The sequence below is a fragment of the Jatropha curcas genome, chromosome 7 (assembly GCF_041381405.1).
Source record: "Jatropha curcas cultivar XTBG-Jc1 chromosome 7, XTBG_Jcur_1.0, whole genome shotgun sequence".
Taxonomy (NCBI): Eukaryota; Viridiplantae; Streptophyta; class Magnoliopsida; order Malpighiales; family Euphorbiaceae; genus Jatropha; species Jatropha curcas.
Window position 1 is genome coordinate 819,594 of NC_143157.1, and position 144,179 is coordinate 963,772.

A 144,179-nucleotide genomic window follows, 5' to 3' on the forward strand; every position below is an offset into this window, starting at 1 on the left:
CCCGTGCTGCGCAGGCGGAACCAGCGAGAATTTAATGCGCAAATCAAGCTTTTTCTCACATGGGCCGACCTCGGGGAGTTTCCTAAACACACTAAACAAGACCTGGACCTATTCTTGGGGAAAAATGAGTCCTAATCAAGAAGAAATCAAGAACCTAAACAGTTATGATCTCCTATAAAGGATTTTGCACTAAATAAGGATTCTATTTCCTAAAAGGAGTCAAACTTGCCTTCAAGAACTCTATATAAAGAGAGGAACTTCTCCTAACAAGGCATCTCTCGTTTTTTAGGCAATTTCTTTACATAATTCGTTCTCTCTCTCAAGGATTTCAAGCATCAAACAATTGTGCCAAGATTCAAGGAAGCCATCAACATAGTTGTGATACAGTTTTTATTCTAAAACTCTTCATCTTGTTTCTTTCTTTTATTATTGTCTTTAAATATGATGAATGTGCCAAGCATGATTGAGTTTAATTTAATTACTATGTCCAGCTAAACTCTTATACTAGGGATTTGATGTAACTTAATTCGATTCCAGTTTATGATATTAGATTTGTTTTTCTTTGTTCTCGTTATAAATTATTATTGTGCTTAATGCTTCCAGGCAGAAAATTTCCCCTGGATTGAGTTATTTCAATAACTACATTCGGGAGAAGGGTTATTGATATGAAAAAGATAATAATTTACTTGAGAATAATAACTTGATGCGGAAGCTATATGGTTTGACTCAAGGGAGGTTTTCATAAGTTAATAAATTATTAAGTTGTGAACTCACAAAACAACCATAAAACCTAATAATCTGATTTATGTTTAATTTCACTATTAAAGATAGGTAATTGAACTGAATTAGAATAACTAACAATAAATCGGGAGAGCTTGTTAGTGACTTTAGGGTTGTTCTCCTACTTGAACAATTAAAATTGATTAATGAACTAATAGAATAAGCTGGATAGAATTAAGTGAATTCAAATTCCCTAGTAGCTTAATCCTCTGATTTCTTTTCACTTGAATTTTGTGTTTGATCTCTTCTATTTTTACTTTAAATTTTATTTACCTTACAGCGAATCTCCTTTATCGTCGTCTAAATAATAATAGGTTAACATAATTTTGGTAATTGATAAACAATCCCTGTGGATACGATACTTTCTTACTCTATACTACTTGTTGCGATTTCGTACACTTGCGAAAAAAAAAACGCTGTCAAGTTTTTGGCGCCGTTGCCGGGGATTGGCGTATCAATATCAATACGAATTACCCTATTGTTAATTTAGACACTCTTTTTATTTTCTTTACTTAATTTTTTTTTTCTAAGAATTATTCCAGGTGTTTTATGCAAAGAAGATCGAAAAGGACTGAACCTTTAGTCTTTGATCCAGAGATTGAGCGAACTTGTCGTAGGCACAACGCTGCAAGAAAAACGCGGGAAATAAAACCCGAACAAGAAGCAAACATGGCCAACAAAAACGAAAACATAAATGAAAACATAGTTGGACCACCACTTCAACAGCCGGTCCGTACCTTGAGAGATTATACAACACCTAATCTGAATGGGACAACCTCAAGTATTACTAGACCCAGGGTAGAAGCTAACAACTTTGAGATTAAACCAGCAATTATCCAAATGCTCTCTACCTCGATCCAATATGGGGGTCTACCTAGTGAAGATCCTAATGCTCACATCACCAATTTTTTGGAAATTTGTGACACATTCAAGCAAAACGGTGTTTCTGAAGATGCAATCAAATTGAGACTCTTTCCATTCACTCTTAGGGATAAAGCTAGGTCCTGGTTACAATCATGTCCAGCTGGAAGTTTCACCACATGGGATGAATTAGCTCAAAAATTCTTAGCTAAATTCTTTCCGTCCTCAAAAACTACCAAGTTGCGAAATGAGATAATGACATTTGCTCATAATGATCAAGAGAGCTTGTATGAAGCTTGGGAAAGATTCAAGGACTTGTTAAGAAAGTGCCCACATCACAGTTTGCCCAAGTGGTTACAGGTACAAACTTTCTATAATGCATTATCTCCTAACATAAAAATCACCTTAGATGCAGCAGCAGGTGGATCCTTTGAAAAGAAAGGAATTGATGAAGCATATGAGTTGATAGAGGAGATGGCAAGCAACAACCACTACCAAAACAATACCGAAAGAAGAAGAACCGCAGGAGTCTATGAAATAGACGCTATTACAGCACTTAATGCCAAGGTAGATAACATGGTAAGGAAATTAGACATGTTAACTACTAATCCTGTGAATTCTGTCATGCAAGTTTGTGATAGGTGCAATGGACAACATGGAATTGGAGAATGTATCATGGACTCTTTAAATCCACAAACTTTGGAACAAGTAAACTATGTGATGAATCAAGGAAGAAAGAATTACCCTTATTTAAATTCCTATGATAACAGGTTAAGGAATCATCCTAATCTATCTTATGGTAATCCTAACAATGCCTTGAATGCACCACCAGGTTTCCACCTTCCTGAAAAGAAATCTCATGACGACCTCCTCACTGCTCTTTCCAAATCGCACATGGAGTTTATGAATGAAACTAGAGAGAACCACAAAATCCAGCAGGCCGCAATAAGAAATTTGGAGATCCAATTGGGACAGTTTGCAAACATGATGACATCTCGACCCCAAGGTACGTTACCTAGCAATACTGAAAAGAATCCAAAGGAACAAGTGCAAGCTATTACCTTGAGGAGCGGCAAACAGTTAGATGAACCACCAAGGAAAGAAAAAGAAGAAAAAGAACAAACAAGGGTACCTATCATTGACTTGGAGGAAAAAGAAAAGGTAAAACCATATGTTCCCCCTGTACCCTTTCCACAAAGATTAAAGAAAGCACAAGAGGACAAGAGCTTCCTCAAATTCCTAGATGTATTTAAGAAGCTTCAAATCAATATTCCTTTTGCTGAAGCTCTTGCTCAAATGCCTAGCTATGCTAAATTCCTAAAAGATATCCTAAGCAAGAAACGAAAAATTGATGATCAAGAAACGGTAATGTTAACCGAGGAGTGCAGTGCGATTATCCAAAACAAATTGCCTCCAAAGTTAAAAGACCCAGGAAGTTTTTCTATCCCTTGTAACATTGGTAATCTTGACTTTGAAAAAGCTTTGGCAGATTTAGGTGCTAGCATTAATCTTATGTCCTATGAAGTTTTTAAGATGCTAGGTATGGGAGAACTCAAGCCAACAAGGATGTCTTTGCAACTAGCAGATCGGTCAATTAAATATCCTAGAGGGATTGTAGAAGACGTGCTTGTAAAGGTAGGTACATTCATCTTTCCTGTTGATTTTGTAATTCTTGACATTGATGAAGACAGGGAAGGATCTCTAATCCTGGGACGACCTTTTCTTGCAACTGCAAGAGCATTAATTGATGTTTATGAGGGTAAGTTGACCTTAAGAGTTGGACAGGAAGAGATTGTCTTTGATGTACTTAAATCTTGTAAATTTCCTATGGACTATGGAGATTGTTTTAGAATTGATGTTGTTGATGAATGTGTGGAAACCACTTTGCATGTTGAAAATAACACTAACGAATCAAGCATCTTGAATGAAAAAGAAAAGGAACTTCCTAAGCATGAACTGAAACAACTTCCACCTCATTTAAAACATGCATTCTTAGGAGAGAACCATTTTTTTCCTGTTATTATTTCTTCTCGCCTAACGCTTGATCAAGAGGAAAGGTTGTTACAGGTTCTACAAAGGCACAAGAAAGCTTTAGGGTGGTCTATCTCGGATCTACAAGGAATAAGCCCAAGTGTGTGCATGCATAAAATCTTGATGGAAGAAGACTACAAACCTTCAATCGAGCATCAAAGGTGGCTGAACCCAAACATGAAGGAGGTAGTCAAGGCTGAAATCATCAAACTCCTAGATGCCGGTATCATTTATCCGATTTCAGACAGTAATTGGGTAAGTCCTGTCCAAGTCGTTCCAAAGAAGGGAGGTATGACTGTTATCTCTAATGAAAACAATGAACTCATTCCCACAAGAACAGTCACAGGTTGGCGTGTGTGCATAGATTATAGAAAACTAAATAAAGCAACACGAAAAGACCATTTTCCCCTTCCCTTTATTGATCAAATGCTTGAGAGACTTGCTGGCTATCCTTTCTATTGTTTCTTAGATGGCTACTCAGGGTACTTCCAAATACCTATAGCTCCTGAAGACCAAGAGAAAACCACATTCACCTGTCCTTATGGCACTTTTGCCTACAGGAGGATGCCTTTTGGGCTATGCAATGCCCCTGCAACCTTTCAAAGGTGCATGATGTCCATCTTTTCTGATATGGTGGAAAAGTTTATTGAGATATTCAAGGATGACTTTTCTGTGTTTGGTTCTTCCTTCGATGCATGTCTTCATAATTTATCTCTAGTAATGCAACGATGTGAAGACACTAACCTTGTGTTAAATTGGGAAAAATGTCACTTCATGGTGAGTGAAGGTATTGTCTTAGGGCATAAAATCTCTCAAAAAGGAATTGAAGTAGACAAGGCAAAAATTGAGGTAATTGAGAAACTACCTCCTCCTAACACAGTAAAAGGTATAAGAAGTTTTCTTGGGCATGCAGGGTTTTACAGGAGGTTCATAAAAGACTTCTCCAAAATCACTAAACCTCTTTGCAATTTGTTAGTTAAAGATGTTCCATTTGATTTTGACAAAGAATGTTTAGATGCTTTTAACAGGTTGAAGAAGGAATTAATCTCAGCCCCGATCATCACTACACCAGATTGGACTTTACCTTTTGAGCTTATGTGTGATGCTAGTGATCATGCTGTAGGAGCCGTTCTTGGACAAAGAAAAGACAAGAAGTTGCATGTTATTTATTATGCAAGTCGCACATTGAATGATGCGCAATTAAACTATGCAACTACGGAAAAAGAATTATTGGCTATTGTTTTTGCTTTTGACAAATTCAAGGCATATCTAATTGGAGCTAAAACAATAGTCTACACAGATCACTCCGCCATCAAATACTTGCTGGAAAAGAAAGATGCAAAACCGAGACTCATTCGTTGGGTACTTTTATTGCAAGAATTTGACCTAGAAATTCGCGACAAAAAGGGGACCGAGAACCTCGTTGCTGACCATCTTTCCAGGCTTGAATTGGGGGAAGAAGATACAAGCGAGCTACAAATCAATGAAAGCTTTCCTCATGAGCAACTTCTTCTAGTAGCAAATGCTCAAACCCCCTGGTACGCTGACATAGTTAATTATCTTGTTTGCAAAATTTCTCCTCCCAATTTTTCTTACCAACAGAGAAAGAAATTTTTTCATGATATCAAATTCTACTATTGGGAGGAGCCATTTTTGTTCAAGTATTGCAGTGATCAGCTATTCAGGAGATGTATACCAGAGACTGAAATAGAAAGTGTCCTTAAATTTTGCCATTCCATGGAATGCGGAGGCCACTTTGGAGCAAGCAAGACAGCTGCGCGTATACTAGAAAGTGGTTTGTATTGGCCTAATCTCTTTAAAGATGCTTATAACTATGTTCGTCTTTGTGATCGTTGTCAAAGGTTAGGTAACATTTCGAAGAGACATGAGATGCCCCTAAATAGCATCCTTGAAGTCGAAATCTTCGATGTATGGGGTCTGGACTTCATGGGACCGTTTCCGCCATCATATTCAAACCAATACATTCTAGTGGCGGTGGATTATGTGTCAAAATGGGCAGAGGCTGTTGCTCTTCCAAATAACGATGCCAAAAGTGTAATGAGCTTCATCAAGAAAAACATTTTTACAAGGCATGGTACTCCTAGGGCAATAATCACGGACGGAGGTAAGCATTTTTGTAATAAGTATTTAGATTCCCTTCTTGCAAAATATGGTGTCACTCATCGTGTAGGTACTCCATATCATCCTCAAACAAGTGGACAAGTAGAAGTAACTAACAGGGAAATCAAGAAGATCCTCGAAACCACTGTTGGACAATCACGAAAGGATTGGTCCAAAAAGCTAGACGATGCTCTATGGGCCTACAGAACGGCATTCAAAACACCTATAGGTATGTCTCCATATCGCATGGTGTATGGTAAGGCTTGTCATCTTCCTGTAGAGTTAGAACATAAGGCGTTTTGGGCCATTCAATTTCTTAACTTCAATGCAAAGGAAGTTGGTCAAAAGCGATCGTTACAATTAAACATGATGGATGAAATGCGCCTCCATGCTTATGAAAGTGCCAAAATATACAAAGATCGCACCAAACAATGGCACGATAAGCGCATTATCATGAGGGATCTGAAGGTAGGCCAGCAGGTATTGCTCTATAACTCTAGGCTCCGTTTATTCCCTGGTAAGTTACGCTCTAGATGGTCTGGACCATTCACAATAAAGGAAATCTTTCCTCACGGTGCAATTGAAATAGTGGATGGTAAGACAAATCGAAGTTTCAAGGTGAATGCTCAACGTCTGAGAAGCTATCATAATGACAACTTCGAACCCATCAAGAGTGCGATCGGTCTTGCTTAGCCTAAACTAGGATAAGTGCGTCGAACTTAACGACGTTAAACAAAAGTGCTTGTGGGAGACAACCCATCTAATTTTTCTTATGTGTTTTGTTTTATGTTTGATTCCATTTATGTGTTTTGTTTTATGTTTTATTTGCAAAAAAAAAAAAAAAACAAAACAAAAAAAGAAAACCCCCAAATTTTCTCCATAATTATTGTTTTGTTTTAGTTAGAGTTCTTTTTAGAAAAAAAAAATGGAAATCCAGAACAGAGCACGCCCTAGCCGTGCTAGGAAGCACGCCCGTGCCATGGGGTGAGGATCTTGCACGCCCAAGCATGCCCAGCAGCACGCCCGTGCGGTTTTCAAAGGCAATGATACTTGAGAGTCAGAGAAGAGCACGCCCGGGCCGTGCTAACTGGCACGCCCGTGTCATTAAAAAGGGTCAATCACACTTGAAGGTCAGAGAAGAGCACGCCCTAACCGTGCTAAGAGGCACGCCCGTGCTACTGAAGAAGGGAAAAGACACTTGAGAGTCAGAGACAAGCACGCCCAGGGCGTGTCAGATAGCACACCCGTGCTATCCACAGGCAATTTTCAATTCAAGAGGCAGGGCAGAGCACGCCCAGGGCGTGCCCATCAGCACGCCCGTGCCAGGTACGCCCTTTCTTTCACTTGCAGGTCAGAGGAGAGCACGCCCAGGCCGTGCTTATCAGCACGACCGTGCCACGATCAGACACCCTCATTTATTGGCGCCCCTATTTAAAGAGCACGCCTCTAACCGCCCCACTTCCCATCTCGCACGCCCTAGCCGTCACCTCTCTTCTCTCAAATTTTCTCTCTTCTTCTCCTTTCTTTCTCAAATCAAACACCCTCCACACCAAATTTTCAAATAATCATCTCCAACCATGCCTCCTAGATACAAACGTAGCAGACCCGCATCCTCAGTTGCCGCTCGAAAACGCCCAACTGCGCGATCCACCACGGATCCTCAACCTCCTTCACCTCCTGCACTTCCATTCGACTTTGCCTCATCAGATCAACAAGAAAGGTACACAAAATTATCTCTTCGGCCTATTTTACCGAATAGATTTATTGATGAGACTGCTTTAACACAAGTGGGTCTTAGAGATATTGTGTTAGAACCTCTTAGGCGAATAGGGTGGGGACAGTTTCTTGAAATGAAGGATTTAGTTTATGCTCCATTAACTCTGGAATTTTTAAGTTCTTATTCTTCTTTTATCCGGTTTTTGCCAACATCTCCACCAAGCAAAATTCGTTTTAGGCTTCTTAGTCAGGATTTTGAACTGTCTGTGAATGAAATTAGCCAAATTTTCGGATTCCCCACAGAAAATAGTCAAATTCAAATATCTAGTGATTTTAGTGCACGCAATACTTGGCGAAGTTTTACAGGTGAAGTGAATTATAATCCTAAATATTCGAAGGCGTCCAAATTGAAAAAACCTTCCTTGCGGTATATTCATAAATTTCTGTCAAATACTATTTTTGGAAGGAGTGAAAGTGATGGGGTGTTAGGTTTAAATGAGCTATATTTTCTATGGGCGATTGAAAATGGAGTCTTGTTGAATGTTGGATATTGGCTATGCCAGAGATTTGCAAAAGTAGCTCGAGCCGACAAAGGAGCTATAATGATGGGGTGTTTTGTGACCCGAATTGCTAGCTATCTACAGGTTTGGAACCCGGCTAGGCCAATTTATGATAGTGTAGGAGGGGGGCGTGGTACCAGGTTAGATGTAGATGTTATGATTCATATGAAGTTGATTGAAAAAGTTGGGGATGCATATCGAGTAGTAGGTGTTCCAGAGAATGATTCTGATGATGAAGGAGCCGAGGCCGCAGGCAGTGCTGACATGGAGGAGGATATCCCTCCACCTTTTGCCTCTTCTTTTGGTGCAGGTACATCCGGTGCTGGTCCATCGTTTCAAGGCACCTCCAACATGTCAAATGATGAAGTCCTTGCAAGGATGATGTCTCGAATGGACCTCTTTGACACGCGCCTTAACGGAATGGAAACAATGATCACAGACCGTTTCCAGTCCATTGAGATCATGAATGGCAGTCTTGACTCTAGGATGGACACCATGCAAGGCCAACTCCAGACCATCCTCCAGCTTCTGCAGCCACCCCCACCACCAGATAATTGACGGATTTCTCATTTTTCTTTTGTTTGGTTTATGTTTATGTTTCTTTTGTTCTAATACATTGTTTTAGTTACTTTCATTTTAACTTGTTTGCTTGTTTGTTTGTTATGTGGATTTTTATAACTTCTTAGTAATTTTTGTTCTTAATGTTTAGTTGCTCCTTTAGCTAAGACACATTCCACAACCTTTCTATTGTATTGTTCAATACAATGTTGGTAAGTTTTCTACTTCTCTCTTGATGCTTTCTTTCTAAGCAATGCAATAAGTTTGGGGAATTTATACACATTGGGGACAATGTGATTGATTGAATTGGGGGAAGGGAATTTTAGCTAAAAATCTAAATTTTTGTTTTTTGCTTAACATGGTTGGAATGACTACAAGCAAGCTTGACGGTTCTTGTGTCTAGTAATAAGTGTTAAACATAATTGTTTCTCAAATCTAGCATATTTTAAGTTTTGAATTTGAAAGTTTGATTTAAACATGTTCATTGATCTAAACTATTTGTTTCTAGATTTTTAAACACTGATTTTTATGAGAGTTATGATGTATAAGTGTGTTTTACTCTAAGTTATTTAAATCTTGGCATTCCTAGAACAAAACTTAGAAATCCCTTCGAGGCAAAAAATTTAAATGTTTACTTTTTGAAAGAGATGATTTAGGCAAATTTTGTTGAAACCTATATTTAGCCTAGACCACCTAAATTAAAAATATGACTCTTGAAACCAACTTTGAAGCCTTAAAACCGTAAAATTTTTCTTCACCCTCAATAAACCAAGCCATTAAAGCCAAATTCAAATTTCCTACCCTACGTACAAAGGATTGTATGATTGAAAGATTCGATTTTTAATTAGAATGTAGCAACAAAAGAGGGAGAATTCATCAATTAATACTAGCAAATAAAGAAAAGAAGAAAGAATCAAGAAAGAGGCACATGAAAAGCAATCAAAAGAATTCAAGAAAAATAGAAAAAGACAAGGAAGAAAAATGCCAAAATATTAAGAAAAGACCTTGTCCAAGATGCCTCTAGCTAGTAAGAAAGTTTCAAAACAAGACACTCCCTAGAACTAGAAAAAGTTTAATTAAAATAGCATCTTGAATGTTATACATTCTTTTGTACTCTTTGTCTACATTTTATCCCTTTCTTTGATTAAGCAACGTTTACACCAAGAAAGCCCCATTACAACCCAAAATAAAGACCTTCTGATCTTTTAATCGTATGCATTTAAATCGTGGAGAAAGGATGACTAATTCTGCATATGGGAATGCCACTTTTGCTCTATCAATTGTCTCATTTTTTTTGCCTTAGATGATTCATGCCTTATTTATCATAAATGGAATAAATATTAGTGTTGATAATCTCTCTAAACTTATATTTTACTCAATGAATGTGCTTTATTCAAAAATAAAAATCAAGCTTAAGTATGAATAGCATGGAGAACAATTGAGTTTATCCATTTATTTACTAATCATGATATCATGAAAAGTTTATTGAGATCAGTTCCAACCATGGTAAGCTAGTGTCATCAAAATATTTTTTTTAGTTTTGTTGCTTGAGGACAAGCAATGGTTTAAGTTTGGGGAATTTTGATAAGTGTTAATTTTATAGTGCTTTTAATATAGTTTTTATTAGATTTTGAGTAAGTTTTTATTACATTAAATCACTTTTAGTATAATTATGTTCAAAAGTTTCCTTGATCTTTAATCCGCTTGATCTAAGAGAAAATTTCAGGAATTTGGCACAGAAAGAACTTTATAACACAAGGCACTTAACTGGTAGCACGCCCTGGCCGTGCTAAAAGGCACGGCCGTGCTACAAGGGTCCCTAGGCGTGTCAAGCATAGCACGCCCAAGGCAACTTTAGGCAGACTTCCAGAGAAAAGCACGCCCAGACCGTGCTACCTGGCACGCCCGTGCCTCAATGCTTCACCAGCCCGTGCTACCTGGCACGCCCGTGCCTCAATGCTTCACCAGCCCGTGCTACCTAGCACGCCCCGTGCTTTACTGGCCAGACTTCCAGACTAAAGCACACCCAGCCCGTGCCAGGAAGCACGCCCGTGCTGCGCAGGCGGAACCAGCAAGAATTTAATGCGCAAATCAAGCTTTTTCTCACATGGGCCGACCTCGGGGAGTTTCCTAAACACACTAAACAAGACCTGGACCTATTCTTGGGGAAAAAGGAGTCCTAATCAAGAAGAAATCAAGAACCTAAACAGTTATGATCTCCTATAAAGGATTTTGCACTAAATAAGGATTCTATTTCCTAAAAGGAGTCAAACTTGCCTTCAAGAACTCTATATAAAGAGAGGAACTTCTCCTAACAAGGCATCTCTCGTTTTTTAGGCAATTTCTTTACATAATTCGTTCTCTCTCTCAAGGATTTCAAGCATCAAACAATTGTGCCAAGATTCAAGGAAGCCATCAACATAGTTGTGATACAGTTTTTATTCTAAAACTCTTCATCTTGTTTCTTTCTTTTATTATTGTCTTTAAATATGATGAATGTGCCAAGCATGATTGAGTTTAATTTAATTACTATGTCCAGCTAAACTCTTATACTAGGGATTTGATGTAACTTAATTCGATTCCAGTTTATGATATTAGATTTGTTTTTCTTTGTTCTCGTTATAAATTATTATTGTGCTTAATGCTTCCAGGCAGAAAATTTCCCCTGGATTGAGTTATTTCAATAACTACATTCGGGAGAAGGGTTATTGATATGAAAAAGATAATAATTTACTTGAGAATAATAACTTGATGCGGAAGCTATATGGTTTGACTCAAGGGAGGTTTTCATAAGTTAATAAATTATTAAGTTGTGAACTCACAAAACAACCATAAAACCTAATAATCTGATTTATGTTTAATTTCACTATTAAAGATAGGTAATTGAACTGAATTAGAATAACTAACAATAAATCGGGAGAGCTTGTTAGTGACTTTAGGGTTGTTCTCCTACTTGAACAATTAAAATTGATTAATGAACTAATAGAATAAGCTGGATAGAATTAAGTGAATTCAAATTCCCTAGTAGCTTAATCCTCTGATTTCTTTTCACTTGAATTTTGTGTTTGATCTCTTCTATTTTTACTTTAAATTTTATTTACCTTACAGCGAATCTCCTTTATCGTCGTCTAAATAATAATAGGTTAACATAATTTTGGTAATTGATAAACAATCCCTGTGGATACGATACTTTCTTACTCTATACTACTTGTTGCGATTTCGTACACTTGCGAAAAAAAAAACGCTGTCACTCTGGCACGCCCAGACCGTGTACATTAGCACGCCCGTGCTAAACTTAAGGAAAATCAAGTGAAGACTCAGACTCTAGCACGGCTAGCCGTGTTATCTGGCACGCCCGTGCCTAAAAGGACCTCAGGGCGTGTTTGCTTAAGCACGCCCGTGATGCATTTTATCTTGGAAAGTCAGAGCCTAGCACGTCCTGTCCGTGCTATGGCACACGTCCGTGCCACAAATACTTCTTTGGACATGTTGCAGAGCACGGCCCGTGCTAAATCATTCAAGAACTCAGACTTTGGCACGCCCAAACCGTGCTATGAAGCATGTCCGTGCTACGAAATTATTTTACCCAAAAACACTAAACAAATGATTACCAAAAACTTGTCAAAAACTGCAGCTACTTTTCATGGGAGAGGGAAAGCAGATTTGCGAAGAAACAATATTAACTGTTATTTTTCTTCCTTCTTTTAAAAAATTCACTTGAGTGCACGTGCACCAAAGAAGGAAAGAGGAATTAGTCGCTAAAAGAAATAGGAGAAAATGAAGAATTAACTTTAATCAACTCGAAACTTCTAACTTTAAGCCTATCTAACAATTGATTCATCTCCTAGCCATGTTTGCTTAAAAATGAAAATATTTCTCCACCAAATAGTCCATAAGGCCAAGTAAAAGATGAACATCCATATTAAAGAATTTCCTTTTAAGATTAGATTTTTCCATTTTCAAGCTAAATCTGTTACTTTTGATGAAAGTGTTATGAAAGCACCCCACCAATTAACAATTAAATTCCAGATTTTAAACGATTTGGGGCAAAAAAGCAAGCAATGATCAGTGACTTCCGGCTGAAAATCACAGAACGGGACAATGGCAATCAACTACGGAAGAAATGATTTTCCTCTTGAATAGATCAACTCTGCAGGGAATGATATAAAGTAATTATAAAATTTAAATGATCACCTTTAAATATAAATTTTGTCTTGTTGTATATGATAATGCAATCGCTATTATTTTATTGAGGCAATGATATAAAGTAACGAAGCACTAAAGACAAAAAAAATGTAAAGAAAGTGGATGATAATTTTAGTGCTGGGAATTCGGAAAAATGTATAGAAAAAAAGAAAAAGAATATAAGAACAAGACTTTACAAAGGCTTGGAGTTGATATAAATTCTTTATACTTTATTCCATTTAGAATAATTTCTTTAGCACTAAATAATTTTACAAGAACACCTCAACATATTTTCTAATTGTAAGTATATATATATATATATATATATATATATATATATATATATATATATATATATATAATTTGATAATAAATCTATATTTAACTTTTTGAATGATGGTTTGAATTCTTGTAAATAATTTTTAAAATAGTAGGATTGCGATTTAATGAAATAAGTGGATATTATCTCCGTTTTAAAATATTTATTACGTTTAAAAAAATAATTTATCTCAAAATATTTATTGCATAGATGAAATAGAATATAAGAAATTAAGAGATAAAAAAAGAAAAGGGATGAGAAACAAATAAAAAGCAAAAGTAATGGAAATTTCCTATAATATTCTAGAATATCTAATAAATAGATTTGAATGGACTTGTACTATGCTTTGGCGTCAACAATTACAAAGCATAATTGATTGCTTTAGAAGCAGAGACCAAACGACTTCATAAGAAAAGAAAAAGGAATGTGAAGCTGCATGAGATTACGTTGTCGGATAACCGTGTCAGTGTTGGGACCCAAAAATAATAAAGAAAAAACAAAATATCATCTTCTTGAGTTCATAAAGTTGTAAATATCATCTTCTTCATATATATATTTGGTGGCTAGCTGGGTGGTAAAACATAGTTAAACTAAATAGTAACTATATAATTGTAATTATAACATAATAAAATTATTAATATAACTAAATATAGTTTACACAATTTAAATGTTTTACAAGATATAATTCATAATAATTAAACTAAATATTTTCCATGTCCTCTATAACATTGAACCTTTTGTAATTTATATTTCTTATAGCAAAATAAAATAAGGAATTTTTAATTGGTATAAAACCCATCAAACTGGTCGAACTGATCGGTTCGATCCGATTTAGAGACGGATGACAACGAATTGATTGGGAAATGGATTGATTGGGAACTCAAATGTGGCCAAAATTAGAAACTTATTTTCTGTCCATTAGCAGCAGAAAATCGGCTGCCGTTTAGAAACGAATGTAAACCTGTTGCTAAAACGCCTTAGAAAAGCGGCTAAGTGATACGAACAATTTCGGTTTCTGATCAGTTTCTAAACTTTTAGAAACGAATATAAACCTGTTGCTAAACCGCCTTAGAAATGCGGCCAAGTGATACGAACAATTTCGATTTCTGATCAGTTTCTAAACTTAAAGCAACGTGCTTTTCATAATTTAGAAATGGAAATTTGTTTGCTATTTTCATAATTTTTTGGAGTGCTGTGCATGGGAGATGATATTGATAAAAAATTATAAAGAAAAATGAGATATTTATTATCATCAGTTGTAGCAAAAAAAAAAATATATATATATATATATATATTGTAAAAATTTATTATGCAAGTAGGCATTTAATCCAATTGAATATTCAAGAAAGTCCTTACTAACATAATAAAATTCTTTTCAAAATAATAAAGTTAGGTCCAAATATCCATCAATATGTAAAAAAGACAAATGAGTGATTTCTGCAAACAAAAGTAAAGTAGAACCTATTAATTATTTTTTCCATGATAATCTTTATAATCCTTCATTAAACGAGAGACTTTTATTAACATCTTCAATGAGTTAAGGATAAAAAATAATAAAATAGCTTTTGTTGACTAAATCCTTAATATGTGTGTTTTGTCAAATCATGCAAACAAAATTAAATTAATTAATTTAATAAAACAAATTAAATGTTCTTGAGATTGATCTAATTGATAAGTTATAAAATGACATTCTAACAATTAATTAATTTTTAAAGTGAATTATCATCTAGTCACCAATAAAACGTGTATAACTTAATTACTAAATTTTAGAAATTAAATAATTTTAGATCTTAAAACTTTTTAAAATTAAAAATAAAGTATAATTATTTTTAAAATCATGCCTTATTATGTTAACATATAAAATAAAGTATTATTATTTAAAAAATTGAGTAGTAGATGATTGTTTAGCCACCAATTTGGAAATGGATTCAGCAATGGTAACAATTCAGATTTTATTTATCTTTCTTTAATGTTAGAAACGGAAATCAGCATGAATATAAATGTCTAGAAACATATGTAGAAATGGATTAGCAACGTTCAGAAACAGATTTAGAGACAGACAGAAACGGATTGAATTGGAACGAAACGTCTGCCTGTTAGAAACGGATATAAAATCCGTTGCTAAAACAACTTAGAAACGCCTTCGCTTTGGCACGGCAAATTTCGGTTCTGATCCATTCATTAAATTATTTAGCAACGATTATTGTCATTTAGAAACTGATATTCCGTTGCTATGCTGATAATTTCTTACAATGAGAGTATATTGATTAAAAAAATGTAAGGAAAAATGAGCTATGTATCATCATTAGTTGTCGCAAGTCAAAAAATGATATAGGCTATAACATATGATATTGTGAAAAATTAAAAAAAATTAACACATGATAATGCAAATAGGCATTTATCCAATTGGAATATTCAAGAAAGTTCTATTGATATATAACAAAATCATTTCCCAAAAAACAAATTTAGGTTCAAATTGCCATCAAAATCTAATAAAATAAAATAAAATAAAATAATGGGTAGTTTCAGCAGTTGGAAGTGGCAAACAAAAGTAAAGTAGAACTAATCTTTTTATTTTTAAATAAATTGCTTAGATATTTTTTCTTTGAAAAATTGTTTGCTCTGTCCTATACTACAACCTTATCAACAAGTCTTTGCCAAGTCTTTATATATTTCTTTTTCTTTTGCCGTTACAAACTCTTGTAGGTTTCAACACTCACATGGTTATCTCCACTTCTTTACTTTTTCTTTTCTTTTATTAGTTAAATAAAAAATACAGCGCTTCATTTTATTTAGGGGAAATGTCTTGCTTATTTCGGATTTATGGGTTATTTTCATTCATTAAATCAATAAAAAATTTTTTTTAAAAAATATTATTATTGTAATTTTTTTAGTCCATTGTCAAAAATACTCTTATTTGAATTAAAAGTTGTTTGTAATTGTTTGGCGTATAATTAACGCTTATAGATCAGATGTAAATAAATCTTTCCTTTTACTTTAAAAAAATTTTGAAGTGATTAGAAGACCAAAGACAAGTGGAAAGTAAATATTTTTTTAAAGTCTGGAAGTGCTGCAAGTTATTCCATTGAATTTAATGTTCAAATCCTCTGTGTTTATCCTAAGTAATTAGTTCCTAGATAATTAGTTCATATATATAAAATTCGTGCTATGTTTGGGAGAGAAAAGAAGTAAAATAAGAGTGTAAAATTTTACTATTCATTTTTCTTTTAAAAGGAGTGAAAATAGAGCAGAAATAGTGTAAAACAAATTTATTTTACGTCTTCTTTAGTATTTTTATCCAAATCAAACAAGGATGTTGAGAATCCCGAGACATTTTCACATTTATTTTGCATCCTTTCTATTTTTTACCTTCACTCAAATAACCCATCAGGAAGTTTGTCTAGCCAGCCAATTTGAAGAAAGGAAAGGCTTTTTTCTGGGTTTTTTTTTTTTTTTTTTTTTTTTTTTTTAAGGTAAAAGGAAAGAAAAGAGGTTGAAAAAAGAAGACGCACAGAAAAAATAAACTATAAGAGTGGAAATTGTTTTAATAAATTGGAAGTTTATTTAATCCCCATAAAAAAGAAAAAAGAGTAATTACTTTCCACTTGTCTTTTATCATGTAATCACTTTATAATTTTTTTTATTTATTTAGGGTTAACAATCACGATGAGCTTGTGAAATAAATAATTTAAAAATAAACAAAGAGGGTGGGAATGATATTATCTCTTCAGACAATCATTGAATAATCAGAGAGGCTGAAACAATAGTGGAAAGAAAAAAAAAAAAAAAATATATATATATATATATATATATATATATATATATATATATATATATGAGGACTTTGCAAAGACTTATATCACATGCATGGATGGAGTTTATGTAATTCAGACGAAAAGGAATGTTTGAGTGAAACTGTTTATCTCTCTCAATAATATTTGAGAGGGAAAAATCAGCACAAAAACTCTCCTAAAAAGCTCTTAGTTGAGGTTTTTGGCTCGGTTGTAGTAAAAATTGAGTAAAATAAAAAAACCTAGAATTTACCGATGACGAATTCTCTATTAAATCATATTGCCTCTCTCCAGGTAACATTATTGCATGTAATTGTTGTATTGAATGGAGAAAGTTTGCATGTTAAAAATGATTCGAACTCAAAATCTCTCAATTTTCGTATAAGTAAAAACATCAATCAAACCAATCAAAACTATGAATCATGTTCATAGTTTTTAATTAAAAAAAAAAAAAAGAATTTGGAGAAAAAGAGGCAAAGGAAAATTAACTTTACAAGAAAGAATGTGTAGTAGCGATTGCTTTAACAAATTAAGAGTTGATTATTTATTCCAGGCAATCAAGTTATTGAAAGTTGTATGGATATGAGACACGACACAAAGTGAACACGGAAAACATCAATTTAAAAAAGTAGGATACTAATACGCTTAGGGCATACTATAATAAATAAGTTCTCCCTCCGTCCCATTTTATTTGTATGGTTTGACAAAACACACATATTAAGGATTTAGTCAACAAAAATTATTTTATCATTTTTTGCCCTTAACGCATTGAAGATGTTAATAAAAGTCTCTCGTTTAATGAAGGATCATAAATATTATTATGGTAATTATTTACATGTTTAAATTTAAAAACTTGCAAACATTTTGGAATGTCCAAAAAAAAAAATAACAAGCAATTAAAATGGGACAGGGGAATATAATTTATTAATAAGTCAAATTAATAAACAATCATTTATAGCAAATCATAAAAATAAAATAATATTTAATTTCTCATTTCAATGGAATTAGTTAAATTCTTAAAATTAATATTATTATTCAAAATCATAGCATCTCCGATTTATTTAGAGTTAAATTGATAATTTCAACATTTTTAAAAGAGATTAAGTTAATCACCGGTAATATTCCATTGTTAGTTTGTTCAATATAATATTATCGATTCTTTTGTATATATATAAATAAGCCTTATCTATTACTGATTTCAAATCAAAATTATGAATTAGTTCTTGAATTTGATAATAATAGATGTGATTTCAAATCAAAATTGTGAATTAGTTCTTGAATTTGATAATAATAGATGTAATACAAATTGTAGATTATAAATTAGATTTTTTCTTTCTTTCTTTTATGTATCTTTTAATTTTGTATTTTAAGTATTATTAATTAACAAATATATATATTTAACAAAATAATTTTAAATATTTTATTAATAAATTCATTTAAAAGTCTAATAAATATTTCACATATGTCTTTAAAGTGTTCAATAAGTGTTTTAAAGTGCCTTACATGTCTCCGTTAAATATTCGAAATTAATAAAAAAAATTAAATAATATGACATGTTTTTGAAGTGTCTGACACGAATTTCCAAAGGATGGACATGAATATAACACATATACATTGAACTCAGAACTCTGTATAACTTAGCTTATCGAACATTTTTTAAAAAAAATAAACTTAGCTTATTGAACATAAATACTTTAAAATAGATAAAAACAAAAGTGCAAGATAAGATTATCTTGTGGCACAATCATTCATCAATTAGGTCCGTAAGAGAGGGAACAAAATACAAATGATTTGATTTTGTAAATATTCAAAATTGTTTCATTGATTCACAGTAAATTGTTTCTTTGACTAATAAAAAGAAAAAAAAAAAGTTAAAGAAGTAGAGATACAATGGGATAACCATTTCAGTCTTGGGACCTAAGGAAGAAAAATAAATATAAAATGACTTCGCAAAGACTTTTGAGTTGATAAGATTGTAATGTAGGATAGAGCCAAGTTATTTTTTTAATGAAAAAAAATACCCAAGCAATTTGTTTAACAATAAAAAGATCAAACACTGATAGGTTCTACTTTACTTTTGTTTGCAGAAATCACTCATTTGTCTTTTTTACATATTGATGGATATTTGGACCTAACTTTATTATTTTCAAAAGAATTTTATTATGTTAGTAAGGACTTTCTTGAATATTCGATTGGATTAAATGCCTATTTGCATAATAAATTTTTACAATATATATATATTATTTTGCTACAACTGATGATAATACATATCTCATTTTTCTTTATAATTTTTTATCAATATCATCTCCCATGCACGGCACTACGAAAAATTATGAAAATAGCAAACAAATTTCCATTTCTAAATTATGAAAAGCACGTTGCTTTAAGTTTAGAAACTGATCAGAAATCGAAATTGTTCGTATCACTTGGCCGCATTTCTAAGGCGCTTTAGCAACAGGTTTACATTGGTTTCTAAAAGTTTAGAAACTGATCAGAAACCGAAATTGTTCGTATCACTTGGCCGCTTTTCTAAGGCGTTTTAGCAACAGGTTTACATTCGTTTCTAAACGGCAGCCAATTTTCTGCTGCTAATGGACAGAAAATAAGTTTCTAATTTTGGCCACATTTCAGTTCCCAATCAATCCATTTCCCAATCAATTCGTTGCCATCCATCTCTAAATCGAATCGAACCGATCAGTTCGACCAGTTTGATGGGTTTTATACCAATTAAAAATTCCTTATTTTATTTTGCTATAAGAAATATAAATTACAAAAGGTTCAATGTTATATATGACATGGAAAATATTTAGTTTAATTATTATGAATTATATCTTGTAAAACATTTAAATTGTGTAAACTATATTTAGTTATATTAATAATTTTATTATGTTATAATTACAATTATATTGTTACAATTTAGTTTAACTATGTTTTATTTAAGTTTTAATGGAATTTTTATTAGATTGAATATTAGATTATATTAGACAATAACTTAAACAACAACATATTCTTTATTACTTTATATATAGTTAATATTTATATATAGAAAGCTTATTCTATTCAGGAATAAATTCAATATATATATATATATAATTATGCTTTTTTATGACATTCATTTCAGAAGGGTTTTGCAAAAGTTGATGCTCAAAACCTATTAAATATTAAAGAATATATGGTTATGTTTTCTGTGAAGTCAGACGATGCAGGAGAAGTAGTTCATTTTTCTGCTGTTAAAAATGTAAAGATGGTGTATTTTAGTTTTCATAACTCAGTTTTAGCTTATAAATACTATGACTATAATATTTTATGTAATCCTGATCTTATAAATCATATACTTTTATTTCGAGAAAAATTATTTGTCTATCTTTTCTTATCAAATTACATTTTCTTTTATATATGTGAATTAGGAAGGGAAAGATATTGTTTTCTTTTAATATGTACCTAGCTATGTTGGTGTGTGGTAATATTGTTATTTTTTCAAATATTATTTTTATTTTATTTTGTGTAAAAAAACAAATATGTAAGAGATGTAATTTTATTTTAGAGAATAACGGCAAATATGTAATAATTTTATTGTGTAAAAATATAATATGTACAAAGTTGTCTATTTATGCTATTTTATCTATTAAACTCTATGCTATTTTGTTCAGAACTCTGGTTCATATAACTAGGAAATAACAACAGAAAATGGCGAGCATTGTTATTGCTTTTATCGTTATTATCTTTTTGTTTATAATTTTTGGAAGGCTTGCAGTTGGCCAAGAGTTTAGGGATAGAATATATCCAAGTTGAATGTGATAATTTGCTGCTATCCAGCTCATTTCAGATGATGCTTCTTCTTCAGCGGTAGTTCAGCAGCTAGTGTTTGCTATTCAGCAGTTGATTCCACAATTTCAAAATTGTGTGATCAAACATGTTTACAGAGAAGTGATCCATTATGCGGATTACCTTTCTAGATGTGCAAGAACCTATCCGTTAGGGGACTCATTTTATCATGCAACCGCCTTCTGGAATGGCAGAGTGACGTCTTCATGATAGTATAAGGGTTTCTTATATTAGACCTTCTTACTTAGAGCTTTGCTTTCCAGTTTTTAACCAAAAAAAAAAAAAAAAAATCCCAATTATTAAAGTAAACATTATTGGAGTAGTCAGTCAAGATTTAAGTCGAGCAAGTAAAGCTGAAATTACGGTTAAAAGCGATCGATCAGTTTTTTTTTTTTTTTTTTTTTTTTTTTTTTTTTTTTTTTTTTTTTTATTGGCAAAAGGATTTATTAAGTATCAAGAAGCTCCAAAAAAAATTTAATATAAGTGAGAACTAACAAACCGCTCCAAAATATTAAGTGAATAGGTCATCCTTTCTAAACTTTGCAAGAACCTACGAGCTATAGCCAAAAAACAAAAAACAAGAACCAACATCAAATCAGTTTAGATGGCATGAAATTACCCCGCTCATGTTTTAAGTTATCAAAGAGAATAACTTAGATTTATCAAATTTGTGACTTTAGCTTCTTAAGAATCATAAGATTAGCAAGAAAAAAGTACACATAAAAGACACACTGCATTAAAATTCAAGAACGTAATATAACAAGCCAATCTGAAAACAATTACATGATATATAAATATAACAACTGCAAGATCAAGCTGGAAACCTAACCACACATTACCATCCACAACGACAAGAATTCAAAACCTAATTATAACGATTCAGCGGTGCTGATTTCTTCTCCAGACTGGTTTGTCATCCATATGATCTGGAAAATTGACTAATTTGGAACAGCTACTAATCTCTGCATAGCGTAATAGCTTCATCTCCTCATTTATCAACTTCTTCCAGTCCTTGTTTAATTGTGGCAACTCCTTCAAACATAAACCCTCGATGTTCCAAGACATGGCTTCACTCTTGCAGCTAATATCTGCCAAGCATCGCCCCTCATCTACGCAAAGATAGACCAAAGCAGGGAGACTCTCAGGACTAACCCATTTCGGCAACCTTTCGTGATTGTAACGCTTGAAATATAGCTGCTCAAGTGTTGAGGGAGGGCAGAGCATATCTAACTTGTCTAGCAGATGTTTATCTTCAGATTTTTCAACAATGTCAAAATCAATGGCTAGAATCTTGAGTTTCTTGAGTTCTGATAGAACGTTCCTTTCCTTTTCTATTATTTCACTGTCATTGCTCAACCTAATTCGTAGTACCCTTAACTCACGTAGATGTTGAAGCTCAAGAAGTCGACAGCTTCTTTTGTTTGTCTGGAGTTCCAGTCTCAATCCAGAGAGTTCTTGAAGATGAGAGAGCCTGTGCAGTCCGTGAGGTAGGTATGGAAGCTTATCGCAAGAGCCAACGTCCAACAAAACCATTTTCTTCAGATAACTAATTGAAGAACTTAGCTTGGACAAGTTGGTGCATCCACTTAAAACTAAGAGCTGAAGATTTCGGAGTTTGCCAATGGAATCTGGCACTTCTTCAAGACCCTTGGCTTCACTTAGATTCAAATATGCGAGACGCTTGAGGGAGCTAATCCATTTGAACAGATTATTTAAAGCAACCTTATCTAGCTTATTGTTAGATAAGTCTAGCGCCCTGAGTGAATGAAGTGAACTCAAATTCCTGTGGAATTGTGCATGATCTTTATTCATTAGAATCAATGCCCTGAGCTTTGGACTTTTCTTCAATGATTCAGCATCCATTTCCCTGGTGAAACCCAACCATCGAGAATCTGTGTGGAAGTTTTGTTTGCCTTCACAGTCAAAAAAGCAAAGCTTCTCATCATGTGCCATCACAAGAGTCAAATCTCGCACCAGATCATGCATTCTGCACTTGTAGATTCTTAAATTATAGCCCCGCTTCTTTACAACTTCAACCAAGCATCTCCTCACCAGCTTAGACAGGTTTTCAAAGCCTCTTTCTGTGTCCTGGATGAGACCCTCAGCTACCCACCACTGGATCAACTTTTCAGCTTCTATCTCTGAATCTTCAGGAAAAATAGAGAAGGATAAAAGACATTGCTTTAGCTCGACCGGAAGTGCCTTGTAGCTTAATTGCAGAGAAGTGATTACGTCATTCTCTTTTGTGATGCTGGGTTCACAAAAACTTTTCCAAATTCCATTCCACTCATGAAGTGAACCAGTTGATCCCAGTAAGCCTCCTATTGTCTTGATTGCCAGTGGGAGTCCCCCGCATCTAGCCACGATTTTCTTGCCCAAATCTTTAAACTTTTCAGAACAATTTTTCTCAACCTTAGCAAATGCATGCTTATAGAACAACGACCAGCTATCTGCTTCATTGAGGAATTTGGGCTTATGAACAAACGATTCATCAACTCCAATGGCATTAGCAACACCTTCGTCTCTGGTGGTGATAATAACACAACTTTGTTTGTGGCTTGATTGTGATAGAGCAGGGAAAAACTTCTTTTTCCACCAATCTAGACGCCTGTTGTCCCAGATATCATCTAGAACAATGAGACAACTTATTTCCTCCAACTGTGAAATGATTTGTTTTAGCCCATCTTCAAAGGTAGATCCAGTCTGTGAAGCTGGCTGTCTACCCAAGTTTTCTTGTAATTTCTGCAAGATATCATCCTCTTTAAATGTTTGAGAAACAGACACCCAAATTTTCTTCTGAAAATGTTTGCTTACATCATCATTATTGAAAATTAGCCTAGCAAGAGTCGTCTTTCCCAAGCCTCCCAAACCCACAATTGCAATCTTCTGAAGCTCTTTATCTGGGCAAAGAATCCAGTCATGTATCTTCTTCACATCACCTTCAAGTCCAAGTATTTCATCAGATGGATCATCGTCGCGTCTGAACTGGAACGTATCATTCCTTCGGAGGTTGTTGTCACCTCGTCGGGCTTCCTCCAAAATATCATACTGCGTCTTCATCCTTGCATTAATATCTTTTATTTTCTTGGCTGTTTGAAGATAGAAGAAGAAATTCTGAGGAAAGTATTTGGATGAGAAAAATCCCTTAGTATGATATTCTTGTCTGATTAGGCAGTCTGTCAATATATCATCTGCTTCATACATTAAATCTCTGAATCTAGCCAAGCAATCCTGTACTGTAGCCTGATTACGATTCTCTTCATTACTGATTAGTTTCTTTATGTTATCAAGTCTCTGCTTCATAGTATCGAACTCGCCTTTAAAGTCCCGTACATGTTCTGCTTCCTTGAGGACTAAGAACAATCTGTCTAGCGCAGTAGAAACCAAAGACACAGTCTCTGCCATTCTATAGTCTTACCTGTGAAATTCAGGTTTTAAGGGCTTTGTTATAAATGGGTCGTTGGAAAGAGCTAAAGAAATAGTATCATACTCTATGCTTATACAATTTTCAATAGCATTTCATGCTCTATTTTAATCAAGAAAACATCATTATGGATTATATATTTAGGTTTCTAAGTTAAAAAAAATAAAAAGAAAAAAGAAAAACATTTTCCGCAACATACATGATTTTTGTTTCATGAATGAACTCTAAACAATTCTAGATAATAGAACACTGTGTACATGGAGAATATATGTAATATAATTTCCAGAATATATATATATATATATATATATATTGAATAGGATGGTAAATTAATATTACCTGCAAGCAATGAGCATATGAAGAGGTGATGAGCAACAAGCCAAAAAATCCAGCCGAAGAGAAATTTAAGTCTATTATTGGCAGTGAGTATAGGACAATCAAAATAAGCTTTTCCTGCATTATTTATTACACAGAATGATAGAAATGAAGAGTCTTGGATAATTAATAATTGAACTACAGTGGGTCTGGACTTAAAGCTACTTTTGTCGTCATTGACTGATGATGCCTATCCATTATTGTTTCCTTTTTCTCTCTTTTTGCTTTTGTTTCCATAAATTAAATTTGTAAAGAAATTCTGGAAAAGAATAAGGTCAATGTTTGGTATGCATAATTTTTTTAAAAGATTCATTTTAGAGTTCTATTTTCATTATTAATTTAAAAAACCGTTTTCAGAACAATTTGATAATTTTAATACCATAAGATTAAAAATTCAATTTTTTTTTATTTTACAAAAATATTAAAATTTCTAATAACGTTCAAATATCAGGAGAATAAAAGAAATATTATTTAAATCAAAATCCTAATATATGAATATATGTTTCAAATTAACAGTTAATGTTTCAGACCAATTTAGCAATGGATTTTCAGACTTTATTGTATTGTAAGGTAAAACCTGCGATGAAATGAAATACTCCTTGCGTCCCATTTTGTTTGCTTATTATTCCTTTTTTGAACGTCCAAAATATTTTCAAGTTTTTTAAATTTAGATATGTAAATAATTATTTTTTTCATAATAACCTTCAATTGTTCAATAAAAAAAGGACTTTTATTAATATCTTAACGAGTTAAGGGTAAAAAAAGAGCAAAATAACTTTCGTTGACTAAATTCTTAATATGCATATTTTATCGAACCATGCAAACAAAATGTGATTGAAAGAGTATTACATATGCTACAGTTTCAATTACCTCCATATCTATTCTAGCCCAGAATATCCATGTCTTTATTTAAATATATGTTTTATATTATAGTTAATTATATATATAATTCGGTTTTTCATTCAATTATTAATTATGTGCATTGTCTCTTTTTTTTTTAATTATTAAAATTCCAAATTTCGTTAATAATCCTAATTATGGTTTGGTTAATATTTTACGATATATTATATTATACATTGAGGAAGAAATTAAGATTATCTGTATAAAGAACATCGTATGTAACTATTGAGTTATTTTGATAAAGCACCATAAACAAGAAAAATAATTGAATTTTGTTGATGCAAATTCTCTTGCTAAGAAAGGTGTTGATGCAGAGTTTGTTGCTTGGATTTGAGGTATGTTCAGCAACAGTTTTTTAATTAGCGTTTTGACTGATCAAAATATTAAACGCTATTTTTTATAATGTTAGGTAACATAGCGTTTGAACTAGCTTGTAGAGGTTAACTAGCATTTTTTTTTTTAAAAAAAAAAGTTAACTAACATTTAGCTTCTAGCGTTTTATGAAACGTTACTCAAACAGTTAACAATTAAACACTACTAAAACAATTAATAACTGCTAAAACAGTTAATTTTACCGAACAAACCTTTAATAGTCAACAAGTTTTGGAGGTTCTCTTCGCTTTTCTATTTACTTTGATAGCAAGAATTGTTATTTTTATCTCAAAATTTTTTTTTTTGCTTTCTGTTGTTGGTTGAGGTTTTTTAAAGTTTGTTGGTGTTAGGTTTTTACTCTTGGCTGTTTTGATTAAATTGTGTGTATGGGAAAGCATGTTGGCTCGGCTTAGATTACTCGCTTGCTAAGTCTTTTTTCCCTGATATTATTATAATAACATAAATTTGTTTTTGCTGTTAAAAAAAATAGTGCTCCAATTTAACATGATTAAAAGGTAAATAAGGATTTACTTTATAATATTTCGAAACAATATAAAAAGAGTAGATTCAGAATGCCTACACTGATTTTAACATTATAAAAATTCAAATAATATAAAAGAAAAATCATAACTAATACTTAATATTATAAAAAATAGTATATCTAAACAACACAACCAATAATATTTTGAATAGTAAATAACAAACAATAACAACATACAACACAAGACATTAAGATGTCCTATAATATTTTGAATAGTATTATAGTTTTTACACAAATTTTAAAATGATGTTCCCACACTTAACTGACTATTACTGATATAAAGAACTAGTAACAATACAAAGTAATCCATCCCAATCCCAATTAAGAAAAAATGGCCTAATTTAACCACTTACAATTTTGTCCTATTTTCAAAAATTCAAATGATTATATTTTAAATTTAAAATATCAGTTATAATTATATCCCACTCATTCAAACTTAGATAGGGTTGCACATGACCCATTATAATCTGACTCAACCCAAGCGATCTAACCTGACGGGTTTGAAGATATAATGGGTTGGGTTGGATGGGTCGTCTTTATAATTCACGGATTGGGTGACAGGTTCACCTAGTGAATCTGCAGACCTAACCTAACCCATATATAAATTACGCACTATTTAGTTAATTTGATTTGATTTGCAATTTTGAATATAAATACTAAATTATTCACATATTTAGTAGATATTACCTTCTATATTAGAGTATATTGTACTTTAACACATATATTATATAATTATGTTATTAAGTATTTTTAATTTTACTAGTTGTCTTTTTATTAGGAAAGTTAATTTTTCATTGTTGATTATAATTATCATGATGATAATAATGATCACGTTATGAAATTTAATTTTAATATTGTCATTGGAATATATTTCTAGTTTGTGAAATTATTGTATAATTAAGTTTTTAAGTATATTTAATTTTTTTTAGTAATATGCTTAAAGAGTTGTATTTTATTTAAAAATATTTTTATTATTATCATTTATTTAACCTGCGAGTTTATGTTGTATACCCAACTCAATCCGTTTATAACCTCACCGGTTCATGCATTTAACGGGTTGGGTTGAGTCAAAAAAATCATTGACCCGCACTTGTATTACAAGAGAAAGTCCAAGTATTTCACATCTTTCGTTTGCGGACAATAGCTTTTTATTTTTTAAAGCTACCAAAAGAGAAAGCAACATTGTTAAATCTATCTTGCGGACTTATGCATTGGCTTCAAGGCAAGCCATTAATTTTTAGGAATCGGAGATCTTTTTTAGCCTGAATGTTTCAGCCGCCTTATGAGCTTCTCTCACTTCTATCCTGGGTGTTTTTTTGCCCTTGAATCATGGCAAATACCTAGGATTGCCCTCTCTCATTGGTGGTAATAAGAAGGTTGTTTTCTCCTTTCTTAAGGATCGGGTTTGGAAAAGATTACAGATTTGGAAGTGTCAATTTTTATCCAAAGTAGGTAAGGAGATCCTTTTGAAGTCTGTCGTTCAAGCAATCCCCTCTTATTGCATGAGCATTTTTCTCCTTCTTGTGTCTTTATATACTGAATTAGAGCGAATGATGAATTCATTTTGGTGGGGTATGAAGAATTATGATTAGCGTGGGGTGCATTGGCTGTCATGGGATTGTATGTCTATGAGTAAGGAGAATAGTGGACTTGGCTTCTGTCACCTTCCAAGTGTTAATTTAGCACTCTTGGGCAAGCAAGCATCGCGTCTTATCTCTAAACTACAATCTCTGATGTCTCAGGTTTTCAAATCTAAATATTATCCGGACGGGGTTTTCCAACATGCCATCTTAGGGCATAATCAAAAGTTATGTTTGGAGGGGTTTGCTTGCTTCTCAGAATCTTATTAATGCTAGAGCTTGGCGGAGGGTAGGTGATGGTAGTTTTATCGGTGTATGGGATTCTCCTTTGTTAGACAATGCTGATTCTTTTTGAGTCACTTCTATTGTTGTGAATGGATATGAAAATTTGCTTATAAAAGACCTGATAGTTGATGGACATCGTTGGGATTAGGAGCTGATTCGCACATTGTTTCTGCCTGCAGAGGGTACTTTGGTTCAATAGATTCCATTGTCAAGGCATAGTGTCCCTGATGTTTTAATTTGGCATTGGTCCTCTAAAGGTAATTACACAGTGAGGCCAGCTTACAAGGTTGCGATTCGGTTGAATATGGTGTAGGAAACCATTCCAAACTTTAATATGTGGAGGAATCTATGGGGGCTAGATGTTTCCAGTAAGATTATTCATTTTCTGTGGCAGTGCTATAGGAACATTTTACTAGCAAAGGCTCGGCTGATTCAATGGGGAGTTTCTCTTGATGAGACTAACTGGTTTTTATCAGCAAAGACTTTTCATAGTCATGTCTAAGGAATGAGAGTTAAAATAATAGATGCATGGTTATGAGTCTAAGTGGGACATTGATAGAGATATACTATTAACCATGCAAATGTAATGATATAGTTTTGATATTTTTCTTAGGACAATTATTTCTATGCATTTAATTGAAGATTTGCATTAAAAAAATAAAATTTTCAGCATATTTTATGATAATAGTGTTAGTACATTTTGTATATATCTAACTAGACCAAGTAGAGGATGATTGTTTTATACTGACTATTAAAGTAGATTCTTTAGGACATTAGAAACAAGAATTATATTCTTAATTTTGATTTAATTAATATGAGCAAATACATTATTTTGTGCTTTAATTCATGAAAGAGTGGGTTTTCATTTATCGGGACAACAATTCTCAGTGAGTTGGGCAAACACGACTTGTATTTGTGAAATATTAATTAATAACAGAATTCATGTCTCGGTTTAAAGAATGATGATATATTTTAAGTAAGTTTATAAGGTTTTATTGTGTAAATCCTATGGGTAGATTTTTAATCCAACACATGAAATAAGTTAAGTGACAATCTTAAAAATTAAAATTGTTATTTAAATAAATTGTCAGTGATTTATTTTATTTGACAAGCCTATGTAATCTTTACATGGGGAACATAAATTATTATGTTATGGAAAGTTAAATTAATAAGGAGATCAATCATGAATTTTTAGTGAAATAATTTATGATTAATTATAATAATAATATATTGGTCCTATATGGATTCTTATTATAATTTATAGCCTTATTAATTTATTCCTACGGTCCCTGTTATGCATTAATTATTTGGACTGTACGTGGTTCATGTATTTTAAATAATTAAAAGATTAATTTTTTAATTAAAATTTTATTTATTAATTTTAATTAAAAAAATATAGTCTGTTTTATTTAAAATATTAATCGTGTGGGTAACAGAACGATGAATCTTATCGTAGACTTTTCACGTGGATAAGAGAAGTTATTGGTTGCTGAATACATGCTTGAGATAGTAGCGTATTTAGAGAAAAACTTAGGACGACCTCAAGAATTAGACGTACTGTATTTTCTGCCCACTCAGAAAAATAAAATTCATATAATCAATTAAGATATCACAGCAAAAGACTATAAGGTGACTTGAAGATATTTAGAAAGAGCACTGGCGAACGATTCTGCACTACAATAGGTTAGTTCTTGTGTGATTTGTGTTTTGATTTACTTTTGTACTTGTTTCAATCTTGAGTTGTTTTTACGACATAATTCATGGCTCCCATCAATTCAATGGTGTTCCCAACACTAGTGCCTTCTCTTCTTGATTACATCAAATATATCTTGTTTTCTTTCTGTTTACTCATATTCTTGTTGCTTTACATTCAAATAGTTTAGATTCCACAAATTTTTCAGTTAATTGCTAAACAATACATCTTGAATTTAAAGCTAATACTCAGTCCCTAATCCCTGAGGACAATATCTTTATATATACTACTTGCATGATGCGTACACTTGCTGAATCGCTAACACACCACAAACTTCCTCTTAAATCGAAAAGGTCTTACTTTTTTTTACTCTATGGACTGTCAATGCCTAATATAATATCCATGCTCCAGAATCAGTAATGGCAGAAGAAAAATTAAAATTATGAAGTTTCAATATCAGTCTGGAAAGTTCTTGATCGATTGATTTTACTTGATTTATCATCTAATTTAAATAGCAAAACAATTCTTCGAAATCCATCTACTAGAGAAACTAGCGTGACCCAAAATCCACTTTTTGATCCTGGTTGGACCAACTGGAAACATGGATTTGGGTATGATTCCTTAGCTGATGATTATAAATTGCTGAGAATTTCTTACTCTGGAAAGGAAATCATGTCTGAAGAAGAAGCAGATTTCATCTTCAAAATCTTTACCCTTAAAACTAATTCTTGGAAAACAATCAATCAAGACTACCCATGTAAAGGCTATATATGTTGGCTTATCTTGCTCGTCAATCTTATTCCTGAATAGAGAGCACTTTAGCGGGTAGTGATGGGGTTTAATTATGTTTGGTGTAGTTTAAGCTTCCATCAATACATCTATATGTATGGCGTTTGGGTACGACATTTCGGAAACGGGATACAAGAGAATAACCCACGTTTTAAGTAGCACTAGAAAGATTGAATATTGTTAATTGGATGTCTGCACATTCAAATTTATTTACTAAATATTTATAGATACAACTTGGAATTTCTAGCAAAATCTCATAATCTAACACTAGGATTTTGCTTGATGACTCCTAACTTTGTTCTTAGTCTCCATGCCATGCTCTCTTTTGTCATTATATCAAAACGTTGAGCTAGAATCACAATTAACATGCTTTTTATTATTTTTATTGAATTGATATATTGATATGGTTTTTTAAAAATAATTAATTTTGATTTGATATTATAAATATTCTAAAAGAACTCTTATGAATTTCCTATTTTATTAGACTCTATTTTTTAGACCAGCTTTATATATTTTTAATATATATATCAAAGATGTACAAAATATGGAGAAATAAACAAAAAAAAAAAAATGGGGAAGATTTACGTATATAGCTCACTGTACACCAAACGTGAGCATCGACAATAACAATTTAAAAAAAAAAAAAATCTTTTTTTGATTAACTTGGTATATAAGACCATCCATATATTGGGTATAGGCAAGAAATTTTCAATATATATATATATATATATATAATAAATTTAAAAAAAAAATACATTGTCTTTTTTGTTTTTGAAAGGAAAGTATATTGTCTATATATCTATTAAATTTTTAAGAAAGTAACATATATATAATTATATTTATTTATGAGGTAAAACAATAAATAAACTATTTGTTAATTAAATAATTAATGTTTGTTCGGGAAAAGAAATTCAACCTCATTAGGATTTCATATCCTAATCTTAACCCAACTCCTTTTACTTGAGACATCATACATATTTAAGCAATCAACAGTACATCCATTCTTCTGCTCAAAAGAGAATTTCCCATGTAAAATTATATGGAAAAGCTCCAACTAGCAAATCACTGTTTTCCCACTGAAATTATTGAATAGATACTCTTGAAATTACCCATTAAGTCTGTGCTGCGATTTAAGTCTGTATCGAAACAATGGCAATCTCTGATTTAAGATCATCGTTTCATCCAATTAATCCTCAACCAAAACCGCTACAAACTTCTCCTTCCATCAGAAAGGACTCTCTCTTTCTACTCCATAGACCTCGAATCACTCTTGTCAACACATGAAAATTCTGATGCTCCAGCATCAGTCATAGCAGAAGAAAAATTAAAATTAACAAATTTTTATGTAATCGTCGAAGGTTCTTGTGATGGATTGGTTTTACTTTATTTATCATCTAATTTAACTAACAAAACAATTCTTTGGAATCCATCTATCAGAGAAACCAGAGTGATTCCAAACCCGCCTGTTGATTCTGGTTGGACCAAATGGAAACAAGGATTTGGGTATGATTCTTCTGCTGATGATTACAAACTGCTGAGAATTTATTTCCTGACGAAGGAAATCACATCTGAAGAAGAAGAAGAAGAAGAAGAAGAAGAAGATTTCACCTTGGGAATATTTTCACTTAGAACTAATTCTTGGAACACAATTGATCAAGATTATCCATACAAAGGCTACGGTGGCTTATCTTACATGTGAATCTTATTCCTGAATGGAGCAATTCACTGGGTAGTTAAAAACAGAATATCAGGTTCAGGCGCAATAATCTCTTATGATTTATCAGACAACAAGTTTCAGAAACATTGTTGCCTAGTCAGATGAGTCTAGATTTACTGTAGTTAGTGGAAATTGATGGAAATTTATGTTTGCATGAAACCACTCGTTCAAGAACTATAATTTGGGAAATCAAGGACAAGGAATGTAGTGTAAGGACAGAAATTATGTTTCCTTTATATTGGTCAAGATTTCGTTCATTCATCAATGGCAAACTTGTCTTGCAAAGGTTTTCACAAAAGAAGCTTTATTTTTGCAATTTGGAAGAACATTCATACAAGGAAGTGACTCTGGCTGGCAGCTTTTTCATCTACTATGATAGAACCACTTATGTGGAGTGTTTGATATCTCCCAATTATTATTTATACCCAAACTGATTTTATATAGCTGATTCTTTTTTAGTCCCCTCAATGTTTTCTTTCTAGGTAGTCCTTTTGCACCTATTTGGTTACAATGTTAACATATTAACTAGTTTCCAAATATATATATCTATATTGGTTACAATGTAACTTATAAACTTATCTGTGTAGGATTATATAATACTGTTGATAGCTATTTGCTCGCCTCTGTTATTTTAGCTATCTAGAAAGAAAGATGTACGATTAAATTTATCCATCACAAGCTTTGCGTCTAATAACAACAATATGTGTTCATAATAAATGGCATACAAACTTCACCCCATACCAATCCCAACATAAAACAAATTTAACACACATTACAATCAACAAGCATTCCAATCGTCCTGCTATGCCAGCACCATCGCAAGTAAAAAAATACCTGATCAATCTGAAAAGCGCCTCCATGTTCTCGGGTCATTCTGCACAGACCAGGGAAAATTGTATAACTGGGGACAATGGCTAACCTCTGCATACCGCAATAAACGCATCTTCCGCAGCAAATCATTCCATTCCATCTGCAAATATGGCAAACTCCTCAAACACAAACCCTCCAAGCTCCAATAAGTATCCCCATCAGTTTCAGCGCTCGAGCTGATATCAACAAGGCCTCCATCCTCTATGCAAAGATATTCCAAATTATGGAGACGATCAGGATTTACCCATTTTGGCAAAGTTTCATGACGGTAACGCCTGATATACAACTCTTTAAGCATTGGCGGAGGGCAAAGCCTGTCTAGTATGTCTTTCATGTGTTCACAATTTTCAGCGTCAATGCCTAGAATCTTAAGTTTTTGAAGATTTGACAAGACATTAAATTCATCTGCAGTTATTTCACTATGGTTATTCAAAATCATTCGTAGTACCCTTAATTGGCGTAGTTCTCCAAGCTCAAGAAGTCGACAGCTTGTTGAGTTACGCGGGCGTGCCAGTCTCACTCCAGATAGTTCTTGAAGCTGCGAAAGGTTTAGTAGTCCATGAGGAAGGTAAGGAAGAGAGACGCAAGAGCTTACATCCAAGAGTAACAAATGCTTTAGACTAGTGATTGAAGGGCTTAGTTTTGATAGATTAGTGCATCCGGTTAAAACCAAGAGCTGGAGGTTTTGGAGTTTGCGAATGGAAGATGGCAACTCTTGCAAGCCTTGGGCTCCACTTAGATTTAAATATGCAAGGCGTTTGAGGGAGCTGATCCAAGTCAGTAGATTCTGTAAAGCAAGTGTGTCGTCTAACTTACTGTTGGACAAGTCCAGCACTCTAAGTGAACTTAGTGAACCCAAATTCCTATCAGAGAAAGCTTGATTGCTAATTAGCAATAAAGCCCTCAGCTTGGGACATCTTTGCAATGATTTTGGACCCATTTCACTTGTGAAACCCAACCACCGAGAATTGGGCATGAATTCTTGCTGGCCCTGGTTGTTGAAGCTGCAAATTCTCTCTTCTTCTGCCATCAAAATTGTTAAATCTCGCACCATATTATGCATTTTAGCACTGTACACTCTTCCATCATATCCTCGCTTCTGGACAACTTCAACAAGGCACCTGTTTACCAATTCTGATAGACATTCAGAGCCCATTTCCATTGCTGTTTTCGAGAGACTGTCTCGGATGAAACCCTCTCCAATCCACCAGCAGATTAAGTTCCAAGCTGTTATCTCAAAATCTTGAGGGTATATTGACAAACACAGTAGACATCTCTTTAGAGTAGCTGGAAGTTCCTTATAGCTCAATCGCAGAGAATTCATTGCAATAGAATTCTCTTTTGTGATATTCGGTTCACAAAATCTTTTGAAGATTGCATGCCACTCTGTAAGACTATCAGTTGATCCTAGTAAAGCTCCTATAGTCTTGATAGCTAATGGAAGTCCTCCACATTGATGCAGGATTTTCCTGCCCAGAAATTCGAACTCCCCGTAACCTTCATTATTTTTCTTACCAAATGCAAACTTGGAAAACAACGACCAGCTTTCCTCGTCATCGAGAAGCTTCGGTTGATGGATTCTTTCAGCTCCGATACCAATAGTATAAGCAACATCTTGGTTTCTGGTGGTGATGATAATGCAAGTTCCTTTGGAAGCCGATCGTTGTAGCTGAGAGAAAAAACTCATCCACCATTCAACACCTGTATCCCATATATCATCCAGAATAATAAGACAGGTTTGCTCTTTCAATAAATGAAAAATAATGTCTAATATATATTTTCCACGTGATGTTTCTCCCAGTTGTTCTAATATGCTTCTCAAGATCGCATCCACCGTAAAATTTTGAGAAACTGACACCCATATGGACCGATCAAAATGACAACGTATATCACGATCATTAAAAATGAGCCTGGCAATTGTGGTTTTTCCCAAGCCTCCCATCCCAACAATCCCCATCATCTGAAGGTTGCGGTAGCTTGGGCTAAAAATCCATTCTTTTATCTTTTCCACGTCTCTTTGAACTCCAACAACTGTTTCCTCGGATAAATCGTATTCCAATCTGCTAAACCTGTCAATATCACCTTCATAACTAATGTTTCTTGTCGCGTTCAGATAGGTCTTCAAAATTTCCTCCACCTTCACCAACCTTGTATTAATATCCTTCAATTTCTTGTGTGTTTGAAGGCGGAAAGACAAACCCGGAAGAGAAAATTTGGAGCAGAGTCCAGTTTTGCGATATTTTTCTCTGATTAGGCAATCTGTCAATATATCATCTGTCTCATACAGGAGTTCTCTAAGAGCATCCAAGGTGTTAAGTAATATTTCCTTCTTTTGGTATTCATCTTCTTCTAGAAACACCTGAATAAGTTGAAGCCTTGACCTCATGACCTCTAGCTCGCGTAGAAAGTCAAATGCATACTGAGTTTCATAGCAAAGGGCTGCGGAAATTTGCTTCGTCAAGTCCAAAATCAGTCCATTTACAATTGCCATAGTGTTGACTGTGGACTGTATATTTTACCTGCAAATAGAAGTTCATATTTTAGAGCTTAGAGGGTATCCTTGGCCAATATGCAAAGGCTGTGTTTGGATAGATTGCAAATGCAATTACATAAAATAAATACTTTATAAGGTTGTTTCTGCACTAGCCATTTGTGAGTCATTAAATTTAAAATTATATTCTCTCCATTCTCAATAAACTATTCAATTTGTCTGAGTTATATTACTGAATGAATTAATTATAATATCTACATTTGCAATATACAAACACTAAATTTAATTTTTCATTAATTACCATTGATCATATACAAATAGTAAAAATGAAAAAATATTTATTATTTGTTAAATCCAGAAATGTGACAAGTACGTGGGAACATAATACTTTATCAAATGTTACAAGTATTTAAAAATATAAACCCTTTCAATATGTGATAAGTATTTAGAAATAGATGATATATATATATTAAGTATAGTACTTTCATTAATTATGTTTCTGTTAACAAAAGTGAATAGATTGATCACGACATTAGAAGAGTTCATTTATGCAATATAATAGAAACCAAAATATAATAGAACTCTTGTTGCCCACCTACAAAAGTTCATTTATGCAATATTCTAGCATTTTTAATTTTTATATGTAAAACATTGATATGATGAATATTAGTATAACTTTTAAAATAATAATTTTATATTTTTCAACTATCGAGCAAGTGTTAATAAAGTTTATATTTCTTCCGTCTCATTTTATTTGCATGATTTGACAAAACATACATATTAAGAATTTATTCAATAAAAGTTGTTTTGTCATTTCATACCCTTAACTAATTAAAATAGTAATAAAAGTCATTCACTTAATGAATAATCATAAAGGTTATTATGGAAAAAATAATTGTCTACGTTTCTAAATTTAGAAGTCTTGTAAATATTTTGAGACATCAAAAAAATGAATAACAAGCAAACAAAATGAGACAGAGGAAATATTATAATTTGGAGCATTCGTAGATAAATTTTGCGAGTTAAAATATTTATTAAATGTAATTTTATTTTTTGAATTGTGGTGTTCAATGCATATTTCAACCAAATCAAACATTTAATGGCAGTTTAGTTTGATTTGGTTGGATTTGACAATTGGAAGGTTTGAAAGAAGATAAATTAAACTTCATACTATAAATACGGGAAGCAAATTAATACAAACTATACTATAAATACATTTCCGTTTAAAAATTAATATAGGCATAATTTAGTCAAATATTATTATTCTTTTTTTCAAAATTGAGGTTATCCAATGATTTTTTTAATTCTTTTTTATTCTGAAGTTATGATATTTATAAATCAAAATGGATTCACGTGTCGTGTTCACGTTAGATTGACTTCATATAGTGAGAGAAGTTCGTTCAACATAAACATAAACATGATATATTCATTGTATCAAATACTTGAACCCTCACACATCATAAAACTGCAAAAAACTCTTAAAACTTGATCATGATCAAAATTTAAAACAGAGCAGTCAAATTCATGACCCATCTATAACTGTAATAACTGCACATACCAAATTGTTCTCTATTGAGTCCAACAAATATGGAAAATACTTGAAATTAACTCCTGAAAAACAATAGAAAATGAAAATAGAAGTAAGCATGAAAATTAAAAGAAGGATTGGAGAGGAATATATACATACATTAATATGCATCAATCACCTAGAAAGAGCAGATTTGGAACTGGCCTCAAACATATAGAGTAAGCTATTTAAGAGCAAAAGGAAAAATTTTACAAGTGTTGAGAAGAAATTTTTTTCAGAGTTTAGCCCATCTTCCTAACCTATTGCGCAAGAGGAAGAAAGCATATGGGAATTTCTCTGAAGCAAAGTTATGGTGTCTAGTTTTGGAAGTAAACCACTTTTCTTCTCATTGGCTGATGGGTTTGAAAGATAAATATAGAGGACAAAAACTGTCGATGCATAATTGCTTTGATTTTGCCTTGATAAATACTTACTTATAATTATACTTAATCTCTATTTATTTTTAAAAAAATATTTTTTTTGAAAAATATTTTTAAATAATTTATTTTTCGTTGTTTGGTTACATATTAAAAATTAGTTTAAAATATTAAAATTTTAACTTATAATATCATAATAATAATAAGAATATAAATTTCGTATTTTAAAAATTTTATTATTAAATATGAGAATAATGCACAAAAATAATATATTATGAAAGTTATCGGTGACCGGTGGCAGTGGCGGTGGCTGGTAGCGAATTATGAATTGTGGTAATGGCTACCGATGATTAATAAATAAAAAAAAATATGGATTTACAAGGTTATAACAAGTTTGTCAAGTCCCAGAAAATATTTTACGCTCTTGGGAAGTCAGTTTCCTTAAAAATTACTTAATTTTCTTTTGACTATGAAAATATTTTCCGTTGACTTATTTTTTTACCTCAAACAATGAAAAATTGTGAAAAATATTTTCTTACAAGTTATTTTACGGAAACAAACAGAGCGTAAATACTTTAATAACTTGCAAAATTATTCTACTGTATATAAAATTAAATCGGTTAAAAAATATGAAAATTATTATTTAAATATTTTATTAATACATATCAAGTAAATATTTTGCATATAAATGTCAAAAACATCAAAACAAATTATTATTGCTAATATAAAAAATGTACACTGTCATCAAAATTTATATCTGTAAGAGTAAATTTTTTATGCCATAAGATTTTTTCCATAAAGTGCAGAGATAAATTTTTACATTAGGTCGGATAAAAGCGAATAAATATGGTCCTGTGTAGGTTGGGCACAGTAAGGTTGAATAGACTGAACTTTTTAAATTTGATTTTTAAATTATTTGATTTGTTCTTGATTTTTATAAAAAAAATTAATTAAACTTCATTTGAATCTTAAAAAAACAAAGAAAAAAACTGAAAATATAAATGGAATCAAAACAAATTTAATTATTAGTTAATTAAATCAAAGTGGTGCTTCCTATAGGATTTTTTTTTTTTTTAAATCTTTATCTTCCTTTAAAGATAAGATTCCAATGAAAAGCAAATAGAACATAGAAAAATTGGACAGACCATTAGTTAATTGACTCAATAATGGAGTGTCCATATATAAATATACATTTTAAGAGAATAAAAAATTCCTAACTCCAGTAAAGCTTTGATCCTTACAATAATTCTTCTTCCTTTAACAAATAAATAAATAATTCTTCTTCCTTTGGATTGTTGACAGACAGGCCTGATAATTGCATCTCCACTTTCATATTTTTTATAGTTCTTTCTTTATCAAGTTCAAAGTGAATATATTCAAAGATACAAAGAAACATCTGTTAGCTTTAAGTCATCCAATTAATCATCTCCACCGTACATTCTTCTATATCTATTTTATTTCAATTTTAATTAATTGCATAAAATTGCAATTATTTCTTATTTCAATAAAATAGTTAAGATCAAAAATTATTATCTTTGTCATAAAAAAGGTCATGCTGATTACAATAAATACAATAACAAAAAATTATATTATCGGCAGACTGAATCCACAAAATTTATGTCATGTAGGAGAAGACCATCATGAACTGAACCGCAAAAATTGAAAAAAGAAACTAACTTTTTCTTAAAATCGGACAATGCCGAAGTAAGTTTAGAAATCAAACCAAACCGGTTGGTTCGGTCAAATGATTCAATTTTATTCAAAAAATAGTTATTCTATAATAACCAAGACTAAAAATAAAATAACTGAACTAAAATTGAAAATAATTTAATTTGATTCGGCTTTCGATTTGTTTCAAAGTTTGCTCACTCTAATCCCCAAACACCCTAACAATTTTTCCAAATAGTCCGGACCTGATAAAAAATTTATGACCCTTAGGATTACTAATGCTATATTAGAGAAATAATGATGATAAATAAATTAAAGCATGAATAGTTGCAAGTATCTTGTACCAAACTAGTCAAGTTTCTGCAAAATAAGACAATTCCAAGGATGAAATTTAAATTTTCTTGGCAAATAGTTAAGACCCCCTTCAAAAAGTTGTATAGAACACTAGCAATTTTTGCTTTGAATTTGTGCCTTTCGCGGTATAACAAAGTAAACTTGAAGTCACATCCGAGAGGTGAGATAGGATGGCATAGATTCCTTCATTTTTAATGAGAGTTTTCGAGTTTGAGAATTAGATATGGAGTCCTTTAAACATTCGAGAGAGAACGCATTGTCTCTTTTTATGGACTTAACGGACCAATGAGATTCGGCCACCAGAAAATTAAAAAAAAATAAATAAAAATAAAAATTGAAGTCGTCATGGTGTAAAGCCAAGCTTTTATACTAGAAGACATAAACATACATGCGAAATACTATATTTGAACAATAACTTTTCAATTAATTTATTATAAAATTAAATATCTGGATTTAGGCTCAATTCCAACCCTACAAATAAAAATCGTCTAAAAGTTTTCTAAAGATTCAGTTTACAGGACTTGGCTTGGCTTAGAAGGACGAAGTCTTATCTAGATGTCTAAGGAAAACCTGCAAACCAAGATTGTGAACGAAACAAAATCATAGTGCTCAATGAGGTGCTAGCTTATAGTGTTAGCTTACCCTTCAATAAAGCCCAAATCGGATATTCACAAGAATAATTAGACTAATATACCATGTTGCACGGAAACAGAAATGATAGGAATGAATTGATATTTAAAATATAATTTTACATAAAAAAATAATATTTTATATAGGAAAATCGATACACGGAAATGTACGTTTCTAAAACGTGAAAACATCCATAACTAGAAATTTCCCTACATCATTGGGAGGCCTTTCGAGTTGTGGGGTAAGTCATTTCCCAAGAACAAAATCTTGAGATCAAAAAGAATTTTAATCTAGGATTTTCTTGAAATGTAAAGATTACTTGGAATATAATTACATAAAATTATTAACATTAGTGTATTATATGGACATATGTATGTTTGTATATCATTGTTCTTGGCAAAGCAAAGGGAGTGGGAGACCTACTGATAATCCTGCAAGAATAAAATGAAATTGCCAGCAAGAGCCACTTCAATTACATGGGCAAACGAAGAGAATTGTAATAATGTTTTTCGTAGAAAGCTTTAGACTTATGTAACAAATCTCAGGAAAAGTTAACAACATTACAATCAATTCACTAATTATGGAACAACCAATAATCTCCACATATATAACTTAACAATTATTATTTAATTGTGAATTCTCCACTTTCCAAGTGCTGCCACTACTGGTGCAGATACGAACCATTGTTCCATCGTCAACATGGTAATATTTCAAGTTAGGGAGATTCTCAGGACTAATCCAGTTGGGCAACCTTTCATGGCAATATCTCCTGAGGTACAACTGCTCAAGTGCTGGGGGAGGGGAAAGCGGATCGAGAAACTCTAGCATACTTTTCCCTTTTGCATTTTCAGAATCAAAATCAATAGCTAGTAGCTTAAGTTTTTTAAGCTTTGATAGAACAATCTCTTCCTCTACAGTTATTTCACTATCTTCATTCAGATGAATTTGCAATACCCTTAACTCACCTAGTTCACTAAGCTCAGAAAATGAACACCATTTTTTGTTAGTCTGACTTACGAGTCTTAATCCAGACAGTTCTTGTAACTGGGAGAGCTTATATCCCAGTCCGCGAGGTAGGTTTCGAATCCTCTCGCAAGAGCTTAAGTCCAACACTAGCAACTTCTTTAGACAAGTGATTGAAGAGCTCACTTTTGATAGATTAGTGCATCCACTTAAAATCAATAGCTGAAGGTTATGGGCTTTGGAAATCGAATCTGGCACTTCTTGAAGGCCTTCTGATCCACTCAGATTTAGATAGGCGAGGCGTTTGAGTGAACTAATCCAATTCAGGAGGTTCTTTAAAGCATTAGTGTCTAACTTGTTGTTAGACAAGTCCAATGCCCTGAGAGAATGAAGTGAAGCCAAATTTTTGTCCAAAGGAACACATTCGCTACTCATTAGCAACAATGCCCGAAGCTTTGGACTTTTTTTTAATGATTTGGCGTCCATTTCACTTCTGAAACCTAACCATCTGGAGGTTTCAGTCAATTCTTGTATTCCTACATCATTGAAAGAGCAGTGTTTCTCATCTTTTGCCATCACAAGTGTCAAATCTCGTACCAGGTCGTGCATTTTGCACTTGTAGACTCTTCCATCACAGCCTCGCCTCTGGACAATCTCAACTAGGCATCTTCTCACTAGCTTAGACAAGCATTCGAACCCCATTTCTACTGCAGTTTTCGAGCCTTCACCCTCCACAAGACTCTCTCCAACCCACCAATGGATTAACTTTTCAGCTTCAATCTCAAAGTCTTCAGGATAAATAGAGAAACATAACAAGCACTGCTTTAGCTGATAAGGGAGTGCCTTGTAGCTCAGTAGCAGAGATGCCATTACAACATCATTTTCTTTCGTAATGTTGGGATTACAAAAACTTTTCCAAGTTTCATCCCACTTATGGTAAGAATCAGTTGATCCCAATAACCCTCCTATTGTCTTTATAGCCAATGGAAGACCCTTACATTTAGCCACTATTTGATTGCCTAATGCCTCGAAACTTTGCAGAGAGCTTTTGTCGATCTTCTTAACAAATGCATGCCTACAAAACAATGACCAGCTATCTATTTCACTAAGGAATTTTAGCTTATGGACTCGCGAATCTTCAACTCCGATAGCAGATACAACTTCTTCATCTCTTGTTGTGATAATAAAGCAACTTCTTTTATGAGCTTTTTCAGAAAAACAAGAGAAAAGTGTCTTCCACCAACTGAAATTCTTGTTTTCCCAAATATCATCAAGAATTATGAGACAAGATTCTTCTTTCAACCGTTTAAAAATAGGATCTAAAGGTTCTTTACACTGTGTTTCTCCTAATTGTTGTAAAATGCTCTTCAAAATCTCCTCCTTTTCAAAAGTTTGTGAAACTGAAATCCAAATCTTCTTCTTGAAATGATCATTTATCTCTTCATCTTTATAAATTAGCTTGGCAATAGTGGTTTTTCCCAAGCCTCCCATCCCCACGATTCCAATCTTTTCAAGCACATAATCTTCTCGACAAATCCATCCTTTCAACTTCTCCAAATCACTGTCAAGTCCGATTGTATCATCAGATGAGTCATAATTCCATTTAAACAAATCTGTTTTAACCCTGTTGAGGATGCTGCTCCTTTGCAGTCCCAAACGATCATTTAAAATATCAAATCTCGCCTTAATCCTTCGATTAACATGCAATATTTTCTTGCTTGTTCGAAGGTGGAAGAAGAAATTCTGAGGAAAACAATTGTACATTTGATATTCTTTCCTGACTAGACAGTCTGTTAATATGTCTTCTGCTTCATACATTAGTTCTCTGAATTTAGGCAAGTCTTGGATAAGTTGTTGGTTGCAATTATCACTGTTTGCAAGTAGTTTCTTTATACTATCTACTCTTTGCTCCATAAACTCCAATTGGCTTTCAAAGTCACGTGCAATTTCAACTTCCTTCATAAGACCTGCAAAAGCTTGCTCCAACACAACAGAAGCCACAGGATCTGGAACTGGAATAGCCATTGTCTCTTGTCTCTAAACCTTACCTGTCAATTTTTTTTTTTTTTTAATTTTTTTTTTTACGTATAGTGCTTTAAAAATTGTGAAAAACTTCAAGTTTTTTTTGCCGTATTAATATCAGTTCTATGTAGTATTATATATTATTGTTGAAACATTGAAGAATAAAAATATTATATCAAAATGCTACCAATGGCTGGTAAAAAACGTCTAAACAATAATTCTTGAGTTGGGAATAATTTTTTCATTATCTTTAACGCATTTTCTTGAAAACTAATTATAACTCACCAAGTTAACCCTTCATGAAAAACAGTTTTCATGGTAAAAATTACTCACATCCATAAATTTGAATTAAAAATGAAAATTTTTACCTTCTAGGGATGAGATGGGAGGGCAGAAATCTCTTCTCACTTGAGCAAAGGTCTCGAGTTTACGCTTCTGCAACGTCGTCTCTTTAACACTCTCCCTAGAGCACTTATGCGAATTAGGATTAGTAGGGTTAGCGGGCTTCGATTAAAAATCAAACATGAAACTCTGTGCAATATCATCTTTAGATGATGAAATTAGAACAACAATATATAATTAAAAGAAAACAAAAATTAATTGTTGCCACTTTCTAATGTAATTTGATATATAGAGAACACATGCATTAAATTATCAAATCCTGGTTTTTCTTAAAAAAAATAAAGAAGAAGAAAAGAAAATAGAAAGGAAAGATGAGAGAGGACACAAAATTTTATAAGTACCTGTCCTGTACTGAGTTTATATGTTTAACATAAGCCGCAAGTTGTAACAAGGATTCAAGCAGTGAGCTTCCAGCAGGAACTCAGAAGAACAAAGATGTAAATGATTTACTGATATAATTCAAAATGATCTTCTTAGACCAAGAGGTTCCTGTTAATCTCTTTGTTTATGAATTAATCAGAGTGACTTTGGAGTTGAAGTTACTTTCTCAAGTCATTGGCTTCTGGCTACCAAGGCAAGTAGGACAAAATAAACAATTGGTGTTGCCATTAGATGCTTTATAAACTTTTTTTTTTTTCCTTTTTTTGCTTACATTATTGAACGACAGGACGTGATTCTTCATCTTTCTCTTTTCTATTTTTTATTTTTATTATAAAATTTTTTTATTTTTATTATAAAATGAATAGATGTAACTCACTCTTCAAAAATTAGAAAAAAAAAATCCAAATCTTATATTTTAAATAAAAATCTCATCCCCTCGCGCCAAAATATAAACATCTAGAGCGTGAAATTTACATGTCCGATATTAAAGCATGGTAGGATCAAATCATACAAGTAGAAATGGCCACGGTTCCGGAACCGACGGTTCCGGTTCCGGAACTGGCGGTTCCGGTTCCAGAAAAGCTGGAACCGGAACCGAACCGAAATGGTCCGGTTCCGGTTCCGAACCGTCCGGTTCCGGTTCCGGTTCCGATCCGATTACAAAACCGACGGTTCCGATTGGTTTTCCGGCGAATCGCATAATTTTAAATTTTAAATTTTGGATACCGGTTTAAAAAAAAAATTTATATGAACATAAAAAATTAAAAAATACAGTTAAAAAATTATAAAATATGAAGACCGGTTAAAAAAAAAATTATTTGAACATAAAAAATTAAAAAATACACCTAAAAAATTAAAAAATACTTCAATTAAATTTATTTTTTTAAAGACTTGAATTGTTGAGTGTTGAACATAATGATTTTTTTTAAAAAAATTTTGAACTGAATTTTTTTTTTTTTAAGTTTGAACAAAATTAAAAAAAAAAAAAATGGGCTTGAACTTAATTTTTTTTTTTGTTTAAAAAAAAAATTAAGTTGCCTACGTATCCTCTTGGGGTTTAGATGAATCAAAGCCCACGTAGTTCTTACTTACCTTATATCAATTTCACTCCTTTTACCTTAATCGCTATTTGCACCACCGGTTGATGTTTCCGTTGAGGACCCATCGTATAAATCAAATAAATCTTCATTTTCGTTTGGATTTTCTTGGGCTCTTAGTTCGGCTTTGGTCCAATCATCCACGCACGCTTGTGCTTCTAATGAATCGGGTGTCATACGAGATCGTGTTTCATCAAGTATGTTACCTCCTTGACTAAAAGCTTGTTCAACCGCAACAGTGGAGACCGGAGCTGTTAAAATTTGTTTTGCAAGTAAAGAAAGAATTAGAAAAGTATTTGCGTGACGACTCCACCAATCTAAAATTAGAAAATCTGCATCTGCATAATTATCACCAAACTCAAAAGAAGTTGTTAGATAATTGTCAAATTCAGAAATAGAACTGGATTCCCTTGTTCTTTTTTGTCTTTGCAATAAAACTTGTTGAGCAACATCAACACCACTTACCCTTTGTGTTGAAAATTGTGGAATATTAGATTGAGAAAAAGTAGAAATAGAAGTAGATGAACTAAAAACTTGAACAAATTCATTATATAATTGCATAATATTTTGTTTAACTTCATGCACTAATACATTTATATTAACATTATCTTCTATATCAAGATTTAATACGTCATAATAAATAGTCAAATAATCACATAAAATATCTATTCTACATCTAGGATCAAATACAATAGCAACAAGATAAAGAGGTGGTATATTTTTAAAATAAGATAACCATTTTTTTTCATTGAAAAAATACAATCTTTTAATAAATCATCATTTTGAAATTCTTGTAGTGCAGTAACAATATTAATACACATAGGTAAAAATAAATTAGATGTGGGATAATAAACTCCACTAAATTTATAGGTAGCATCATTAAAAATTTTTAAAATATCTAAAATTTTTGCACAAATCTCCCAATTTTGTGGATATAAATTAATATCCTCAATATTATTAGTAACAAAAAAACATAATAATTCTTTATAAGAAAAAGACTCGTTTAGTAATTCATATGTTGAATTCCAACGAGTTGGGACATCCCTTGGAAAACGTTTTGGTCTTTTATTATTTTCTTTACAAAATTTAGCCCAACTTTTCATCACTTGGGGATGTGTCCATAAATATGAAATTGCTTTTTTAATTGGAGAAATAAAAGAATCAAGAATTTTCAAACCATCTTGTACACATAAATTTAAAACATGGCATGCACATCTTATATGAAAAAATTTACCACCAATATTTGGTTCACAAATTTTTTTAAGTTCAATAATTGATCTAATATTTGCAGAAGCATTATCAAATGAAATAGAAAAAATTTTTTTTGTCAACCTATATTCATCTAAAATTGAAACAATTACTCTATAAATATTATTTGCAGTATGTTTATCATCAAAAACACGAAAACCAATAATTCTTTTTTGAATTTTCCAGTCATCATCAATCCAATGACATGTAATACCCATATAAGAATGCATTTGCCAATGATCACTCCAAACATCATAACAAATTGAAACACGAATTTTCAATTGAGAAAATAAAAGTTCTAACTCTTTTTTTCCTTTGTTATATAAAGAAATAATAGTTCGTTTTACAGTATTTCTTGGTACTCTTTTAGCACAAGGATTTAAAGCTTTTTGACAATAATTATTAAAACCTAATTTTTCACCAAAACTAAAAGATAAATGTTCCATAGAAATCATTTTTGCTAATTCTTCTTTTTGTATTTTATCAGAATATTTAAATAAAGAAAGGTTAGAAGCGTACCCGGAAATTTATTGTTGAGACCGATCAACTCCTATTTTTGTTGGATGTTTTGCCTCCAAATGCTTCCAAAATGATCTATAGCCGCCCGCTTGTTTAAATTTATAAGATTTTCCACAATAATTGCAAATTACATCGTACATTTTCTCACCTTTGAATTTTTTTGTGAAATGAATGGAGAATATGTCGGAACTTTGTCTTGCTCTTGTAACAATTTTTGCTCGTTGCTCTTGCTCTTGCTCTTCATCTTCTTGAAATTGCTCATTAAATTCGGATTCTTGAGTTGGAATATCCAAATTTTCATTTGGAAAACCTTCAAAATTAAATTGGTCGGGAATCATATCATAGATGTCGTTTGTAGGGATAGATGATTCTCCAATTTTTCCCTTGCCCTTACCCGAATTTGAGTTTCCTCCACTTGCCATTATATGATAATAAAATATAATTTGGAAAATTGAATAAAAAAAATTAAAGAGAATAATTACTTAATAAGAGATATTGTAGAGTAGAGAAGAATAAATGAATAATATAGAGTAGAGTGTAGTATATTGTAGAGAGAGTAAGTAGAGAGTGTAGTATATTGTAGAGAGAGTAAGTAGAGAGAGTTGAGATTTTTTTTGTAATGAATTTGTAAATAAAATGAGGTATTTATAATAAATCTAAAAATTCATTTTTCCAAAAATACCCTTAAAACTAGCCGTTATATAGCCGTTTATGGCTGTTGGGAGGGGTAATTAAGACATTTCACAACAGAAAAAAAAAAATCAAAAATCTGACAGTTACAACGGCTAGAACCGCTGGTTCGAACCGGTTCGAACCGGCGGTTCTAACCGGCCGGAGAACCGGCGGTTCCAATCTGGTTCCGACCGGTTCTCTGGAACCGCCGGTTCTGGTTCCTCATTTGCAGGAACCGGAACCGAACCGGATTTTTCCGGTTCCGGTTTCGGTTCGTCCCGGTTCCGGTTCGTCCCGGTTCCGGTTCTTACCGGTTCCGGTTACAGTTTTGGGCCGGTTCGAACCGACGGTTCCGGTTCCCGGAACCGTAATTTGGCCATGCCTGCATACAAGTCATAAATTTTGTTTATTAAGCATTCATACCTTCAGTTATAATAGAAAACTACTATAAATACTTGTGCTAAGTCCCATAGAAGGACACTGCATCTAAATAGCAATTTCAACAGATTATTCCTCTTATACTTCTATGTGTATAATTACTAGTCAGCTGTCACGTTTCGTAAGCAACTTCAGAACTCGCACCCAAAACACCTCATTTATGTAAATATCACCCAGATACTCCATCCGTCATATTTTATTTGCTTGTTATTCTTTTTTCGAATGTCCTTAAATATTTGCAACGTTTATAAATTTAAATAAATAAATAATTATTTTTCTATAATAATTTTTATAATTGTTCATTAAATAAAAAATTTTTATTAATATTTTAATAAATTAAGGATAAAAAAATAACAAAATAACTTTTGGTAACTAAATTATTCTAAATTATTAATACGCGTGTTTATCGTATCATCCAATCAAAAAGGAGGGGGGAGTAATATTGATGGGTCCCACGCCTACAACTAAAGCTAGTTAACATTGGACATGGTTAGTAGACACGGTGCGTATCAATACTTTGTTATCTTTTCTCTTTCTTCATCCTCAATCCAACAACAGGACCTGCAGAGAGTTGAAAATAATTCCAAACACTAAAAATATCATATCTATCATCTCAAGGAATCGAACTTTTTTGAAATGATTAGTTAACAACCAACAATTAAGAAAAAAAAACCTGAAAAATCATAAATATAAAAACTCAGAAGTCATTGTCATTGAATAAACGATTAAAACAAACCAAATTTCACGAAAATCCCAAAACAAATACTCCAAAATCTCTAATTGTCTAACAAAAAATGAGAAAAAGATTCTAACTTAAGGAGGAGATCCTCCACAAGTAGATTAACCCTCCAATGCAAAACCCATAAAATCTCACACAGAAAAGAATGAAAAAACTCACTCACCTGCAATAATTTTTCAAAATAGAATAAATTGATAATATTATCCATGCGATTTCCAGTAAAAGGTAAAGGCAAATGTCAAAACCTATAAATTTAATCTCATATGAACCGTCACAAAAACAAAATAGTTAAAAACGAAAAACAACTCTTTGATTTTGGCACCAGAAAACACTTGATTTATTCATTGTTGAAATGATTGAAGCTTCGACTCATCTCAGCAGTGGATCCCATCTCAATTCTCAGACCTTTGCTTCAAAGAATTAAACTAGCGGAAACGGTAGACTATACTCAAATCAAAGAGAACCCTAAATTACTTGAAGTTTACATGACCCAAACAATTTCGGAAAAGAAAGAGAGACCAAAAGAGAGAGATGAGAGAGTTGCATTGATCTAACAGTGGTTCTATGATAGAGAGAGAGTGGGAAGGGAGATCGACGAGGAAGAAAAGAGAGAGAAAGGACAATAATGAAACGTTGCGTTTTGTGCTAACCCAATTCCTTGGGTTAACTAACTCAAGAGCATGTATGGGGCCTACAAATATTATTTGTTTATTGTGTAATTTTAACGGATTTGAAATTAGGATGTAATTTTAACAAAAAGATGAAATTGAGATGTCAGGAGGAAAGGTCATTTTAGGTAATTGCATCTCCACTTTCATTATTATTCTTTTTTTAAAAAAAAAATATTTCTTTCTTTATCAAGTTCATATATAGCAGTGATTATATTTAAACATAAAAATGTAAGGAAACATATTTCTATTTTTTTATATATAGAATTATGAATTATTCATCTGTCTTTTGAGGGTGGATTAATCCCTCTTCGATCGTAAAGCGTAAGTACTTTTTAATTTAACTTGTATTTTCACTCTTATAGTAAAAATGCAACTTATCACTCTGATCAAACACGTTGTTGATAAACATGATTTGGCTTGAAAACATCAAAATTAATTATCGACATTTTACATTTTTCTATATAAGTGATACTTCAATTCAAATTTGACCAAGTGCATAAAATTGAAACTACTTATTAAATTAGGTTAAAATTAATAAAATTAATATAATTTAATAAAATTCTAGACCTTATAATTTTTTTTTTCTCTACTCATAATTGGCAAGTGTTTTTGCAACTTAACATTGATAGGTATGTCTTATCCTTCTGAAAATAGCAATTAGTATGACACTGTGTTGATGACTTTTTTTTATATATATATTTATAAGGGACAATAATTTTTTAGCAACAAATTTTTTTTTTTTTTTTTTGGCAAATTGGCAAAAAAAGTTGCTAGAACCTTTATGCAGTAATAATCTCTTGCTAACAATAGATATTGTTGTTGTTGACTATCTTTTTAACAGCAAAATTGTTGCCACTGAGAAACAATTATGAACAGTGAGATGAAACAATTATTACTATTCTAAAAAAAAAAAAAGTAGTTTTAGTAATCGAATAAAATTTAGTCTGAACACCCTAGAATATTACTATTTTGAAAAATAACTGATTTTGAAAAATAATTTTTGAGAAAAATCTTTTCTTTAAAAAATATTTTCTAAATAACTCATTTTCTATTGTTTTGTTTGATTATATATTGAAACTTAGTTACTTAACTTATAAAATTTATAATTATAGAAATGTCATATTTTAAAATTTTATTGTTAAATACGAGAACAAATGCATAAGAGAATGATAAATTGTGACAGTTACCAGTGACCCACGCTTGTCTGTCGGCCAATTACGACTAGTGACCAGTGGTGGTGATGGTTACTGACGAGTGATGAATTTATGAATGTATATTTGTAAACTTATAATAAGTTTCTAAATGTCCATGTTGTGAGAATCCAGAGAATTGTGTACATTTGTCAATAAGAGGTACACATTTATATAAAAGTGATTCCTCAACTATTTAGAAAGATAAATCCTAGACTATTCATTCAGTACTATCAAAACGGGATTAAACCCGCGGACTTTACGGAATCGCTAGTAATTTTTGTGGATCTGAACAAAATAATTGAAGACCATTTTTAAAATGGATTTTTTTACCCGGTTCATTTTTTATCAAGGCTCGGGCAGGCTAGGCCGGATGGGCCCTCAGATTGTCCTTTTTATATAGACTGATATATATTTTTTTACATAGACAGTCGATCACTTTTATTGTCCATTTTTATTTTCCTTTCTCCTTTTTTTCTTTCTTTTATATATGCTAGTCTTTTGCATGATGTGCGATACATGTTGACTATGCTCGTTATATACTTATTTTTTATGCTCTTTTAAACTTTTTTTTATCTATATAATATTAAAGCATAAATTTTTATTTAGATTAAAATAAATATTACATCTTATGTACTATATATATGCTAGTCTTTTGCAATTTTATTTGTAATGTTACATCTTATGTACTTAATTTGTTTTTTTTATAATGAAAGTGATCTCAAAATAAGCTTCAATTTCATCCCTAAACCTAATCATTGGTCCTTAATTTATAAACGCAGATTCTTAAAACCTAATAAGCCCCCAAAAAGAAAATAAAATCATCACTCAATTTTCAACTAGAGTCCTTGATCCACATCAATATCTATATATAAATATAATGAATAATAATAATAAATTACTTTTTACTGCTAGGTAAAAAAAAAAAAAAGAAATGATAAGATGATCTGAATTAATAATGGCAATCACTTTGGTTGCAGTGATATTATACACATATATACAAATTCTTGAAGTTTTAAAAAGTGACCCAAACAGAAATATATAATTCTAGATTTATTTTTTAGTTTCATAAACGCTATTTTCTTTCAAGTAAAACAAATTTAAAATATAAAAGAAAAATATTAAGAAAATTAAAAATGTTTAATCATCAAGATGTCATCTATTAATTTTAAGGATATAAATCTCTTACTAAATTAAAGTGATAGTAGTTAAATATTAATTCATTGAAATTTCAAAAAGTGACCCAAACAGAAATATATAGTTCTAGTTTTATTTTTCTGTTTCATAAATACTATTTTCTTTCAAGTAAAACAAATTTAAAATATAAGAGAAAAAATATTAAGAAAATTAAAAACATTTAATCATTAAGATGTCATCTATTTATTTCAAGGATATAAATTTCTTAATAAATTAAAGTAATAGTAGTTAAATATTAATTCAATAATAAAAAAGAAAATAAAAAATTATTATTAAAAATAAAAATCTTTTCACAACTCGATATATAATAAGAAATAAATTATATTACAAAATTATCAATTTGAATTTCAAAAATCAACCCATTCTTCAATTGAAAAAACCATAATTGAAATTTGATGTTGGTGGATTAAAAAAAAATGATCAAAGCCAAGTCAATAAATGTAAATTACAAAGCAAATCATGCTAGAATTTAATATTAGTCAATTAATGAATTTATTTAATGTTTTGTTTCTCGTAAGTTGTAAATTTAAAATAAATAAATTAATTAATTAATAAAAAGATTACATGAAAGAAACATTCCATTCTCTTCAAATAAACCATCAATTTTTCCTACAATCATATAAAAAAATTTTTTCTTCTCCTAAATAAAATATTTTAATCAAAATAAAATCAAATATTTAAAAAATAAAATATAAAAATTTTCAAATGTCTCATTATAATATATATTTATTAAAAAATAAATTTAATAAAAAATTTTAACAGTTTGAAATTGTTAATTATCTATATGTTTGTTAATAAAAAAAAGATTACATAAAAGAAACGTTCTATCATCTCCTAATAAATCCTCAATTTTTCCTACAACTACAAAAAAAAAAAAAAAAAAAAAAACTAATATAGTTTTTTCTTTTTATCCCTATCCTAAATAAAATATTATGTATATTCTATTTGAAAATTTATTTTTTAAAAAAATATATCCAATCAAATTATACAAACATAAAGAAAAAAAGAATATACTTTTTCTCTCTCCTAAATAAAATATTTTTAATTATAATCAAAGTTCTTAATTATCTATATGTATTTATTTTAAAAATAATTTTTATAAATTATATGCAATTAACTAATAAAATGTAATTTTCTAATTGAGTATGATTAAGGCTATTTTAGAATATTTTAAATTTCATTAAGGACGATATCAAAAATCTCAATATTCTCCATATTTTCGCATTTATATAGTATAGATAGATAGATATGTTGTCATTTCTAGCATTGTTGCAGCTACCTTCAAACAATCAGTGGCTTTGATTTTTTTACCAAGTGGTTCATGCAGAGTCACTTCTTACAAAAAAATTTGATTATGGAGGTGAGCATATATATATATTTATTTATTTATTTATTTGTATATAATGTAACTATATATATTTTTTAAAAAAGTATTTACGATCAATCCTCGTTAGAAATTATTTTATTTCAAAGTAGTCAAAAAATATTTTTGAAAAACGGACACGTTCGAATCCGTTCGCAGGCTCGCTGCAGACAGGGCCAAGCCTGAATATTAGAGGCCCGTTTTTAATGAGCTCTTTTAGCTCGACCATTTTGGGATTGAGTGTGCATGGGCCTGGGCGGGGTTAGACAGCCTGTCAAATAGGCTGTGCTATTATTTATGAAGAAATCTTTAAGATCATGCTATGTACATAATAAAGATCGACTCTCTTTAACACTTCCTTCTCAAGTTGGAGAATAGATTTTAGTCATATACAAGTTGTTATAGATAGAGTTGACATGAGCAACATTCAAACTTTTTGCGAAAATATCTCCCAATCGGTCTCAAGTTTTAATATGAATTACGAAGATAAGCTTTTCTTGAATTTTATTGCAAATAAAATGACAATCAATCTTCATATCAATATGCTTGGTGCGTTCATGAAATACTAGATTAGAAGCAAATGAAATTCAACTTGATTATCACACAATAATTTAGCAAATAATGAAGATTTAAGATCAACTTCATTCAACATTTGATACACCCATCCAGTCTCACACACATATTTTATTATGGCTTTATACTCTGATTTTGCACTCTTTCGAGAAAACACAAATTTTGTTTCTTACTTCTCCATGAAATCAAATTCTCCAACAAATACAAACTATCCAGTTCTATATCTTTTGTCAACTTTAGATCATGCACAATCTGCATTGAATAATACTAAATATTAGAATGTTCATGATTTGAATATAACATACCTCATCCTAAAGCTCCCTTCAAATAACATAAGATCTATTATAAGGCTGCCCAATGATTTAGTATTGGATTATACATAAACTAACTTAAAATACTCACTGAATGCACAGTATTGAAACTAGTCAGTGTAAAATAGTTCAACTTATCAGCTAGTCTTTTGTACTTCTCAGGATCTTTTTTTTTTTCAAGTTGTAAATTGGGTGTCATAGCGTATTATACGGTTTAGGACTTTATTTTTTCCATCAACAAGTCAATAACGTATTTCCTTTGAGACAAAAGAATACTTTCTTGTACTTGACTACCTCAATACCCATTAAATACTTCAATAGACTCAAATCTTTCGTCTAAAATTGGGAGTGAAGAAAGAATTTGATGATGTTATGCCTACCTCTAATGTCACTGTCAGTAATAACAATACCATCAACATATACAACTAACAGAATTATACTGGCCTTAGAATTTTTACAGAATACTGAATGATCACACTTATTCTTTTGCATTCCAAATGCTTGAACTGCCTCAGTAATCTACCAAATCAAGCAGAGACTCTATTTTAATATATGTAATGATTTACGAAGATGACAAGACCAAGTATGGAGACTCTATTTTAATACATATAATGATTTATGAAGATAACAAACTTTCACATATTCCCCCGAGTTGTTGCTTCATATAAATTTCCTCGTGCAAATTACCAAGCAAGCATTCTTAATATCAAGTTGATACAAATGCCAGATACAAGTTGCAATTAAAGAGATAAGATACCAACCTAATCCAAATTGTAAAAATTAAATTTTACTTTATTTTAATCTTTATATCAATGTTTACCCTAATTATCATCATTTCTTACAATATTACTCCGAATTATAACTAGGATTTGAATCATAAATAAAAAATTCTTTCCTACAAGCTCAAAACTAACATTAAATCTTAACCTTGGCTATCTTAATTATTGTATAGATTAAAATTTCATTGTTTCAATTTAAGGTAAGAAATCAAAAGCTCAGGTTTTTTAGGGTAATTATTTATAGGCTTTAGCTTTTGTTCAAATACACTAATAAAGACTCCATTTTTCAAAATTATACGATATAATTCTTACATTATAATTCCCTTATCCTATAAGGTCCAATCGTAAGTTAGTGAATATAAAATATCAGAAGTATCCTAAAAATTATTAGTAATGTGAATGTGTATTTGATAAAAACTTAGGCTCTATTTGTTATAATTGTTTATTTTGATTATTTATTTATTTATTAGAAACATGAAATAATTTTTAGTTTTGATTACATATTTTTTGAAAAATATTTTTTTTTCTAAAATTTATTTTTCTTTTTTTTTTTGTTCACAATGTGAAAAAGTCTTCCAATTATCAAATCTCTCTTTTATTAAGTCATTAAAGATTTTAGTTAATAATAAATTTTCTAAAAATCCAAAATTTCAGATGAAATAATTAAAAATATTTTATAATTTAATTTTAAAATTTCAATGTTACAGAGTAACTATTAATTATTATGTTAAATAAAAATATAATACCTAAATATATAATAAATAAATAATACTAAATGACATTAAATTTATATAGATAAAGAAAATAATAATAAATAGAGAAGAGATAGAAAAATAAAAGCTAAGAATTTGAATAGAGATAAAAACATATGCTTTTATATTTTGAAATAAATGACATTAGATTTATATAGACAGAGAAAATAATAATAATAATAACAAAAACAACAATAATTTTATGAGAATAAATCTTATAAAGATGAAGAAAATGAAAAATATAAAATTAAAAATAGAAAACACAATTCTATAAACCACTATTTATAGTTTCATAAAATTTATTTTTTATTTTCAAAACAATTTTCTTAAAAATAAAAAAATTAAATAAATTTAAACAAACAGATTTTCTTTATTTCTTTTAAAAAAAATAAAAAATAAAAAATTTAATCGAAAACAAACCGTACCTTCTAAACTCTGAGTTAATTTTTTTTTTTTCTTCCCGTAAGGAAGCGTAATCGAGTCAATGGAGAGAGGGAGTGTCACTATGTCGGAGGTACCCCGGCCGCATTCCAAAATTTTTTCTAAAAATTTATCCCTAAAATATTAAACATTTTGTTTTCGCGCCCTAACTTTTATTTCTGGGTTAGTCACTGGATCGAGTCCTTGTGCATTGAGCTTATGAATTGCTAGAGCTTTCTCGTATCAGTAAAACAATCTAATTTTTGTGCAGCATATTTTCTTTGAAGGGTCTATCCTTTTCTGGAGTTTCTCAACCTTGGTCTCGCAATTGAAAGGGTAACTGATGTGTCGTGTGATAGGAACGACAATGTATTGTTGGATAGGGTCTTTAACTGATTGTTGAAGTGGTTTTCTCGTTTTTACTTGTTTTGAGCTCCTTCTTTGCCTGATCTTGCTTTCGCCACTGAGAATCTCTTTATTCAGGTGTAATTTTTTTTTTTTTCAAGTTTTGAATTTTTGTTCTTTTTTGTCTTTGATTACAAGTTAAGCTTTTGGGTGTCCCATTCTAGGTCTTCTCTTCCTATCAATTTTGAGGTTCCTATCTAAAATGCTCTGTTTATAATACTTTTTGTTAGATAACGTTCAAATTGCAGGCCTGAAAGAGTGAGAGAATTGGAAGTGATTCCTAGAAATGGAAACGACGCCATGTCCTTCAACCCCTCGCTGGAACATTGAGAGGCCCTTCCTCACCGGCCGTTTCCACCAGGTTTCTTCACAAATCATACTAACAAATGAACTGATTAAAGCACACTCGCTATTGTTGCTTTCAAATTGCATATCCGCTTGCTGCATTTTACTTGATTTTGTTTTTTTTTTTTTTTTTTTTTTTTTTTGTTTTTTATATATTAGGTGAAAATATACCATGTTTTACATAATTTTTCCTCCACTTTTTGCTTCTTAAGGCAAATAAGGCAAAATTGAGATAAATTTTTAAAAAATTGGTGGACTTTCGAATTTTAAGTTCACTAGCTAAAATATGTTCTACTTTGTGATTTTTTTTATGGGTTATCAATTAGGAGACAAAAGGAATCTCGAGATTTGCTGATATAAAGGGACTTCCCATGGATTCCTTTAGGTAAGCTCATTTATTTGGTTCAGTTTTATCTTTTTTTTAGTCATTATTGTGAATAATCTCCTTTTTCTTTTTGATATTAATTCTAAGCAAATTATTAATCTGAAATTGAATATTTTTAATTTGATGAGTTACAATGAGCTTACAGGAATTCTTAGTTTAATACAATTTTTGTGTGCGTGTTAGCAGCTCTGGATCAGACAAGGCCATTGGCTGCTATGATGCAGCTGTTCAGGTGTGTCTAGTGACTCTTTGCAATAGTCAGTTTTCTAGATGTTCTTGCTTTGATTTTCATTTTTCTTTCTTTTGTTGATAATGGGATTTAGAAATGTTATATACTTTAAGTTAATGATTATTTTGAACTCTCTGAATATCTTTGATATCTCTAGGTATGATTTTTTATTTTTGTTGCTAATATTTGAAATATTTTGGGAGGCTGACGAATCTTTGTATCAATTTTTGGCTTGCAATTTTATTTGTGTATGATGTTTATTTCTCTTTTAGCTAAGGAAAATCCAATATTTGGGAATGGATTGCAATCATATTTGTGTCCTTACCCCAAAAGGCAAATTGATCTTACCTTCCATTGCTTAGGATATTTTTGAAGTTCTGAAATTGCATAAAGAATTTTTTTTTTTTTTTTTTTTTTTTTTGGGAATTGGATTATTTCTATTTCCTCTCTAAGAAACATACACACAAATGTTCGGGAAGCTATATGCAACTTTTATGGAATTTGTTTCAACGACTTCGTTCTTAAATGGTTTGGGATCTCATAAAGATAGACATACTTTACATTCATAATTTGGTTGTATTTTACGAGAATTGATAGTTTGTCCATGTTTTAAACAGGAACTTATTGTCATCAATGATCTCATGTCTGCTTTGGTTGGAATTGAAGGACAATATATTTCAATCAAAAGAGTCCATGGAAAGGAGGACGTTATGACTTTCCAGGTTGATGCTTCAATGGATTTGGCACTGCAGGTACTGTTGCTGTACGATTGGAATTTAGTACCTTGTGGAAGTATGGATGGACTTTTAAGTTTAACCTTTTCATTTCGTTTGATTCTGGTCTAACCATTTTTCATTTAGGTATGTTGTAACCTAGTTGGCTGTTTGTTGGTTGTTGGATTGCTGTGTTCATTGAAGAATTGAGCAAATGAAACTACATTTAGCATTGTATTTTATTCAATATTGGCTTTATTTATTTATTTTTCTTTCAGTTTGAAATAAAAATATAATTTTAGGATGTTTCATAAGGATTGATGCAGCAACAGTACACTTTTTAAGTTTGATTTCGTTCTCTAGAGATGGATGTAAATTTGTAAAACTTAATTTTGAATGGATCAATATGTATCTGTCAAATTGTATGAAAGAAGCTCTGTCGAACTTTTGCCTTTATAATTGTCTTATTAAGAAAGTTTAGAATCCAATGATGTTTATCGTGGATTCAACTGATTTATGATTATTTCAGAAGCAGCCTTTCCAAATCATTTGAATTGATGAATGCACATTATTTCAGGAATTAGCGAATCGAATATTTCCCTTATGTGAGAGCTTTCTATTGATTGACCAGTTTGTTGAGTCAAGATCGCAATTCAAGAATGGCATAGTTAATCATGCCTTCGCTGCTGCACTCAGAGCACTTCTTCTAGTAGGTTCTTTGTGCTGTAAGTCGTGATTAAAAGTATGTTGTATTGTGGCTGTTGCATGTTTGTGTTCATTTTATCTGTAATAATTGGAACCTTGGCTGCTCCTGTTGCGTATTCCTTTGCTTATCCCATCTGTTCCACTAAGTTTAACACTTTTTGATTTTTATATGACGCTTTAGAAAATCAAGATAATATAAATTGTTTTATTCTGAGTTTACTCTTGTCTAGATATCTCCATCCATATCTAGAGAATTAATAAAAGGGTAGTTGTCAATAAAATTGTTCTTTTGCTATAATTGAGGTGGTTCAATTATTTTCTTAATCTTGTGGAAAGTCAAAAGGTGTCAAATTTAGTGTCATGGATGGAGTATATAATTGCTGCTTGTAGTTTCCTTTTATTATAAGGTGAACATCGACTCCTATGGATGTGGATTGTTCTCATCTGTCAAAGGAGCATAGACAATCCTCATTTGGGTGCAGCTTGTGTATGCATTTTCATGTTAGCCATAGTGAACAGAAACCAAAGTAGAACTAAAAACCATGCCGATAAAGAATCATAAATAAAATGAGAGTTATATATAAAAGGTAAAGCAATTAAAATAAAAAGAATACCTCCATGAAAGAGTCAAAATGGGAAAAAGAAACTTGGAAGTGGAGAAGTATGGGGCAAACAGCAAAACTAGGAGGGTAAGAGATCCATAAATTCTTGTTTTCTATAAACATTGCCAGTTTGTACAGATCTTAAATCTCAGCACGATCAATTATTCTCCAAAGAAAAGCCCACAGTTTTTTTTTTCCAACTCTAAACAAGCTTGCCACCCTCTCACTCAGCGTCCTATGCCTTGTAAGCAATGATTGAATAAAACATCAAAAGTGACCTGATATTTGCATATGTTTACTCTATCTCACTGCATAGTTATGCTATTTAGCATATAAGGACATCTAAACCCAACTGCACCTTTGGTGTCAGGCTATTGTTCTTCTGTTCTCTAGAAGTCAGGAGTAAGGCATTTTTTCAATGAGTCTTCCTCTTAAATTGAATGCTGTCGCAATGTTTTCATCAGGATTACCAGGCAATGGTGGCACAGCTTGAACACCAATTTCGACTTGGAAGACTCTCCATACAAGGATTGTGGTTTTACTGTCAGGTTTGAGCTTGTCCTAAATCTACATGTATCTTCTTGGATGATTTCTCAATAGGTTTTCCATGCTGCAATGCAGCCTATGATGGGTTCCATGCAAGCATTATCCACTGTGGTAAAGAAAGCTTCTATAAATAATTTTACAGGTTCTGCTGTTCTTAACCTTCTGCAGAGTCAGGTAAAATTTCTTATCTGATTTACTCTGTTTCTTTGGTCAAAACAATTAGTTTTTCTCTTTAATAATTGAACTCTCTCCACTAGTTCGTATTATTTTGTTATTAACACATCTTTTGCTATATCCAGGCCAAGGCCATGGCTGGTGATAATTCAGTGAGGTCATTACTAGAGAAGATGACACAATGTGCAAGCAATGCGTACCTTAGCATATTAGAGAGGTAAATTGTGCAAGCATGTTACTGGATCTGTTTTTGTGACATTCATAAGATCCTTTCTCCATCCTGCTTTTAGGATCTTTTGCTTTTGATCCAACACACAATTTACATTTTAATTTTGACTTAGCAAATCTAATATTTGGTACATTTTTTGTTTGAGATATGTGCAAACAATGTACTGCAGAGATTTTGTTGAGGTCCCATAAAAGAATTCCAATCATTCTTGTGCATGTTGCTTTAAGGCCTTAAAAATCTGTGAGATAAACATTCAAGAGTAAAATATTGTCTATCCATATTTGGATTTGCAAAGAGGCATATAAATCTAGTGATCTTGCTTGCTGCTTAATTTGGTCTTTTTCCCTTCGCTGTTAACAATACTTGAAAAATAAAAGGAAAAAAAGAAGATTCATTGTCCATATATATTAAACTGCAGTTCGTCATCATAGCAGCCTTCATGCCTGGTCAATTTAAAAACCCATAATGAACTTAACTTTGATGACATGCCATTTGCTTAAAAGAGTAAATATTTTTATTTATTTTTTGAAATAGTTTCCTTAGATATCTTAGAGGATATGTGAAGCTAAAATTCATGTTTAGGTCATATGTATACCACTTTTTTTTTTTTTTATGAATAAGGTATATGTGGTTGTACACCAGTGTTTTTGGGGGACATTTAGACCTGGGAAGGATGGATGTGCACAAACAAATAAATAGATTTTATAGTTGTGTTAAGCGTGTGTTACTGGGGATAAGTGTAATGCATTGTTTTTGTGCCTTAATTTTCCTTACCTGCTGTGTATTATACCGTATGGTATTGCAGCCATGTCCATCATCTATGTTTATGTCTCATAGAGCAAAGCCACAGTTTAGTGCAAATATACTTTATTATGAACTTTTCTTGTTTTATTTTAAAAGGAACAAAAAGCATGCTGGGTATTGTAATATCTCTTCTAATTTGTATACTTGTAGTTTTGGGCATCACCTTTGTTTCTATTTTCCCTGTGGTAGCATATTTTCATGATTAAGTAGATTGATTTTTCATGGAATGATACATTTATAGGTGGGTCTATGAAGGAATCATTGACGATCCTTATGGTGAATTTTTTATTGCTGAAAATAAATCGCTTCAAAAGGTATATTGACTTCATTCAGGATGATAGGTGTTTCAGAGTTGCTCAAGATGCTTATAGTTTTCATTTTATAGGAGAGCCTCACGCAAGATTATGATGCCAAATATTGGAGGCAACGCTACAGCCTTAAAGAAGGGATTCCTAGCTTCCTTGCAAATATTGCTGGAACAATTTTGACGACTGGAAAATACTTAAATGTTATGAGAGAATGTGGGCACAATGTTCAGGTTTTCCAATCTTTATGTCCTTGGTTTATGGTATATCAGTCTTGCTTAAAGGAACGGACTCTTCCCTGTGCACTTGTGTGATTCTCTTTTGCTTTGGATTGAGTTTATTTTATAGGTCCCTTCCTCAGAAAATTCCAAATTAATGAGCTTTGGATCAAACCATCATTATCTTGAATGTATAAAAGCTGCTTATGATTTTGCCAGCAGTGAGCTCATAAATCTCATAAAAGAAAGGGTAAGCATTGGTTTTATATCAGTACTAATCAACATGCAGGTCTCTATATTTTATTTTATTTTTGTATTATTAGCCATGGCTATTTCTTTCATTCTTCTTGCGGAGCCTCCTAAGACAATGTTTGTGCTGTAGTATGATCTAATGGGAAAGCTGCGGTCTATAAAACACTATCTTCTTCTTGATCAGGTACTTAAAATTTATTGATCTATGAACTTAAGACTTAAAACCTTTCTTAAGATACATTTTGCATTATTCAGGAAGTTACGATTTGCCTTGTTTTATGGAGAGGAAAATTGCTTTTCTTGTTTGAATTTTCTTTTCTTTTTAATCAAATTATGTTGTTTCAGGGTGATTTCCTGGTTCATTTTATGGATATAGCTCGAGATGAGCTTACAAAGAAGCTTGATGAGATCTCAGTGGAGAAGCTTCAGGTTTAATCTATCTCTTATGCTGAAAAATGATATGTGACTCAAGGACAAAGTTATTAATATTCAGGATAACAAAGATCTAAATGTTTTTTTTTTTTATTGTACAGTCTTTATTAGATCTTGCTTTGCGGACCACAGCAGCTGCAGCAGACCCATGTCATGAGGACTTGACATGTTGTGTGGTAAGCAACTTTTACCCTTTTTGCTTTGATGGGGTGAAAGTAATACATTTAAATTGTCGCATATTATGTCTTAAATGTTTGCTTTCAGGAAAGATCTTCTTTGCTAAAAACATTGGCCACCCTGAAAGATCTTGAAATAAGGATTGTTTCTGATACTAATGATGTGGAGGATCTAATGAGCATTACTGGTCTTGAGACATTTTCTTTGAGTTACAAGGTAGTAATCTGGTGTGTCCATGAATTTTTTATTAAGTGAATTTCCTGCCAAAACTGCTTTTGATATAATGATAAAGTCCTGGGCTTGCATCGATACTAGTGCGAGTTCAAGTTTTGAGAGGAGCTACTCTATGTAAAAAAAATCTAAAAGTTTGATGCCCTCCAAATTCCTCAGTACCCTGCTTAGGCGATGGGACTATAATTGGAAACAATGATGGCAGTTTCCTTTTGACTTTTTTTAGGTTTGAGGTTCATGCCCATGTCATTGATATTTTGCCTTCTTTACATTGCTGTATGGCATGATCTTGAATATTTTTTATCTAACACTGGTACTTGCTACTGAATGCTTATTTAATGTTTGGTTGTGTTTCAGGTCCAATGGCCATTGTCTATAGTTATATCAAGAAAAGCCCTAACAAAATACCAGTTGATTTTTCGCTTTCTGTTTCACTGTAAACATGTGGACCGCCAGCTTTGTGGGGCATGGCAAGTGCACCAAGTATGGCCTAGAAGCTTATTGATGTAAAGTTGTTAAAGTTTACTTGCCCGTTCCAATTACGATATATTTTTGCAGGGAGTTCGTGCCCTTAACATGAGGGGAACTGCCATCTCTAGATCAGCTCTGCTTTGTCGTAGTATGCTGAAATTTGTTAATAGCCTTCTACACTATCTAACATTTGAGGCAAGTTTTGTCTTATCATCTTAAGCTTTTTTTTTCTTTCTTTCTTTGAAGGATTCATTGTACAAGTTCTGGTTTTACATTTGCCTTTTCACCTTTTTCTTTTGTCATAAAACTTATTTGTTTTTTTATTTTTGATTGGTGTAGTTCTACTTCAACATTTTGTATTTTCATACAGTGCCTATATCATGAAATTTAAGTTTTTGATAGGCTTGAAAATAGTTTAGTATATATTGGAAATCAATGAATGTAATATTTAGGTTCATCCTTGGACCTGAAATTATGGCTGATATTTAATGTGTGGGTTGGAAGCTGATCAGGTCCCCATGGGGACACTAGTAGAAGAATATTCAGATCTGCATGATTAATTCTGATCTGCCAAATTTCAAGGTGTTAGTCTTATTGAAGGGTAGGGTTTGAATCTTTACAAGAAGGAAAAAAGAAAATGATGATGATGATAAGAATAAAAAATGATCCAACTTCAGCTTGGATTCTCTCTTTTTTTTTTTCTTTTTTCTGTTTCCCTTATTTTCATTTAATTTTAAATTGTAATTTTTCCTTTTTTTTTGTTTAATTTAAAGTGGCTTTTCATGGAATCTTGAGAATCTAACTTGGTGATTGGTTTTTGCTAAACAATACCCTCTTGTCAGGTTCTTGAACCTAATTGGCATATGATGTATGATAGACTGCAGACGGCGAAAAGTATAGATGAGGTATGGGCTTCATCAATTTTTTGGATTTGACATTCTTTGATGTGCATTACTTAAGCAACTGTCCTTTCTGTAAAATTTTATGTGGTAGGTCATTGTATATTGCTGCGCCGGTGCCTAACTGTGGTTCTGTATTTCTTATTGCTTCCTTTCTGGAACAGGTTATCCAATATCATGATTTGTTCCTTGATAAATGTCTCAGAGAATGTTTGCTTCTTTTACCTGAACTGCTCAAGGTTTGTTTTATCTTCTTTTACTCAAATGTTACATTTAATGAGGCACAAGGCATTAAGAAATAATGAGGCATGAGAAAAAATTGGCTAACAATAGAGACATGTTGAAAAGAAAAGGAAGAGAGATATTGTCATTTTGGATAAAGAATCCTAATGGGCCAATTAACAAAGGATTTTTGCAACATTATCTTTATGAATCTAAAGTTGATTTTAGTACAAAAGCTTCAAATATGATCTTTTCCTAAAATCAATTTTAGCCGATAAAGAATCATATTGCAAATTGCATATCCATTGGCCAACTAGTTAGGCATTATGATTCTCATAGACGAATGAGTAATTGATTCATGGAATATTATTATTTTAGGCCTAAATATTGTAAAAAGCTGATTTTGGGGAAAGTTAAATTATGGGCTTTTTCCAAAAATCAGTTTTAGAACCGTAGAATAGCTTGCAAAAAAAAAAAAAAAAAAAGCTACAATTATAATCATTAGATCAACATGATTTTAGTATTTTGGCGAAAGTTTGCTATCATCAATAGCAATGCCAAATAGGGCCCTAATTTAACCCAAAATGTCTGCTATTTACAATAACAATACCATATGGGCACTTACTCATGTATGCTAATCTTCTACTTCAATTGTGGATAAAATCCTGCTAAATCCCACTAAGCATAACTCTTTTCTGGTGACCACTATTGGACCCTTAGATCTCGTGAATGTAAATGGTTTGTCTTTCTATTTATTTATTTATTTGCCCCAGATCCTCTGAATAGCTAATATTCAACTTGAAAGAATATTGAAGGACTTTAGAATTTATTTGGACCCTTAGTTGCTGAAGTTTTAAGATATTTCTTAGTCAGATATCTCATTTTAGTCATAACAAAAGATGATACCATAATGGTACATGAAAGCCACTGAATAATCATCGATGGAAGGAAGATTTGGTAGGGAATCCAGAATTCTAATTAATTTGTGGTTTTTGAAGTTAATCTGATTTCAAAATCAAATGTCTGATTGCAGAAGGTGGAGAAGCTGAAATCATTGTGCCTGCAGTATGCTGCTGCAACTCAGTGGTTGATATCATCTTCTGTTGATATTCCGAAGCTAGAGGAACCTATTGATGTTCCACAGAAGTCCAGGCAATGGAGATCACGAAGCCCATCTCAGGCGCTTAAAATGGCAACTCGAAACACAACTGTCACTGAATCTATACTGTAAGTTCAAGGGAAGTGGATGTGAAAATAGGGGATTATAGGGCAGATTTGACATTACGATTGCCGATTACTGATTTTGGGTTAAAAACATTTGGGAGAACTTTCATGGACCAATGGTAATTTCCTGAAATATTGCTTCTATGGGCCTAAATATTGGGAAAAACTTCAAATTTGAGCTTTTCCAAAATCAGTTTAGGCCCTTAGGAAATTATTTGCAAAGAGCTACATGATTTATACCAAAGTGATTTCTCCTAAAATATGCTATAAGCAATAGCAATTGGAAACAGGGCCATGAAAGAATCTCTCTCATTGAATCTAATATTTTGCAGCAAATTTGAGAAGGAATTCAATGCAGAGCTTCAAAATCTGGGACCAATCCTGAGCAGTAATTCCCAAGCGGAGCCACATTTGACTCATTTAGCGCAGTGGATTCTTGGAGCTAGAAACGATCAGTGATTTTTTAGTATTGGTTTTTTGAAACTATAGCTTTTATTTTGGTGAGTGAATACATTTTCCACTGCAGGTTTGCCAGTTCTTGTTGTGTGGGAAACAAGAAGCGAGTGCTTGCTTAATTTAATGTGTTCTAGCGTGTTCAGTTTTTCCTTTTAGTAAATGTAATTTCTTGAGAAAAAAAGAAGTAAAGTTCTATTTTTTTGAGATGAAAGTGGATGTGAAATGTTGTTCAAAGAAGCAATATTATAAAGTAGCATCAACAGATTGGAGAAAGAACCGGATTGCAGCAAGAAAATTTTCATCTTGTTCAGAAAATGCAGCTTTTCCATGCAACGTGTAACTGAACTTCTCAAACGAGTAATAACGAATTTAATTCAAACTAATCATGTCTCTACATGATCCTCATGCGGATTTGAAAGAACAATTTTTCAAAAATTTATTTTTTGAGTGTTGCTTTAATTTAAATATTTTGTTTATGTATTTTGATTAAATGATGAAAAGTTAAATTACATGTTTGTTCTGAAATATTTATTAGTACAAGTACATTATCGTAATTAACTAATTATTATAATTAAATTATTTAATTCAATTAATAAATATGTGATTATTTATTATCTGTGGAATTCTCATATTTTCAATTGAAATGCTTATTAATTTATTGAATTTTCATAATTAAATAATATATAAAAAGATTTAGTTATAGTGCATATATTTTAAGAATTAAAATTATATTTTAATTCCATTAATTAATTATATTATGGTCGCTTACTCCAATTTAGTAAAAGAAACTTAATATTTATTAGATGAAAAAAAGATTAATTACAATAAAAATATAAAATGTCACGTCAACATTTCCGAATTCTAATATGTTAGGGTCGATACTTAAAAAAATGATATACTTAGATACATATAAACTATAATCAGAACCTTATACTTTAGTTATCCAGTGTTTTCGGTTCTATCTTATTCTTTATTTTATCAAATCAACTAATAAATTTGTGAATTGGTTTCAATTGTATGCAAGTAGTGTGATGTGATGATCTACATAGTTTTATATTGGTTACATTGTTTACTCCTCTTATTAATATCAAGATGTATGACTTTTTGGGTGCAATTCATTTGCATTGACTCTAGTCAATAAATTGGTGTCCGCTATATGAACTTTATTTGGACAAGCTATGACAAAATACAAGAGTTATTTGTAATGGATTGAGTTGAGAAAGGGTTTGTTTTTTAATTTAAAGGAAAATGTTCTGGCCGTAGTTAAGAAATTCTCTATTAAAAATAATGTTGCATGTAAAGTTGAAGAATTTACACCAAATTATTATTATTAGGTCATTAAGTGTATAAGGTTTGAGGAAGGTTGCCCATAGAGATTGCAGGCGATAAAAAAACGTTTTAGATCATATTGGATAATCGGTGTTTATAAAGGACCACATACTTATGATACACCACTAATGTCACAAGACCATAGGCAATTGGATTCTACGATAACAAAGTGGTTACATTTTGGAGATGATTGGGAAAGAATCAAAGTTAGGTGTTAGTGACATTATTGAAGAAATTCGAAATCGATTTCATTTCGAGATTTCTTACAAGAAAGCATGGTTACATTTTGGAGATGATTGGGAAAGAATCAAAGTTAGGTGTTAGTGACATTATTGAAGAAATTCGAAATCGATTTCATTTCGAGATTTCTTACAAGAAAGCATGGTATGCAAAGAAGTCTGCCTTGACTCATGGTTTGGTAATTGGAAAGACTCTTATGCTAAGTTGCTGTTGTATTTTAATGCTCTCCAAAATTTACAATCTAGGAACTATGATCGAGCTAAAAGTGGAACACTTGAATAATCTCTTGAAGAAGATGTTTAAAAGGGCTTTTTAGTCTATTTTTTATATAAAAAGTTGAATACTTCATCTATTTTTATCTATGAGTTAAAATTTTTACACCAAAATTAAAAAAATTAAATCAGGTAACTTATAATAAAATATTTTCGAATGGACTAAGTTATCATTTATCTCATTTAATTACCCTAATTTCGACAACTCTCTATCCATTAATTTGTCACTTAAATTTTAAAAAAATTATAGAAAACAATTAATTGGTTTAGTATATTTTAATTTTCTGAAGAATGAAATAATTTTAGACAAAATAACATTTGTCAAGAGAAAATAATTGCAAAAAATAGAGATTTTATTAATCTCAACATGGAAAGGATTTGCGAATTAAAGAAAGAAACTGAAAATATTTATGGATTTCGTACCCAACTTCCTCTCATGTTTGTTTGGTTTTGGGAGGTGATAAGGACACTAATAACGTTGAGACAGAATCTTTTTATTATCAATTTCATTATTATTGTTATTATTGCTTCACTTTTCCTTTTCACGGTCCTGTTAGCCACAGCGATTCCCTGTCCCAAACCCAACCCATCGTAACGTTCGAAAAACCGAGTAAAAATTTCTTTATACACTGCAACACACGACCACCGCCATCAATGCGCGTTACTTCTCCGTCCGTATACCAGCTGCACTTCTATTTCTGTGTCACTGCTTGCCACGTGTAAAGAAACAATCGTCTAAGATACATCGGGAATGATGTAGTGCAGCAGCAGCGGTATTGTATGAAGGCACAAGCAAAACATTAAAACGGTCGATTTTTATTTTTTTCCGTGGGGTCATGTTAAAAAAAAGTGGGGGCCACGCGGTTAACTGATGCGTAGATCTGTGATATATTTGTTCAGCGGCTCTCTCTGGCTTTTGCTCTTGTCATTTTTGACAAAGTGGATCCCACCCCACCATCTCGATCTTTTCAACCCTCTCTATTTTTATACACAAACAAACCCCTCACTCTCACCCACGTACTGCTCTTCTGCTCCCACTCCACTCCGCTCGCCAACATTTCTACCCCAGACCAAAAAGCAAACCAGGACTCTTCTTCTTCTTCTTCTTCTTCTTCTCTCTCTCTCTCTCTCTCTCTCTCTCTCTCGTGCTCTGTTTCGAGAAGCAGAGCATGGAGCGTGGTTTCATCTTCTGCTTTTTCTTACTTCTTTGCATTTTCTGTATTGCAGGTGAAAACATCTTCTTCAAGTTCAGTGGATGGTAATAACAAATTATTCCTAGTTGCCTTTGCCACCGTTGAGGGAGAATATGGTTCAAGCTCCTCGCATGAGTGTTAATATAAATATTGAGTACGGAGAAGAATATCAAAGTATTAGAGAAGATGTAGTTGAAATCTGCGTCATAATAGGAGGCCTCCAAGATATTGCACAAAGGAACGCGTGGATAGACATTAATATGATTAATTTTTCATATATTAGTTATTAAGACATTTTTTATATAATACAAGTTTAACTCAAAGCACTTTATTACTCTTAATAATTTGTAACTGTGTAACAAAAACATAAAATCTATGTTTTTATTATTTAGTTTGAAATATTTATAAACTAAAATTATCGGATGATACGTGTGTTTTGATAAAAAAATACTTCGAGTAAATAATTTTTTTTTTTATTGAATCCATTAGTTAATCTTGTGGACTCTTAATAAAATATTATTTTCTCGTGTACTTTTTATTGACTGCTTATCAGTATGAGTTACTTTTTCTATTGTACTAAAACCGCCGATTGAGTCAGTGATTTTTCTATTGCATTAAATTGGTAAATAGTTTTAATTTAGTATTAAATTGGAAAATAGTTATTTGAAAAACTTTTTTTTTCCAAATCCCTTGAAAATTGGGGTGTTGTGAAGGTCATAATTTGAGTAAAATGATTAAGAAGGCTAATGAGGTGAAATTACATCAACTTGCAAAGTTAGAGTTAAAACTGTGTATTATATCACTTTGTGTCCACGGATCGACCCGATTCATTTGGGTCTGGTTTGAGCATTTATTTAAAGAAGATTCGGTTTATTGGATTGGTCGATTTGAATTGAACTTATTTTAAGGTTCGAGTCAGTTTATTGAAATTCATTGGTAGACTTAAAATCAATCAACATGGTAAAAAATCGAGCAAAACCTTTTGAACTGATTGATTCGATTCGAATATATCCAGTTCAAGTATCAAAATCAGCTTGGTTTGGTCTGTTGTTCAAAAACCTCTGTGTTTATTTTTTTTAGCCTTGGTTCATTTCTATTTTAACCAAACAGACCATTTGCTCACCCCTACTTTGGGAAGTGGTTATGTAAATGGTGTGATGCTATTTACAATGATTGTGTGAAGGTAAAAAAAAAAAAAGAAAAAAAAAAAAGAAAAAAATGGTAATCAGAAAAATATGGTGAAAAATTAAGTAAATCCATAAGCACCAAAACCAGGAATGATTGGAGAACTGAAAAATGTTTCTCTAAACACATGAGGTTCTTTATCCAGTGAAAAAGCCATTGCAGTTATGAAAATACCAACTACTACAGTCTGTCAGTTTTAATTACTAGCTAGCTAGCTAAGCGTAAACTAATGATCATTATCCCAACATGTGCTACTTGCTTACTTAGCAACTTTGTACTTTGAAGAGCCTCACATGGTTTCTTACTTAATCCTCTCCTCTTCCAAAATATGACATTTTCTATATGACTTAATTGAAATTTATTTTACATTTTGCTAATTAGATGGTGATTTAATTGGTCTTCTAACTTACGTGAAAAATGTGAAATCTCTAGTTTAAATCTTATTGATCACATTTGAGCCAAGGGGAGAGCTACTACTATTATGTAGCTTATATTTAGCACATTGAGCCTCCAATGAAATATATATATATATATATATATATATATATATTGAAAATTATATTGATATTACTGAGTTGATATTGATTGTTAAATATATTTTTCTCTTAGCAATATTTACTAAGTTACTATTAGGGGTATCTTTCAGTTAATTTATAAGTACTATGGTACAATTTCCTTTAATGAAACTTTATATATATATATACACATGTGTTTGATGCATTTAAAAAAAATATTATTTTTAAAGTATTCTTTAATGAAAATGAATTATGATTCATAAGAAAGGATTGAAGGAGAGCCATTATTATGATTGCAAGATTGTAACTTTGAACTCAAACTCAATCTAAATCCACGGGATTTGATACTCGTATCGTTTTAAATCCATTTAATTAAATATCCAAATCTTTTTTAAATGGATTTTACGGATGGGGTATCCATAAAAACTCACTATGCCCTCAATCCTCACTTCCATCAGGCTTTTATTGAATTTTTTTTTTTTTTTTTTTATAAGTTGCTGTTGGCTTTGTTGCAATGTACAAAACAAAATACAAGGAGGAATCCACAAAAGGGATCCTATCCAGCTGTGAAAATTAAAGTCAGATTTCTTCATAATTTTGCCTTATGCATCAAAGTCAGGATTTGAAACAAGAGAGAAGAAAAAAAAAAAAAAAAGAGTAACAACCCAATTCAATTCATGTTATCATGTATAAAACTTTAATATGTTTAAAAAAAAAATAAAGAAACCAAAAGAGCTAATCCTAACTAAATATGAAACATGCTTTGTCTATCACCATTCCTATTCTCTACTTCATAAACTAATTAATGGACCCTCCAATTATCAGCATGAGGTAATGGTTCTTTTCTTTTGGAATAAGTTTCAATTTGATCCTTAAACTTGGGCACAATATACAGTTTGTTCAAAAATTAACTTTTTATACAATTTACCCTTTGAACTTGCACCAAAATAACAAAATGTCCAATTTTTTAAGAAAAAACTTTTTATAGTTTAAAATAATAAAAATTACTTTAAAATTTAAAATGAGAAAACAAAAAAATGATTTAAAAATATAATAATGATTATGAAAATTTAAAGTATTTGATTTAAGAACAATTTAACAAATATTTGATTTTAAAAAAATTATAGAATTAGAAAAAGATTTGATTACAAAAATATTTGTTTGTTTTTTGTTTGATTATTATTTTTAATTATATTTGATTTAGATCAAATATTTAATTATTTTTTTAATCATATTTGATTTATATCAAATAATTTATTATTTGGAACAAAAATTGGACATTTTATATTTTTGGTGCAAGTTCAAGAGATAAATTATATAAAAAAATTAATTTTGGGGCAAATCGTACATTGTACCCAAGTTTAGGGGGCAAATTGAACCTTATTCCATTTTTTTTCCTCAAAATCAATAGATCAAATCCCCCAACTAAAACTTACTCAAAATTTTTTTACCACAGTCATTCACATTCATTTAGGACATAGCTAAAACATCCATCAATTTATTTTCCCTCTGGGCAATTTTTGCTTACCAATATGTTGTTATTTCATTTAATATTGCATTTTTTTTAATTGGAGTAAGACGAGATAATCAAATATTTTGAAATATACAACTTATTTTAGTTAACAATAAAGAAATTGGAGCTTCAATACTTAACTATTTCTTTGTTTTAACAGAAGTGAAAAAGAAGGGAACATGTGGGTCCAAAAAAGTAAAATATACAACTTAACTTAATGGAGATTTACTTTATTATCATCTTCATTTCATGATTAATCTTCCCCCTTCAACTATAACTTATTCCCACCATAGCTAGGCATGTGATATACCAACCTAAAATTTGTTTAACAGTTGCTTTCTTTCTTAAATTAGCATCCTAATTTAATATTTAAAGGCTTGAATTCTCTCACACTGAGCAACCTAACAAAACCCTATCAAATGGAATTATTAAAGTTGTGCTTATAGCTAAGCTCAAATTAATAATACAAAAAAGAAAATGTCCAACCATTTGCATTCCTTTCTTGTTCCTTCAACCTACCAAACCCCGTAACTTAATTATGTGTTTATGCCCTTAAACTAAAGACATAATCATGTTTTAGATCTACCCCACTTGCCAATTGTGCATAAATGATTAATTTTTTGCACAACTTTCTCTTCATTAATTCTTGAAGAAGAACATGAAATCCTCCAGAGAATACAAGAAGCAAAAAAAGCTTCTTCAAGAAAGAGGATGCAAAGCCTTGTGTTGTAGTTGCAGGCTTAGTGTTTCTTCTTCTGAAGAATTAGCAACAGAGAGCTCAGCTAATTCGGACCGATACGCTTCCATTTCAAGCTTAGCTCATGCCATGGTTCAAGAAAGACTAGACCAGATGATTAAAGAAAGGCAGCAAGAAGAAGAAGAAGCAAGACATAATAAAGAGAAAACAAGGTTAAAACATGAAGCTATCAATAATAAGTTTGTAGTAATGGTAGCTATGGAGAAGAGCTCTTATGATCCAAGAGAAGATTTCAGAGAGTCTATGGTTGAGATGATTGTGGCAAATAGATTAGAAGAGCCTAAAGATCTTCGTAGTCTACTGAACTATTACATGTCAATGAACTCTCAAGAGTATCACGGAATGATACTTGAGGTTTTCCATGAGGTTTGCACTAATTTGTTTCTATATTGTAAATGTCATTGATTAATATTAATTAATTTGAATTAAGGTTATCGATAATTATTATTTAGTGATTTTGATTATAAGCATATATAATAGAGTTTCAATAAGTATAAAAATTCTCAAAGGGTGAAATGAGGTGATAGAGATCCTTCTCCATTAATTAATAATTTTGAGTTTGAGTTCTGGATATGAAATCCCTTTAAATATTCGGGAGAGCATTTTACGTTCCTTCATGCACCCTATCCAAAAAGGATTAATCCAATCAATAGAATTCAGATATCTTACAGTTAAAATTTTTTTAAAAAAAAGTTAGAATAAGGTCATGTGTTAATATGTTGTTTTATGTTACAATAATGGAATATATTATTATTATTATTTATGACGTTAGTATTAGATAAACTAAATTAAAAATAAGTATAGGTTTATTTGTTTGTATTAACTTGTAGACAATTATTAAGTACAATTTAAATTATAGAAAAGTGGGGTTTTACGACACTCTCGCTACCAAAAAAAAAAAAAAAAAAAAGAAAGAAAGCAACGTCTCACTAAATTATTATTTTTTTAGAATAATTAATCTCTAATTTGGATGAAATGAATTCTATAAAATTTTGTTGGATTTATTTATAAATTTAAATTTGTATTAGGTATGAAAAAAAATTAAAGAATTCAATTTTATAGTTTTGAATATGACTAAATCAAATTCTATTATTAAAATGTGAAATGCGAATGCTATAAATATAAATAATCTAAAATTTTATGATAAAATTCTTCATCGTACTAGCCTTCTAAATGTATTTCAAACATGAAAAATTTATTTTTACATAAATTTTATTTAAAATCCATTTGAAAATAAATTGCAATTCATTTATACCAAATGTAGCCAATTATGATTATCTATTTGCATGCCTAGATAAAAGCAAAGGGACCAGTGAGGTGAAGAGTATTTTTATATTTTGGGTTCTTTCTTTTTCGTCTAAGACTGTCAAGTGTATGCTTGGTTATTGAGGAACAATATATAGTTGTTCTAATCATGTATTAGGCTTATACCAAAATCAGCCTACCTACTTTTACTTTTGTCCCCTTACATAAATTATTTTATACATATATACATAAAGTTCAATTCACATTTATTTTGTTTAATGTATAATTTTTCTTTGAAACTCCTTTTTTTTTTTTTTTGGATAAAAGGGAGAAATTACCAAAAAATTACATCAAACAAAGTCTTGATTTAAGACGAAAATTTCTTGTCCATATGAGTGTTTCATACATCAAGCCAATAAAAAAAAAGTATTTTTTTCTCAAGTCACGTTAATTTCTTGCCGGATAGTATCTCAACTCTTAACTACCACTGCGTTGTAAATATTAGGCATCTTGCCTGGAGGAAACGCTACATCTAGTACTAGCCCAATGATTTGAGTATACGCCCCAGGTAATATATTAATGAAAATATTCTCATTTAAACCAAGACATTGTTTGTGATTGATTTGGTGTACAGTGAATCCATACATGGAGAATAGGCAAGTTTTTCTCTAGTTAAGATATCCCACGAAAATCATGTAACCTTATGGAGGATCATTGAAAACATGATAGCCTAGAGGAAGAAATTTCTGAGAGGAGCCATTCAATTAAGGCAGTGATTACTCTCCCTAAAAATATGATAAATTTGAACTTTCCAATAAATGTGGAGGTAACTTCGAATATGCCTAACCAAGCTCATTATAGAACTTATAGCGACCTCATTTTTATTAATCAGCTCGCAAACATAAGCATTATCAACTTTTATCCGAAGTTGTCTGATATGCAGATCGCATGTAAGGGGTAAACTAAAATATAAACCCCCATAGCTCGCAATGAGAATAGAGCAACTTCCAACATTAGCTGCAAAGCCACCCAACCAAGCCCCTTCACTGGATTTAATAACCTCTATGTTGCACAGAAATGAAATAAAAAAATAACCTCTATGTTGCACAGAAATGAAATAAAAAAAATGTAAAAGCACAAAAATGACACAGATAAATGATATTTAAAATATAATTTTACACGGAAAAATGGTATTTTATATTACCGAAAACGTGGAAACATTTCTGAAACACTGAACACGTATTTTATATTAGCGAAATCGTAGAAACATTTCTGAAATGAAACACTAAATACGTATTTTATATTAGCGAAATCGTAGAAACATTTCTGAAACACTGAACACCATGGCCATAAATTTTCATAAATATGGAAAAATCCTTTCCACTGATGCCTTCCCCATTAACGTTCAAAATTTCCTTACCAAAAGTAATCTCTACTTGCTATCAACAGGCTTGAACACATCCTTATCAAATACCAAATTGTTTCTCCATGTCCATAATAGCAAGTCACTGTAAAGATTAAACTGCAGCTTATCCCATCAACCTGGACCAGGCTATATCTCATATTGAATGTCACCCAATCTCAAATGGACCCAAAGTTCAAGAAACTCCTGAGATATCTAGCAATAGCAACCTATTCCAAGCGTTTCTAGCAATAACACAATCCCTAAGCAGATGCAAAACGCTCTCTACAGCAATGGACAATCATCTATATTACACGGAAACTTTCTTTAATCGTCGTTGCGGCGTTTTGGAAATGTTTGGAAACTTAAAAACGTTTCGGAGCTGTTTCAAAAATGTTCCGTGCATGGAAATATTTGGACGCTCCTTGGGAACGTTTCAAAACTATTTTTGTAAATTGGATAATTTCGAAACGCGCTTCCCCTTATAAAAATATGTTTCCAAACTAAAAACTCTTAAAAGCTCGTTTTTCTAATTAAACTAAATTTATAATAATTATAAATTCACAAAATATGTATTTTTTGTGAGTACAAAACATATAATCCTTTTGGATAAGATTAAATATTGACTGGACTTGACTTGATGTTTGATATATTAAATGGTTTCTAATAATTTATTTCTTTATATTTATAAATATAACCCTATATTTTTCATATTTACGTGTTTTCCTCACATTTCTATTTCTTATATTTTTAAAAATACCATTTTTCCATATCCGTTTTTGTGTTTCCGCAGTTCCACATTTCCATTTCCGTGCAATGTAGGCAATCATAATAATCTAGTAATTAACAATCCAATCTCTGCGGAGACGATAACTTTTCTATACTATTTGTATAGTCCGTACACTTGTGGAACACGCATCAGTCGCTATCAACACAAAACGAAATAAATAAAAATTTTGAAAAAAGTGACTATTTAACCCAACGAAGGCAGTATCTTATAATAATTTAGTTTCACAGGAAAATAAACAATATGTGAAATTATAAAGAAAAAGAAAAAGAAATGTAGAAATGAGCAAAATAAGCATGAATGTTGTTGTAGCTAATTGTTGAAAATTTGGCATTTTGTATAATATACTGATAACTTGTCAAATAAATAATTTTAAGTGTGATTCACATTAGATTTTATTATAATCACATAAACTCAATTATCTTAATTTAATTACTTTAATTTAATTATATCATATTAGTACAAATTTGAAGAGACTTTCATAGTTCGTGTATATATTATTTTATGTTACATTAAACTCTCACTGAAATTTTATAAGATATTTTGTTTTTTGAAATTAGATCGGAGTATGTTACTGAAATAAAATTAAATTTTAATTTATAAATTTTTATAATAACTTGACAAACCTAAATATTAATATTAATCCATTTTTGTTATTCATGTTAGATTTTGAATATCTTTCTTAATATTAGGAGGGATATATAGAAAGTACAAAAAAAAAAAAATTACATGCCTATGCTGCTCCATTTCTAAATGGAATATTCATAAATAGAAACATGAAATCATCATCATCATCATCTCTCTCTCTCTCTCTCTCTCTCTCTCTCTCTCTATCTCTGCTATAAATGAGTTAATGGTCTTCTTTGGATAACAAAGAATCTTAGACCTTCATGGAATACATACAAAGAACCTTACAGCTGCAGAGAAGAAATGACCCGTGAAATGCAATAAAAGCTAAAGCAAAGAATCATAAAAGCATAACCAAGAGGAAAAATATAACTTTAATTTATATTCATGACATTAAATTGGCTAAAAAAGGCCATTGGTACAAAACAAACAACAGAAGAGAGACCCCTAATCGCTATTAATTTTTCCTGCTTTCTCTTTTCTCTCTTTTTTTTCTTTTCGTGAAAAAGAAAAGAAATTCTATGTTTTCTTTTATACTAGTCTCTCCTACCTACCAAAAACAGAAATTTTCTTGCCTCTTACATTAAATCTCTCATTCTGAATCACTTTCCATACTCCCCATTGCCTTCAATCCTCTAGGTCTCTGCATCAAATAATGCACAAATCAATCTTCATTTATTTAAACTTTTTCAAGCTAATTCTGATCATCTAATGGAATTAGATCCTAAAAAGGTTTGAAATCCCAAGAAAAGATTCAAATTTTAAATTATTAATTTTCCTTTTCTTGAACTTTCTAAGCAACCAAACAACAAATATACAACTAAATGACATGAAAATCCATAAGGTCCCAGAAGCAAGAAATCAAAGAGCAGAGCAGCACCTTTTTGGAAGCCTTTTTCTCCCTCACTTCATACCTTTCTTGACACAAATCGGTTAACCATGCACCTGGACTCACCAACTGCAAATACACAACAAAACCAACAATTAAGATATGAAACAATGATCCAATCCCAAGTGGGTACATCGAGGAGACATACAAGTAGTGTTTTTTGTATTAGCTTAGCTCTTTTCTTAGGCCTTTGAGGAGGCTTGCAGCCTTTCATAGCCATGAAATCCTCTTCCTTCTCTTTGCTGGACAATGTAATAAACAACTTAGGCCAAACAAATCCCTTCTCTTCCTTCACGTTATCAATCAAAAGTTTCCCACTATCATCCAATCCCAATGATCCCCTTGTCGTGTAATATCGATCTTCCTTCTCTGGCGATAATACCGATGACTTCCTATTGTTCATTAAGTCAGAATTCCTATAAACACACACAACCCAGAAATAAAATCAGCAATTTTTACAATTTTTTGCAAGGTATCACAAGAAAATGAGAAATAACAATTTCTAATGAGTTTTGGCTTAATGCCATTGTAATAATCTGCAAATCTTCTAAGTTGCAAGTTAGAACACCACTTGGAGCCAGATTAACAGAAAATAAGAACATGGGAAATGAAAGCTAAGAAAATGATCTACCAACAATATTACTCCTAATTGAAACAGATTTATCATTTTGATATTTCCCTTCTCTCATCAACCAATTAGGCCACAGAAAACTCCGATACAACTTTCCTTCATCATGAAAAAATAAGATCCTAAAATGTAGCAACAATAGCAAATAAAACAAACAAACAAGTTGTTCCTTTCCCAAGTACTGAATCTTTTTTCCAAAACAAAACCCTTGATTAGTTAGGGAAAGAACACAAGTGAAAAAGCCTAGCTAAAATGCATACATTCTAAAACAAACGGTTCCAACAAAATTTTACTTAACATTCATAGATATAACGAATTTTATTTACTTGATAGCACGAGAGGGCGATTCTTTCTCAGCAGTAATAATGCGTGATGTAAGTTTCTTCTTTGGCAAAGAATCTGTTGGTTTGGATGTGTTGGCTAAGTTTCTATCTTTTTTCACTTTCACACATCTAAGCCTCTTTTTTGTCCCCCATTGTAACACAAAATCTGTCTCTGCACCTCTTTGACTCTTCTTTTCCTTCTCCATATTCTCTCTATACAACAAAACTTTAAAAGAAAGTCTGAGAAAATTATTCATAAATCTAATACAAAAACAGGAAAATTCACCAGTGATAAAAGAATAGTTCAAGAAAATGGCATTTTCCAGTAGCAAATAAGAAATAAGTAAAATTAATAACAAATTTAGAGGAAATTTTGCCAATAACAGTACATTTATATAAAGTTGGGATTTTTTTTTATAATTAGAAGTCATTCCCAAGGAAAATACAAGAAAGTATAGGAAAGTTTGATTAAAAAAGTTAATATTGCTGCAAAATCAGTCGCTGACCTCAAGATCTGCAGTCAATGCAACGCGAATCTATTAAAATTCTCACCAATCGGCCTGCATTTTAGAGCATAGACAGAATCAATTACACATCAATGCAATCACAAAGCAAAATACAAGAAAACACTCCAGTTGCTGAGAAAGTAACTAAAACAAGAATGGAAATTTTTCTTTTAATCAAAGAGATTTTATCCTTACAGTTTCTCAACAATCAAACAGCCCATAAATGCAAAACTGGAGAGAGTAGGAGTTCATTGCATTATACTGTGGCACCAAGAAACAACAGCAACAGCAGAAAACTTATAATGGTTTTGAATTTTTCTTCTTTTTTTTTTTTTTTTTGTTTGGTTGCAGAGAAAATGGAAAATTTTCTCAAGAGTATGAGGGAATGAAAGATTAATGGCTTCGGATTTGAGGGTTCGGATTAGATTTTAAGTTTGATAGCTAATAAATCCAAAAATCGGCGCTTTCTCTGTTATCTTCACCAGACCTCTCTTTTCAGTTCTCTCTTCTTGTCTTGTGTTTCTTTTAAAGTTTTATATTTTTAATTAATTTATTTACTGATTTTGTTAAAAAATTTCATATTTATTTAATAATTTAATGATGACCGCGTGATATGAAATGGATGGTCAGATGCGTTTCCCTCCAATTGGGTTGCTTTGTTGCTTGAAGACATAGGACTCGACTAGACCAGGTGTCTTCTAAGTCACGTGACAGTTGCTCAAGGCACGTGAGTTGGCGCTGCCATTTGCAACGAGTATGAAGCAGGGTGAGCAAACTTTGAAAAAAATCAAAAATGGAATAACCAATCAAAAATTATAAATATTTATTTTCTGAATAAAATCGAACTGTTAGACTGAATTAATGTCTACCGAATGGACCAATTTGGTTCAGTTTATAAATTCGAAGTTTCACATATTGAATATTTATGTCAGCGTGGGCCCTAATAGCAGGCCCAATATTAAAACTCATATAAAAGATAACGCATTAGCAAGAGGTTATTTGGGCCTAGAGACCCAACTTTATAAATGTTATACAAACTTTTTTTTAGAACCAACACGTGCGGGTCTCTCACTGTACATATAAAAGTATTCTGAACATATTATGTTGATTAAGAGTTGAGAGTTTCTATTTTAAATTTTAACTAAATATTTATCAACTAAATTAATTTTATTTTTATGGTTAAATTATATAATAATATTTTTGTGTTCAGCAGAATTAAAAAATTTTATAAGTGGTGATATAGAAAATTGATATATATTATATCTTTTAATAAAAATAAGTAAATATCAAAATTTATCAATAGTAACTTTTATTAGTTAAATTTCTATCATTTTGATAATAGAAACAATGATTAATGTATATATACACAAGCATGTACACAATTAAATTTAATTTAAATTAGAATATCGTAATTTGAATTATATTAAGCCACATTCAATCACATTTGCAATAAATGAAATTATGACATCCTAATTAAAATTAAATTCAGTAACACATAGAAATTAAATGAAATTAAGATATTATAATTGAAATTAAATCAATTCATGCTTAATTAAGTCAAATTTGTAATTAAATTAAATTAAGATACTCTAATTAAAATTAAATTAAGGCACACTTGAGTAAGTAAAAATGTCCAAGTTTGAATTAACTTAAATTAAGACACCTTAACTGGATTAAGTCATGCTTAATTAAGTCTACTTGAAATTAAATGAAATTAAGGCACCTTAATTGAAATTAGATTAAGTCACACTTGGACTTGCTTGAAATTAAATTAAATTAGATACTCTAATTGAAATTAACTTAAGTGACTCGACTTAGCTACACTTGAATTGAATGAAACTAACCCTAATTGGAATTAAATTAAGTCATACTTGATTAACTCACATTTGAACTTAAATGGAATTACGACACCTTAATTGAAATTAAATTAATTTATACTTGATTAAGTCACACGTGACATTAAATAAAATGAAGACACTCTAATTTAAATTTAAATTAAGTCATACTTGATTAATCTGTCACTGTTAAAATTAAATTAAGTCAGATTAATCTGTCACCGTGACATTAAATTTAATTTTTTTTTTTCGAAAGGACTAAAAATTTAAACGGAGACATACTTTGGGAACTCCGAAATAATTATCATAAACAGCGAGAACGAAGTCATGTATTTTGTAAAAACTAGGGGACCTGAAAATCATTTTGCCTCAAATTAAATCACACTTGAAGATTGAATGAAATTAAAACATCATAATTGAAATTAAATTAAGTTAGGCTTGATTAAATCATACTTAAAATTAAATGAAATAAGACCCTTAATTGAAATTAAATTGAGTCACACTTAGTCACCCTTGGAATTAATATACCATGATTGGAATTAAGTGAAATTAACATTTTTGTAGTTGGAATTGAATTAAACCAAACTTTATTAGTCACATCATATATGTGGAATTAAATTAAATTAAGTTATACTTAGAATTGAATAAAATTAAAACCTCCTAATTGGGATTAAATTAAGTCACACTCAACTAAGTAAGGGTTGATTAAGTTAGGTTTAAAACTAAATAAAATTAAGACTCTTAATTGAATAAATTAAAATATACTTGAAATTAAATGAAATTAAGCCACATGATTGGAATAATATTAAATCATACTACATTAAATCACCCTTGATTAAGTTGCACTTGGTTACTCCTAGAATTAAATTAAATTAAGATATCTTAATTGGGATTAAATTAAATCACATTTACAATTAAATGAAATTAAGGCACTAGATTTTCCAGTGGAATTGAATGGAATTAAGACACTCTAATTGAAATTAAATTAAGTCAAACTTCATTAAATTACACTTGGTCACACTTGATATTAAATGAAATAAGACTCTCTAATTGGAATTAAATTAAGTGACACTCGATTAAGTCTCACTTGGAATTAAATGAAATTATCTCACGCTTAGTCACCCTTGTTATTAAATTAAATTAAGATACTCTAATTGAAATTAAATTAAGTCATACTTAGAATTAAATGAAATTAAGATATTACAATTGAAATTAAATTAATTTACACTTAATTAAGTTACACTTGATTGTTTTATTTATTTATTTATTTTTTTTTTTTTGAGTATTGGGGATGGGGATTCGAAGCTAGAGTATTCAGTAAGGTGTTAATTGAATTTAGTGACACTCAACTAAGTTACCCTTGATTAAGTTACAATTGGAATCAATGAAATTAACACACTTTAATTAAATTTAAATTAAGTCATATTTAGTCACTTTTAAAATTAAATTAAATTAAGTCACTCCTGATTAATTCATACTTAGAATTAAAAGAAATTAAGGTATAACAATTGAAATTAAATTAAGCCATTAAGTCACATGATATATATGAAATTAAATTAAATTAAAAATCTTAAATTGAAATTAAATTAAGTCATAGATAATTAAATCATACTTGTAAATTTTTTTTTTGAGAATAAATCATACTTGTAATTAAATGAAACTAAGTTACTCTAATTGGAATTAACTTAAGTCACATTTGATTAAGTCGTACTTGGAACTATATCAAATTAAGGCACCTTAATTATATTAAGTCATATTTGATTGAGTCACACTTGGAATTAAATGAAATTATCACACCTTTATTAACATTAAATTAAATCACACTTGAATTAAATAAATTAAGACACCCTAATTTGAAAATTACATGGCACTTGGAATTCAATGGGATTAAAACACCAAATTGAAATTAAGTTAAGTCATACTTTACTAAGCCACATGATACGCGTGGAATTAAATTTAATTGATTCTAAAAGTGGAATTAAATTAAATTATAATTAATTAAATCTTACAAATTAAATGAAATTAAGAGACCTTATTGTAATAAATTAAGTCACAATTGATTACACAATTAATATAACCTGATTGGGGTTGAATTAAATGCATTCATCACTCAATTTTAATATATAATATTATATTAACCTTTCTCTTACCACTAGAAGTGACTAAGTTTACACATCTCTACTTGAATATAAAACAATATTATATAGTTTAGCTACAATAAAAAATTAATCGAAATATTAATTTCAATAATAATCTAATATTAATCATTTAATTTCAATGAAATATTAACACAAGGGTATATTAGCAAAAATAAAAATAAAAATAATTTTAGTTTAACTATACAAACTAAATTTTATTAATCTGTATGCAAGTCAAACTATACTGAAAATTAAGAGATAGAGGAGTAATAAAAATATTGTAAATTAACAATTACTTAGGGCCCTCTCTCCATATGTGAGGAACCTGTGCAAGATCACTCATCCGAGCCGCCTCTGGAGGAAGAGCATGCAACCATGAAAGCCAAGTACCATGACCATTATGGGCCTTCTATGGTGGAATCCCCACCTCAAGGGGCTTCATTTCATGATGCTTCAGTTAGACAATAAGAGATGGAGATGGACGTTGAAACCTTCGACTTGGATAACTTGGAGATCAAGCAAGATGATATTTTTATTGATTCCGCAGGACCTATCCCCTCTATTCGCATATCGGATAGTTTGGAATCTTCCTTAGCTCAAAAGTGGAATAATATTGTGATTGTGCAAATTTTGGAACGAAGAATTGGATACAAAGCCCTTTCTCTTAAAATTCAAATGTTATGAAACCCTAGATGAGCTAATATCTTGGACTTAGGGAATGATTTTTTTCTTATCAAATTTGACAGGGGACTGGATTATGAGAATGCTCTACTCGGAGGGCCATAGCCCATGCTTGGAAGCTATCTACAAGTTCAACCATGGTCTCCAACCTTTGATGTGAATAATGCAATGATAAAAACAATGATTGTTTCGATCCGATTACCAGGTCTTCCACTTTACCTCTATTATAAATCTGTTCTAGAAGCCATTGAACAAGTGGTAGGGAGAGTGATTAGAGTGGATTATAATACTGAAGATACTCTAAGGGGAAAGTTTGCTAGACTGGCAGGATCTATAAACTTGAAAACTCCTTTGGTTTCAAAATTCTTACTCAATGGAAGGATGCAACAGATTGAGTATGAGAACTTGATTGATATTTGCTTCACTTGTGGTAGATATGGGCATAGGGAAAGCCTTTGCCCTAACAAGCACCCCGTGCCAGAATTAGTACTGTCAAAAGGGGCTAAACCCGCGGACAGCCCGTAATTTGTTTGGATATGGGTAAAATATTGAGGCCCATTTTTAAGCCAGGCTTTTTTTACCTGGCCTATTTTTTATCAAAGCCTGCGCGGGCTGGACCGGACGGGTCTGTGGAGGCCTGCTTTAAAACAATATATATATATATACATATCATAAACATTTAAAATAGAAAGGGGGAATAAGCCTAATGGAAACCATGTTGGACAAACTTCCAGTGGTCTTAGGTCTGACTCTTAAAGGCATTTCCTTCTTCTTTCCATGTTAAGGCCCTTTGAATGGACATAAAAAACCAATAGAGTTCAAGAAAGTAGTAAAGTTAGAAAAAAAAAAAAAGAAAAAAAAAGATCGACTTTCAAAACGGACATATTCGGGCTGTCCCTGGGCCGCGTGGGCTAGGCCAGGCTTAAATATTAGAGGCTTATTTTTTAATGAGCTTTTCTTTCTCGGCCCATTTTGGGATCAAGCCCGTGCAACCCGACCGTCTTGCACGAGTTGATCCCAAAACTCCAGGCTTTAATATTAGAGGATCCCGTCCTGCACAGGCTCGATCCCAAAATGGGTCGAGCCAAAAAAGCTTGTTAAAAAATGAGCTTCCAATATTAAAACCCGGCCTGCACGGGCTCTATCTCAAAATGGGCCAGCCAAAAAAGCTCATTAAAAAATGAGCCTCTAACATTAAAGCCCAGTATGGCCCATGCGGGCCCGAACATGTCTGTTTTGAAAGTCCATATTTTTTCTTTTAACTTTACTACTTTCTTGAATTTTTATTGGTTTTGTATGTCCATTCAAAGGGCCTTGACATGGGAAAAAGAAAGAAACGCCTCTAAAAATTGAACCTAGGATCATCAGAAGTTTGTCCAATGTGGTTTCCATTAAGCTTATTCCCCATTTTATTTTAAATGTTTATAATATATACATATATATTATTCTAAAACGAGCCCCCGTGAACCCATCCCACCCAGCCCGCGCGAGCGTTGTTAAGAAACGGGTCAGGAAAAAAAAGTCCGTCATAAAAACGTGCCACAATTTTTTGTCTATTTCCAAACAAATTACGGGTGATCACGGGCTGTCTGTGGGCTTAGGCCCATTTTGGTTGTACTATATGTGCGGGTTGGGCTGAGCTGGACCGGATAGCCCGTTTTGACAGTGCTAGCCAGACCTACTTAACTTTGAGCCTTTTAATTTTGAATTACCCCAAGGTGATATGAATACAATGGGTATGGCATATGATCTATGGATGGTTGTGACGAGAAGGGGTCGCCGCCCTTAGGGCCAAGGTAATGATTTAATTAGATTGAATAAGAGGCCTTGAAATGAATCTAGTGGTACTAAGCTTGCGGCTTTATCTGTGGATGCCGGGGTGATGGAGCATGAATGTGTTGGGAATAATGATACAGCTGAAAGGGAGAATCCACTTGTTGCTTTTCAGGAAAATGTGAGGGGAGTCTTTCAGGATCCTCCTGCCACCTCCACACAGGAGCGTACTTTTAACAATAAGGGGAAAAGTCCAGTTAATGTTTTCATTGGTTCATGTCAGAATTATTATAAGCCTTCTAACTTGGGAAAAATTTAAAAAAAGGGGTTCACTGTAATACTAAGAAGGATTCTATTCCTCCTAAAGCTACTCTTGGGGGATTTTTTGAGTATCAAACTAAAAGTAGAGCCCTACTTGTTAATTCGAAGGATACCAGTTTAGATCCTTCTAACCATTCTATGGTTCAAGTGGTTCAAAAGGATGTGCCTCCTGCGGGTTCTCTTCACAGCAGTGTGGCTAGGGACTTGTTTACATTTCATTGCCAAATGGAGCCTATCATTATGAATGTTGGGGAGATTCTAATCCTCCAGACCCTGGTTTGATTAAGCCAATTAATTCCCAGCAGCGAAATGAGGGGTCTTCTGTGGATTCTGAGTTCGATGATGATTATTTTGTTGACATGACGGTAGGAGAGAAGGAGGATGAGGATTAAGGTGGCACAGTTGGGCTGGATTGATGCTCTAGTTCCTAGGTTTTCTTTTCTTTCTTCATTTTGTGATTTATCAATATGGATTTTATCATGGAACTGTCAGGGTGCAGGTAACTATGATTTCTTAAATGTCTTGAAGATGGTTTTAAGTTTGCATAAACCTCATTTGGTGGCTTTACTTGAACCATGTATTAATGGTTTAACAGCGGATAGGGTTATCAAGGGCATTGGTTATAAAAATTCTCATCAGGTTGAAGTAGCAGGTTTTTCTAGGGGAATTTGTCTTCTTTGGTTTAATGATTGGGAGGTTTATATTATTCAAAATAGTAACCAATTTATTCATGCCGCAGTTAGTGATATTAGCAAGTTTTTGATGGAGTTAACAGTTGTTTATGGTTGGCCCCAAGCTTTTGGACTTCGGATTCTTTGGGAAGATCTTGCTTATAATAACAAAGTGATTAACAATCCTTGGGCTATCATGAGTGACTTTTAATGCTATTCTTCAACTTCAAAAGAGGAGGGGGATCGCCTAATAGAACAAGGGTCTGTAGTAGTTTTAATGCTTGGTTTCGGGCTTTTGGAATGATTGATTTGGGATTTCGTGGTTCGCAATTTACCTAGAAGCGCAGAAATCTATTTTGTAATATGGAGTGGAGCTGTAATTTTTCAGAAGCTATAGTGACTCATTTTGCTAAAGTCAGATCTGACCATTGCCCGATTCTCTTAAAATTATCTAGTAGCTATTCCTGTTTGCATATGGATAAACCTTTTCAATTTCTTGCCACTTGGATTACACATAAACAATTTAATGATGTTGTGTCACATTTTTGGAATCCAAATGAAAATCTAGTTAGAAATATTGAGCAGTTTGCCTCCCAGATGCAGGTTTGAATAGGACTGTGTTTGGAAATGTCTTTCGACAGAAAAGATCTTTGTTGGCCCATCTTGAAGGAGTTTAGCATTAATTGGATCAAGGGGGTCATTCTCACCTTTATCGATAGGAAAATAAATTACAAAAGGAGTTGTGTTTAATTCTCCAACGAGAGGAGCTTATATGGTACTAAAAATTTTGGGCACAATGGATTATTTCAGGTGACCAGAGTACTTTTTTCATCTTCAAGCTATTAAGAGAAAAAGGAGGAATCGATTTAAAGGTTTATTTGATGATCATGGGACCTAGGTGGAGGATCAGATGCTCCTGCGATATATGGCTACTAGTTTCTTTTCTAGTCTCTATTCTAAAGACGCTGATCATGTGCCGCTCTATGCTATTAGAGGTCAATTTCCTTTAATTCTGCCTGACTTGTATCCTTCTCTTTCTAAGGCTCTTGATCTGGAGGAAGTCCGGATGGTTGTGTTTCAAATGAAATCGTGGAAAGCCCTTGGGCCTGATGGTCTTCATACGGGTTTTTATCAACGTTGTTGGAAGGTGGTGGGGGACTCGGTGTTGAGAGAGGTGGGAAGGTTTTTGTAGGGAAAGCTTTACCTTTATTTTTGAATGCCACACAGTTGGCACTTATTCCTAAATCACTAATCCTACTCGTGTGGTGCATTTTCGGCCTATCAGCTTATGTAATGTCTCTTACAAGATTATTACAAAGGTCATGGCTAACAGGCTTAAGGAGATTTTGCCTTCCGTCATTAGCCTTTGCCAGACAAGCTTTGTTCCTGGGAGACATATTACATATAACATCATTATTGCTCAAGAGGTTATTCATAAAATGAAGAGTAAAGTAGGGAACATCAACTTTATGGCTATCAAAGTAGATCTCAAAAAGGCTTATGATAGAATCAGGTGGGATTTTTTATTTCATACTTTGATGGATTTGGGGCTCTCGGGTTCTTTTGTTCAAATTGTTATGAATTGTATTAGCACTTGCTCCATGAGGGTGTTATGGAATGGATTTTGGATGTGTTTTATCCTTCCTGAGGAATGTGACAAGGTGATCCCCCTTAGTCCGTATTTGTTCGCTTTATGCATGGAACGCCTCTCTTTGGCTATTAATTATATTGTTGCTGCTAAGGCTTGGAAGCCCATCATGCTGTCACGAGGTGGTTCTCCTCTCTCTCATCTTTTCTTTACGGATGATTTGGTCTTGCTAGCTGAAGCAGATTTTGTGCAGGTCAGTGTTATTCGGTCTCTTTTAGATGCGTTTTGGTTTAGCTCAAAACCTAAGTTTTCTATTCTAAGCTTGTTAATATTGCCTCTCGGAGAAGGTTAAGTGTTGGATTGGGTTTTAAGGAGACTACTAATTTAGATAAGTATTTAGGAGTTCCCCCTCCTCTATGAAAGGGTCACCAAGAGATCCTATGCTTATGTTATTAATAATGTGAAGTTGAAATTGTCTTCTTCGAAAGTTAATAATTTATCTTATGGCGAGCGGAGTTACTTTAGCTAATACTGTTGTCTCTACCATGCCCATTTATGCAATACAAACTGCCAAATTGCCTATTTTTGTTTGTAAAGAGATTGAGAAGCTGTGTCAAAGTTTTATTTATGGTTCCACCACGGAGAAGCGCACGATTTCGATGGTCCCTTGGAAGGATGTTTGTAACTCCATGAATCGAGGGGGGTCTTGGTTTTAGAAGTCTGGTTGATCTCAACAAAGCTTTTTCAATGAAGCTTGGATGGCACATTATTTCTGGGTCCAGAGCACTTTGGGTAGAAGTTTTGAAAAATTGTTATAAGTTACAAGACTCTCCCGTGCCTATAACTCTTAATCGTAACACTGGCTCTCCTCTTTGGAAGGGGCTGGTTGACTATTGGAAGGATTTGCTTAAGAGTATTTCCTAGTTTGTTGGTAGTAGAGCGAAGGTGCGATTTTGGATTGACAGATGGGTTGCAGATGATATTATCCTCCTTGATAATGTGGTGAAACCCGTTTTGGCTGATTCTCTTCAAGAAATAATCAATTGCTACGTTACACCGTCTAGTGCATAGGATTGGCTACGTTTTATTGAGTTTCTTCCAATCTTAGCCCTTCCTAATATTATTGTTGTGTTGCCGCCAAGTATTGGTTAAGGAGAAGATGTTCCAATATGGCATTTTTCCAGTTCTGGGAATTTTGATGTTAAATCAACTTATGATTCTCTTGTTGATACTTCTCGTGATCGAAGGGGACATAATTGGACTGTCATTTGGAATTGGGCGAGTCCACAACGGATCGATTTATTTTTATGGTTAACCCTCAAAGGGAAATTGTTTACCAATCAAGAAAGGTTCCGCCAACATTTGTGTGAGTCTCTAGCCTGCGAGTTGTGCATAGGTGGTTCAGAGTCAATCATTCATGTGGTAAGGGATTGCAACTTTGCTAAACAAGTGTTGTCTTCTCTTAATCCTCCTTCATATGTGTTTTAGAATGATTCTGTGGATGCACAAACTTGTGCTTTGAATAATCTTATGGAGTCATTGTATCATGACAATGGTGTTAATTGGCCTTTAATATTTGTTGTTGCATGTTGGAAGCTTTAGGGATCTAGGAACAAATTTTTTTTTTTTGCAGGAGATACTCACAATGCAGTTTCTTTAGTTTTGTGGATATGCTTTGGAGGTCTCTGGTATCTCTAAGATGCAGGTTTTGAATCATGGTGAGAGGCCTGCGAAATCGCAGCAATGGGTTAGTTGGTGGCCTCCTCCATCGAATTTCTTCAAACTTAACATTGATGGGGCAATGAAAAATGGCAAAGCTTGTGCAAGTGGTTTGATCAGGGATGCATTTGCTCGGTGGATGACAGGTTTCTCGACCAGTCTAGGTGTTTATTTAGTCCCTTTGGCGGAATTACGGGGTATCTTTGAAGGTTTGAGGTTGACTAAGAGGTATGGCATTGCTGCATTGCACGTGGAGTGTGACAGTTAATTTGTTGTGAAGATGCTCAAGGGTGTGATGGCTACTCCATTAGGGTTCTAGGCTTTGGTTACTGCTATTAGGCGAGCCATGCAAAAATGTGGGAATGTGATGTTATCTCATATCTATAGGGAGGCTAACTTTTGTGCAGATTGGCTAGCAAGTTTGGCTTTCTCTCTCAGTTTAAGAGTTCATGTTCTTTTTTATTGTCCTTCAGAACTTCATGCTTGGATTGTTCATGATGCTACTGGTGTAGCGTATTCTAGGTTCTACCTCTAATGCTTTTTTGCCTTCCTTTTATACCAAAAAAACAAATTATAAATTAGCAATGAATTTAGTTATGAATTAAGACTAAAAAAAACAATGAATCTAAGCAATTCAAATCCATACAACGTTATACCTACGGAGAGAAGTTAATAACGGGTCGAAAATACATCCATTTACAAATTAAAAATAGATCAAAATCCATTGCTAATAAAGGCCAATAAAAAAAATGGACTTTCTGTTTCTAATCTGTTGCTAAATCTTTTTAGCAACGGAGTATGTCAACATAGAAATGCAAAAATCTATTTCTAATTTTTATTTTTGGGTAGCGTAGATGTCAAAATGTTAGTTTAGAAATTAGGGTTAACTTGTTGAATAAAAAATCCTTGTTTTCAAGTGAATTTAGAATCTACTTTTGGTGACCTACGAGCAGCCTTTGAAAATGTCTCCACTCTTCTATTCTATGTTCCCACAGTAAAGAAACTAAAGAGCTTAAAGTTACACTGTCAACGTTACTTTTGTTTTGGTTTGAAAGCAAAAGTGTCTAACCAACGTTACTCTTGTTCTGCTTTTTTAGACAAAACTCAAAGTTGGTTAAGAAAAGCAATGCATGCCATTTGCTTCAAATGAAGGGAACTTCATGCACATGCCCCACAATTCATTTTCCAACTCAATTTGAATATATTCTTTGTGACCGTTTTTTGTCGTTACAACATTAAAATTAACAATAATATATTGTTCTGTAATTAATTTTGAAAAATTTCATATTTCATACGTCCATCCAAATAATGAAAAATCATTACCTAACCATGCTTATCCATACATTTAGCTAATGATTATTGGTCAATTAAAAAAATTGTTACCATTTATTACTAATTTATCATTTTTTAAATAAAATATAGTAATATCTTCATTTATTTCATGCATGTTTATTTTGTTAGTTTGATCTATGGGTTTGTCCAAGAAAAACAATTATACAATGAACCAGTGATTCCATGTAACCATTAATAAATAAAAAAGACGCAGACGTAATGTAACGCCCCATTTTTCTGTGTCTGAAATAGTAAGTTACCGGTTTGTGAATAGTAATTTATAATTTTTAAATTTTATGATTTATATGTTAAGTCAAGACAGTGTCTCCGGCACCGAATGTGACGTCCGCCGTCGGATCTCTCGAGACTGGGCGGTGGGTGTTACACGTAAATTCGTTAATTTTTTAAAATTTTTTTTATCTCTTGCAGTTACCTTTCTTGTATTTCAAAAACTATATATCTATATAGTATTTATTTGATAGTTATTTTCTAAAGTGGATCTTGCAGTTACTTAATTACTATTGGTTTGTCATTCCATATAAACATAAGGTAAAACTATAATACAGATTTCAAAATTTCTGTATTGGCGAATAATTTTTTCCGCACCATTAGATTTAGAATAGGTAAATATAAACCATTTGATCTAAGCTAAATCAAATGACTTGATACCTATCCTTTTTTTTTTTTTTTTTCAATATATCAAAAGTAGTTAAAATCTATCAAAAATAGCATATTTATTTTTTATTTAATATATGCATTTCCTGTTAATAAATATAAAAGTAATTATTTAATGGTGTGAATATAAATATTATTTTCAATATAACTATAATTTTTTTCAAAATAAATAATTATCTAATATATGAAATTCGTTTACCCAAAATAAATTATTTAAAATTCTAATAAATAATTATAAATTTTTATTTATCTTACTATCAAAATTTTTAACATGGATTTATGCAATTAAAATTGTATTATATACATGATATCTCATTATCTTTTAATATAACATTTTAAATTGAGAAAACTAATAATGTTTGACTGAAAATTTATCTCCTTTTATAATATCTAATAAACCCATTTGTCCAAAAAATTATATAATTAGAATCATATTAATTGTATTTTATTGTTTATTTGAGTCATATAATTAGATTTTATTATGAAAAATAATTTTATATCAACGTTAAAACAAAACGTGAGATTAAAATAATTTAATTTTCTTTTCATATATATCTTTTTAAAATGTGTTAAATTGTAACTTTTGATTATATGATAATTTGCATAAATATTTATAAATTAATTTTAGATGTTCAAAATAAAAATGTATTAGTCTAATTAACAATTGTTATGCATAATATTTCTTCCATCGAGTATGCAAAGTAAATATGTACTTATACTATTATTTTGTTTAATTTAATATTATGCATAAATACTATTTTTTTGTATTATTTATATGAGAGTATAATATATTAAATCAACCATATACACAGTATTTATACAATATTCATTATTCCTAATTATTTTTTGAAGTAAAATTAACAAACAATAACTAAAGGCTTAAAGCTCAGTTGTCTTTGTATAATTTTACACATCTAACTGCGGTTGGTACTTAGTCACTTTTACAACTACTTTACTCATAATAATTGTTTTTCTTTTATTGACCAAAACTAAAAATATTATCATTTGAAAATGTCTTTTAACAAAGTTATTTCAGGTGTCGTTTGTTTAAGTTGATTGCTGAATGTTAAATCTGAATCAACAGCTTCTCGAACCGAATGAATAGTCTCCTTTAAATAAGAAAAAGAAAAAAAAAAAGTGGTTTTAGAATTTAAAAAAAATTTAAAAAAAAAAGTCAATTAAAGTTGTTTTTCCTTTCTTCAGAAGTCAAAATGCATCTAACTTTTATAATTGTTCTAATTTTTTTTAAATACTTGTAAAAAATTGGCAATAATTTATATATCTTAAATATTAGTTTTTGAATAATAATGTGAAATGAACTCTTAAAACGTCAAATATCAAAAATCAAAGTTCCTCGTTTTTTCAACATGTTAATAATTCACAATCTTATAGTAGATTCTAATGAGACATCATAGCAATAAAGGTCTAGCTTTGAATTACAGGGTTCTACACTCAAAGTGTTGTTTTGTGGAATGCAAGGATTACAAGAAGAATGAATAATTTATTTGATATTTCAAATAAATGGAAATAAAATAAAAAAAAATATGCAAAATTAAAGAAAAATTAATAAAATAAAAAAAATTATAATTAAGATAAAAGAGCTTGATATGGTGCAAAAAAAAAAACATAATGGGTCTCATAAACTTTGTAATTTTTTTAATCTCTTTGACATTTTTTTTTTAATTTTAAAAACTTATTTTTATAACTATCTAATAACTTTTTTTTTAAAAAAGTGTTATAATTACTAATTTACTATTGGTTTGTCATTTCATATAAAATGTGCTATATAATAACAATTAGAGGCAATTTAGTTGTTTTAGTAGTTGTCAATTATTTTATTAGCTAGTTTAAATTAGAAGTGTTTAGTAAATAATAGTTTAACATAAATTGACAAAAAATGACATTATCTGTTTAATTAGTTGAATTCGACGAAAAAACAATGAGTATAATTGTTAAAAAACTTAATTAAAAGCTAAACATTAAACGTCATAGTGTTTAATGTTTCATAAATAGTTCATTCAATATAAGTTATATTACCGAACACTACAATTAATAAAGATAGAGTTTTAACTTGGTCAAAATGCTAAAAATTAAATCAAAAGTCGTTGCTAAAAATAAGACCTTTAAATATTTTTTTTAAAGAAATAAAATTTAAATATTGAAGTAAAAAATTGACAAATATTATAATGATTCTTATTTAAAATAGACATGCTAGCATGTCTCAACATTATGTCATGTCAACTTTTATTGCATCAATTAAAATTTTTACTATCTGGTTTGGTGATAGTTATTGAAATAGGCATGTGCCGGCCTATATTGTCATGCTACATTATAATTAATAAACTAAATAAAATTAAATATGAGAAATTAGTGTCATTGCTAGCAACATATCAATCAAATTAATTAATGATATAATTAGCAAAATTCAAAGATCATGAACCCAAAAATAACAAAGTTTAATTTCTAATTTCTTTTAAAATATTAATTAATCCTTCAATTAACTACTCGGGTTCTCATTATATAACTTATATATTTAATTAATATTTTTCCTATTAAAATTAAAAAAAAGAAAAATCATCGCCAATAATTCAAATTTGTCATTATACATTAAATCATTCCAATGATTAAGTCCACACAAACCATGTTGCCATGAACATGTTAGGTTAGAATAAACAATTCAACTCAACCACCATACCTTTACAAAACTATTACCAATACAAATCATTATTCTAATTCAGACCAATTTATATATTTTTTTATTTTCTAACTTATAAATGAAAATAAATAATTTTAAAAATTAGTATTAAAACAATTCATAAGTGAGTTAATGAAGGGAATTAGGGCAAAGAAGAGTTAAATGTAATACAAAATAATAAAAATTATAACTAGATTTTTTTTTTATTTATAAAATTTGACTTGATTATATTGTAAATATATTCAATAGTTGAGAGAAATTTTATTAAGGAGTTAGGTTGCAAACTTTAACTTACAAAAATTATAAATTGAAATACACCTATATTTTCTAAAGATTGACATTTCCAAATTTAAATTGGTCAAATTGTGAGATTGTCAATTTAAATTACAATACAAGTTTATTTATGCACTTATTGGTCAAATTGGGAAATGTAACTACCTTAGTATCTTTAATGAACTTATCTTCCTTGTGTACCTTTCAAAAAAAAAAAAATCTTTATTAAGGAAAGTTGGATGATCTACCTCCTGATAAGTAGAATTGATAATGCAAATCAACCACAGATGTTTTATACACTTCCCGATAAATTACATTTCGCTAATCTATTTATTCCAATAAAATATCACATAGTTTAGGTAAATTTAATATATATATTTCCCTTTATTTTAAATTTAAGTTTCAGCTCTATCCGATTTTTTTATCCAATCAAATAAAAACCAATTTTAAAAATATTTTTTTCTCAAAAAAAATAATTTTTTATAAGTTTATAAAAAAATTACTATTACATTCCTTTGCATTGTCAAATATACTAGATAGGACCTGTTTTTTATAAAATATATAATGATGTCTCTAAGTTATGATCCTGACAAACACTTTAGTCCTTCGTCATTTTTTATGAATGTTGCCGTTAAATCACTAGGAAAAGACAAAAATACCCTAATGAAATCCCACCATCACCACCTCCTTTTCCAATCCAGCCGCCCTCTATTAGAACCTAGTCCAAGACCACCATTGAAAATAAATTTAAAATGTAGAATTATAGATTTAGTTTCTTTAAGTATATTTGATAAGTATACATTTTTAGTTGGAGGTGTCCCATATCTGTTCGAACTCCTCATTCAACACATCGATTCATCTCTGAATTCAATAACTCATTGGTGATTTTGACGATAGGAAGGTGTCAATAGCTGACTTTATAGTTATAGGTGTGCTATATTTGTTCAGATCATTCTCAACCAACTGTTGAATCAATTGCCCTAAATCCGGTCAAATGAAGTAATCTCTAACATTTGCGGGCAAGTGGAACCCTTGACTGACGGATGGTTTTCAATCACAAACTGGATGCATGCCACGTAATTGGAGATCTGGGGATGATTTTCTCTCTTTTAACGTTTTTGAACCTCCTTTAGTTTCGACTTTCGAAAAACACAAAGAGACGCTGACTTTCTCTGTTAAAATTTACTTTCTCTGTTCTCTTTATTTAGAAAAAATAGAAAATGCCCAGGAATTAAGCTGGTAGTTGAATTGATTTTTTTTCATTTTTTATCTAATATATCCCTAATTTACATTAATTGCTTTTTTAGTTTTGATGGAGCCAACTCACAAAGAGAGAGTCCCGGGTACATCTATTCGACAATTAATATCTAAAATGGAGGAAATATTTAAGAAAATACTGTAATTATTTTGAGAATTCAAAATTTTCAAATTTGATTTTTACAAATTGAAATTTTGATTTTCCCCCATCTATATTAAGTATTAAGCATTTTTAATAACATGTGCCCAAATTTAGCGAAAATTTGGAGCCAAAATTTTTGGTTAAACCAACAGTCTCCTTAGCTTCTACAATATGGCTACATATAAATTTCAACATGACTTAGGACATGTAATTGCATTCATAGAGTTTTCGAAAATAAGGACTATAGTTTTTCATTCCTTATGAATCCATCATTTTTATTTGATCTCCAATGACATCCCAATGGATTCAGACACACATTCTGAAGATACGTTCATTACTTTTCAATTACCAGACTTGAACTGCTTACCTGAAAACTAAGAAGGTGTTATGGTTGTTGCTGACAATAATCAATCCCAAAATATTGTTGCAAGTAACAAGAAAAAGGAAACAAGAAGAAAAACATTGCTGATGACATTAAAAAATCTATAACCACTATGCTTTTTAGCTGAATGCAACAAGGTAATGTGGAGGTAGTTTTTTTCTTTTATTTATAGTCGTCGATCTATGCTAATAAGAAGGCACAAGGCGGCGGTTATGAAAATGAGTGGATTGTGAAGAGGTGCGACGGAGGTAGTTTTTAAATATTGTGTCTCTTTATATTTCAAAACCGTTGTTTGAAGAGGGAAAAGAAAAAAGGATGCATAAGTATATAATAAAAACATAATGTTAATAGACAAATATAATAAAATGAGTACACATTCGTAAATTGAGCACATTTAAACGACTTAGATTCTTATAGGCAAAATAGATATATGTCCAATAAATTTTTAATATGAGCACATTTGTTAACTCTCAGTAGTTTACAATTTTGTGATAAAATAACCGTGTACTTTTACATTGGAAACACAAGGGCATTAAATGCCCAATCTTTTTTTTTTTCTGCCACTTTCTCTTGCTAACCGTGCACAATTAACATAATGACGCAAATCAGATGAGTGTATTTTAGACTTTGAACAATTGCATCTTTCCCAAAATTTTCATTTTAAGTAAATTTCTCTATATAAAATAAAACACCCTAAATAAAAATTTTCTCTAAATAAAGAAAACAGAGAAAATATAAAATTAAAATCAAAATTGAAATATATATAAACCAAATCCAAACACAGAATTCAAAGTCCACCGGACATGAAAGGATCTTCCTCTTCCAACTTCGATCCACACTCTTACTTTGAATCGCTAGAGAATATGTATGCTCAGGCTAAAGCTCGCTTAATGCGAATAATAGCTGAGTTTTGAAGAATGAAGAAGATAAGAAGGGTAAGGTAGATGAAGAAATAAAAAATGCAGAGAAGGATGGAGAGAAAGAAGGATAGTTAGGGTATTTTAGTCATAAAAAATCTTTCTCTCTCCTTTAATCGCTGTGACTCACTGTTAAATACTCAAAAGCAGATAAAAGGACTAAATTGTCTAACGGAACTATATATTAAAGACATAATTATATATTTTGCAGAAAATATGTTGTGACTAGTGTATTTAACTAATATATAGGGATGTAATAATAATTTTCCCTAAATTTATTAATCAAAAGCAGAACTCATGGTTGTAAAAAAAAAAGTACAGCTTTTCGCCTAAAAAAAATTCTCCGCGGTATAAAATAATAAAAGATAAGTCAATTTAAAAAATAGAATTCTTTTTAGAAAATAAAAATGTGAACAAGAGAATAAAACCCAAAACAGTAGGTAAGACATACACAGAAAAAGATGGTGGCCCACAAATACCATATGGCCAGCTGTATGGCAGCCATTGTCACTGCCACCCTGTCTTCAACCTCTCTCCCAACATTCAATTTCTCTCTCTTCTCTCTTTTATTAACTTCTCTCTCTCTCTCTCTATATATATATAATACCCACTACCCATAAAGCTTGCATTGTGCTTTATTTTCTCTGCATTTCTCTCCTTCAATTTCATCTACTACAACCATCTCAAACGACATTCTAAAGCACAATTCCCCTCTTCAAAATCTCCTCTATAACAAAGCAAAACAAGAACTAATTTCAAGAAAATGGAGGCAATGAAGATGAACCTCTTTGTCGTTTTGATGGTTGTGTTGATGGCTTCCTCCAACATGCAAATGGCCACAGCAGTTGGAGCACCATCTCTAGCACCAGCACCAAGCCCTGCATCTGATGCTAATGTCTTTGTTCCCACATTCTTTGCCTCTTTGGTTGCTCTTGCTTGTGGGTTCTTCTTTTGAACCATTTTACATATTATTTATGTTATGTACAATATTTTCCTTATTTCTCTCTCTACCCATTTCTCTTTCTCTCTTTAGAAACACACTTCTATATCTAGTTTTCTTCTCTGTTTTTATTCTTTTTAATCCATCTTTCATGGAGTGGGAGAGAGAGAGAGAGATAGAAAAGAAATGGGTAGGGATTTGTTTGATGTGGTTATTATTTAGTTTTAATTTCTAATGATGATTATGTTGTGTGATTAATGTATTAAATTTGGTGGCATTTGTATTATATCTATATAATTTTTCTTGTTCTTGTTCAGGGGAATTAGAGAATTAGGGTTATAATAATAAATCTTTAGTTTGATTTGATTCGGTTTGGTTTAACCGGTGGTGGAGAATTTTGATCCATTGTATTTTTTTTAATTTGGCTTGAGATATATATATAATCTCACTTGTATTTGTGATTTATTTTAGCAATAAATCTTGTTCTTATTGTATTATTTTTCAAAAATTGATCTTTTGTTATACTTTTTTTGCTTGTTCTCAAATTCTTCTCTAATTGCTCTTCTTCTTCAAGATCAAGACTTTTCTTTTCTTTTCTTTCCTTTTCTTTTAAATGATTTGTGTAGTAATTAATTGTTTTTGGCTCATATAATTAAAGGATGGTAATATGCTAATATGAGGTGTGTGAATGTAATAATAGAGGAAAGTAATTGTGTCTCTTAAAATATATTTTTTAATTTATAAATTTTTTTTAAAAAAATTGCTTAAAAATATACTAATTAATCCATCAAAGAATGACAAGAATAAAGTTTTCATTAAATTAAGACCAAATTGAAAGGTTAGATTTTTTTTTTAATTTTACTTATAATTTAATTTTAATTTCAATTAGACATGAAAAAAAAATTAATTATCTGATTAATTAAAATTTTAGCAATAATTAATAATATTATAATTTAGTAATAAAATGTACAAACACTTGTCAAATAACAAAACCAAGAGAGTGTTGTTGATGCCATAGCTTCCTTAGTTCCTAGACATTGTTATCTCTATATTTTTTTTTTATTGACCTAATTTATAGTAGAAATTAATTATTATTTTTCCATATTGAACTTTTTATGTGCTTGATGCCACTATCTTTTTCTTTCTACTGTAATATTTTTATATATTAAAAGAGAAAATACTTCATTCTATGGAAATTATTTTATTTGAAGAAACCTTAATTAAAAAAAAAATTATATTCAAATTAAAACTTAAATTCTTTTATATTTTGAGAAAAAAAATTATAACGTCCTTAGTTTATACTTCTATTTCATTATTAGGTCATTCCATTTAAAAAGTGAGCTTTTTACCACTAGCTATATACATTTTTTGGACATAATAATGTTGATTTCTTAGACAGAAAAAGCTCACCTTTTAGATAAAAAACCCGATAATAAGATGAAGTATAAATAAAAAACGCCACAGTTATTTTTTAAATATAAAAAAATTTTAAGTGTTAATTTGAATATAATTTAGGAATTAGTTATATTTTGTCCAAAGAGGGCTCTCCTTATTTTTGCAAAAAATAAAAATAAAAATAAAAATAAAAGCATATCATGTTATTTATAAATTTGAATTGAAGCATTGGATGCCTCTTGCTTCTGAATTTTGGTGAAATAGCATCACAAGAATTGGCATATATACATTACTTTTTTTTTTTTTGACATTTAAATACATTACTTTTTTAATTGGCTGTATTACTATTATGACTTGAAAATGAAACCTACGGTCACTGCCAAGATGGATGAACCATTTAGGCAGGTCATAGCCACACATGGAGATACAATTCTGCAACATATGATTTTGACATGTCATTCCATATTTATAGGGGGTGTTTGAAAACGTTGACAATACCAGACAGACTCATCCAAAACCATAATTTAAAAAAAAAAAAAAATTGATAGTTTAATTCTATTTATAAAAATAGAAAATAAATAAATTATTGGTTGAATTTATAAGTTTAGATGAAACGTCTTAATAATACTTCCTCGCTTCTATAGAGAAAGTAAAAATGTTCGCTAAGATTTAAGATGTGAATTTTATCTGAAATTTTTTTTTTTTTTTAATTTACCATATTGCAACTAGCCAATAAAAATTCAACTCAAATTTGGATCGTAATACTGCCTTTTGTAATTGATCTCCTTGTCATTTGATGAACAACTGCCTTTTGTAGAATATGAAATGACACCGTCTTAATTAATGCTCCAGCATTAACAAGAAAAGACAACAAAAGCAAAAACATTAGTGAAGAAAAATTCAGTTTGTAGGTTGTTTTTTAAAACTGAAAATGGTGAGTCAAATGCTCACAGTATTCGTAAAATTGCAGATAACTTATCTATATCCATTAAGACAGTTTATAAAATTTGGCATTATGCAAAGAATGGTGAGGGTGCAACGGATTTGGGTTGTGTTTCTCGCTCTTTAACCTAACCTTTTAAGATGTTAGTTAGAGGGAATATAAATGGACACAACAATTTTGAGTTAAGCACCGCTTTTTGGAGGAAATTTTTCTTTCATTTTGGATTTATACGAATTATATATAAATCTCAGTATATATGTGCATTTAATTATTAAACGTGCGCAGAAACTATATACATAATTCAGAATATGCTTGCAACTCCAAAAGTTTAATTTGTATGTAATAATACGAAGAAGTCCTTATTTTCTTATTGTATGGTATAGTTGTTTTGGAACACCAGTTCCTCAATCACAATTATGTTTGCCACTTTTTTGAAACTCTCCCAAACTCAATGTTTAAACTAAAAAGCAAATTAAGGGCATATTGGACTTTTACTTTTGCATTTATCCCAAAGTTACCATTTTAAACAATTCTCTATGTAAAAAGAACATTATGAAAGAAAATTTTTTTCTCTATATGTATAAGACGGAGGGAGCATATATTATAACTTGTGCTTAACAGTTAACTTGTGGTGGTACAATTGAAATGACGACATTGACCCTATTAGTTGTAAGTGAATTATTTAACAAAAAGAGAGAACGAAAATTGAAATTCAAATTTTTAGGCCTTCTCTTTGGTACTGTTACTGTAATGATGAGAAACCTATAAAGCAGGGGTGTGCAAACTTTGGAAAAAAAAACCGAGAAACTGATTCGAACCGATTGATTTTAGTTATTTGGATCGGTTTTTTTATTTGAAAAAATTTTAATTTTTGGTCTAGTTTAGTTTTGAATAAAAAACTTTTCACTTAATCGAGTCGAACCGCAAGTTAAAAGTAAACGCTGCGTTTTGATAATTAGTTGAGCTTCTTATGTTTTTTTTTTTTGCCCCACATCACACTTTATAGTTTCATATCCGCCGCCTCCTCTCACCCTTTTCCGATTCTTCTTTCACCACACCTCTCCCTTTCGATTCTTCGGCCACTTTAACCTTGCTATTTGGTCAACCAACCTCTTCTCGCCACCATTTCTCGTCTCAGCCATCGATTCTAATCAGTTTAACGACCTCGGTAGCGAGTTTAGGAAGTGAGAGAAAGACACAGATCGTGACGGTACTTGGTTCTCCATCATCGACTAGAAATTCATTCCTTTGAATCATTCTTGCATTTTAGTGAGAAGTATTACGAATTAATTTAGTTTATTTAAAGATTAAAGCCTTGGGGTATGAAATTGGATAATTAGGGTTCCTAATTTTAAGCCAATATTTATTACTAATTCATTCTAAAGGATCATATATACATAAAGGAGCACGCTATTAGAATTGAATCAGTTACACGTGCAATTGATTTTAGAACTGAACCAGTTCGTCAGTTCGATTAAAATTTCTCTTCTAACTTAGTTCAATTTCAATATGTAGCTTTAATGTAATAATTTCAGTTCGATTAATTTAATCTAATTTAATTGCACGTGTAACTTAACCAAATATGTAGTTTTAATTAAAGTTTCTTATTAATTTAATTCTAATTTCAGTGTCTTAATTTAATTTAATTCCAAGTATGAATAAATGTGACTTAATCAAGCATGATTTAATTTAATTCTAATTAGGATATCTTAATTTAATTTAGTTTTATGTGTAACTGAATCAAAACACTGACAACTGTTTTCCTAGGCAACTAGCACTAATTATTACCATATTGCAAAAGAACATGAATACAAAATTAAACTGTAAAAAGAAGGGCTAAAGATGTTTTAACAATAAAATAAAATAATACACTAATCGTGGTGGTTAGAGCTGTGCTGTAATGAACTATCCTAATTCATTTACACTTTTTTTTTTTTTTGCATATGCTATTGCAACTGTATTTGTTAGATCTAACTATTTCTTCCCAGACTTCCATATCTTTCCGGAAGTACAAAAAAGGCAGCTACCGTTACATTTATTACTTTTTATGCTTTTATTGTACACCAAAGTCATACGTAGTGATGACAATACCTAATTTCAATTGGGCATTCTGTCTATTGTATGATTTATCCATCTTACATCTGCGACTTATCGGGTTGTGAAGACAGCTCCTTATCAGCAAAATGAAGCAGCCTTCTAAGCCTTAAAACCATGTCACAATGAAACGGCAGTGCAGTCCGTCTATCCAAATATGCTGGGCTCACAGTCATCCATGACAAAGCATGAAGCTCTGCCGATATGGACTCGAGAATCAAGTGTATCTCAATTTCAAAGTCTCTAACTTCCGAACTTATTCTTCCTTGCTTCATAATCCCCCTAGGAATTTTTTCTTGGGTAATACTATTACCCCCATAATAATCGATAAGACTCACAGAAAGAACAGAAGGCCATTCTTCCCTTGAGTTGCTCCTGTAGTCTTTCCCCATAGAAGGCACAGCTTTAGAAACCACAAAGCCAGTTGCAAGGGGAATTGCAGAGCCTTTACTATGAAGTAGATGTGCAAGCGGAGGTGATTCGGCAGTAAGACAAGTCGGTAGCTGAAGAGGGGTTGGAGGGAGAAAGCGCAAGCTGGGTGATGGAATTACAATGTAAGATGCAGATGTAGAACCAAGAGACTTTACAGGAGTAAAACCTTCCAGATAACCAGATGCTCCAACACCAATGCCACCCTGAGCTCCAGCTGCACAACATTTAGTGTTAATTCTTGATGCACAATATCAGTTTAAACATCCAACTTGAAATAATGAAAAATAATGTTCCATGGATATTGTAGTACAGATGGCAACAAATGAGCAAACCATTTAAAATACCCTCAACTTTGCACATTTTTTCGGTTATACCCTAAATTGAACTTAACCCCTGTGAGGCTGTGACACCCCAATTTCCTAGTTTTGTTATAATTGCACTCTAATTTTAAATTAAGGCAACTCAATTGAATAAAATAATAATGAAACGGACCCACATATGCAACTATAGTAAAATTAACCCAAGGGGATTAAGTGAAATGGCGTGTTTCACTCAACTCAACCCTCATCTCGTACCTCTCCTTCTATCAACAGTACCCAAAATTCTTCAACCCCATCTCTCTGCTCTCATCAATCTCAGGCTCCAGTTTCTAAACTGTATTGAACTCAGACTCATGCAAATCCAATTTCTTTTATATTGGATAAGAAAAGGACAGATGAAGATATTGAATAACAAAACACAAAAGCAATCCAAGTAAAGACAACAATTCAATTATTACAATATTTCTCCAAGTAACCACAATATTTAATGATGAATTTATTAAAAACACAAAAAGTGAGAAAAGCACAAAAAAAAAAAAAAAAAAAAAAAAGGAAGAAAGAAAGAAATACAGCAGTCAGGATTTGACAAAGGCACAACCAAGATGACATGGCCATAACTGATGCAAAATAGAGATACCCAACAAAAATAATTGATTCCTCATTTGGTTTAAGCTAGTAATTTAAAGAATTTAAAGTTCAACAGATGTTATTGAGGAGGCATGGAGGAAAGAGATGTGGGAAATTGCAGCTCTATTGTGGTAGATCTACAAATGAGAGAGAGGATGAGAGAGATCAATGGGGAAGAAGAGATGACTGAAAGATCGATGGACAATCTTCTTTAATTTTCTTCAATTTCATTTTCTGGCTTCAACATGAACAAATGGAAGAATGGAAAGAAAAAATAGAAAAAGAAAGAAGAAGACGTGCAAATCTTCAATTGAGGAGAGGAGTTATATGGGTTAAGTGGAAGCTAGTCCATAGTGAAATGCACCGGTTCACTTAACTTTGGTGAGTTAAATTCTTACTACACCTATTGTGGTGGGTCCCATTTTTAATTTTTTTATTAATTTTTGTAATCCTAATTTGAAATTAGGGTGAAATTATAACAAAACTTAGAAATTGGGGTATCACAGGGGTTAAGTTCGATTTGGGATATAATTATAACAAAACCTAAAATTTGAGTATTTGAAATGATTGACTTGGCAACAAATTGTAAATTCCTGGTATCTAAGTTTTTTGAGCATGTTAAGTCACATGAAAGCCTCTCTTCATGAGTACATCCCAAAAATATGGATTGAGATGCCTCCTAATTGGACATTAAACTGACAGGGCTTAGAAATTTAATTCAAATTGAAAATCCAACACAAATTTCAATACAATGGACATGAATGTATGCTTCAAATTTACTTGATAATCCTAAGCCCATGCAGTTTGTGTTAAAGGAAAAAATGGAGGTAGTCAACTAAGTAAAAGAATTATAATACACGCTTGAACAAATGCAGAGAAAGATAATGAGAGACTGAATTAGAGCAATAACTAAGAAATTATTATTAGGCAACTCCTGATCTGAAGATATAGCCTAACGAATAAAGTGGAGAGAATTCGGAAAACAAAGAACCATAATAAAGGGGAGAGATTTACTTACCAGGAGATTGTGAATCTGCTTGAAAAACCAGATGTAAAGAATGGTCAATTGAAATTGCAACAAAACTGATGCTCTGCACCCACTGAAGCATTCCCCTCGAGTTGTCAACCACAGTGTGTCCACCTATGAGCTGTTTTCTCCCAGAAGATTGTCCCAAACCACCCTTCATAAAGCCAGAACCTTTTGAGTGAGGACTGTACAATGGACTAGGTGACGAAGGAAGAGTTCTCTCTTGCATTAAACTCATCTCCTGTTGCTGCAAGGAAGCCCCGTTACTACTTCCAGGCATCCCATCAGGTATAGATCGCCGAAGTTGCAAGGGCCATTTTTTCATCTCAGAACCCCCAACTGAATAAATTGCTTTCTGCCATTCTGTTAATCATGCAAATGCATTGTAAAAATTATAGAGTTAATCATGAAATTTCTTCAATTAACAGGCCAAACAGATAATAGTTACCAAGATGAATTTTTCATAGCAACTCAAAAGATTCTAAAAGGCAAATAATACAAACAAATACAGGACCTCCACAGCAATTACTTGTTTCCTCTAATTGAAAGAAAATTATACATATTGCTAAAAGTTAAGAGTGATCCCACCGTATGGTTCTGGTTTGGTAATAATGTAGTTTTCAAGCAGCTATGACAAATTGACAGTCAGACAGAAAGGCTTCCACATCACAAGACAAATTGACAGAAGTTTTAGGGCCTGTTTAGCTCAGATTGGCAGTCAATAGATGGCAGCCTACAAACATTAAGTTTGCAGTCAATAGTTACAATTGATTGTAAAACATTCAGTAACCCACTGAATGGAACTACAGGTTAGACTACACAATGATGAACTACATTCATATTATATTGTTTCATACAAAAAATGCCAAATTGTTCTTGTTAAAACTGAACCTCTCTTTTATCATTTAATGCTAGAGGTGAGCATTATTTGGTTTGAATTGAATTACAGAACAGAACTGATGAATTTTGGTAAATTCAGCAATTTCAAACAAGTTAGTTTGATTTATCTTCCACCTTCAAAGACCAAATTAACCAAATAAATCAATTACGTCCTATAATCCATGTTACCAAACCAATCAATCAGATTACCTTCATAAGACATCTCCAAACCAGTGTAAAAAACAAAGAAAATTGATACTTATATCTGAGTAGCTGACCATACATGCTAAAAATGAGCATTTGGTTCGGCCAATTCGATTAATTTGGCCAATTCATCAATTCGATTCAGTCAATAAATGTTCGGTTAAAGAAAATTAGATTTTCGGTGATCGGCTAAAAGTTAATCAAACCGAACTGATCAAATTAACCGACTGTCAAAACTACGTCGCTTTGATTAAATAGATTGTAAGATTAAAAATTAAAATTATTTCGGTTCTTATTTTGATTATGTAGTGATTAGTAATTCAGTTAATTTTTATTTCGGTTAAGATCGACTAATCACAAATTTCGATAGGTTAATTAGGTTTTCATTTTCATTAACTTCAATGTAGTTAATGATCAAAATTAATTTCATTTCAGAAGAAAAATGATCAAAATTAATTCGATCAAAATGATTCAATTAAGCTAGGTTAAAAAGATTAGTTCGGTTAAGCCAAAAAATATTTCAACTAATTTACTTTTGTTAAAAATGTCACCTTATATTGGTCGAATTGGCTGAATGCTCACCCCTAATATTACATGCTATATATTAAGGCTCCATTGAATTGAATAGAGTTGAGCTACATTGCTATGAATGAAGATGATTTTCATAAAATTCAAGTAGGATGGATAAAATAGAAAAATGTTACAGGTGTACTACGCGATAGGAAGATATCTAACAAGGTGAAAGGTAAGTTTATAGGATGGCTGTGAGACCAACAATGATAGGAGTGAATGTTGGGTACCGAATGCCCAACACGTTCACAAGATATATGTTGCGGAACTGCAAATGATGAGATAGATGTGTGATTACACAAGGTTAAACAACATTAGGAATGATCACATTAGACAAAAGTGCAAGTAGAAGAAGTTGGAGATACAATGAGAAAAAGATATTGAGATGGTACAGTAATGTATTGCATAGATCCCTACTTGCTCGACTTGTAAATGCAATACTTTGATAGCGGAGAGTACTAGAAGGGGAAGAAGTCGACCTAGTACTACTTGGAGAGAAGTTGTCACGAAAGGTTTATGGTCTTTGAATGTTAGCGAGGATATAGCTATGGACATAACAGAATGGAGACAAGATTCTTATAGCACACTAATTGTCTATCTTATGTGTTCTTCTATTTACTAATATATCAAATGATTTTAAAATTCCCCTAGAAGAACTTTTTCTGCAAAAAGTATATCACAATTTTTTCTGACTTATAATTTGCTTTGCATTAGTATTGAGTTGACCAGAGCAGATATTGGAAACAAAGGATTCATAATAACCAACCCCAACTACTTTGGGACTGAGGCTTACTTGTTGTTGTTGTTTTTGTTATTGTTTGGCCGAAATAAAACTAACTATTAGTTAAATGAAGTTAGTTGTTGTCATCAAAATTCCAGCATTTAGTTAAAAAAAAAAAAAAAAAGTCAAGAGTTATGTTCAAAACCAAACGGTCAGCAGTAGGACTTGTCTGACCACACTAAATTTTTTCTCACCAGACACTCAATCTAAGCAACTGAGTCATAGCTCAACCCAACGGGTACATAATATCAAATGAAGAAAAATATGAAGAGGGAGGACTAGAATGCAAGAAAGTCATACCTAGGTACTCAAGCTCAAAGAAATTCCCAATGCGTGTAATCACGAAATCTCTAGGCTTTATGGCACCAATATCAGGAGAGGAGCAAGCCTGAAGTATCTGACAACCTTGCTGGAGAACTTGCACAAAGAGGCATTGCAAGCCCTTTGTGTCCTGCCGACTGCTAATTCCACCAAAAGGGAATATATGGCTGTCAAGTAATTCTCCTCTTGCATCTGTCCAGATGCACACTAGCCAGCGCCAGTCCTCAGTCCATCCATAGCAACAGTGTAGACTTGGAAGAGTCTTTTGATAGCTACCTCCAAAGCCATCTGGCTCCGATCCATCAAGTTGAGAACTTGATCCAGTATCTGCACTCACAGCTGAGCTAGCATTTTGCATGAAGCCTCCACTACTATCATCAGATAACATCTTTGAAGATTCAGCAGTTAAATTGCCAAAAACAGCAGGGGCAGTTGCATTTTCCAGAGATCCTGGTTCTGAAAGAATAAAAAGTGGCTCAAACAAGTAGCGAATATCATCCTGAAGAAAATAATCTCCATTTCTGTTTGGATCATAGTTTAATCCTCCAGTCCTTGTCTGCCAGGAGTTATCCCAGGTACCTGGTCTCAAGCTAGCATCAATATCACCTTCTCTTGGAAGTGCAGGTCCTCCAAGTCGAGGAGCAACACAATCCTTCCACATTGCTGGAATAGAAGTCATTTGTGGCATGACAGAATGAGATCTACCAGACATTGTTGATGACTGAATATCATTTGAGGAACCTTTTGAAATTCGACGAGCCTTGTTGTATACAGTGAAAGCAGTCTCTTTAAGAATAACAAGTTCATTGAGACCAGGACTTGTAACCCTAAAAATAGCATCAACTGTAACAATTTGCAATACCAATTTAGGAACATTAAACCCTGAAAGTACTAGAATATTCGAGGGTGATGCTTCATCCACCACTGCTGAGGAACTTAGAGCCTTGCCAACATGATTCAGCAAAATCGGTCTCCTCTCTCTATCTGATGTGAGAAATGTTGATCCAACAGCAACAGAAGATTCAATAACAGTTTGTAGAACTGCAACAGGTTCGGGAAAGGGGCACACCACATAGATAACCTGAGTGGAGAAATGAATATAATTTACGTACATGAAATTAGTTTTCTGATAATTACTAGAAGGGAATACACGCTAAACATAAGATCCACCAACTAAATGAACTACTTCAATTGAACAAACTGATTGATTCAGTTTTTCATTAATATCTTGTTTGCAAGTTCAGGAGAGCACAATTAAATTTCAGCAGTAAAATGATCACATTGATTTATTTTCAATTAAATTGTACAAAGAAGTGAAACTCACATGAATAAAATAAATAGCAAATGCATTGAATCTGCTTTTAGGGGTAGTTTGGTTTTTGAAGTTGGAAAACAATACTTTTACACGGATTCTTGCAAAATTGACATCCTATGGTTAATTTTGCAAATTATACATAATTCATCAAGTCTTTCAAAAAAAAAAAAAAATTGAACTTTAACTTGTCAAAGGAAATCCAGATGCAAATTTGTCTTATAAAAAAAAACCTAAGCCAAGGATAACAAACTGTCTCATAATTTGAGCCAGAGCACAATATGACATGAATGATGTGGATTAAATTGAGTTGAGATGAGTTAGTACTGATAAACACATAAAATTGCGTATTTGTTGCTAAATTTTCCAACCTTATAAATGCATAAGAAAAATCAAAAGATGCTGGCACCTTCTATCATGTATGGAAAATGATGGCTATTAAAGCAAGGCAAGAAGCAGCTAACACCAACAGTAATGTCTTTTAAAGTTCAAAAGATAATAGTTAATGGGAATAGATGCAACTAAATGTGCACTAACTGATGGACAACAGGAAACTGCCACTTACCATACAAGGACCACTATTTCCTTCTTTTGGGTTTGTTGATAAGCTCGGACCAATTTTCAAAACTTTAATTGCCTTTGAAAGAGACTTAAGATAGCTTGTCAAGTCCCAGCCATTAGAGAGAGAGAGAAAATAATCACTAATTGAACCCACAAGAGATGTATTGCTGCTTTCTATCTTCATTGACTGAGGACAATCTAGCAGCACAAAACCAGTGGAAGACAATTTCCCCGTGTCTATCTCCATTTGGTTTCCCTGACTCTGAGGTTGATGAGTTCCCAATTTACACATCTCGTAAACTGTAGAAAAAACTCATAGTAAGACTCAACAACACTTAAAGCATGATAACACAAAGACAAAAAACTAATGTAAACAAGCGCATGGGAAGAACAAATGTTTAATGTATTAAGCTTAGAATTGAAAGTGCACAACAATGTCCAAGTTGCAAAGGCCATGTTTAGAGCAGCAATATTTTAAATCAAGAACTTTGCTACAATTATTTTCACCAAAAGAAAGATCAAAATATTCATCTGCCAAATAAAGCTATCAGCCAGATAATATCACAAGGGAAAAGAACACTCAGATATCACTATGTTCGTCCTAGAAAACTATAGAATGACACTCACCAGTTCCAAGTTGTTGGAAAAAATCAGCTGCAGCAGAAGTAAGGGGATCAATGTCCGGGCATATAACACAATAAGTAATCTGCAACAATTAATGAACAGCCAAAGTTGCAGTATCATTGACAACCAGAGCAACATTCACAACTCTTAAGCAATAAATAAACCAGACATACAGAACTATAAACAATTCAACATATTTCATATATCTTACAGGTTTTGGTGAAGCATATGGTTCAAAAGGTGCCTTTTCCCAGAGTTGTAAAGAGCTAGATGATGTCTTAAGCCAATCATCCTGATACCTATTAAATACACAATTTATTTGAACTTCCATAAATACAAAAAAAAAAGAAAAAAAAAAAAAAAAAAAAAAAAAAAAAGATAAAAAAATTTAGGGAGATTATGAGAAAATTGCCATAATCAGGATTAAGGATTACTACCCGACAAGTAAAGCAGGGGAGGGAAGAACAAAAAGTGTTGGCCTTCGGGAACCTGGTAGCTGCTCTGACTCAATTTCTTGGCTCAATCTTCTTTGGCCAGTGTCATCCGCTTTAGCTCCGTCCGCTGTAGCAGACACTGTAGCAATTGCAGGACTGTAAGTCACCTGAAAATTTCAGAACCCAACAAATAAAAATCAGTATACCTTCAAGGCAAGAAGATACAGCAGCAGAAGACTGAGCTGGGCTCATTGGTTCTCCAACTGATAAACATACAGTGCTTGAAGAATCTTTGCACTCGCTTAAAGTAGACTCGGCAAAAGATCCATCACATGCAATACCTCCATCACTAGACTGGCTGCGGCCTCTGCACCAATCAGTGATGGATAATGGACCATCCAAATTCCCAAATGCAGATTTTAAGGCTGTTCTGATTTCAGAGTGAAGCAAGCTGATCACAGAGGAGGCATTAATCTGGACCAAAAAAAATAAACAAACAGAAAATTTAAAAAAAAAAATGCACTATCATTGTTTAACACCAGGTTCACCATATCATCCCAAAAGAAAAATATATGTAAAAGAGAACAGCTTACATCAGAAGAAAGTGGATCTACTAATGGCATGCCAGCAATGTCCAGAGAATGACAAGAAGCCAAAGTCCCCCCACAGCCTGCATGGACCATGGAAGGCCCACAAGAAAATCCACGCCTCCAATGCTCTTGCAATGCAAGCCAGCCATAAGGACCATCCCCACAATCTGCATCCAGAGCCACATCAACAAAAGAAGTGGCTTGCTGGACAAGTAATGCCATGCCATCCAGTAGCTCCTGCAGTGGTTGTCTGTGCTTATATGAAAGCATTCTTTCCTCATTCAATGAATGGAAGGGTAAGGATGGACCAACTTCAATACTTGGTGAATTACTAGGTTTGGCTACTTTAGGAACTGCAACAGAGCGCCAAACACCAACAGGTGCATTGAGATGACTATCCAGCACTCCTCCATCAATATCACCAGCTATTCTAACTGGTATAGATTCTTTCTTCTTCATCTCATACCTGCTAGATATATTGTCTGTCATGGTACTTCCATCTCCAGGAAGTTCGCTCAAAACAGTGCTACTGCTTAACCTACTCAAGCTTGTAGGTACAGGGTTAGAAGAAGATGAAAGTATGTGTCGAACCTTGCACATAGAAGCTTGGAACATAAGACATTCGACTTCAGTAGCCAATACAGTCTTCATAGAAAGTAGGAAGTTCTCTGATCCTGTAGCTTCAGCCATTTTCCTTTGGACAGATTTGATGGCATTTGTAGAATTGACCATAGAGAATGAAGAAGACACAATCTCACTTCTAGCAAGGCTACCATTGTGTGTGATGAATTTTCTGTCACGATAATCCCTCCCACTCTCTACATGAGTGTAATATTTCTTTGTGTCCTGCCTTGCAGGACCTGATTTTAGATTCATAGGCATGCTAGTCTTCTCATCTGATCCATCGAAGCAAGGAGAAGATGGTGGGGTTGCGCCGTATGTATAATTGTTTGGACTTGAATTTGAACTCTCAACTTTGCGTGACTGTGGACGATATGGGCTTCTGAAAATTGATGATGAGGACTCACTTGCACGGGTTTCAACTGCTCCATATTCTGGAGCAAAGGACATGAGAGCTTCAGCTTTGATTAAATGATCAAACTCACCCGTAGAAGACAGAGGGGTATGGTTCACTGGTCCTGATGTCAGAGCCTCGAGGGTGATATCCTGACTTTTGCTGATGCACTCATCCATAGATGTTGTGGGAGGTGGATTAAAACTCTCAAAAGATGAAAAACCTACAGGCAAAAGCATATGATCTGCAACATCCATTACCCCAATAGGACTGCTAACAACTTCTCCACAATCTGGGGCTGAAAACATCAGAGCCTGTGATTCTGCTGTTCCAGGGGGCTTCAAAGGAGAGCAGGAAAAAGATAAATACCATGATTAGATTCAATAAAAGCTTAAGAGCATTGGCTTTTATCTTTCCTCTTTTTTACATGCACATAGAGAGACATACATGCTTACATATGCGCGCGCATGCGCGCATATTTTATAGAAAAGGCACTAGAAGTATATTGGACCATAAATATCAGCAATGGGAACAGGAAAGGATGGCATGAACAAAGATAGACAAATTATTCCTCCCACTTCTCTATAGGATATAACCCATTACAAGTGCTGCAGCATGATTATATCCATTCTGCGAATCAAATAATTAAATATGTAAACCTCCAATCACATAAAGAGAATAAAGTAATTAATTTGTTAAATTGGTTGTTGGAATATGGATCTGGAAGTGAACCGTAATGAGTGGATGAAATACAGATGGGAGAAGCTACTGAGAATCACTGAGAAATGGAAAATTCTCTTTTAGATAGATTATCAAATGGAGATGAATTTGAACTTCAGGTTTTCAAAAATGTAGAGAGGAGGCTTTCCCTGCTTTTTCAGGTGTTTGGACACGAAAGTGCATTACATGAGCTGTTAGCTGGAAAGCAATGTTCAGAGTTGATCAAACAACAGAGAAAGGTTGTTAAAATTTCTTTTTTTAGTAGAATCAGTAGAGAGTCTACAAAACCGAATCGTAAAATCAAATTGTGATCGGAAGATTTTATAAATACACCTAAAACAAAAATTATTAATTTATCACTTTAAATCAAAATAGTAAAAAATTATTATATAATAAAAATTTTTAATAATTACTGGATTTTAATTTGTAAAAGTCTGTTTCTCTTCTCTTCTGAATATCTCCCTTCTCTTCTCTTACGAAGAAGTTAAGGTTTTTCACACCAATTCCAAGGATCAAACTCAAAAGCTTGTATGTCTTCTTTAAATGTTTTTCTCTTGATTCTTCAATCTTATCTGATAAGGTAATCGATGCATTAATTCTTCCATGGAGAATTTGTGTTTCAGAGCCCAAAATGTTGTTGATATTAGATTCTAATTTGTAATTGCAGTATCAGAGACTTGGTGTTTTAAAGTCTCCACTCTTTCTAAAATTAGATGGGAAGTAATTTGCAATTTTAATGTTTTCATCAATTTTAGAAGCAATTTCATGACGTCACAACCGAATTCACAACGATTTTGGTAATCTGTGATTTTGTGTGCGAGTGAACATGTTTTAGGCAATTGAGACCATGAACTCATACGATATTACGAGTGAAATCATGATTTTGATAACCATGCAACAGAGAATCCGAGTTATCGACGGTGGCTTCTGACTGCAAAACAAGAATAACGGACCTTGGAGATCTAGGTAATGGATTAGAAAGACTGATAACTTGATTCAAAAATCGATCACTATGCTACTAAGTATCAGTTAAGAAAAATAAATATTGTATCATTCTGGTTGAGGTTAATATGCAGAACACTGAATCTGCTATAAGTACTTAATTCCAACTTATCACCAAAAAATCTGGCATATATCAATGGCAACGCATAAAAACAAAGGGAAAAAAACTAGAGCCAAGTTTGATTGAATAAAACTTCTCACTAATTAGTAGCTTTTAACGGTCTTGAAATCTAGTCAATTGATAAATAAGTACTAATTACATCATTGGAACTTGCAATCTTTTCAGATATCAAAATGTTTTTTCATGGACGAATTCACAGAGTTGCACTATTATTACATCTCTAGGTTAATAGTTAAAGCAAAATTATCATATAGAATATAACAACAGCAGATTTGCAAAAGACAAGAATTTACCTCTCCAAAAGGCAATGCGTCATTCTCAAAGAAGTCATCAAAATCACCGAATTCAGATAGAAGAGCTTGGATATTAATCCCCATACCTCTATCATCATCATCCCAATCTAAATGAGATCCAATCTGCTCATTTGCAACACCTGTGATGGTTGAATTGTTAACTTCAAGAGAACCAAAATCAGACTTGTAAGCATCTTGCATAGAAGTATTCTTCATGGTACCCATTTGACCATATGCCTCTGTCATTCCTGAACGAGGACGTTTAGAACCCTGCAATAGAATTACACTTACACATTTTTCTGAACCCACAAAATTTCCGGAAACAAAAAGAGGGACAAATAACTGTACACACATAAATTTCCAAGTGCTATCCTTCATCCCCATAAATTTCTTATACACACACAATTATTGGCAACAAAACCACTGAAATACAAAAAATTATGAAACTTGCTACTACATGGAAAAATGAAAACTGCATCCTGATAAAACAACAAATGTGAGCATCGATATTCAGGGAGAAATGCACATCATACATGCATAGATTGATAGATACAATATCAAAGCTGGAGTGTTAATAGTGTCAAGTCTAGTGGCGAATCCAGAAATATTTGTTTCCAGAATCAATATATAGTTTTCTTTTAAACAAAAGAGGAGTCAAGGACATAAATAAATTGAATTTAATGGATAAATTTTATAATTCCTGATATTCAAAAGCACATACACTTTGGATTTTCCATTAGTGAAATGTTTAAGCTATTAAATTAATTCCTTAGCTTTTGAAAGAAACAATTTGAGTCCCCGGTATTCACAAATAAAAGTCCACACAGAAAAGAGAAGGATGAAAATGGAATGCTTCATTAGATTTCTATCATATGCCTCCTCAACAATATGTTCACAATGTAAACTTGGATTGTAAATATGTTTGTACCATGTGTTTGATTAGACCTTTACATTCAAAAATTAGGAACCTAAATAATACCCACACAAAATCAAGAGCCCTAAAGAGCATTATGAATAAAACATCAGACTAAAAAACAGTTGCTCTGATATATGCTAACAAAAGCACAGTAATAGAAAACAAGGAGTTCAAGTAAGATACATGTGATGCAACTTTTTCAAATTCTTGGGCTACCAATCTACAAATTAGATACTGTGTAAATCAGTCAAGCTACTCAAGCTACTCAAGCTCAACAAGAAAATATCCATATTCTATATAATTGGTCACTCAAATTCTGATTATTCATGTCAGAAGATGAATTCTATCCTTACCATTGAGTTTATTTGGTCTAATTATTTTGTTATGAATACCAATTACTATTTGTTTTAAGCTAATTCGTATCTGTTTTACTTGAATTTCATGCAGCCATTGTCTTCAAAATAGGCTACAAGAAATCTCTCTAGAACTAAATTATTAGGTCCTTCAGGTTGAAACAACTAGAGTTGATAATGGTGAATCATAGACCCTACTTATTGAAATTGCGAAGCCTTCACCTATTGAGCAACACTAAGACAGCCAGCTACATCACCGAAAATCAACAGTGACTTCCAACTTCTCAAAAGTTAAAACTGTCTAACCATCACACACCTCTATAAACTATCTTCTCCCACTAATATGTTCTCCTTGTTTAAGCAGGAAAAACCAACGAACTGCTGATATATAGAACTGTTCAAAACACAACTTCAATTACCTCAACAAACCACAAGTGATCTCAGTCACACCTCACTAAAATTCAATTTTATAAACATAATGAATCATTTGGGTCAAACTGGATAAAAATTTCCTGCAATGTCATCAGTTATATTGAGCTTCAATGTTTGACTTCATGAGTAGCAATACCCAAACCCAAATGCATTATAGAAATGATAAAATCAGAATATGTAGCAGAAAAAGTGCAATACCAATTTGGCGCCATCAATTTCAAGCTGATCATTAGAAGATAAACCAGATTGTCTACATGATAATGAATCTGCATCTGCATCAAGGTCACCAGTTTCAGTGGTCATCTTTTGATCACTATCACTGGAGCTGCTGCTTATTGAGCCAATGCTGCTACTATTGCTATTACTACTACTATTATACCCATGCTGTATACGTGTTCCATTTGATTCAATCCGAGATCCTTCCATGCTATCTAAATCACCGCCACTGAAGAAACAAGAACAACACAAGATCAAAAATGAAGATTCAAGATCCAAAAAACAACCAACAAAAGACAAAAAGAAAAGACAGGAGAAGAGAGGGGCTGGACAGATAAAGATTTCTAACAATGGCATAATAATGTCTTTTTCAGTTTACCTGTTGTAAAAACATAGGATAATTATGTCAATAAATAAAGCTTAAACCTATATCGCGTCTCTATGTTGACAAAAACAATAAAGGAACTAATGATGCTTGGTGCATGTAAATGTGTGATGATTAATATCAATCACATAACCCTAAACAGATCTGGTCCACCTGCAAGTACTCTCTATTCCAGAATTTGCAAGGGAAAACAGTCATTCAGTTCTTAGTTTTATGAACCAATTGAAAAAATACTTCAGTTTCATGGATACTCAAAACTGATCTATCTCATCTCTCACAAGTAACATGATAAAGGAAATAAGACTTCTGAAAATATCCTACACCATCCTGAATTATCTCAGAATGCCTGCTCCAAATTTAGGCCTATCATAAATCAGTCAATCCTCTTCACCCATATACGGTTGATGGTTCTGGCATGCTTAGGACATCAATCTACTAGAAAGCCAAAATTTTTACAAGCAAGATTTTCTTAATCAATACATCAACAATGATGTTCTATTTTTCACATTTCCAAAAAATGAAAACTATTAAAATAAAGAAGAAGAAGAAGAAGAGCTAACCAATGCATAAAGAAAGATGAACCGGGGAACGATGGCCCAATCCAATTTTGGAGCCAAAATCTGCAAGAACACAGACAGTATTAATTTGAGTTGCATATATTAATACTTTGAAACCAAAAAGATATAGAAGCAATTACCAGGTCATACATGAAACAGTTACAAGATAATATACCAAGGAATAAAATACACAAACATGCAAAAAGATGGTTCTTGGTGAACCACGCAGGTTAATGCATGTGCACATACACATGATATGAGTTGTTCAAGGAAAAGGAAATTCCTGCGAAGGATAATCTAACAGAGCAGCAAAGACATACGATTGCAAACTACTTTTAAACTTTCTAAAGTATATTCTATGTCGAAACCTCAAAGGTCAAGCCCACAAGTCTACAGGTAGTACCAAAGTTAAGATTATTTTGTCACTCCAACTAGAAGATCTGAGTCAACCAGATATAATTAGCACAGAATTTAAGTACACCTTTTTAAAGAAGATCTAGCAAATGATGTTTGTAAGACTGGAACAACCACTGCCTCAGCTGGATAAATAAATGTCTTCTCATGTATTGATATTTGATCTGGTGATCCCTTATGATCGCCTCTTCCCACAACAGGAGATTCCACAACATGATTCTTAGTTAAGTTCCTGATTGAATTTGAGCTTGATTGCAACCCCTTCTCGGTGTCAGATATAGGACAACCAAGCGTCACTTCAACATAGCAATTTTGCCCCCTCAGCAAGCATCCAGGCCCTTGAGAAAGGTGATATGGTAGACCTATAAATCTATTTGATGTCCTAATCTTTCCGGAACCGCTGAAGAGAGAAGTAAGATGGTATAAGAATATTAGCTCAGAGGATTATCATCATCTTGCATGAGTACCACAGCCATCCATCCAGAAAGGGTGAAGTGCAAAAATACAAGTGAAGTTCTCATTAAGCAATCAAACCTGAAATACACTTGCTTGATAAGATCATTTGGACAACATCCTGTGAGCCAGCCACGCATTCCATGAGGAGAAACAATCACTGGATAACATAAAATAAGACAATGTAAGGCAACACAACTCTCAAGGCAGTGAGTGAAGAAATGGGTCATCAATCAAACTTTCCAACTGCATAGGAGGTGGCAGTAACAAATTGCATAATGAGAATAATTGTATTGAACTGATCAGTTGTATCCTAAAACATCTTTCTTGAAAATCGCCACCTTCAAGAAAAGACTAACCTAAACTACCACTAAAATTATGTATGGACATATGAATGTTTTGATCATTGTCAACAGTATTAACTCTGACATAATTCCAAAAGCTTATGTTTTGATCGAATAACATTGCATTTGAAACAGCTGCAGCAAAAAAAAAAAAAAAGCCAATTACTAGTCCACAGATCCTTGAAGGATACCCCTTAAAAAGTCTCAAAATACAAATACCAAAACTGTTCCTGTTGAATGTGTATTTCATTGGACAACTAAATACTCCAAGGGCCAAAATGCAATGCCAGCTACAGTGTAGATAACATCTTTTGATTCTTAATTCTCTAACCAAGTACCCTTTTTTATTTTAAATTTTTTACTCTTGAAATTACCTAAAAGTGATGTTAATCAAGCTCATCTCATTCATTTGCGACTTTTTTTTTTTAACTCAAACAACAAAAGTAAAACAACCGGAGCTTCCCAATTCTCTGTCACCAAGAAGATATCTAATAGTTTTAATATTTATGACGAAAAGAAATGCATGTCCTCCCTGCCCCTCATCAAATCCCCTCATCCAAAATTTTCTAGAAAAAGAAAAGATTAAAATGAAAAAAAATGATACACTTACACACCATACTATGCAGGGCAAAATGGAAAACTAGGAATACACCTTCTCAATATGGTTTCTGAGGAAATCTAAGCATATATAATTTACAAAAGGCAAAATATTTAATTTATCATAAACTTTGCATGAATTATCATTTCTATCCAATTCTAAAAATTTTATCAATTTACTCCATATTCTTCACTTTAGTACAACTTATCCAAAAGGTAACTAGAATGTGTAATTGCCTACATAAAACTTGTGTTATAGGCATATATAAATAAAATAACAATACTTGATGCATGAAAAGTGAAAAAAACCTACAGCCAGTCTCTAAATAGATTTCCATTAAAAAATCAGTACTGAAAAATTTTGGAAACTGAAATTCAAACCTGTTAACCTCTTATTTTCAACACATATGTGATCCAAGCAAGAAAACCCATTTCTTGTTATTGCTAATCTTCATGCTAATTTCTTTCAAAAATCAAGACGAATTCAAAAACCCCAGGGCATTGGATGAAATTGCATATGAAAGAAAATCGACCAAATTGATAAGACATGTAGTATCAGATAGATTTCACAGTATTATGCTAAGTTTAGGCAAATGAAATCATTAGGCCATTCTACACATCTGGCAATATCATAAAGGTATTTCAAACTCCAGCATATAAAATGTACCTGGAAGTCTGTAACCAGAATGGTTAGTAGAATGCTTTAACACTTTCTCTATGTCACCACTTGAAAGTGCTCGGATATGCCTAGAAACAAATAAGATAGATTGAAAAAATTTAACGAGCATTATACAACACCAAACATCAGGAACACCTGTCCACAGAACAAATTAAGGCTTGAAAATTCCACTTACTTTGCTGATATTACAACATGCACAAAGATTGCCTCTTCATTGGCAGCAAAGACAAATTCAACTGTAGGTTGTCTCCTGCAAAAACAATTCAAAATTTGCTAAAATTGAACTCCAGATGTGATCCCACAACTTAAATGATAGAACAGAATCATTGATGACCCTAACTCGTCCATAAGCAAAAAAAATGATGAGTAACGTACATAAAACAGCTTGAAGGCTGCCTGTTATGGCTGAATTTTTGGTTAATTTGAAAGGTTGAACGAAGATGGACAGTTCGGGTTTACAAAAAGGTGGAATTAAAGAAGATACGGGGGTTTTTAGGGGCTGATTTGTAGAATTGGAATAGAGAACAGCTTGAAGAGCTAGTTACTAAGGCTGGTTGAGGGTGGGTTTATTTGGAGGCTACAATGATAGGATCTTTGGGCCATCAATTAGGCTTTGTGGAATAAGTTATAGAAGCAAATACAAAAAGAACACAAAAAAGAAGGCTAAGGAACCGTGAAAAGTAACACGAGAATAGTGAGATAGAAGGAGAAGTGTTTAGGCATCAGAACTAAATATTCTTAGGCATCACAGCAAGGTTGAATTGCATCGCACAACTCCAAATAGCATACATGCTGATTTTTTTTTTCTTTTAATCGAATGACAGCTAAATTTTAAAGCATTCTAGCCAACAGTTATAAATTTACTATAAATATTAAGGACTACCAAAGAAATAGGGATACATCCAACAAAAGCTGGAATTTGCAAAATCACCTGACTATTAAACTATCAGTCCAGCAACTTATTTTTGGAAGATACATAAACAAAACCCTAAAAGAGTAGGAAGTACTCTATATTTTCCCAATAAACCCTATATAAATCTGGACGACTCAAAGGTTCTTGCATCTTTGTATTTAAATCTTCTTGATTTCCTATTCTGCATCGATATGAGAAAGGGAGATGTTATAAGCTCTGTAACAATAGAGTTCTTACTTTTTATCAGGCAATCAAAATTATTGGCCTCAATATTTATAATATATCGACTCAGTCCTTCAAGTTCCAGATCACCAATAATAACCCAAGTGTTCCTACTTGCCTTTATTTCAAATATACGAATAAATAAAAGCAAGATTCGGAGGTTAAAAGAGAAAAATTCAATTGTTGGACAGAACTGTCACCAGCTAAATCTAAAAAAAACTAACATAAGTGCTTGCATGTGATATAACTTGCAAGCCTTAAAAGTCTGAGCTGAATCATTAAAAAGCATCTTTATATGAGCCGAGATTTTATCTTAGAGGGAGGCAGGGAGCAACATCAAAACATAAATATCATAAGCTTACTAAATTGTAAAATATAATATGAATACGAAATTATTATTCTACTATTCACTTTCTGAAAACATTGCATAATTGCTGCACTTCTAAAATATAGGGTAAACAACAAGATATGCCCAACACTTTAGAAAAATTATCAATTCTGGGAAGTTCTTTTAATCATATCAATATATACAACTTAATTTTCCATCTTCATGGTTAGTTTGCACATTATTTCCTCTTTTATGACTCTGCAGAAGTCCAGATAATTGAAAAAAGAACTCCCAACACCTCCATCCTCTGCCTACTTTGCAATTAACTACTTCTTATCTAGAAAACTAAAAGCCACTAAAAGGGTAACACCCAAGTACCAAACTGGAAAATAATTTGCAAGGTGCAAAATCTAAATCTTCCCAGCCAGCACTCCAATGTTCTGCCTGTTTCATAAGTAACAAATTTTAGGATGAACAAAGTAATTAAAAGGCATAAAGGGGCCTGTCTCCCACCCCCACACCCCGAAAACAAAACAAATAAAAAGAAAAAAGAACTCCCAGCACCTCCCTTCTCGCCTACTTTGCAATTAACTACGTCTTATCTAGAAAACTAAAAGCCACTAGAAGGGTAACATCCCTGTGCCAACTGGAAAATAATTTGCAAGGTGCAAAATCTAGATTCCCCCCCCCCCCCCCCCCCCAGCTCTCCCATGTTCTGCCTGTTGTAAAAGTATTAAATACTAGTATGAACAAAGTAATTAAAATGCATAAGGGTTCTCACATCTAAACCAATACATAAAGACTTAGAGGATTTTTTGTGTGGATCTCCACCCTCTAGTTCACTCTCAGGTTACCCCTTAGAGATTGTTTGCTATAAATAAACATCCCATAAACTTTATGCCATTCATTTGCAAATCCAAATTTCGTGTTTGGTATAAATGAAAGTTCATTTGGAATTCTACATTTTTTAATCCTATGCAATCAATTCTGCTTGAACCAAATTTTAAAATATGAAAATGAGCTATAAACTTAACAAGGATATAAGCTACTAAAACTAATGAATACATATTGAAAATTAATTCTATAGTTAATCCAAACATGAATATCAAATGAAATTTTTAATGAAATGAATTCCATATGTATTTATTCCATACAATTCGCTTAAACTAAAAGAAATCATAAGCTCACTCAATTCTGTCTGTTCATCCTCCATCTACCTAACAGCATTCTAGCACCAATTTAATGTAGAGGGAAACTATTTTCCAGTTAGAGTGAACTAATACATGGGCATTTGAAAGGGAGCTCCCCAATGTAATACTTGGTCTTTCAACTTGAAGATCTCAGGTTGGCTAATAAGGCATGGAAAGATTTCCAGAACAAGAGAAGGCACTCCTACTTTTTGTAGCTCAAAACCCAATGAGCCCCTCACAGAAAGTGCAGCCAAAAAGGTGGCATGCGTCTTGTGTCTAGTTACTGCTATGAGCTAAACACAAAACTAACAACAGATACCATGAAGTTTAACTGTGGGTAGGGTCGAGTATGCATATCAAGAATAAAGCAAAAGCAGTATCATCACCACCCCTAAAGTATTGACATCGCTATTATAATTAGAATTGCAAAAGAACTGGTCAACTAATTAACGTCTTCTAAACTATTTGTAAATTGAATCATCAAATTAATTGCATTTTAACCTGAAAAGTCCTTCATTTTGAGATGGGTGATACTTTGAAAATACATCTCCATATCTCATGTATGATAGTCCACCAAGCGCTCTGTCAATGTCAAGATAGGAACTTTCAGCAAAAGATTGTGATAGTTGATGTTCGATGATTAGAATCTGGGAAATGAAAGAAAGTTTACTTTTCTATACAATTCCTTAAAGACTGAGAAAGAGCTGCAGCAACTTCTTCAGAGTCCCCGGGAGCCACCCAAACTCCAGATGAAACAACTTAAAATAAATTCATAAAAATTCAAATATCAGTGACATGATGAAACCAAATAAGCAAATACAATAAGAAGACATGACAAGAGAGAGAGAAGTTAGAAGTAACAATTGGTTAAGGAACAGAACCAACATCCATTGCTTACTACACCAATGGAAAATGATAGTATTGAGAGAGAGAGAGAGAGAACAACAAAAATTTGGGAACACATTTTACCTCTTAATCTAGACACTGAAGCTTGGGCAGTCTCAACAACAGAAGAGTGACGCCCAGGAAGGAAAAGCCAGAGTTTGATTTTTTCATCTGTCAGGTAGTACTCACAAGACATCATCAAAATTCAGATGCACCATAATCCATGCATGATAAGCTTCATTGCTTTTACTACCCTACTAAATGGAATTAATGATCATATAGGTGGTTGATGACAACTGTAATCCTTACCAGGATTGTGCAAACCCTGAGACGGATCCCAAGGTCCGACAAAGGAATTTGTCCATGTACTGAGAAATCCATCTTTCTGCAACTGCAAATGAGACCAAAGCACTAACCATGTAGCAGCATCTTTCTGCTCTAACTTTACACTGTTCAAGCTCAAAATAATGTATATTTTATTGGTATTTTAACCACACAATGAATGAATATAACTTCAGATTCACTTCCATCTAATAGAAAACAGAAATACAAATATAATGATGATTTAACCTCTTATCTGGTAGAGGATTCAAATCAGATTCATTAGGGAGAAATTGGAACCATGATACGTGATGAAGACCTCCCTGTAGAAATAGATTACAACATAAGAATAAGAGAAAAGGGGCTAACTGATACAAACTACTCAATGATGGCATGCACAAAAAATTCAGGTTAAACAAGCATAAAAAAGAGTCTATGTAGACAAACTAATTATGGCAAAAAGTCTGTCTACCAAATTCGTCCTTCCTCTCATGTCCCCCTTATTTTTAGTTTAGGTTCCAAACCTCAATTCTCTTATGAATGTTTCTGCCTGAAATAGCAATGGAACTCAGTCACTGCAGAGTTCCAATTTCCAACAGACGCATACCCTAACTAATGCACAAAATGCCTACTTCACGCAAGCCCTAAGATCAAAATGGCAAACCTCGAGCCCCTTATTCCACCATTCCAAATACCACATTCAACAGCAGCAGTCAATTCAAGCATAGTAGCCCCATTTGAGAATTAATACTCAACATAGGAAAAACACGATACTGTTCCGTTAAAAGCTTATTCACCTTCAATGAAAACTGCTCCTAATCTATCAGTATCACATTAAACAAAATTCAGTTCATTGTAACTGATAAGAATTTTTAACAAACATAAAAAAAATATGGGGAAAAAAAAAGCAAAAGAACATACAATTCTAAAAACATTTGTCCACATCACTTTAAACTGCTCTGAGACCGTTGCTCTTCAAAACCTCTCAAAGCATAGTCACAGCTGTGGAAGAGCTGCTGTAGTCGACGGCATTAATTGCCGCTGCTCAGACGGCCTCCAACAAAGCTGAAAAAGGAGCAAGGGCGAGAGGATAGAGAGTGAGAGAGGGACAAAAATTAAAAAAAAAAATAAAAATTGAGAGAGAGAGAGAGCAGAGACAAACCTGAAATCACGTCAACGGAGTTAGATCACCGGTCGTAATCTCGAGGAAAGTCCGAAGAAGGGTAGTACGCGCTAGAATGCGTGAGAGAGAGGGGCAGAGCTGTAAAGGGAAAGCAAGGGGGGAAAAAAAAAGGAAAATGTCTTTATTTTCACCAAAATGTTTCACCGCACTTCAATACTTCATTGCAGGAGTGTTCATAATCGGCCCAAACCGCCCAAGTCAATTCAGACCGACCCAAAATCACAACTTCTATTTTAGTATTAAGGAATGGAATTCCTACCTGGATCTATTGTCGTAGTGCAAGTACCGTTAAACTATACCTATTAAAAAAATATAGAACCATGTCTTTATTTTCACCAAAATGGACCCAACTTATAAAATCACCTTGAACTTTACGTGAAAAATTTATGGCACCCTAAACATTTCCTTTAACCTATTAAACACTTCAATTTATAAAATTATAATAATTCAATATTTTAACTTGCAAAAATTATTCTATTGAATGCTAAAACTTCCAAAATTAGATTAATTAAATACTTATTAGATAATTGAAAAATGTAAAAATTATTGTTCAAAAATTATACTAACCACACATTTAATGAACATTTTACACATAAATGTCAAAAACACTAAAAAAATGTTACTAGAGAAGGATACAATATTAGCTAAATTCGTAATTTTAGAGGCATAATAGGTCATTCACAAAATATAGGGTGTCACAAGGTTTTTTTTCGTAAAGTACAATGATATATTTATGTATTTAGTCTACCAAAATGTTTCACCATGCTTCAATACGTCATTGCAGGAGTGTTCGTAATCGATTCAAACAGCCAAAGTCAATTAAGACCAATCCAAAATCACAACTTTTGAAAAGTTATATTTGTAAAATTTAAAAATCAAATTACTAGCTTGTTTTACGGTTTTGGAGTCCAAATTGTCTTAATAGCACCAAATTGTTACACATAGAAACTGTAAAATGACTCGGACTATCAATATTTCGGTTGCATTTCAAGGTAATATGAAAATCAAATCACTAGGGATGGAGCACAGTTAGTATTTAATTGTAGCATACTAAATTGCACCTTGGACTTTCTACGGATTGTTTTTTATATAGGAATGGAAAAATACTTGAAATCACATTGATTCAAATTAGAACGATCCAAACAATGCTATTTTTTTAATATTTTGTCAATTTTTGGATTGCATTTCGAAATAATCCGAAAATCAAATTACATGTGACTAGGTGAGGTATTTGATTGTACCAGGCCAAAACTACCTCGAACCTGCCCTATATTTGTGTTTTATGTTTGTACTCTATGATTTTTTTTTCACCCTATACTAAGCCCAATATATTATAATATCAAAAATTTTCATGGTTGCACTTTGTAATTACAAAAACAACATTGCTATATATTTATGCAATTATATCATATAGGATTTCTCCATTTTTTTTTAGCTTTTGACCTCAATATCTCTCTTATTTCTACCCATCTATAGATTTATTGCTACCAATTACCCATTTTTCTGTTCTACCTTATATGTTTGAAATTATGTATTGATCATTCACTAAATAGGAATACCTTATTCCTCAATCTTATTATCTAATATATTCTTTTTAGTATATATATGAGTATATAGCACAACGTGATACGTCGGTTAATTATCATGAGTTCCATATATACAAATATATTTTTAAACTTGTTCATAATGATATAATATTGATTTTTGAGCAAATAGAAAACGCAATAGAAATCCTGGAGCAAGTGATTTCCTAAAATCTTTTATACTCAAAAAAAAAAAATTTCAAAACATTATTTTTGTGATAAACCCAAGGAGTAGATAGAATAGTAGTTGTTAATAGGAAACATCTCAGCAGGGGAATCATATATACAATATTCAATAAGAAAGCCAATAAGCCACGAGCACATAGATAACAATCCAATGGATGATGGATGTAAGTCTATAAGTTTAACTTTCAACATTTTTAATTTACTTTTAATATATTAAATTATAATATGAATTTACATTGAATCCTTTGAATGAGTAATATCACATTGTTATTATATAAGAAAATAACCAATGTATTTCACGGGATATAAAGTATGGAACTTCCCCTTTTCTAGCTTTTGCTGTAGTGTATGTCATTCAGTTTAAGGCATAATTGACTATTTTTAACAATAACAGATTTTATGTAAGTATTTTTTTTTTCCCTGCCAGAATATGAACTATGGATCCCATCAATCCAATAGTTAAGTAAGTGGATTAATTGATGTCAAAATCATAGAGGCACTGTAGGTAGTAAACGACTAAGTGCACAAACAAGTCATGTAATAAGATCAAAACAATCCACCAATGTTCCATCAAAGAAGAGTACAATCCACAAAACAACAAAGCCAGTGGACAATTGCTAAGGTTCTTTATTTTCTCACTACTCCATATCCGCAAGATGGGAATGATAGTGGACATCTATCTGAAGCACAATGAAAATAGATTAAAGATGATTTTGTATGTTGCTTGATGATTTTGAACGCAATGAGCAATGCCCTCTTAAATGTCTTTCACAAATGTTATCCTACATTTGAATTGTTTGCAATTGAGTGAATGTATGTTAATGAGGATGCTGGAAATAAATCTTTTTAATTAACAAGTATATTGATTTTAAAATGATTGATTCTAAGCTTGTTATTAATCAAGTAAATGAACTTAATGAAATTGCTTCTCAATATGATGACGTGGATAAAACAAATTCTAAGACTTTTCAAGTATCTACCACAATTGGTAAGCTTCCACTTTCGTAGAGAGATTATCTGTAACATCCCTTCCCGGTCCACCCGTAAACCCGAATAAACCGAGCCGAGATGCTACAAATTGGATGACTTAAATCCTGACATGCTGACATCATAATGTATAATGAATATAATATCATGCTGAGATTGCTTATAGTAATAACGTACTGAATATTTATAAGACATGATACTAGTGTACAAAATGAATTGGGCCCAACTGTGTGCCCTGTACATGCCATGAAAAAGGAAAGACAAAAGATACACATCCAAAGGAATAGCTACCCTGAAGACCGAGTCTTCTACAGATGAACTGCAGCAGTTGTAAACCGACTCTCTATGGACCAGTCTCAAAACCTGCGAGTTAAACAGGTAACTCGCTGAGCAAATAAAGCTCAGTGGATATCTCAACATAAACAGAAACAAATAAGCACATACATGTGTAAAAGAACCATGTAAACACATATAGCACAGATAAGCACACATCTCATGATATGTTCAGTTTACCTTGATGGTCTTTCTTTCTGTTTATTATACTGTATGAGTCATGCAGCATTAAGTCAAGATATCTGTATAGCTCCATAAGGTTATAGCGAAACCGAAGTGATAAGAAAAACTGTATAAACTGGATGAATACTGTATACTTGGCTGCTATGGCCCATATAATCATATCCACTCAACGGCCTGTAGCCGGAGTAACAAACTGTATGAGGCGCAGATCTGCTATCCTATGTCGCGACATGGCCTTATCGACATGGTTTCTACCTAACCTCAATGGAGCATAATGTTGGTATGTCAAATGTATAACACAACATCATAGTAATAGTTCATCACTTCATAAATTATAATGTTCATATGATTTCACATCATTTGCATGCTTGGATGTTGTTATGATACATGTTCTAATGTTGTCTTTTTGTTTTGAAATGATTGGATGCATACAAGTTGAGCAAAGAACCCAATTACATAGAAAAAGAAAGTCCAAAAATGCAGGAAAAGCCAAGTCGCGAGCGCGCCTGTGGAAGTCGCGAGCGCGAGATGCAGAAAATAAGAGACAGTGTGTTATCAGGCACAAGTCGCGATCGCGTACGTGAGAGTCGCGAGCGCGTAGTGTGCCAAATGAGAGACAGTGAGTTTCAGGTGAAAGTCGCGAGCGCGCACATGGAAGTCGCGATCGCGTAATGTGCAAAATGAGAGACAGTGAGTTTTCATGCCAACTACGCGAGCGCGCAATGCAAGTCGCGAGCGCTTCCAGGCCAAGGGCCAACTTCGCGAGCGCGTCTTGCAAGGTCGCGAGCGCGAGAAGAGCAAAATGAGAGTCAGTGAGTTTGAAGTGAAAGTCGCGCGCGCGCAGTGCAAAGTCGCGAGCGCGCGACGGGCTTCCAGCCTACGCAGTGCCAGGTCGCGACGCGTTTCCAGCCTGCGCAGTCTGCACTCTTTTGGTCATATCTCTCAATATACAAATCCAATTTGGGTGATTCAAAAACCCATGAAAAGCTAACACATAGAGGAACAAATAACTCTTCTATGACACTTCCTAATTCCCTCATTAACTGGGGTCAAAATCAAGATGAACTCCTCCCCTGTTTTCAACATAAACTCAATACCTCCCCTGTTTTCTCACCACTACCATTCTCCAACATGAAGCAATATATTGTCTCAATAGCAACACACCACACAAATTCTCATGCAAAGAAAATGATAAAAATCAAGAGATATCAAACCTTTACTCCAAAAAGCTTGAACTCTTCTTTAGCTTCTCTTTTCTACACTCTTTGAACTCCCTTCTCCTATACACATCAAAATTCTTATAACTTATCTACAATATAACTCAAGTAGAGACTGAATAACATAAAGCTGCAAGTAATTTTACTTACTTGGAGAAAATTGAGGTTGCCTAAATGGATGGAGAAATAAAGGAAATGAAGGAGATGAAGAAGATGAAGATAAAGATGAACAATGGGAAAGTAAAATGATGATTACGGGTAAGTCATCACAAAATCAAGATAAATGATGGAAACTTACTACATGGTACCTCAATTGGGTAAAAGCTACAACTTAATACTCAAGCTTGTTCTTTTAATGCCATTAAATCCTAATCCTTACACTTTGCTCTTTTTCTCTCAATCAAGTAAGTCCACTAATAAACCCATTCTACCCCAACCGGGTTCGGTTCAACTCGACTCAACTCAATGCAAGACTCGACTCAATGCAAAGACTCGACTATGCAAAGACTCGACTCGGTAGGATGTCACAATTCTCCCCTCCTAAATAAAAAACTTCGTCCCGAAGTTTACCTGTTGTGAACAACTGCGGATACTGTTGTCGCATGGTTTCTTCAGATTCCCAAGTTGCTTCTTCTGTCTTATGATTCCTCCAAAGAACTTTTACCAATGCTATTTTCTTGTTCCGCAATTCTTTCATTTCTCTTGCTAGGATCTGAACTGGTTCTTCTTCATAAGTGAGATCCGGCTGAATGTCAATCTCTTCTGCTGATAACACATGTGATGGGTCTGATCTGTATCTCCTTAACATTGATACGTGAAAGACATTATGAATCCGATCTAAGGTTGAAGGTAATGCTAGGCGATAGGCTAATAGTCCGACACGTTCAACAATCTCGTATGGACTAATGAACCTAGGGCTAAGCTTACCCTTTCGTCCAAACCTTAGGATCTTTTTCCATGGTGAAACTTTCAGAAATACTTTATCACCGACCGAATACTCAATATCCTAATCTCCTCGACCATCTGCAAAGTTCTTTCACTTGCAGAATCTAGCTCGGCTCTCAATACAATGGTAGTAAGGTGTTTTCAACTCTATTTTTATTTTTGCACCTTGTTTTGATAATATATGATGAGTTTGGAGAAGTGGTCTTATTTTTGCACACATTGGAGACAATGTGCTAGATTAAGTTGGGGGAAGAAAACGTTTAGTTAAAATTTTAGTTTTATATGTTTCATTAGCTTAATATGGTTGGAATAATTGTGAGCAAGCTTGAAAATTATCATAATTTAGTAACTTGCGATAAATTTAGTTATTTTTCTAGTCTAGTATGTTTTAGTTTTAATTTGAATTTTTGACTTAAAATGATTCTTGGATTTAACCATTTATTTTTAAGACCATGAACACTGATTTTTGTGAATTTTATGGTATATAGGTATGTTTTAATCAAAAATTATTTAACATTGCATTCCTAGAACAAATTAGAATTCCCTTTCATGCAAAATTTTAAATGCTTACATTTAGAAAGAGATGATTTAGGCAATTTTTTTTATTGAACTTCATATTTAGCCTAGGCCATCTAAGTTAAATTATGACATTTGCAACCAATTTGAAACCTATATCCAAATTTTATTGTTTACCTTTATTTAACTTAGCCATTAAACCAAGTTCAAATCATTACCCTAAGTACAAGAATGTATAATTATGAGGTTTAGCTACATTATATATATATATATATATATATATATATATAATATTAATATTAAGAAGAATAATCCTTGTCAAATGGTCTCTAATATTGTGCTAGTAAATTATTCCACAGTAATTTCTCTTTTGAAAAAAAAAATATTTTGATGCAATAAAAATCTTGAGATTATGCATTTTTTGTACTTTTTATCTATCTTTTTATCATTTCCCTTGTTCAGTTAAAGTATATCTCTAAAACTCATTACAACCTAAATAAAGACTTTTTGATTTTTCCAATTGTGTGCATTTCAATTGTGAAGAAGAGATTACGAATTTTGCATATGAGAATGTTGGATTTATTTTATTAAACATCTTATTTAAATGTTAAATATTTTTTATGAAATTTTATATTTTATTTGTCATAGATTGACTAATTATTGGTGTTGAAAATCTTATTAACTTATATTTAAATTAAGGAATGCGTTTTATTGAGAATTGAATGCTATAATATAATTAGCGTAGGAAATACTTAATTTATTCTTATATTAATAATTTTTGATATTTTTGAAATTGTGAATAATTATCTCCAACCATATTGATCTAGCTTTGTTAGTTTGTTTAGCTTTGTGTTTTTCTTTTGTTCTTAGTTTTGTTATTTGAGGACAAACAATGGTTTAAGTTTGGAGAATTTTGATAGTGTTATTTTTATAGTATTTTAATATAGTTTTTATTAGGATTTTTAATATTTTAATTACGTTAATTAGTTTTATTTATATTTTGTTCAAAGCTTTCTTGAATTACATTTTACTTGATCTTAGGAAATTTTGTTGCATTTTTATAGAAAACCGGCTAAAAATACGGAAAAGAGTGGACCTAAACAAAAAGAATGGCACACCCTAGGCGTGTTATCCAGCACTGCCATGCTGTGTTCAAGATAAATTCAACAGAGGTTCAGAGTCAAACCCACTGAATCATACAAATTAACGCCCCATGAATTTATTTAACTAGTTACATGCACACTGATTTATATAGTTGAACCAAACCCACAATTAAATGAAAACCCGATAAAACTGATTGGAAATCAAAAATCATACAAAAATCATAAGTTGGACCGAACCATATCCGAACCAAACCTGAATCAAACCAAACCAAAACCTAAAAACCTAACCCAAACAATTCTAGAAACCTATTTTTTCTTCCCCTTAGCGTCGACCTCACCCTCCCCCTCTCCTCCTCTCGTTTTTCCGACCACCAGAGACCAGCGCCGAGCCTCCTCGCCGCCGCTCCTCGCCGAAGCCGTTCCTGCCTTATTTCTCTCCTCTCTTTCGTTTCTGGCGTACGTAGAAGGCGCAGGAGAGCAGCGACTTCCTTCGATCGGGAAATCGCGTCGAGCCTTCTGCTCGTCGACTTTCCGGCGACGTCGGCTTCTCTCTCGTTGACGAAGAAGCTCCGGTCTCTCCTTCACTCTCTCCTTCCCGTTCCGGCTGGGGCAGCGAACCAAGGAGCTGCTATCGCGGCCCGCAGTAGGTACAGTCGCGTTATCTGCTTTCCTCTTCGATTTTCCGGCGAGCCAAGTACGATCAGTAGACGGCGACGCTTCAATACCTCTCTCCTTTCGTTTCCAGCCATCGTTCTCCTAAGTCCGGTCAAGCTATCGTCGGCAGGGTTTTAAGTTTTAACATCGCAGCCTTACGTCTACACTCGCAGGCCCAAATCTCCCTTGTGAGTGATAAATAAGCATTCTCTGTTTCTCTGTCTCCTTCTCAACAAATGGGGGGGAAGGAAGAGGGCTCTGCGGCGCCATTAGAGCTATTCTTGAAAATTGGTCTCGATGAGAGAACAGCCAAGAACACAATCGCCAATAACAAGGTGACCAATAGTCTGACGACTGTTATTCACGAGGTATAATGATCAGATTTTGCGTGTTTGCAATGTATTGTACAATTTTCGATTTTATTATATTTATACAATGGAATGATGGATTTCGGTTTTGTTGCTGAAAAAATTGAAGGATAAAACAATGGAAACTGTAAATAGTCTTAACAAGATTTCGGTTTTTGTGTTTTTGTTCAGTTTAATGAAGTAGTGGAAAATCTGATTTATGCGTATGTATTTTGGAGCATGATTTTTCTTTATTTCTAAATTTTTTTTTTTTCCTTGTCACTTGTCTTCAGGCTGGTGTTACTGAGGGATGCACTAGAACTATCGGAAACCTCATCTACACTGTGAGAAAATTCATATTACATTCAGTTTTTTCTGCAATTATCTTGCTTCAAAGTAATCTAGGGAGTATATCGGGAATTGAATTTTCCCTAGATAAGATAGTTTCGATTACCTGTATTTAAATTTGGTGAACTTTATGACTTGTAATAACTGTTAAATTTGATCGCACGAATTTCTTTTTCTACATAATTGCCTTTGCATTTTCTTTTTCATGTTGTGGTTGGGCATCGCACCAATCTGAAAGCCCTGTGGTTGCTATGTGTTTGACAGGTTGCGACAAAGTACCCAGCAAATGCGCTGGTACATCGGCCTACTTTGCTGGGATATATTGTCTCCTCAAAGGTTTCAATTTTGCTCTTATTCTAATATTTGCATTTGATTTTTGGAATATAAATTAAAATATTTAATCTTGAAGTAATTTTTTGGTGGATTCTTACAATGTTTAGATTTTTGCAGATCAAAACCCCAGCCCAGCTAGAAGCTGCATTTTCATTTTTATCTCGCACTGCTTCTGAGAGTTTCAAGTTGAATGAATTTGAAGAAGCATGCGGCGTTGGTAAGTTATCTTCTTGATTGAAAGTCCTTGTTTATGGTAGTTGCTCCAGGATTATGCTATATATATTGTATGCTCTTCTGCCACTTTTTCTAGTTTTCTCAATATCACCTCATCTTTATTTCATCATCATTTTAAATAATTTACTTTCTGTTCATGGTACTATTTATATTTCTCTGGTTGATCACATTCCATTATGGCATTAGATGTTGATAACTTTATGCTTCTGAGCAGGTGTTGAGGTGTCTGTAGAAGATATTGAACTTACTGTTAATGAAGTGTTTGAACAGAATAAGGAATCCATTTTGAAGCTACGTTATCGAACAAATGGTTTGTATTCAATTCTAAAATTTCATTCTTCACTTCCCATCTTTTTTATATCTTTACCATGAATTGGGCCAGTGTTCGTGATTTTCTAGGGTTTTGTGCTTCTCCATCATTCCAATGTATGTTTTTACCCATGTGCTAATTATTTTACTTTTATGTGTTTGTTATTGCATTTTTGTGCGTTGGTGCATGTATGATTACTTTGCTTTTATATTTGAGTTGTTCCATCTATGTACACTATTGAATTCTTAATTACGTTTTTCTGCTCATGTTGGTAAATAGTGTAATTTGGCTTTCTATTTTGATTCTAGTGGGTGATCTTTTTGGGCATGTTCGGAAGAGGCTTCCATGGGCTGATCCAAAGATTGTCAAGGTGAATGTTAATTATGTTCTCAAAATCAACTTATAAACAGTATGAATTTATTTAATATGTTTCTTTTGTTGACATTTCTCTGCTTTCCATGTTTTTTTTGGCTTGTTAGCAACTCATAGATGCAAAATTATTTGAATTACTTGGTGAAAGGACTGCAGCTGATAATGAAAAGCCCGCAAAGCAGAAAAAGGAAAAGCCCGCTAAAATTGAGGTAAGCTCAGTTTCATGTAGCCACCTATGCTTTTGATGAAAAGTTTTTAATTCATATCTCATTGAGTGTTGTCTGTGCTAAAACTATGCAGGAGAAAAAAGTTGCTGATGTTTCTCCAGTGGAGCCATCTGAGGAAGATCTCAATCCATTCCTTATATTTCCCAACCCTGAAGAAAATTTCAAGGTGTTTAATTACTTCAATATGATAACATGGTTATGCAAGTTTGATTTTAATTAATACAAGGGTTCGATTTGAGCTGAGTTAATTCACTGCCAATAACTGCCTTGTGATTCTCCATGCATCAAGGTGAAAATATTGTTCTAGATTTTAGTTTGCGAATAAATAATGAGAAGTGTACATTGATCTTAAATGCTTCCTTGCTGCCAATTATAACAAATCTTAACTGCCTGCCTGTTTCACACATGCAGTTAAAGAGTTTCCATTATTTAATAGCATGTGTTACAAACTCTCTTCTGGATTACCAGGTGCATACTGAAATATTCTTCAGTGATAGCTCTGTTTTGAGATGCAGCAACACAAAGGAAATGCTTGAGAAGCACCTGAAAGTAACTGGGGGAAAAGTTTATACTCGCTTTCCTCCAGAGCCTAATGGATATCTTCATATCGGACATGCAAAGGTATTATTTGTTATTAATGTTGTTGACGTTTGAGATAATTCAAGAAAGGCGAATAAAATTAAGCTCTGAGATTTATCATTTACCTTGTGCATGGTAATTCTTTGAAACAGGCAATGTTCGTTAGCTTTGGTCTGGCAAAGGAGCGAAGTGGATGCACCTACCTACGGTGAATTGCTTGTCTTTCTTTTTTTTTTTTTATCAGAAGGTGCTACATCAGTATTTGATGTTTTCTTTTTGGTATTATGAGAGTTTATAAATCAGGTCTTGTTATATTGCATGTTTTGTCTAGCTCAATTATTTGCAAGAAAACAGTATATCAACATTTTACAGGTTATTTCTTTTAGCAAGAATTATTTTCTTAAACTTCCTATTCTATTCCTTAAGTTCTTGGCCCTGATTCATATCTTATATTTTTTGTTACTTAAACATTTATCTAGAGAGAGACAGTAATGTAGTGTATTTGTTTTTAGCTTCAACTACTGTCATGCAAGGCACTTAAGCAAACTATAGATTTCTAGTGTTATTCAGCAACTATCTATATGTATATGTCAATGAGTGTCTCCATTATCTAGAGGGGATTTGTCAAAAGGGGCAGGGAGGGGTAAGGGGAGGGGGAGTGAGGGAATTGGTTGATCATTCTGCACTATCAGTGAGAGACTGCTTGGGTCAATTATTGGCGAAACATGTTACTTTAGGCTCCTGTCAAATATACATCCTGGTGATGTGCTCTGTTTGAAGGATTAACTGTATCGATCAATTATATCTAATGTTTGGCTTTCTTTGTTTGCTTTTAGGTTTGATGATACAAACCCTGAGGCTGAAAAGAAGGAATATATTGATCACATTGAAGAGATTGTCCAGTGGATGGGTTGGAAACCTTTCAAGGTATTCTCAACTCTATTTGACTGGCTTGTGTATTGTGTGGGATTTCCCTTTTTGACATTGACATTCATCTTTCCTTTTGCAGATCACTTACACCAGCGATTATTTCCAAGATCTATATGATTTAGCTGTTGAGCTGATACGAAGGGGTCATGCTTATGTTGATCATCAGGTAACTACCAAATGGACTTCTGCTGTAAGTTAATAGCTACTGTAATATCAAGTGTTTTCTGACATCCATTAGGGCCACTCCCAATACCACAAAAAACAAAAAAAAGAAAAAAAATCCAAGAAAGGGCTCAGATAAAAGATCTGTGATTCTATTCAAACTATCCAATTGCCCCATACATGTAATTATTACATTTTATACTAGTTTGCTTTCTTTTTTTGATATTATTTTTATGGAAAGAGATGAATCTTGGGAGAAGCACACTCTACGTCATGATGTGGGAGAGGCCAAAGCCATGTAAACCCTACAATAAAATTCAATACTCCAATGTGGGATTCATGTCAAGTCCCATGCCTTGTCATACCACTAGGACTATAACATCTCACTATGCTCTGCAGTCTTGGCGCCCGCAATGGGTTAACTTATGCTAGGATGGCTGCGTGCTAGATTTTTCTATCCCTGGGTGAACACTGCAATGTTGGTGTTACCACTTAGCCACAGGCAATACTGTGCTGGTGTCACCACCTGCATTTCTCGGTTGCAATTGTGAGAAATGACGGTTGGCTTTGATACCAATTCATATAAACCTTGGGAGAAACATGTCTAAAAGCTAACACATGAGGCTGAAGAGCCCAAAGCTTATGTAAACCCCACATTAGAGTGCCACACTTTAAATGTGAAATCCAAGTCAAATCTTGTACTTTGTCTTGCAGTTAGGATCATGACATGGTGTTGTGTTGTTGGCAAGTATTTCTATCAATGAATGCAATATGCAGTCATATTGTTTTTATTTTTGAGTCAATTGACACCAGAAGGGTTAATTAAAGTACATGCCTCTTTTAGACCCCTAATGAGATTAAAGAGTATAGAGAAAAGCAGATGAACAGTCCTTGGAGGGATAGACCGATTGCAGAGTCTTTGAAACTTTTTGATGAGATGAGACGAGGCATGATTGAAGAAGGAAAGGCAACACTCAGAATGAAGCAAGACATGCAGAGTGATAACTTTAATATGTATGACCTCATTGCTTATAGAATCAAGGCAAGTGTTATCAGATACATAATTAATTGTTTTACCTTGTCTAGTTTTGCATATTAATGTTTTCACTTTCTTTTGTTCAGTTTACTCCTCATCCGCATTCAGGAGACAAGTGGTGCATCTATCCGAGTTATGACTATGCTCATTGCATCGTGGATTCTCTTGAGAATATCACTCATTCGGTATATTATATTTGTTCTATATGTTTTTGTACACAGTTTTATTTTGCATTACTATGTTTGCAACTATACCTCAATTTAACTTAGTGAGGAAGTGTCTCTGTCAATCCAACTGAAAAATTATGATGTTTTCTGACTCCATTTGCTCGGTTACTAGAGGTGCTCTCCTCACCAAATTGTCAGTTTTGAAAATTCTTTTCCCAAGAGAAGAAGGATGAGATGAAGGCACTTTCATTCTCCAAAATCCAAATAGGTGTCTGTGAAAAAGAAATATGTTTTCACCCCTCTCTAAAACACTAGAATCCTGTTTCTTTATCAAAACTTGATTAATCTTATCATCCTTTCCTAAAGCCTATAAGACCATCTTCATCTCCCAGTCATGGGTTGCGACTGTAAATGAAAGGGGATCTCCTTGTCCAAAACCTGAACTGCTTGAAGAAATACCCCAATAAGAGTACCTCTTTATTCATGAGACTAATTTTTTTTTTCGTCTGTTTTTCTTAACAAGGCCTGGATTCCCCTTTTTGATTGTTGAACCCACTAATTGATTCCAAGATGAGACTCAACATTCCTTTTCTCCACAAAATTTGCTGACTTGTCCCAATTCACCATCCTGCCTTGCTCTCTGAAAGACAAGGCAGGTGCTTCAGCCAACAATTTATAAGCATCTCCTACAAGGAAAATGTGCATAAAATTGACTTTCATATATATACATTTTTTTATTCTCCTAGCTGCAAACAAACTGGCCATTCTTTAATCTCAATAAATCCTATAACAATGCCAAAGCATCTTTCCTCACTGAAGTTTTGTGTTTGTTAATAACTCTTCTGTTAGGACTTCTTTTGTCCCTCGAGCATAGTATAAATGGTAATTCGTCCTCTTAGATGCCCTGTCTGAAATGCTTGTTCACTATGCACTTTCTTATTTTTCTGAAAATGATAAGAACTGTGGACTAGTACTTGGTACTATGTTTTTCTTGATTTGTTTTTTTTAATTTTGATGTAGCTTGTAATTGTGAAGAATCTTTCGCAGAACTTTGTGTATTAGGAATAACTTGATGGTTTAGACTTGCAAATAAATTGTAGATAATAATTTTCCGAACTTATAAGAGTTTAAGCATCCAGTCACATGATATGACTTCAAATGTCAATTGAAAGTTAGCATGAATTCTCATGTCCTCTATGAGGGTCTATATCTGCATTCCTTGTTTTCAAACATAGATAATCAGTTGATTTCTGTTTATTTACGTCTTCAGTGTTAATCTGGGTTCTGTTTCTTTTTTCTTTTGTTTTGTTTTTTGTTTTTTGTTTTTTTTTTTTTTTTACCAATATTTTTCCTATATTTTGTGCAGCTGTGTACCCTGGAATTTGAAACAAGACGTGCTTCATATTACTGGTTGTTGCATGCATTGGGCATCTATCAGCCTTATGTGTGGGAATACTCACGGTTGAATGTTACAAATACAGTGATGTCAAAGCGTAAAGTAAGGAAGCATATATTGCACTCTTGTTTGAAAACCTTGAAATTCGAGCTTTTTCTGCTGTTTTAGGTTCATCTTAATGTTGTTGTGCATGCTGTCGCAGTTAAATTTCTTAGTCACAAAGAATTATGTTGATGGGTGGGATGATCCCCGTCTTATGACGCTAGCTGGTTTAAGGCGAAGAGGTGTAACTTCAACTGCAATAAATGCTTTTGTCCGAGGAATTGGAATCACTAGAAGGTTTTGATTTTTTTATTTTTTCTTATTTTTGCAATTAGTTAGACATACCTGATTATTATATTTTTCTCTTTAATGAATAACTGTTTGTACATACTGTACTTCATTTTCATATATAATCTCTATATATTATGCTGCAGTGATGGTAGTTTGATACGCTTGGATCGCCTAGAGTATCACATAAGAGAAGAATTGAACAAAACTGCACCTCGCACTATGGTTGTCCTGCATCCTCTAAAGGTTTGCATCTTATATGTGTGTGGTTTGTTCTTTAAGTGATAAGCTGCATACCAAATTCTGTTCAACATTTCTTTTCTTAGGTGGTAATTACCAATCTAGAATCTGGTTCAGTTATGGATCTTGAGGCAAAGAAATGGCCTGATGCTCAATCAGAAGATGCTGCTTCTTTTTACAAGGTGAACATATATTTGTGATTGAAGCTAGAGTCTCGGGTTCTGTTATTCTCAAATGTTTTAAAATTTTGAACAATCTCCTCAATCTACTTTCTATATAATTAGCTGCTGTCAATACTCAATGTGGATTCAGCTCACATTAGTTGGCAAGTGTGTTCATCAGACCATCCTAACATATCATCACATGACTTTCAGGCAGTGTTAACCCAAAAACTTAATCTGCACTTCTGGCACTGTCTTGTGCTTCAGCTAAGTTGTGAAAATATTAGTCATAGTTTGGTAGGTTACCAAGAAAGTAGACAATACTGCTTCCAGTGTTAGAATACTGTTTAAGTTTGTAACACATTAATCAGAAGTGAGAAATCTTTCCTTGATAATAAATTCTCATTATTTCATTTTCTTGTTCAGTTCCAATTGGAAAAAAAAAAAAAAAAAGGTCTAAGGGAATAACATGTTGAGGATGCGGAAGGGTGGAAAAAAGAAATGTAAGATTAGGATCTCTTATAGTATGTGTTCAGTTAAAGATGACTCTGTTGGTTTAGCTTTTTAGTTGCAACAGTCAACAAGAACACCAGATTCTTTGTATTTTAAACATGCACTAATGGACACGTTGGTCTTTTGCTTCAGGAGAGCTAATAGCAGCCATCATTGGGATTGGGACTCAATCTAGTTTTAATTGAGGCTGCTCTACTTTTTTTATGGAAAATAATCTACTTGGATAATTTCCTAGATTTTCTGAAGTTTAAGTGTTCAGGAAAATCAGTCAATGGAAAATATTTTTTGGGTCAAAGGGAAAACCAAGCCATTTTAAAGGAAAATGACTTCCCCTTTTAAAAGAGGAAAACATTTTTTGGATATTGGCAAATGTATTATAAGCTTATAACTGTATATTTATTAATTCAGTGATCACTAGCAGTCACTATTACTAATTATCGAAAATTTGAACCAAAAACAGATGTAAAATTTTTTTCAACAGTCATCAGCAACACCATTAGTAACCAGTGACTACCTCAACTTATCATTTTTATGCATTTTTTTGATATTTAATAATAAGTTTTTAAATATGAAATTTCTATAATTATAATTTTTATAGTCTTATAAATTAATAGTTTTAATAATTTTTTTTTTAGTTAATCAATAGAAAATTTTTTGGAGAATATTTTCCAAGGAATATTTTCCTTGGAAACTATTTCCCAAAGGTTAGTTTGTTTCCAAAAACGATCACAGCCTTAAAAATCTCTGATTTTTATTTCAAATGTCAGGATTGGAAATTGGACTTCTCTTAAATTTATCTATTGTATTGTATTTGCCTTTTTTTGATATGAAGAGTGTTCTTCAGGTGGTGTAGCTTTTGTCTCTAAAGTCTAAAGTAACTGAGTGCATGCCATTGTTGGTTTATTATTTGTTTTAAAACCACTTTCACAGTTGAGTTTACAATGATGTTGATATGTGTGATTTTTGGGCTGGATTTTATACCTAATATCCTTACCATCTTTTTTGTAGTTTATTAAATTATTACTTTTCTGTCCTTCAGGTTCCATTTTCCAATGTTGTATACATTGAACATTCTGATTTTCGAATGAAAGATTCCAAAGACTACTATGGGCTTGCACCAGGCAAATCTGTTCTACTCAGGTATACTCATAAATTCACTTATTTTTTGTTGTGATGGCAGAATTTGACACAGAAATTTTGATTTGTTAATGTGATGATTTTTACTCATCAGGTTCATGAATAGAAGTCAGTTATTAATGTTAATAAAATACATATTTGATGTTTGAAGTCAGTTAAAATTTTTAATATATTACAAAATGAATTAAACTTCATTCATGCATTTTTATATAATAAAGTCATATTAAGATTCCTTTGTTTGAATGTTCCCACCAGACACAACATTTGAATGCTTTTGGTCTCAGTATTGCAATAGTACATCTATCCTGTTATTATAAAATTAAGCCAATATTGGATGATTCTACTTATGTGCAGGTATGCATTTCCTATAAAGTGCACAGAAGTAGTCCTTGCTGATGACAATGAGACTATTATTGAGATTCGGGCAGAATATGATCCTTCCAAGAAGACAAAACCAAAGGTCTCCCCCCTGGTTCTCTTTGTTCTCTCTCTTCTCCCATGCTTTAGTTGCAAAATGAGATTTCACCAAATAATTTCTTTTGAGAGTTGGTATTTCTGTTTGTCAGTAGTTTTCTATAATCGTTTGTCCTTCCGCAGGGAGTTCTACACTGGGTGGCTGAACCTTCCCCTGGAGTTGATCCGCTGAAGGTGGAAGTCAGATTGTTTGACAAACTGTTTAATTCTGAGGTTGGTAATTGTTTGATTTCTTATTTGTATTTTGAACTCTTTTTTCCCAATTGAAAATAGGATGTCTCATAATTTCTCTAATCGTTGATTGTATCAGAATCCTGCTGAGCTTGATGATTGGCTTGCTGATCTGAACCCACAGTCCAAAGTGGTGATGTCCAATGCATATGCTGTACCATCACTTAGAAATGCTGCTCTTGGGGATAGATTCCAGTTTGAACGTCTTGGTAATATTTCAGAACCCCTTTTTAATTTTGCAGGTTTTAGCTACACATCGACTCAAAAAGAGATGTCAATCCTAGCTGCACATATCTTCTATTTGCACAAAATTTAAATATATAACTTTTGGAACTATAATTCTCATATTCTAGAACATAACCCCCTGTTTCCACCTCATTTGACCTGTTTCCCTTTGCCATCTAACGTTCTTTTTTTCTAAATCTGCAAACCAGGCTATTTTACTGTGGACAAGGACTCAACACCTGATAAACTTGTCTTCAATCGCACTGTGACATTGCGAGATAGCTACGGGAAGGGTGGGAAGTAGGTATTGTCCAAGAAAGCAGAATTGGAATGGCATGAGCATTTAGCTACAGAACTTTCATTTATATACTCACGTGTATCAATGTTTGAACCACTCTTATCAGAAATCAAAGGTACATTTTTTTTTTTTTTTACCTAGTTTAGCAATATCATCGTAATATACTTTTTTTAAGAAATATATTTCGTTACTATTATAGAAAAACTCAAGTAATTTAAATATTTACTCATAAATCAAATTATCTAGTTAATAAAATTTGTTGATCTTTTAGCAAATGGAAAGAATTGTTTATCTTATTTTCAATAAGATCTTTCTTGCTTGAAAATGATATTAACAAAGATATAGTTAAATTATGATTAGACTATTAGAGAGAAAAGTCATTTAACACATTGTTAAGAAATGCAGCAATAATATCATCATGATATACTTATTTTATACATCCTATATGTGATGGAGTACGGACATTTCCATGGAAACCTTGTGAAACTGAGTTGGATTGTATGCAGCACAATTATGTGGCCAAGAATCACATTTCCGCGATGCAATGCAGGATTCGTTAATCTCTGAAAATATAAAACGGATACATTCCTTAAAAAGATCATAAATCATATCTTTTTGTTTCTCTCTTATATTTGAATTCCATCTTAATTATTTACAGTGTAAATGTATACTCTTGAAGTTCTTTACATAAAGACTTGTCAAAATTTAAAATTGTAAAATATCCTTAGACTTACCAAATTTAAAAATTTGTAGAGAACTTCTTTGGAAGTTTTCGAGAGGTAAACATTGGGTTAGAAGGCTAAATGGAGCATGGATTGAGCTTGTTAACCTTATACTTGACTTTTAAATATCAAGCTTAAACTCTGTTCATAGCAAAA

General features: G+C 32.4%; 9 protein-coding genes, 1 non-coding gene and 1 pseudogene across 16 annotated transcripts; 6 read left to right on the plus strand and 5 right to left on the minus strand.

Annotated features, from left to right (window-relative positions):
- The first annotated feature begins 1,393 nt into the window (after positions 1–1,393).
- LOC149494518 (uncharacterized) lies at positions 1,394–20,957 on the plus strand. The gene is made up of 3 exons (XM_089723996.1): positions 1,394–2,169; positions 8,073–8,322; positions 20,749–20,957. The coding sequence occupies exons 1-3, from the start codon at positions 1,450–1,452 to the stop codon at positions 20,955–20,957; spliced, it is 1,179 nt and encodes a 392-aa protein (XP_089580122.1). The 5' UTR covers positions 1,394–1,449.
- On the minus strand, positions 1,879–1,984 carry LOC149494519 (small nucleolar RNA R71). Its single transcript, XR_016321889.1, has one exon. It is a non-coding gene; the product is annotated as a small nucleolar RNA R71 (small nucleolar RNA).
- Positions 20,958–21,461: 504 nt separating the features above from the next.
- LOC105629995 (disease resistance RPP13-like protein 4) lies at positions 21,462–24,666 on the minus strand. Its single transcript, XM_012211659.4, has 2 exons — positions 24,511–24,666; positions 21,462–24,165 (listed from the first exon to the last, which is right to left on the minus strand). The coding sequence occupies exon 2, from the start codon at positions 24,150–24,152 to the stop codon at positions 21,627–21,629; it is 2,526 nt and encodes an 841-aa protein (XP_012067049.1). The 5' UTR covers positions 24,153–24,165; positions 24,511–24,666; the 3' UTR covers positions 21,462–21,626.
- Positions 24,667–31,745: 7,079 nt separating this feature from the next.
- LOC105630044 (putative F-box protein At1g12190) lies at positions 31,746–32,528 on the plus strand (annotated as a pseudogene).
- A 554-nt stretch (positions 32,529–33,082) lies between these two features.
- LOC105629996 (uncharacterized) lies at positions 33,083–44,448 on the minus strand. Its single transcript, XM_012211660.4, has 6 exons — positions 44,109–44,448; positions 43,734–43,836; positions 40,998–43,391; positions 37,612–37,704; positions 37,343–37,395; positions 33,083–35,808 (listed from the first exon to the last, which is right to left on the minus strand). The coding sequence occupies exons 3-6, from the start codon at positions 43,366–43,368 to the stop codon at positions 33,262–33,264; spliced, it is 5,064 nt and encodes a 1,687-aa protein (XP_012067050.2). The 5' UTR covers positions 43,369–43,391; positions 43,734–43,836; positions 44,109–44,448; the 3' UTR covers positions 33,083–33,261.
- An 11,715-nt stretch (positions 44,449–56,163) lies between these two features.
- Positions 56,164–66,417, plus strand: LOC105629997 (Spc97 / Spc98 family of spindle pole body (SBP) component). Of its 6 annotated transcripts, none has more exons than XM_020677750.3 (23): positions 56,164–56,300; positions 56,389–56,600; positions 56,771–56,883; positions 57,194–57,252; positions 57,439–57,484; positions 58,099–58,233; positions 58,772–58,903; positions 59,966–60,049; positions 60,123–60,221; positions 60,347–60,438; positions 61,496–61,568; positions 61,640–61,792; positions 61,908–62,027; positions 62,160–62,213; positions 62,375–62,458; positions 62,563–62,637; positions 62,726–62,854; positions 63,227–63,352; positions 63,428–63,535; positions 64,183–64,245; positions 64,404–64,478; positions 65,495–65,688; positions 66,018–66,417. In XM_020677750.3, the coding sequence occupies exons 3-23, from the start codon at positions 56,809–56,811 to the stop codon at positions 66,142–66,144; spliced, it is 2,103 nt and encodes a 700-aa protein (XP_020533409.1). In that variant the 5' UTR covers positions 56,164–56,300; positions 56,389–56,600; positions 56,771–56,808; the 3' UTR covers positions 66,145–66,417. The 6 variants fall into 6 exon arrangements, with proteins under 6 accessions (XP_020533409.1, XP_020533413.1, XP_020533410.1 ...); XM_020677754.3 differs by having other exon boundaries at positions 56,389–56,453; XM_020677751.3 differs by having other exon boundaries at positions 56,194–56,211.
- A 6,358-nt stretch (positions 66,418–72,775) lies between these two features.
- On the plus strand, positions 72,776–73,550 carry LOC105630046 (putative transcription repressor OFP9). The gene has a single exon (XM_012211735.2). It carries the CDS (start codon positions 73,047–73,049, stop codon positions 73,548–73,550), a length of 504 nt encoding a protein of 167 aa, XP_012067125.1. The 5' UTR covers positions 72,776–73,046.
- Positions 73,551–77,575: 4,025 nt separating this feature from the next.
- Positions 77,576–80,073, minus strand: LOC105629998 (uncharacterized). Its single transcript, XM_012211665.4, has 6 exons — positions 79,748–80,073; positions 79,553–79,606; positions 79,050–79,259; positions 78,244–78,511; positions 78,087–78,164; positions 77,576–77,849 (listed from the first exon to the last, which is right to left on the minus strand). The coding sequence occupies exons 3-6, from the start codon at positions 79,250–79,252 to the stop codon at positions 77,799–77,801; spliced, it is 600 nt and encodes a 199-aa protein (XP_012067055.1). The 5' UTR covers positions 79,253–79,259; positions 79,553–79,606; positions 79,748–80,073; the 3' UTR covers positions 77,576–77,798.
- Positions 80,074–98,549: 18,476 nt separating this feature from the next.
- On the plus strand, positions 98,550–99,158 carry LOC105629999 (arabinogalactan protein 13). The gene has a single exon (XM_012211667.4). The coding sequence runs from the start codon at positions 98,715–98,717 to the stop codon at positions 98,904–98,906; it is 192 nt and encodes a 63-aa protein (XP_012067057.1). The 5' UTR covers positions 98,550–98,714; the 3' UTR covers positions 98,907–99,158.
- Positions 99,159–103,034: 3,876 nt separating this feature from the next.
- Positions 103,035–125,680, minus strand: GCT (RNA polymerase II transcription mediator). 2 transcript variants are annotated; one of them, XM_012211669.4, is made up of 23 exons: positions 125,524–125,680; positions 125,283–125,426; positions 124,611–124,684; positions 124,350–124,489; positions 124,125–124,211; positions 123,826–123,913; positions 123,657–123,737; positions 120,678–120,752; positions 120,491–120,570; positions 118,964–119,042; positions 118,497–118,829; positions 118,019–118,078; positions 117,056–117,302; positions 115,157–115,426; positions 112,009–113,358; positions 111,692–111,889; positions 111,419–111,582; positions 111,193–111,280; positions 110,985–111,063; positions 110,362–110,657; positions 108,464–109,565; positions 105,721–106,092; positions 103,035–103,969 (listed from the first exon to the last, which is right to left on the minus strand). In XM_012211669.4, exons 2-23 carry the CDS (start codon positions 125,304–125,306, stop codon positions 103,365–103,367), a joined length of 5,892 nt encoding a protein of 1,963 aa, XP_012067059.1. In that variant the 5' UTR covers positions 125,307–125,426; positions 125,524–125,680; the 3' UTR covers positions 103,035–103,364. The 2 variants fall into 2 exon arrangements, with proteins under 2 accessions (XP_012067059.1, XP_012067058.1); XM_012211668.4 differs by having other exon boundaries at positions 111,419–111,554; positions 111,622–111,889.
- A 7,226-nt stretch (positions 125,681–132,906) lies between these two features.
- OVA9 (glutamine-tRNA ligase, putative / glutaminyl-tRNA synthetase, putative / GlnRS) lies at positions 132,907–143,437 on the plus strand. The gene is made up of 23 exons (XM_089724066.1): positions 132,907–133,619; positions 133,892–133,942; positions 134,211–134,282; positions 134,397–134,496; positions 134,728–134,823; positions 135,132–135,193; positions 135,303–135,404; positions 135,496–135,588; positions 135,891–136,043; positions 136,154–136,209; positions 136,838–136,928; positions 137,011–137,097; positions 137,938–138,135; positions 138,216–138,314; positions 139,663–139,794; positions 139,895–140,031; positions 140,169–140,268; positions 140,349–140,444; positions 141,976–142,076; positions 142,428–142,533; positions 142,671–142,760; positions 142,858–142,987; positions 143,213–143,437. Exons 1-23 carry the CDS (start codon positions 133,488–133,490, stop codon positions 143,305–143,307), a joined length of 2,379 nt encoding a protein of 792 aa, XP_089580192.1. The 5' UTR covers positions 132,907–133,487; the 3' UTR covers positions 143,308–143,437.
- Positions 143,438–144,179: the final 742 nt, after the last annotated feature.

What these genes read in the sequence shown, in the direction of transcription:
- LOC149494518 (XM_089723996.1), top strand. Translation starts at nt 1,450, where the DNA reads ATGGCCAACAAAAACGAAAACATAAATGAAAACATAGTTGGACCACCA. An exon ending in AAAGAAGAAGAACCGCAGGA is followed by an intron (nt 2,170 to 8,072) that starts GTCTATGAAATA and finishes TGGCTATGCCAG; the next exon opens with AGATTTGCAAAAGTAGCTCG. An exon ending in TGAAGGAGCCGAGGCCGCAG is followed by an intron (nt 8,323 to 20,748) that starts GCAGTGCTGACA and finishes AGCTCATTTCAG; the next exon opens with ATGATGCTTCTTCTTCAGCG.
- LOC105629995 (XM_012211659.4), bottom strand. Translation starts at nt 24,152, where the DNA reads ATGGCAGAGACTGTGTCTTTGGTTTCTACTGCGCTAGACAGATTGTTC.
- LOC105629996 (XM_012211660.4), bottom strand. Translation starts at nt 43,368, where the DNA reads ATGGCTATTCCAGTTCCAGATCCTGTGGCTTCTGTTGTGTTGGAGCAA. An exon ending in TTCACAATTAAATAATAATT is followed by an intron (nt 37,705 to 40,997) that starts GTTAAGTTATAT and finishes CAAACCCATCAG; the next exon opens with CCAATGAGAAGAAAAGTGGT. An exon ending in ACTCAATAGAGAACAATTTG is followed by an intron (nt 35,809 to 37,342) that starts GTATGTGCAGTT and finishes ATTTGCAGGTAA; the next exon opens with AATATACAGTCCACAGTCAA.
- LOC105629997 (XM_020677750.3), top strand. Translation starts at nt 56,809, where the DNA reads ATGGAAACGACGCCATGTCCTTCAACCCCTCGCTGGAACATTGAGAGG. An exon ending in TACACTATCTAACATTTGAG is followed by an intron (nt 63,536 to 64,182) that starts GCAAGTTTTGTC and finishes CCCTCTTGTCAG; the next exon opens with GTTCTTGAACCTAATTGGCA. An exon ending in CGGCGAAAAGTATAGATGAG is followed by an intron (nt 64,246 to 64,403) that starts GTATGGGCTTCA and finishes TTTCTGGAACAG; the next exon opens with GTTATCCAATATCATGATTT.
- LOC105630046 (XM_012211735.2), top strand. Translation starts at nt 73,047, where the DNA reads ATGAAATCCTCCAGAGAATACAAGAAGCAAAAAAAGCTTCTTCAAGAA.
- LOC105629998 (XM_012211665.4), bottom strand. Translation starts at nt 79,252, where the DNA reads ATGGAGAAGGAAAAGAAGAGTCAAAGAGGTGCAGAGACAGATTTTGTG. An exon ending in TCGCCCTCTCGTGCTATCAA is followed by an intron (nt 78,512 to 79,049) that starts GTAAATAAAATT and finishes GTGTGTTTATAG; the next exon opens with GAATTCTGACTTAATGAACA. An exon ending in AGAAAAAGGCTTCCAAAAAG is followed by an intron (nt 77,850 to 78,086) that starts GTGCTGCTCTGC and finishes TATTTGATGCAG; the next exon opens with AGACCTAGAGGATTGAAGGC.
- LOC105629999 (XM_012211667.4), top strand. Translation starts at nt 98,715, where the DNA reads ATGGAGGCAATGAAGATGAACCTCTTTGTCGTTTTGATGGTTGTGTTG.
- GCT (XM_012211668.4), bottom strand. Translation starts at nt 125,306, where the DNA reads ATGTGGACAAATGTTTTTAGAATT. An exon ending in GGACAAATGTTTTTAGAATT is followed by an intron (nt 124,685 to 125,282) that starts GTATGTTCTTTT and finishes CTATTTCTACAG; the next exon opens with GGAGGTCTTCATCACGTATC. An exon ending in AGCAGATTCACAATCTCCTG is followed by an intron (nt 103,970 to 105,720) that starts GTAAGTAAATCT and finishes AATGTTGTGCAG; the next exon opens with CTGGAGCTCAGGGTGGCATT.
- OVA9 (XM_089724066.1), top strand. Translation starts at nt 133,488, where the DNA reads ATGGGGGGGAAGGAAGAGGGCTCTGCGGCGCCATTAGAGCTATTCTTG. An exon ending in TGACGACTGTTATTCACGAG is followed by an intron (nt 133,620 to 133,891) that starts GTATAATGATCA and finishes ACTTGTCTTCAG; the next exon opens with GCTGGTGTTACTGAGGGATG. An exon ending in AGTGGATGCACCTACCTACG is followed by an intron (nt 136,210 to 136,837) that starts GTGAATTGCTTG and finishes GTTTGCTTTTAG; the next exon opens with GTTTGATGATACAAACCCTG.